The 121,896-nt window shown below is 37.1% G+C and overlaps 2 protein-coding genes across 6 annotated transcripts in view; both read left to right on the forward strand.

Moving 5' to 3' along the window:
* Nucleotides 1–44,520, forward strand: part of dnajc6 (DnaJ (Hsp40) homolog, subfamily C, member 6) — a gene marked incomplete at its 5' end in the record, with an annotated part of 48,327 nt that extends 3,807 nt beyond the window's left edge. Inside the window, 18 exons of one of the 3 annotated variants that reach the window (XM_081380395.1) lie at nt 5,595–5,736; nt 12,735–12,885; nt 19,268–19,317; nt 20,155–20,303; nt 23,817–23,939; nt 24,852–24,985; nt 25,232–25,426; nt 26,040–26,148; nt 26,917–26,996; nt 27,684–27,877; nt 30,817–31,209; nt 32,532–32,681; nt 34,626–34,721; nt 35,711–35,851; nt 35,937–36,269; nt 37,270–37,418; nt 38,543–38,719; nt 42,323–44,520. In XM_081380395.1, the coding sequence (XP_081236521.1) occupies nt 5,724–5,736; nt 12,735–12,885; nt 19,268–19,317; nt 20,155–20,303; nt 23,817–23,939; nt 24,852–24,985; nt 25,232–25,426; nt 26,040–26,148; nt 26,917–26,996; nt 27,684–27,877; nt 30,817–31,209; nt 32,532–32,681; nt 34,626–34,721; nt 35,711–35,851; nt 35,937–36,269; nt 37,270–37,418; nt 38,543–38,719; nt 42,323–42,424 (2,739 nt within the window). In that variant the 3' untranslated portion in view covers nt 42,425–44,520. Of the gene's footprint in view, nt 1–5,534; nt 5,737–12,734; nt 12,886–19,267; nt 19,318–20,154; nt 20,304–23,816; nt 23,940–24,851; nt 24,986–25,231; nt 25,427–26,039; nt 26,149–26,916; nt 26,997–27,683; nt 27,878–30,816; nt 31,210–32,531; nt 32,682–34,625; nt 34,722–35,710; nt 35,852–35,936; nt 36,270–37,269; nt 37,419–38,542; nt 38,720–42,322 lie in introns of those variants that run through there. The other 2 variants (XM_081380393.1, XM_081380394.1) reach the window with 2 other exon arrangements.
* Nucleotides 44,521–65,479: 20,959 nt separating this feature from the next.
* On the forward strand, nt 65,480–121,207 carry lepr (leptin receptor; the record flags this gene model as incomplete). 3 transcript variants are annotated; one of them, XM_081380564.1, is made up of 20 exons in its annotated part: nt 65,480–65,595; nt 91,546–91,598; nt 93,000–93,052; nt 95,330–95,512; nt 96,652–96,772; nt 97,180–97,358; nt 104,433–104,575; nt 104,791–104,929; nt 108,035–108,307; nt 108,406–108,511; nt 108,600–108,835; nt 109,479–109,630; nt 109,966–110,119; nt 114,846–114,931; nt 115,418–115,634; nt 116,020–116,223; nt 116,949–117,026; nt 117,271–117,364; nt 119,694–119,769; nt 120,339–121,207. In XM_081380564.1, 19 exons carry the CDS (start codon nt 91,594–91,596, stop codon nt 121,062–121,064), a joined length of 3,225 nt encoding a protein of 1,074 aa, XP_081236690.1. In that variant the 3' UTR covers nt 121,065–121,207. The 3 variants fall into 3 exon arrangements, with proteins under 3 accessions (XP_081236690.1, XP_081236689.1, XP_081236688.1); XM_081380563.1 differs by lacking the exon at nt 65,480–65,595 and adding an exon at nt 85,316–85,548; XM_081380562.1 differs by lacking the exons at nt 65,480–65,595; nt 91,546–91,598 and having other exon boundaries at nt 92,980–93,052.
* Between the last annotated feature and the right edge of the window lie 689 nt (nt 121,208–121,896).

Here is a 121,896-nt window from a genome sequence, read left to right on the forward strand (position 1 = left end):
TAATTAAATTTACATTATTCCAAATGTTTCTAAGAATGTTTAAATCCAGAGAAATAAGCAGTTTTAACCAGGACACGGACGTCGCCTATCAATGACATCATTCCCGCGTTACCCTCTATTTTTTTTTTGTAGAAACCATGGAAACACCAAAGACGCTTTAATATATTATGTGTTTTATTAGACTGGTGAGCAACTATTTGGATATATTCATCGACAGAAATTGTTATACAGCTCACAGTTAGTCTTTGTTTAAATCTTGTTTTCTTGATTTACTACGAATACCATATTTACCATGCCTAATAATATCGATCTAGCTCACTGCAGTGTGCAACAAGTTTCTCATAGTAGCCGCCTGTCAGGGTTGTGGTAAGGGATGAAGCGAGGACTCAGGTGCAGAGTTGATGGGCTTTTTAATGATAAAAAATTAAAAAAAACACCGTTCACAAGCCATGTGCTCACAAAAACGAGACATGAACATGCAGCTAATGAGAACTCAAAAGTCACGTGTTCACACAGAACATGACATGAAAGCACACAGCCAGTGTAAAACACAAGCTGTGTGCTACACAGCACAAGACATGAAAGCATGCAAACACGACCCGTGTGCTACACAGAACACAACAGTCACAGACAGAAGAGTGTACGGCCCAAGCGAATTCGAAACTGCACGCTCACACGACAAAACACGAGGAGCATGAATGTCCAAATCCCAACACAGAACTGAAGCCAAACTAGACCGAAGTGCCGGGATCCAAACATCACGCCCCGCACATGAAACAGACAAGAGAGACAAGACAAAACAGGGGTGTTAGGGCTGTCACAACCAAGAAATAAACTAGACAGAAGTGACAGAACCCTGCCACCTGGCGTCCCTAATGAGGAACACCAAAACAAGTCAATTCAAGACCGAAACAACAACAGACAACAAGACAGTGCCGGCACAACGGACCAGGAAGTCTTTAGAAGTGACCAGGGAGGGTTGAGCCAGGAAGGCTCAGGCGGGTCTGGATTCCTGGCAGGAGGCCAGGGCGGAACCAGAGGGACAGACCCGGGAGACTCCGGCGTGTCTAGAGTCCCGACTGAGGGCCGGAGAATCAGACCAGGTGGAGGACCAGGGCGGTGCCACAGGGACGGACCAGGCGAGCTCCGGCAGTTCTGGATTCCTGGCTGAGGGAGAGGGCGGTGCAGGCAGCAAGGACGGAGCCAGCAAGTCAAGAGACTTGGGTGGCTCTGGGACGGCCTCAGCGGGCTGCTCTGGGACGACAGCGGGCTGCTTGGGGTGACAGACTGGTCCGTGGTCAGTAGAACCCATGTGATTCCTCCAGGCATGCAGAGAAGGCGAAGACAGCCCTCTTGGCCATGGCAGTACTGACGGGGAGAGCGTGCGGCTCTGTCACCTCGGGGACCACAGGATATGGGGGCTCTGGGACCACCGGACTAGGTGAAACAGAGGAAGCCTTCTTCCTCTGCTTGAGAGGGCGAGGCTGTGGAAAGGGGCTTACCGCCTCTGGGGGAGCTGCAGCCTCTTCGGCCGCCACTGGATAGGAGGCAGATGAGGCGGACATGTTCTTCCTCCTCCCTCTCCCCGAAGAGGTCTTTGGAGGACTGGGGACTTGGCAGTTTGTGAGGGGAACGGGAGGTGGGCCAAGAGGCGGAAGGCAAGCCTCTTCTCAACGATTGTATACCCCACAAACTGCCAGAATGACAGTATCCCCAGCATTCCCATCTCCCAGGCACGAAAGGCTCATTAAGGCTGTTGTTGAAAATTTCCTTTAGCACTGCTAATGTTGAGCCCCACCGTTACAAACACGAACTGGTGAGCAGTGTTGATCCATCTGCTGAGCAGAGGGGCAAGGAGATGGGAAAAGGAAGATTTTCCTTTTTCTCCTCTTTTGGCCAGATTGTTCTGTCAGGCTTGTGGGTAAGGGCTAACAATCTGGCACAGGACTTCTTCATCATCTTCTTCTTCTGAGTTTTACGGCAGCCAGCATCCAATAAGTTGCATTGCCACAGGACTGTAAACACAAGGAAAATAAATAGGGAGCAAACAAGGCAGGGAGGGAGGACAGGTGGGGCAAATTAACCAATAAGCAGATAACAAGATGGGCAGGGCAAGACAACTGACAGGAGAGCACATGGCTTGTCATGTGTGTTTCCTTGTGCCATGTGCTCACACCAAAAATGACAAAAACACAAACACAGTTAAACAAATCACAAGTCATGTGCTCACAAAAAAACGAGACATGAACACGCAGCTAATGAGAACTCGTAAGCTGCGTGTTCACACAGAACATTACAACATGAAAGCACACAGCCAGTGTAAAACACAAGCTGTAACGATGTTAACACGAACTGCATATTACACAGAACACAACAACACTAATGGACAGAAGAGTGTACAGCCCGAGTGAAACCGCATGCTCACACAACAAAACACACGGAGCATGAATGTCCGAATTCCGACACAGAACTGAAGCCAAACTAGACCGAAGTGCCAAGATCCAAACATCACGCCCTGCACATGAAACAGACAAGAGCGCACGGCTCGAGCAGGCTCGAAACCGCATTCTTTAGACAAAGACAAGGCTAAACAGGGGTGTCAGTGCTCTGTCACAAAACAAAGAAATAAACTAGACAGAAGTGACAGAACCCTGACACGGCCGAGCGAATACACAGAGTAGCATTATAACAACTTTCCACACACTCAAATGTATCTAATATGATAAGACAGCGCTGCGTTACCCCATATACGCATGACCGGAAGAAGCGGAAGTGGTCTGCGGCATAATAAAAGCTCCACTGCTCTCGAGCCATGTGTCGCACTTGTCTCTCATTAGCAATCGCTCCAGCGGCCTCGTTCCACTCCAACTGCTTTTGTAACGTTAATAAATCTTTAAAGGGCACCTATTGTGCCCCTTTTCACAAGATGTTAAATAAGTCTCTGATATCCCCAGACGTTGTATGTGAAGTTTTAGCTCAAAATACCCAACAGATCATTTTTTACACCATGTTTAAATTGTCACTTTTTTGGGCTGAGAAAAACACGCCGTTTTAGTGTGTATCTCTTTAAATGCAAATGAGCTGCTGCTGCGCACAGAGGGCGGAGCTTCACAAGCTCACAGTATGCTGTATGGAGATAGAACAGGTATAGTTTAGTTCAGTTACGGTTATAACTTATTTGTCCACTAAACTTTAAAACTAAATTTGCTTTTATCCACTATTAATACAAGCCTGCTGTAGTCGACCCCATCCGAATGTTGGCCAAAAATATACTGATGAGTTTAATGAAGTTTATTGTACATCAACACATTATAAGAAGTGCTCATTAAAGTCTTATCCATAAACTCTCTCTCCCTTTCATTATCATCAACATACACAGTGAATTACACAAAACACTCGTTACAACAGTAAACAAATATATATACATACAGGCAGGGGGTGCTTAATAAACTGGTAAACTTTATAATCGTAAAGCGAGATGATAAAGTGCGCACTCTCCCTTCCATTACTGCCGTGATCAGTAACGTTAGGCCTATCGCTCCGGAGACTGTAAGCTGCTGGATTATGAACAGTTGGTACAGATCCATCCTCGAGTAACAACGAGAGTAAATGAAGACTGCTATGCTCATTCTTACGTCTTACAACAAAACACCTCAATCGTTTAGGAGACATTCTTGTCTACAGCTGCTCCGGTGTCAAATCAATGGTGGACTGTGCACAGCTCACTCAGGGCGGGCCTATGCTAAAACGGCAGTGTCCGTCAACAGTCGTGGGCGGGGCCTGTGCAAATCTACTTTACTTTGCCCCGAATCTGAAAACGGGTTGTTCTGAGACAGCGCTTATGATTTGTGGGGATTTAAAAAAAAGCACTGGGTGGATTTTCATCATTATAGGGTGGTAGTGTACACACACTGCCAACACACATTTATGTTCAAACCATGTAAAAGTGAATTTTGCGTAATAGGTGCCCTTTAATACATTACCGGTCCTCCATGAATATGATTTCTGCCTGAGTATCGTCGTATTCCCCACAGGCTCAGGGGAAGACAACAACTCCCATGATTCTGCGAAATCAAGGCTATGCCTTTGTTTTGAATAAACAACCTCTAGTGGCAAAAAATTACATAGTGTGCCTTTAACAATAGTCTCTGTTAAAACAAACAAGTGAGGTGGGATTTATTGACATTTCTGCAGAACTTTCAGTTCCCACGTGACCTGGGCCTGGTTAGAAATATTACAGTATGGGGAGTCACTTGGATAGGCAGATGGAGTAGACGTGTTTGTGTCTTTCTCCCGCACTTTATGTTTTTCTTGACTATTTGACTACTCTATTCGTTTATTTCAGTTTTGATCTGATCGTACTGAAGAAACTTGTATAATTTCATCTCACCAAATCGACAAAACAAAGCAGGAAAGAAATACCACAGTATTAAATAACATTTTGTGTAATTTTCATGACTTTTTTGTATTATTATTTTCATGAAAATTAAGCACATTTCCCCTCTGGACATTTTAAATGTATGTATGTAATTTTTTTGTCCTCGATTTCAATACAGTAATATTTAAAGGAACACTCCACCATTTTTTGAAATAGGGCTTATTCACATTCTTTCCTACATTTAGATAGACTTTCCTACGGAAGTCGTGGGATTTCATGTGTTGCGTAATATCTCTAGGCCCAAGTAGCAGTGCTTCGCTTAAGTAGCTGTGCTTTGTCTGTGCTTCCCCATAATATAGTCCCAAGTCAATATCTGCTTAGGAAATCGCCTAGTGTTAATCTGCATTGCTATTTGTACTCGTGAATACGCAGGCCACAAGAAGTAATTAGGTGGGTTTCTTTTTTTTTATCACTTTTACTCAGGACATGCTAGCTGGCAACAAAGGATTCCATTCATTGTGCTAAGCTAAGCTAGCGCCGACCCTGTCAAACTAAAACAATGCATGCACTGAGACAAAAATGCATTTACCCACCTATCTAAATGTAGGAAAGAATGTGAATAAGCCCTATTTCAAAAAACGGTGGAGTGTTCCTATAATAATGTTATAATGTAATAATAATGCATATAAACTCAGCATAAATTTAAATGCTTAATTGTTAAGAAAATGTAGAAATGCACAAGATCATTTCTTCTTCTTTTTTCATGTCATTTTAACTATTTCAATGAACGTATGTTCTGCTGAGCATGCATGTTTGATAATATTATCAATCAGGTTATAGGTAGATTTATTATTAATGTATCTCATTGAAATAATGAGTTATAAAGCAGGCACTGGATGTGGATTGAGGGTGCAGAGTGGGCTGCTAACTGGCTGCATTGATTGGCTGCTGGCTCTGTGTGTGTGCAGCGTAGTAAATGCGGCGCTTGATGACACACCGCCCTCTTCTCTCCTACAGCTAGCGGCCGTATGTAGCGGGACAGCCTGCTGGAAAGCACATTATTCCCTCCCTCCGAGCTCCCATACAGAACATGTGCATTCCCCTAGTCTCTTGAAATCGTCGTTGTCGTACGTCTATGTGATTCCCAATTGTTCTCATGAGCCTGCTAGGTGGCTACAAGAAAAAGAGCAGTTATGATGGCTACGAATCTTTGCAGCTGGTCGATAGCGGCGGAGACTTGTGCACCGGGGGACGAAGCGGCGGCGGCGGCAGCGGCAGCGGTTTGACTGCAGTGACCCTCGGCAGCGTTAAGACAGGCCCCGCGCGGCAGGACGACTACAGCACCATGGACAGCTCAGGTAAGAAAACCGCGTCTACCGGATGGCGCTTGCAGGCCAGCCGCTCCTTCTTTTGATAGACACCAAACAACCTGTGTTCTGTGTTTTGTTTTTAAGTCATGCTGATTTCCTGTAAGAATTCTCGGTGGTAGATTAAATATTAGTTGTCATGTCCGCCGGAAGCATGTGCTTCGTGTCGTCTGTTCGTGTGCTGTGTCATGACAATTGATCAAAGCCACAGAGCTGGCGTATAGGAAGCTACATTGAAACTACTTTGATTGTTAGTTGACAGATCAGCTATTGAAATTCGAGTTTGTGAACTAGATATATGTGCATAGACGTTTGTTGTTGCCTCATATATTGGTGTGCTATGCAGTTATGCAATTTTCTTTGGACGTGCATGTAGTTGGGCTTATTGCATGTAGTTTTATATGAATTATAGGATAGTAATATCTAAAACAGAGTTTGGATGTCTGTATTATAATACTGGGATTGCTCCTGTTTTACTGCAGTGATCTGGGATGAAAGGTGGCCTTCAAGACTGAGACATGAGGAAGAGCTAGTGTCAGGTTCTTGTAGTCCCAGCTGCTGGTGTCTGCTGCGGTCTGGTGTTTTTGCACGTGTGTGAGAGAAAACAAAATTATATAGCCTACGCTCAAATTGTTTTTGTTAAATTTACAGTAAAAAAAAAAGAGAGAGAGAGAGAGGGAGAGAGAAAGAGCAGTACTTGCCAGAACTTAAAAAAAATAAAAAAATAAAAACAGTGCAGATGCTAAAAGCATTACATGATGGCACTTTTGGTCATTATATATTTAAGAGTTCCTACATAACTTTATATGTCATAAAATTACATAATGTTAAAGTCTGTTAATTTCTGTAAAATAACAACACATTGCATTATGATTTAAAAAAATAAATAAAAAATAAATAAAATAATAACAGATAATAATTAAACGATTATAATTTACATCAAAGATCTACTTTCACAATATAACTGATAACATAACTGAAGAAACACAACTTTGTATATAATATCTAAACAAATGTGATGGATTGTGAAGGAAAGCAACTTTCCCCATTGATTGTAAGGCAACACTTGTTTTCCTTTACAGTTTTTTTACAGTAAAACCTCTTTTAAAATACAATGCTTTCTTTTCTTATATGGCATGGCTAACCATTTGCCAATTACCAATTGTTTCTTATGTCTTTATTTAAAAGACAGTTCTGGCAGGTCACTTACAATGAACTATAACAGCATAGTTTTCATCATAAAGCAGAACCAGCTTACTTAAGTGTTGTTGGAGTGTTGTGAGGCATTGCTGGGTTGTTGATTCTGTGACTGCTTCATTGCAGTGGCAATGTTTTCAGCATGAAGCCTAGTCACAGTGCATTTAGAGTGAGATTCTAATATAAGCTCATTTTAGAGAAAATGCTGACCTTGATCAAACCTCTCTTCATTTAGTTCCATAATTATTCACTTTGAATTTAATGAGGGAATTTTGAATGTTTTAAATTGCTGCTTGTAAAGACAGTAGCTTTTTGTATGAGCCTGTAGGTAATCTATAATTGAAAAGCCAGCCGGGTCTTGTAACAAGACACACAAGCACACAATTATACACACAAACACACACAGGGGGCTGCACATCACAGAGCCACTCTCTGTGACTCAATTCTGCTGAATTAAAGGAGCAAAAGAAAGGAGGATTGTGATAGAATAGAGAATAAAAGAGCAAATGTGTTAGAAAACCCATTCTTTTATATTACAAATCCACTGATCTGATCTTTGTGGTCAGGACGGCCCCCTCTCTCATGACACATACATACAAGCGCTCTTGGGCTCTTTGTGCGATTAAAAGGAACATTAGTAGGAGTTCAGAGACTCTGTGCTCTGTGAGAAGGGCAGCCTTGAACTTTGAAGTGAACCACACTCCTGCGTATTTGCTCACTCAGAATAAAGCTCCTCTGTACCTTAATGGCAAGTCTGACAGGAAGCCCACTCTCTGGCCAGGCCCACTACTAAAACAGTGCCAGGCTACAACAACAAGTTGGAGGCATGAAAGTGCTGACAATTTTCGCTGTTTACTCGTAAAAAATATTTTCACATTATATTGAGTTTTATTCTTAAAGCATATTTTTCCATTGACAGCAATTCAAAATGACATGATTATAGTATTATTGTTCTGTAGATTTTTTACCTGTGCCTGCTTTTGAACAAGACTTTATCTAAGCATGAGGCAAAATGTAAAAAACACGGGCACATACAGAAGACGTCTATATTCTAATCATGTTTCTGATCCTTGTGAGAATTATTTCCCCCACAGAATGTTTCATCTCAGCACATTTGAACACACTGAACACTACTCACTTACAACTGCAGCTCTTTAGAGTGAAATACATTTATTCTGAGTGCATATGTGTTCGGCTGCAGGAAAGTGATCTTAAATGAACATAGAACTGTCTGTAAATTACTGTTTTAGTGTCACGGCAGGATATGGCAAGGAGAGAGAGGAGATTGCAGCTTTAACTTTTATTTAACAAAATAAAGAATACAACTAGAAACGGAACACAGCAGCAGGAGAATGCAAGTAAACACAGGAAAGCCAGAACATACAAATTAAAAGTCCAAGGAACAGAAACTGAAACCAAAATTCCACTAATTGTTTGTAACCCATTTTGTTGTATATATAGAAATGCACATAAATTTTAGTATGTTTTTATGGATTTTGCATTATGCATTTTTGTCTTGGTGCATGCATTGTTTTAGTTTGACAGGGTCGGCGCTAGCTTAGCTTAGCTTAATGAATGGAATCCTTTGTTTCCAGCTAGCATGTCCTGAGTAAACACCTAATTACTTCTTGTGGCCTGCGTATTCACAACGAGTACAAATAGCGATGCAGATTAACACTAGGCGATTTCCTAGGCAGATATTGACTTGGGACTATATTAGGGGAAAGCACAGGTGAAGCACTGCTACTTGGGCGCAGAGATATCACGCAACACATGAAATCCCACAACTTCCGTCAACATACCGGCATGAATAGTAGCTGGCTATTTTTCCTAAAGTACATGAATGGCGATGAACATGGCTGATTTTGTGAGAGACGAAGAGGGTGACTTCTCAGACAGTCAAGATCCAGAACCATACCTCTATGAACCAGAGTTTTCAGAAGGCTTAGGTTTTCACTAGGCTTCATTAGCCTACTATAATGTTGAAGGTAAAAATTAACTGATTTGTATACAAACTTAAATTACACTTTTATTTATTTTTATAATAATAAAGTTATATGAAATGTAAACATTTAAATGGTGGCTGTCATAAAACTTGCTAGATTTATTCAAACATGCATTAAATATTGAAGAACATTAAAAATTATAATGAATATTTAATATGGTGCATATATTTAGCAAAATGCTCCTCTCTAGAGTTAATTTTTCTAGCTGACTAACGAGTTTATGGTCACTGGATATGGTTTTTCTGAGGTAAATGTGACGTTACATGACATTGTTTACAAGCCGTTTTAATGACATCTTTAGTTTCCACGGTTGAAACACCGATTGAGCGATTCCATGTGACATGATACGGATTTCGATAAGTTATCTTTTAACACACTATCAGATGCTCATTCATGTTTATTTCGCGCTGTAACTTGTATTATTAAGGCGGAAGAGAAGATCACGTGCGCTCCGCGCTGCTTCTCTAGAGCTGAGCTGAGCCAGAGTGATCTCACGCCACAGCGCAAAACGGTATTTATGTTTTGGAATTTCGTAAGAAAATGGACGTAATTTGAAATCTGAGACTTTGTTTCATATCAATAGTAACAAAGCACAAAGATTATTGCGATTTATTGGATGGGATGCGCGCTACAATGTTCTATTCATTCATCAACTGAAAACAGTATGACTAATCGATTCTTGGGATTTAAGAATCGATATCGGTTCGTAAAAATTATACGCCTATTACCGCTGCTATCACTGTCCCATCATCCCCTCAGTTCCTCATCAGCCTCCTCTCAGTGGTGCGGCTACACCTGGGGCCCGCTGTGAGCCAGCTTCTCCTGGGCGTGGAAATCCTGTGGCTCCGCCCCCAGCCTCAGATCCTGTCATGCCACCTCGGCCCATCGCCCTGACTCCTTCACCTTCCTCCCTTGAATACAACAGTAACCTTCGAGCTTTCGGTTCCTCTGGACTCATTCGGACCATCAGCTCCGCCTGGCTCAGACATCGGCATCATTTCACTACAGACTTGTGGGCTGTTCGCTGCTCTCCGGCCCTCCACCCCACTGCTCTATTTGGCTCCTCCTTCGCTCAAGCTACGCCTCAGCCCTCAGTTGCTCCAGCTCCACCTCAGCCCTCCGGTACTCTGTTTCCATCTCGGGGGTTCATCGCTGCAGCTCCTTTGCGGACTCAGGGACCATCAGCATCACTCTGCTCCTTCGGCTCTCTGTCAGCGCCTAGGGCTCCACCTCCATCGGCTCCGTTACCTTCACTCGTCCCTAGGGTGGCGTGGAGACCCTCACCACCATGGCTCCTCCCTCCAGCAACACAGGCTGTGACCTGGAGTGCCATCCAGCTGTTTCTGCCATGTCCCCAAGGCCATCCCCTGCGGGATCACACCACCATCTGCATCTCCCTGGACTGCCCTCTGTTTCAGGGAGCGAAATGTCACATAACCGTTTGGACTCAGTTGCATTATTTCCTGTCACTAGTTTGTCGTCTACAGAAATAAAACCAGAAATAGAGGGTAACAGGCTGCATGATGCAAACAGAGTAAATTTCGACTGTAGAAAACAGTGTAATTGTTCAGCTGAAGTCAAAATATATAACATTGTTCTAGTGTTTTTGGATATTTTAATCCAAAAATCGTACATATTGTACCTTTAAACATTTACAAAAAATATGTGATGACTGTCACAAAACACAATTTAAAGAAATTATTTTTTGTACGAATCGGCTGAATGAATGGTTCATTGACTCTATTTTTCTATTTATTTCCTATCTATCACTACAGTAGATATCAGTGTTTAGATCCAAACAGCAGCAGCGCAAAGATTTTAATTTTGAAAGCACATTAGTGTGATCATGGTATCTGCCACGGGTAGACACGAGATACATGACGCAGAATTTCTAACAAAGATACTTTAATAAACACACAGAGTTTAACCAGGAGAATACACAAAGAATAATCACATTCACCACACTAAATCACAACGAGAACTGACAGAGGATTGGACAAATTAGGAAGTACTTATACATAGAGAACTCAGCTAGATACAGCTGGGATTATTAAAGTGTTAATAGATGGTGATTTGAAATCAAGATTGCTTTCTTTTAAGTAATTAAACTCTACTATGTACGAACAATTTCCGCAGGCTTTATCGTAACGCCTATACGCAGCGACAAGAAACTTTATGAGTGTGTCATTGAATCATTCGCTCAAGCAATTAGTTCAAAAACAATAATTCATTCAGTAACAAAACAAGCAAGTGAGTCATTAATTCAAACAAATCATTTAAAGTTTTATTCTACTGGAACTATTTTCATTGACAAATTAAAATTAGACACATATTATACTTGTAGGCCATAGTTTGTTTCATAAAACCCTGAACCCCAGTGAACATTTGACCTCAGTCATGCTCATGTCTAAAAGGGAGCAAAAACCAGCAGACCTTCCAACATATAGTAGAAAGTTTGTAGAGGACGCCATATAGCAACAAAGGGAGGACCACATACTTTTGTCCATCAGTTATATGACAAACTTCCATAGTACGTAAACTGACTAGCTGATGGACTGTGGGTTGTGTCACTCTCACTGACAGTGGTAGGATCTGTATGTATTAGAATTCATTAGAATGCGGATGCAGGACATTGTTTAACCACCCAATATTGTAGCCTTTCTACATACTGATGAGAATTGCCAGACGTGTGTGTGTGTGTGTGTGTGTGTGTGTGTGTGTGTGTGTGTGTGTGTGTACATGAGGAGGTGAAATCTGTAGCTGAGTGGGAGGTAGAAATCTGTAGCTCACTTTCACACAGCTTCATACCATCAAGTCAAGTCACCTTTATTTATATAGCTCTTTATACAATAAAGATTGTTTCAAAGCAGCTTTACAGTGATAACAGGAGAATGATGCATTTCTGCTGCTGTTCATCTAAAGTCAGTTTAGTGTTGATTCAGTTCCGTTATAAATACCATCATGATGATACTATCATCATCTACAGCACATTTGACTCGAAAGGCATCTGTACATAGTATACAGTACAGTAGCATTTATTATAGATTAGCCTATTTATGATGACTCCTGTATTTCATATAATGGATTTGTGAAAGTACCTAGTTTAGAAGAGAAGGTGGTGGACTGGCTTTAGTTTTGAGTGTACAGTAACTATATTTACAAGGGAAACTAAACCTTCAGATAAACACGATCAGCACATGCTTTGATATTGAGTTTCCTTGGTGATCAGTGCCACTGCAGCATTAGACATCTGCCTAATTGATGCTGCATGTTTGATAGAGAATAGTGTTTTCATGGTAGTCTGCATGCTAGTCATTGTATAAGCATGTACTGTATAATGTGTAGCCATGACTAATGTTTAGCCGAGTTTATACACTACCATTCAAAAGTTTTGGGGTCATTAAGATTTTTTCTTAAAATAATATTTTTATTCAGCAGGGATGCATTCAGTTATTTAAAAGCGACAATTAAGACTTTCATGTTATTACAACATATTTTTATTTCAGCTAAAGTATGTTCTTTTGAACTGTATTCATCAAATAATCCTGAAAAAAAAAATTCCACAAAAAAAAATCACAGTTTCCACAAAAATATAAGCAGCACAACTGTTTTCAACATAAATAATAATAAAAATTTCATCATCATCATCATCAAAAAATTCAACTTTTGAATAGTGTATATATTATCAATATACCAGTCTATCATTAGTCATGACGTGTAAAATGCGTGTTTGTGGTGTCCCGTCTGCATGTATGTTGTAAGATATGAAATTCTGCTCATTTGAAGGCCCTCCGTCTCCAGATATGGACGGAAACTATGGAGGGGGACTTCTGGATATGGTGAAAGGAGGTGCTGGAAAGTTCTTCAGCAACATCAAGGACAACCTCAAAGACACCATCAAAGACACCTCTACCAAGGTTATGAACCAGGTGGCCACGTAAGTCCTCATGGTTAATTTGTGTGTAGGCTAGGTTTTGTGTACCCACAAGGAATCACCGGCATTGTCCTCAGAAAACAGATTGTTAAATATACCAAATAGTGTTGCTCAGTATAAAAACAATAAAAGTCCAAACAAATTTGAGTTTTGTGCATGTTTGCACTTGTGTTCATGTGTAAGACTTCAAAGAAAACAGAGTCAAGGTCTTTCAATAGAGTGACCTACTTTTGTGTAACGAATGTTACTATTAATAGATCAAGATTTCTCAATCTAATGACTCTGTTTAGGTATGTGTGTGTGTTTGTATTGGCATAAGAAAATAAATGGGCACTCGCACAGTGATGGTGTTGGTTTTTTACAACACGGCATCTGATCTCTCTGAGAATTGACATAAGTATTTAAGTGTTTTACCTCATAAACCTTCATAACCATCATCACTATCATCAACTGCATAACAGACCTGAGACAGAAAGCTGCTTGTTCAGCAGGAAACCCCTGTTTACTCTTTGTCATGGTTGTGTGTTTTGTGACCCAGCTGGTGTGCAGTTATCCAGAGGATACTCTGGTGATGCATGGGATAGCTGAGCTTCCAGAACTTCTGAACTATTCATGTGCGTTTATCACTCAGCTGAAAGGAAAGCATTCAACACAAATGGGTAGACATAGCACGAAGTTCTTATGTAATGTAGCATTTTACCCCTGACTGACCCAGAAGCAGATCAGATCCACCAGGTTACTTAGGGTGCTCTTAAGTCAGAGAGCATTTTTAAACTCAGTGAAAATTAAATGTGGGTAACCAAAAATATTGCTATTAATATTTTGTCTAATATATTACATCATGATTGGGACATGAAAATGCACTGCGTAATAACCTTGCTAATTAATGAAAGAAAAACAAGTCTCCCCTCAACTCTGTGTGCTTTTCTCTTACGCACACAATTATATTAATAATGATTAAACAAGCTGCTATTTCCACCACTGTGCAAAGGGTGAATGACACACACACACACACATACAGATCACTGCATAAACACTCACATACAGACACACTAAACTACTAGTGTATTTCATTCAGCTCTTGCACAGAGGCTTAGAATAGTAGCTTATTTACATATGATCCCATTAGAAGGATTTCACGCTTCAGCAGATTACACAGGTGATTTGGGTGTTGTGTAATGTGGTCCTCTATTTCTAGAATACAGTTAGATGACTCAAAAACATGAATATACACTTCTGTTAAAAAGTTTAGGGTCAGTAAGATTTTTTTAATGTTTTTGAAAGAAGTCGCTTATGCTCAACAAGTCTGCATTTATTTGATCAAAAACACTGAAAAAATGCACAGGTTACAAATGTAACCTAGGTTCCCTAAGAAGGGGAACGAGACACTGCGTCTGGTAAGACGCTATGGGAAACGCCTCCGCATGACCGGTGTCTGAAGCATGTGTCTAAACAAGACAATTTTATTGGCTGACGACAGCCTACCAGTACGAAAGCATGGCAATGAGAAACAGTGTGTCGTTCCCCTTCTCAGGAAACTTAGGTTACATTTGTAACCCAAGACATTTTCTTTCGAATGTAACTCGCACTGCGTCTGGCAAGATGCTATGGGGAACAAATACCCACTCCACCATGCTGAGGGCAATGCATGCCCTTTTGGTGGTGACTAAGCACTAAAAAAGCTGATTCTCCTGACCTTAGTGTCAGAACCAGATTCCCCAAAGGTATGCACCAGCAAGCTGTCAGTGCCTATGTTTACATGCACACCTTTTGTTTTAATCAGAGTGAATTCATTCCGATTAATGAAGTGCTTACATGAATGCTGAATAAATTGTTGGGGTTGATATGCGCATGTGCACTCGCAGTCCTTTCCAGTTTCAGTTTTCAATCCGATCAAGTGTTTACATGTTCTCTCGATTGGATTAGAAAAGGAATAAACCTCCCCTTTCAAGCCGATCGAAATTTCATTCAGATCGAGCTCAGTCAAATCGATCAAGCTGTTTACATTAAGACTTTTCAGTCCGAATGAGCCGGCAATCCGATTACTAATGGATTATTTGTTTGCATGTAAACGTAGCAAGTAACATTATTCCCTTCGGCCACTGCCCAAGCTACATACCCTGTAAGAGGAAAGTCCTCGCAGGGCCAAGCGGTAGGGCTCGGCCCCAGGCTTGGAATTATTTACTTACTGAAAAATTATTTTAAGGGAATATGGCCAGGCTTGCAAAGAGACCCTGGCTTGTCACTTCAGGGGGATTTAAAAGCCTCAATCCCTAGGATCACCAGGGAGGCTGACCTCTGCCATTCTAGCCTAGTCAGCCTACAACCTGTCTGCCTACGAAGAATCTCTAGATTCAGCACTCTCACAAAGGCCTCCAGTGAGATGGTATTGCAACAGACAGTAACCACTTCACACCAGATTCCAGAGATGGAAGTCCTAGAAAGCAGAGACTCAGCATATCCACCCTCCAAGTGAGGCGAGTAACTCTGCTCAGCCCGAAAAGGGGTTATTCAGGACTTGTAGACCACTAAAGTAGCTTTGGGGGAGCAGAGTACTCTACATGATGACCCTCTAGAATGAGAGGAGTACTGACCGGTTCACTGGCCCTCAGAAAGTCCTTCAACAGACTCTAGAGAGCAAGGCACTCTGCATACTGACCCTCTAAACAAGGGGAGTACCAAACTTAGCCTACAGATTTATCTTAAGGAGGCTCACAGAGAGCTTAACAACTTGATACTGCTGATTGTACGGAATCCTAGGGAGCGAAGAACTCTGCATAATGACCCTCTAAGTGGGGGGAGTACTAGCTAAAACATAAGACTTGACTTATCACGGAGGCTTGCCTTACAAGCAAGCTCAACCTAAGAGAGCTCAGCTTGAAAAAGGGGGCTCTGATGGGTGGAGGCCTCAACAGGATGACTCTCTAGATCAAGGAGGTCTAACTTCGTACTATACTAGGGACAGCCCTACCAAGGGGGCTCCTAGAGAATCATGCCACTGGACATTGTTATCCAGGCGGAGCTCAGGGATTGCAAACCTCTGCAGGAAGGCTATCTAAATGAGAGGAAGTAATACTAACTCACACTAAGGCTGCTTAACAAGGAGGCTCACAGGGAGCCATGTCACTCGATATAGCCAATATTAGGAGAACAGGCCTTTAGCAAAGAGAGCCAGGCCATTTGAATTCACTATCCCAGTGGTTAGCTCAAGGGAGAGGAGGCTATAACCAAATGACTCTCAATTGACGAGACGAAAGCCTAACAACACTGTCTAAAAGCAGCCAATGCTAGTTTAAGAAGGAGCTCTTTATAGTGGAGGTCTCAACTGGATAATTCTCTTGAATGAGAGGAGGCCTGACTACAATACTCTAAGGAAGATGTCCTATCAGGGGGCTTACTGAAAACCGTTCCACTTGGAACATCATCTAGTTGTAGCGCTGAAAAGTGAAACTGACTCTCCAGAGTGAGAGGAGGTCTAATCTCTCAATATCCTAAAAACGGTTTTATCAAGGAGGCTCACAGAAATCCTTGTCACTCTAAACCGCTAACCTGGAGGGCTCAGAGGAGAGAACCTCAGCAGGGTCGATCCACAGTCATGAAGACTTATAAAAAGGAGCTCTAATGAGTGGGGGCCTCACCAAGATAATTCTCTAAAATGAGAGGAGGACTAGTTAATTTCAGTGCCCAACCATGCAGAGCACTAGAGAGCAGAGGTCTCAGCTGGAAGCTCTCAACAAAATGAGAGGAGACCTAGCAACACTCTTTGTCAAGGAGGCTCACTTAGAGCCAATCCACCTGACATTTGAGGTAACAGTCCATGACAATAACAATATAGGTTTGTCAAGGAGGCACGACGAGAGCCATATAACTCGACTAGTAAAAAAAAAAAAATGGTTCATAAAGCCAACAGCTTGACAGAGCCGGAAATAGCTCTAGGGAGCGGAGTACTGACGACCCTCTAAAATACAAGGAATGCTGAACTGAAATGAACCTATCAAGGAGACCCTCAGAAAACCCCTCACTTGATTTTTAAAAAAAACAGAGCTCTTAGGGAGCGAGTACTCAGTATAACGACCCTCCGTATGAGGGGAATACTAATAATGCTCAACCATGATTAAAATTGTGAAGGCTCACAGAAAGCCACTCACCTGATAATAGAGCTCTTAGGGAGCGGGGTACTCGGTATGATGACCTTTTGAGGTGAGTACTACCAACACTCGACCAAATGAGATTGTTAAGGAGACTTAGCAAAAATCTTTCAACTTAACTTAAATAAGGAAAGGTGTTTTTTTTTCATGGTTTGTCAGTGAGGCCCACAGAGGGCCTTCCAACCTGACAGAAAACCGTAACATCAAGTTACATTAATACATCCTTCTCCAGCAGATTGCTCTCGTCAGCCACAGAGGAGCGTGAAAGGGTCATACTCCTTTCAAACTACTCAGCAAGCTCCACCTGAGACCCCCACAATCTCAGTTTCCTTCTCACCTCAGCGACAGCAGGGCATGAGCCATGGGGTACAGGTGTTTGTCCCGGTTCCCTTTAGGAGAGGGTCAAATGAGAGTGGAGCTTTTTCATAGGAAAACGCTCGCAGTGCACGCATACAGCCCCCTAAAAGGGGTGGTTCGGAGTAAAATCAACCTAGGGTCCTTTGCATCATGACCTCGAGCCAAACACCCCCCCAGAAGCCTTTTTGCCCTTGGTTGAACATTATTAAAGTTAGAGCTTATTTTGAAATATCAGCCGAATGGCTTAGTGCAGGCGCTAATGGATCCTATGATGTATCTCGTAAATTACCCCACTAATAATGCCCAGTATGGTACCAAACTTATACAGTAGTACAAATAGGTTCTGTACTCATAAAACTAGGCATTGGAAAGTTTGTAAGTACATTAGGAGTTTATTATGTAGTGTAACGACGCCCAGTTCCAGGAATGCACTAATATTTTGTTGGTAGTACCAGTTTGCAACAATTATTAGTTAACACTAAGTTGTTAACACTTCGTAAAAAATAATAATTCGTCGTTACACTACATCCTTATGCATCGCTTTCTGCCAGGACTTTTACGTGCTTTTCCCAAATCACTGAAGTGACGTCGACGTCCGGGTTAGCAGTAGCATGAGCCGTCAGGCAAGTGTTATTTAAATAAACTCCTGATGTACTTACAAACTTTCCAATGGCTTGTTTTATGAGTACAGAACCTATTTGTACTACTGTATAAGTTTGGTACCATTCTGGGCATTATTAGTGGGGTAATTTATGAGATGCAGCCTAGGTTCCATTAGCGCCTGCACTAAGCCATCCGACTGATATTTCAAAATAAGCTCTAACTTTAATAATGTTCGACCAAGGGAAAAAAGGCTTCTGGGGGGGTGTTTGGCTCGAGGTAATGGTGCAAAGGACCCTAGGTTGATTTTACTCCGAACCATCCCTTTAAGGACTGAGCGTGAATGCTCTATCCAAAACAAACAACACAAAGGTCTTGTGTATCATCTGGGGTCTGATAACAAGGACTCGGATCAACCTTTTTCCTGAATGCTTTGCAACTGCCAATTTCCAAAGTAATGCAAACACTTACCAACATGCTTCAAAACAAATGGCTCCTGAAGATTAAAAAGAGAATCCTCAGGCGTTTTCCTCAGGCATCCTTTTATCCCTTACTAACAGTCGCACTGGTAGTGACGTCATAGGCTGTCGCCGGCCAATACAATTGTCGCGTTTAGACGTGCTTCAGACACAAGTCACGCTTAGGGATTCCCCATTTGTCTTGCCAGACACAGTGCGAGTACCCATTCAAAAGGAAACCGTAATATTGGGAAATATTCTGGTTATTTAAGCTTAATAAAGCTTTGTAAATTTCCTACTAAATATATAAATAAAATATTTTGTTAGTGGATGCGGCAAAATGCGAACATAAATGGACAACTTTAAAGGTGATTTTCTCAATGTTTAGATTTTTTTTTCAAATAGTTGTATCTCAGCCAAATATTGTCCAATCCTAACAAACCATACATCATTGGAAAGCTTATTTCTTTCAGATGATGTATAAATCTCAATTTTGACCCTTGTGACTGGTTTTGTGGTCTAGGGTCGCATATATATTTTAATTTATTCCTGTGATGCAAAGCTGAATTTTTAGTATATACTGTAAGTACTAGATGTATTTATCATTACCACACTTCAACTTTTTAATTGAACATTTTAAATAAAATAGGTTATTATAACTCTACCGTATTGTATTGATAAATAAGAACTTTACCATTTTTATTTTAGGACATTAGAATAATTTAATAAAAGAAAAAAAGAAAAAGAAAAAATTCAAAATTGGTATGAATATATGTTATGCTGTCGATATTGAGTTTATATGTGCTCTTGTGTACAATTTAGATATACAAAAGGAGAGTTGGACATTGCTTACATCACCACACGTATTATAGGTGAGTAATGAACAATTATGTGATAATGAATGTTGACCATGTTCGTGTACCATGGTATTTGCATTTACTTTTGCATTTAGGTATTTTTGTTCTTTTTAGGTATTTTTGTTCCTTTTTTAACTGTGGACATACGTGTCTGTCTTGGTTTTAACTGTTATTATATAATCAGTCAGTCAGTTTTGACCCTACAAGTTTGATTATTAAATCATAAAAATATAAAGAAACTAATTTATATATTTTGAAATAGTTTAAGAATGAAGCAATAACAAAACACTAAACAAGGTTAAGGTATTTAAATGATATAATGGCAGAAAAAATGCAAAATACAGCTACAGGTTTTATTTTACTATGCAAAAGAATGCATAGAAAAACAAATAGCTCACACAGAAAAAAAGCGTAAAACATACAACATAATCATCAGTTATTAATATTTCGTTGGTTCTCTCTTGTTTTTGCATGTGTTAATTTCTTTTCATGATAGCCTGGCCAAAAATTATGTCCACACAATTTGGCATGTTTCATTGCGTTATCACAAATTAAACAATTGACTCCAAGTTCAACTATGAAATGTGCTATTAAAAAAATCTTTAGCAAATGTTTATTATTGTTTGAATAACGGGTGAAGATGTCAATTTCCTAGACTGGACATCATTTTTGGCCACTGTTGTCAGAGAGTTAGTCTGGTTTAAAAGCATATAAAAGTGTAGTATATCAGATGCTAATATTATCATGTTTGTGTTTCAGCTGTATGCACTAAATGCAATGTTTGTTTTGGCCACACTAAACTTACTGGAAAGAAGTTATAATCCTTTCCTAATTGTCCTTTTACTCTGTCAGTGATGTCATATCCTGCTGAGACGGTGGAGATGGGCTACAGGAACCACACAGAGGATATCCGTTCCTTTCTGGACTCACGGCATGCCGACCACTACACTGTTTTCAACCTGTCACAGAGGAACTACAGAGGGGCCAAGTTCTCCAACAGAGTGAGTACAATCAGCTGCATTTCTTGAATTACATACTTTCATTTCACATTCCAGATCACTTTACAAATTAAAGTGCCTGTGGGCTAAGTATTAAGTACTTGGAAAGATTTCAGTGTTGTCTTTGTTACAGAAGAAGTCATAACTTCTTATTAAAATTTGTACGAAATGATGTGCTGATGAGGGAAATTTCAGACATAATTAAATTGCAACATACAAAGACTGAAAATCACTTTACCTTTGTTAAACATTCCATCTGGATTTCATTTAGAAATAAATTTGCCTTTAGGTCTTTGTCAGAGAAAGTTTCTCTATCATTGCTCGCTGAACTGTCAAAATGTGATCACAAACAACATCTGGGGCTTTCACCCTAAAAGTATATACCTTTTTTAACATGCATAGGCTCATCTGCATATAATTTCCATATGCATATTTCCATCAAAATATGTGATACTGCACCACATTTAGTAGTACAAGAAACTAGGAAAATATGTTAAATGCAAATGTTGTCTGTGCCAATAAAAGAGAACACTGAAAAAAATATTTTCCTATTTATTATTTTCCTCTTTGTCGATGTCCATTAAAAAATGTAAAGCATCCATAAAACAAGATATATTAAACATAAGCAAAATTATATAAGATGTTAGTAGCTGTTGAACGACCTGAGATTTTTTGAAGTCGATAGTTATGTGATTAAAATCGAGTCGAAGTTGACTAATCACTGATGTTGTAATTAATAAAAACACAAGATGGGAATGCTTTGCAGTATGCCACAATTTGCAATTTATATGTAAAATAAAAATACACAGATGCTGACAGACAGCTCATAACATGTTGCAACTTGAAGGTAACAATGCAACAATAATACTAACTCCCAAAAATGATTGATGCATATGTCAGCATAACGTCTCGGGTTAAGACTGTAACCCTTGGTCCCCGAGAAGGGAACGAGATGCTGCGTCATAGGATCAGCGCTTTGGGAACGTCTCTGCATGATTGCGTCTGAAGCACGTGTGTGAAATCAGTCCAAACGGAACGTCATGGGTGGTTGATGTCTGTCAGGTTTCACTGTCGAATTCCACACCATGTAGTGAAAACCCTCCACTTCAATGCATACAGTTTCCTCGTGGAGGGAGCTCTGGACCTGAGGAGACCTGAGACTAGGAGTTGGGCCCACTCAGAGGCCAAACCCACAGCTTCCATAACTCTTGATGGGGGTGAAGGATTGTGCCCACTGCCAGTTACAAAAGGTCCCTCTTGACCGGAATTCTCAGGTTGGCCAGAATGGCGCTACTAGTAGTAGACTCATCCTATCCTGGCGGACTGTTTCCAGAACTCCCGGGAGCAGAGTGATCGGGGGGAAAGCATACAGACGTAGCATCGGTCATGTCTGATTAAGCACAATATACTTTATAAGCAGCGAAAAATAACTCAACTTAGCATGTGGCTGAGGCTTATATGCACGCACTTTGGGTGTGAGCTCAAAATCTGCGGGAAATAGTAAAATTATGCGCAATATGCCCAATCCCACGCCGAAATTCAAGCCCTGTAACACCAACAATATTCATCCAGAGCAAATGAAGTGAGGGCAGGCAGGTTTGTGTCAACTCACTGAGATGAGAGAGCGATAACTCGCAGCTGGTATCCTATATCTATTCTGCGGAAAATGAGTATTGGAAGCATTTCAGATATTTCAGTATCGATATTTATCTAACAATTAAAAACACTACATTGCACACAGTTTATTATTTCAGATGCCTTTTTAAAAGACTACTATTAAAAAATGTAAATTCAACCCGCCAAAGTGGCTAGCATGAGTGACAGCGTTACACACCACTGCTGAAATCCACATGCATTTGGCGAGTCGGCAGGTGTTAATGTTAAGCCCTGTGTGGAAGTATGCATCCTTTAGATCTTCCTTTAGAAATATATGTCCTTTAGACTGCCTCAAAGTCAACATTTTGAATTTGAGCTTCTTGACTGAATGATTAAGATGGCACAAATCTAAAATCGGACGCAACCCCCATCCTTCTTTGGAACAATGAAGTTCCAGCTGTAGAACCCAGATGCCTTTTCAGTTGTGTGCATTGCACTTGTACTTTTGTTGTACCTCAGGACAGACTTGCATATTTTGCAAGTGACAGTTGTACTACAGGCTTCATCTTTAGTGAAGCATTTCCACACACTTGAAGTACCACTGCTGCTTTACTGCAATGACCCACCGGGATCCTCACCTATTGTCTTCTGCAAATCACATGATCAACCTCAAGCTTAAAGCTTAAAGCGATATGGTAGAGCATTAAAGTCGACTAGTTGACTAGTCTATGCAATCCCTGTTATTAAAGGGTTAGTTCACCCAAAAATGAAAATTCTGTCAGTAATTACTCACCCTCATATTGTTCCAACCGCGTAAGACCTTCGTTCATCTTCGGAACACAAATTAAGATATTTTTGATGAAATCTGAGCCATGTCTGAATCCTCCATAGGCTGCTATGTGACCGAAACTTGCTGGCCCAGAAAAGTTATTAAAGAGATCGTTAATATAGTCCAAGTGACTCTAGTGGCTTAATCTTAAGTATATCAAGCGACGAGAATACTTTCTGTGCGCAAAAACAAACAAAAATAACGACTTTATTCCACTTTTCATTTCCTTGAAGTGGGCCAAATTTTTTGTTTGTTTTGTCATTAAAAAGCATGCTCTCTGTTAAATGTCCTGGGAAATGTCAAAAATGGACATATGAACATCCCTATTAAATCAGTCATGTAAAATGTTTATACAGTAGGTCCCAGATGTCTCATTAAACAGAGAGGAAGCTACATGATGAATCTGTTTGTCACCCATAGCACTGATTGTTGTTAAATAATATGTTTAATAATATATTAATTTAATAATATAATGCTACAAGTTAAGGAATACAATTCCGGTTTTGTGTCAATAAAGGGGTACTTGAGCTTTATTGATGGGGCTCTGGGGAACATAAAAGATTTGGGAAACACTGGTGTAGTTCAAGTTACTTATTCTACGAGACTCATTTCTGTCTAGAAATGATACTAGTGGCTGTAGTGACTCTTATGACCTTCTTCATTAAATATTAAACGGTGCTTTTCCTATGTAATTTAATAACTCCTAAGATAAACTGCATGACTCAACTATTTCTAGCTCATGACTTATTTGCTGTTAGAGTTATAATTATATATATATCATTTTGGGATCACTTGTTACATTCTTTTGATAAAAACAAATGCTCTGAATGACAAAAGTGCAGCAACATTGATGTATTATTTATATTGAAGGTTTGGCTTAAATATAAATAATATATGTGATATATGATGATTCTGACGTTTCCTTCTTACACAAATTCCTTGTTGTTGTAAGAATTATTTTCTTGTATGTCTTTTTTAAAATATGTTTTTATATTTTATCCGTGATTATTCAAATCTTTATTCATACTCTCTTTTACATCTTCTTCTCTCTAACTTCTTCTCTCATAACTGTCCTTCTCGTTTATCTGTAGGTTTCTGAATGCAATTGGTCTTCCAGGCAGGCTCCTAGTCTTCACAACTTATTTGCCGTGTGTAAGAATATGTACAACTGGCTCAAGCAAAACCCCAAGAATGTGTGTGTGATTACCTGTTCGGTAAGGAGGTCTTTTAATGTCCATACCTGTTGCCTGTTGTGGTTACTAAGCATTAACAGCCATGACTGTTAAACCAGATTCATTGTTTACATTTGAGTCATGAACATTTCACATTGTCCAAAAAGGCTTAAAGGTTTCTTAAGGCTACTTGTAACATAAAAATCTGGCAAAAATAAGAGTTTCTGAGAGCTTGCAAAGAAAACAACATTCCCGGCAGTTTTGTTACATATCATTCATCATTATTAGCTATCTTTAATGGAAAGTAGGACAGAATGTGAAATTAGCCTATTTTAATGGAACTGTGTGGTACAAAATATGCTTGATTTGAATAAAAAATGATACCACAAACAGAAAGCCTGAAAGATTTCACAGTTAGTTAGATTGATTGATTGATAAATCAATAAATGAAGTGAAACGAAAAATAAAGTGAAGATGACGAACAAACAACAAGGAAGAACAAAAAATGAACATACAGTACACAAGGGTATATACAAGCAGCAGCACACACACACACTCAAAACCATTGTTACTCACTTATGGAGCAGAAACAACGCAACCTCTGTGTCAGTTTTCAGGTCTTCCCACTTAGGTCTCTCCAGCACTGGAAAGCTTTTCTAATAATAACGTGGGTCCTAAATCTCTTGTCTGATCATAACCCTTCTTTTTCCAGCTATATTCCTCTGACATTTTCTCTTTTGTAATGGCTCTCACCCATCTCTCTTTCTACAGTCTTTCTTCAAATCTCCCTCTTGCTCACTCTCTTTCCTCCCCCATCATGAGTGTAAAAACAACTTTGCATACGTACAGTGAGGACTAAAACACTGGGCTAAGAGTACAATAGAAAAGGAGGAAACTTAACAAGAAACATCTATATTATCCAAGGCTGGCCTAATGCATGTTTGCTCTTTTTAGGATGGCAGAGCTTCTTCGGGCGTGCTGGTCTGTGCCATGTTCTGTTTCTGCCACCTTTTTGCCAACCCGGTGCCAGCCATGCATCTTCTCAGCGCCAAGAGGCCTGGATCAGGCCTGTGGCCCTCCCATAGGAGGTACGACCAATCAGATCGCAGCTCTGATAGAAACTACTGAATAATATAAATACTCAACAATCATTTTACAGTAGATGATGAACTAATAAAATTGCTATTTTTGGCAGACATTACCTTTGTCTTGAAATGTCCATTTTTCTGCATGTTAGTTGTATATAGAGAGAATGAAATGTTTCACCACAACATATGTCCTAGATTAAACAAGGTATGATAGACTTATATGTGTGTATGTGTGTATTTATTCAGGTACATAGGTTATGTATGCAGTTTAGTCTCAGAGAAGCCCACCGTACCCCACTCCAAACCGTTAGTCATTAAAGCCGTCACAATGAGTCCTGTTCCTTGCTTCAACAAACAGCGCAGTGGCTGTCGGCCATTTTGTGATGTACTTATTGGTGAGACCAAGATCTTTTCTACAGCTCAGGAGTATGAGAGAATGAGGTAAGCATGTCCATACAGATTCTCTGCTAATGGCTCATTTAACATGCTGAAATTACTTGTAATGAATAGTAATATATTGTCCTATCAAATATTTTTGGGACAATATAGAGTCTTATTGTCACTTATCACAAAATCATTTCAGATATCGTATGCAATGTCAAGGGAACAGGGTTGATCAAAATCCACAATTTAAGAACTCAAAAACACAAATTCAAGAGTGTGAATTTAAATTGAATTGGCCACACCCCAAAGGAAGTTGAATTGGAGATTGAGTTAGAATGACAGGAAAAAGAATTTACTGAATTGAAATTGAAAGAAATCCCCATATGTTGTTTGTATGATGAACAATGTTTATGAAAAATAAAATGTATTATTAAAAAAACACACTAACAACAGTTAGATGAATGTATGTCCAATTTTAATTCTACTTACTGAAAATCTATTTTGAATTACTTTTTCTGTATCCTGTTTGCAACCTCAAATTCTAAAATGGAATTTGCTTTATTTTATTTTAAAGGGCTGAATTGCGTACAAGATCATTTATGTAGCACTTGAAAAATAATGATATTGTTTGTGTAATGCTGAAGTATATCTTCATGTATGCTGCTCTCAGGGAACACAGGATTCAAGAGGGCAAAGTGGTCTTTCCTGTGGGAGTGAGTGCTCAAGGAGACGTAGTGATTTCAGTTTTTCACATGCGTTCCCATGCACTTCAGGCCAAGGTATGAGACCAATAACTTACTGTTACCCCTTTTGAATCTAAAGCTGCAGCAGAGAAAGAAAAAAAACTATAGAATGAGTACAATATATATAGGCCTACATGTAACAGGGTTCCTACACAGTTTGAAAAAGTATGGAATTGATTTGAACTATTTCCAAGTCTGGATAAGTATGGAAAAAAGCAAACAGAGTATGGAAAAATAATAGTGTTTCCAGACTATTGCCCCTTTTCAGTTTTCTAAAATATAAAATTAAGAATTTGTAAAAATGTATCATGTAAGCAGATTGTCTTCATGGCAAAGGTTTAGTGAATGTTTAGTGATTGTTGAACACGACTAAATGAATTCAAGGCGCACATTTTCAATACACAATTTTACTGTCTTTGCCATAAGCAAATCTCTTTTGAACTTCAGTAAATGAATGTGCACGTGCCACTCAAACCAGCAACAGATAAAGGATGAAAACAATAATCTAAATCAGACTAATCACACATCAGATCACATTTACAGTATCAAACTGATCTGTCAGAGGTGAATATATGTAGGTTATAAAGTATGCACGTTATCACAAAAACAAAAAAACAAAACAAAAAATAAAATATTTGATGTATGAACCTTTTATGTTAAATACTATTACTGTCTGAAAATTCTACAGAGAGGTTTGGAAATTTGTGTCTGGAAATTTTGAAATGGAAAATGTGTAGGAACCCTGACTGAAAGGTTGCAACATATTAGGCATTTGTCAGTGTTTAAATTTTGGGGTGTTTGCAGGTAACAAACACCCAGATATTCCAGATTCAGTTCCATACTGGTTTCATCGCCCCCGGCACAACAGTCTTAAAGTTTATGAAGTAAGTGTTTCTTTAATCTTCTTTCATAAGCAACACACTGTAATGCTGGAAAATCTGAAGCAGTTAATCTAGATTTAAGCAGAATCTAGATTTTTAATTTATTCAAATTCCTGCTCCACATAATGACTGATAAAATGACCAGCAACTCTTTGCCTCTTTGTCATGTAGCACCTGGTTAGGACACTTGATTAGTGTGTAAAAGTATTTCATTTAGCATTCTTTATATTCTTCTTAGTATTATACATACAATTCTATGACATCATTAATTTATAAACTACATGGCATATTTGTGCTTTTAAAAACTGATTTGTTACACCGAAGGACGATTTGAGTACACTGAAAAAAAAAGCTAAAATGGGATTAAAAATGATTAAAATCATGAAATCCAATCAACAAGCAATACATAAAATCAAGTTCTTACCCTCAATTATTTTATTTTTCAATAATCCGTTACACCTAGATGTACGTCACAATATGGAAGAAAAGTCACTTCTTTAAATAAAAACTAACTTTAAATATATGGGTTGACCAGTGACAGCACCCCTGCAAATATGCTTTCCGTTATACATTCATAGAAATGTAACCCTAAAATCTTTTATAAAAAAAAAAAGAAAAGGAAAAAAATACAGAACATTCTGTTGAACTATTTGCAGCTCTGCAGTGAAGTGTCTGTGTGTGTTTGTCCAGGACAGAGCTAGATGCCTGTGATTCCCCAGAGAAATACCCACAGCTGTTTCATGTGCTGCTAGACATTGAGGTTGAAAGCACAGAGAAACAGAAAGATCTCACCCCACCGTGGGAGCAGTTCCCCACCAAAGACCTGAGCCCCAATGTGCTTTTCTCCTGTCATCAGGAACACCAGGATGCACTTGCTGTTGCAGGTAACATACACAAATCCTATATTACTAGAATGTATAATACTACACAACACAAAAAAAGCTTAATTTTTAATGAGCGCATTAAAAGTAGGTCTGGGTGATATTTTATTCACAATAAATTCATAATGAATTTGCTGACGATATAAATTGAAAGCACCATTGTAAATATCATAATGGTTTTAAAGTGTAAGTTGCAGGTTAACCACCACAGCCAATTAATGTGTAAATTAAAGTGCTCTATATGTATATATTTAATTATTTCTGTCTTAAAATGCGTTAAAATAACATTTATTGGGGTTTCTTCAAAGGTAGCGTGTTTTTTCAGTTACTGGGTGATGACGTCACAAGAGGAACTCGCAACCCATACTCTGCTAGATTTTTACTGTATTATGGCTATTTGGAGAACGACTGAGGATGTGGGAAACCATCAAATTCTTTATGGACCACAGCCCTACAATTTTTAACCGGTCAGGCGTGAGAGAGGGGAGCCATGGCACTCAAAGAGTTATTAAAGCTTGGTGTGAGGAGAATGAGTGGAGGGTTAGGCAGGTGTCCCGGTGAGTAACGTTAGCTACGTTAGAGCTAGTGCAACCAGGTGCAAACTTAACCCGGATAATATAACGGAACAAGCAAGTCTTTTTAAAATATTGCCGTCATGTAGAATAGCAAGGAGGGACAGCGACTTAAGACATTATTTACTTACAGTAAGTCAGTCCAAATCAGAGCTGTAACGTTAGAGATGCACACACTGCACAGGCACCAATCGCTAGTCTCGTCGACGCCTCAAACGTCATGTAATACCCTTCCTCAATCCACGCTTTAGCAATTTCTCATGATTTAATTAGCGATGTTTATTGTCAGAAAAGAAAAAGAGAGATCGATGTCCCCATCACTGTGTTTGTGTGGGCTATCAGCAGTGGAGAGTATGAGCTGCCGTGAGGTGAACGCGTTTTGTTTAGTGGAACAGCTCGACCTGCGACCGGCTGATCTGACGTGCCTGAACCCGTTTGTTTTGCGAATAGCTTATTCTCATTTCAGGCATGATCACGGTCCCCTTGAAGTCAGCACACACGAGTATGTTTACAATTGAGTTATTTTATCCATAATTTTTTTATCAAATAAAACATACAACCAACTTTTCTGTAGTTATGTAAGGCATCTATAGCTATGACTGTGCCGGTAACTCTACTAGTGAGTTCCTCTTATGACGTCATGCCCCATCTAGTGGAAGGGAGCGGAAGCGGTTAAAACCACTGTTAAAAGTGCCAACTTTTCATATTATATCAGCATTTTGGTATAAAAAAACAATGGTGGGCGGTTCTTATCTTTATGTTTAATAAACACATTGCATTATCTTCGTGAAAAATTTAACCTGCAACTTACACTTTAATGAAATTCCTCTAGCCATTATTTGACCATGTACCTTGTGACTCAAAATGTCATTAATGAATGTCAGATGATTGAAAAAAATCACCCTTTTACATAAAAATTTATTTCTTTTACAAGAAACTGAAGTTTCTTATGCTCTTCAAGGCTGCATTTATTCGATCAAAAAATGCAGTGAAAATAGTAACATTGTGAAAAATTGTTGCAATTTAAAATAACTGTTTTATTATATATCTTAAAATGCAAATTATTCTTGTGATGGCAAAGTTTAATTTCAGCAGCCATTACTCCAGTCTTCAATGTCACATGATCCTTCAGAGATCATTTTAATAATCTTATTTGGTGCTCAAGAAACATTTCTTATTATTATCTGTTGAAAACGGTTGTGCTGTTTAATACTTTTGTGGAAACACTGCTACATGTTTTTCAGGATTCTTTAATGAGTAGAAAGTTCTAAAAAACAGCATTTTGTTCAGCATTTGCATTTTATTTTATTAGCTATATCGCACAGCCCTAATTTTCTTTATCTTGAAGTAAAGTTGCTACTTTCTCATGTGATAGAGAGAGACACGGTGTCCCTGTGGAGTTTAATCACCATTAAGAGTTCATTAGTTTGTCCCTCGGTGAGCCTTTTAAACAAGTCAACTCATCAGTCACTCGCTGGCATTCTGTAGAGTGTCTGTGCACCATTAAACTAAACACCATCTGTTTAATGTACTTTATTTTCTGCTGAAAAGATGAAATGGAGGGCTTGGACTTGGAAGGTAAGATGTAGTGTAGGAGGCTTGTGGGAGTCAACAGTAAATAGTTAATTGATAGATGTGTAGTTTACTATTGAATTTAGACAATTTGATGGGTAGCTGAAAACTAGGTGAGGGACACACCAAACCGACGCCATAGAACTAGCGCTGATGAAAGCCGACTGTGTTGTCGCCTCGCACCGGGGCAAAAAAGCTTCACTTGGACACACCGAGAGAACTACAGCCGACTGTCAGCTAGTAGGCTATGCGCGTTCTGCGCCTGCGTGTAAATGAGTCAGCTGTCTATTTCTGCAGATATATCCGTCTATATTCATCATTCAAAAAGGGAAACCGACTATGCAGGCTGCAAACAAAGCAGCGCGTGCTTACCGTTTTGAATATCAATCCTGCTAATCACTTTTTATTCCACTCCGCTCATGTTAATATTAAAATATTCGCCCAGGAACACTCGGGTAAGATGATGTAAAATTAGAACAGCCTTCTATCTGTTCCGTTTTGACTTCTTTGCTCGCTGTTTTTCTGTTATTCTCGTGCACTGACTCATTCACCAAGCTAAACGGCCAATCAGAGTTCTCTCTCTCACTGAAGGCCCGTCGCTAATTCTACATGCTGAATCACGGCGTCCAACTAAAGCCAACTGTGCGGAACACACCAAAAAAACTAAGTCGGCCGACGCTCAAAAACGGCCCGACGGCTGATTATCGGCTTGGTGTGTCCTGGGCTTAACACACAAATCATATGGGCAAACTTGATTTTGTTCTTTGCATCTTACCATTTCTCCGGTCTGTCCCTTAGATCCTGCCCAGGGCCATGGGAGTTGCGGAGGCAGAGTGGGTCCGAATGAGGAGAGTGAACCCTCAGATGATGAGATGCTCTCCCTTTCTAGCCAGCAGAGCAACACGAGCAATGAGAAATCAAAAGCGACTAAGAAGCCGGAGCCCCAGCCAGCAGCGGCCCCTTCTTCAGCAGCTGAGGAAGTAGATCTGCTGGGGCTGGATGGTGACGCAGCTAAGCTTCCTCCATCCTCCCCACAACCTCCGACCACCAGCACCACCACAGACCTGCTGGGGGACCTGTTTGGAGCTCCGCCCACACCACAGCCGGCCAGCGGCCCCACTTCTGCTCAGTCCACCCCGCAGAGATCCGCACACTCCTCCTCACCCTGTCCATCACCTCGATCTGGAGGCAGTAAGTATGTTTTATGGCTTTTTAAAAAAGACTGTTGAACTGATTTAGCTGAGATGTTTGTCAGGAGCATCTTGGTTGATAGTGTGAAATTTGAACGACTGAATTATTCATTTGAATGGCATTCATTCAGTAACAATATATATAATAAGACGCTGTGACTAAGAGAACAATAATTTATTCAAAATTGCTGTAACATGGTACATAGCTTTTATAAAATGGCAGCAATGTAATAAAAACACCCAAATTCAATTAAAAGCTATTTTATTCATATTATTATGTATTAATATTATTACACAATACTACTACTACTAATAATAATAATGAATTATTAAATTAATAACAGTTTTCCCATTGAATATATTTATACTACCGTTCAAATGTTTGGGGTCAGTAAGGTTGTTGTTTTTTAAAGAATTTTTTTTATAAAAATTAATGTTTTTTATTAAGTAAGGATGCATTAAATTGTTTAAAAGTGTTGGTAAAGACATTTATAATGGTTCAAAAGAATTTTATTTCAAATAAATGCTGTTCTTCTCTATTCATCAAAGAGAGCTGGAGTAATGGCTGCTGAAAATTCAGGTTTGCCTTCACAGGAATAAGTTACATTAATGTATATTTAATATATATTAATTGTAATTAATATATATTAATTATAAATAATATATTGAAACAGAAACAGTTATTTTAAATTGTAATAATTTTTCACAATATTACTGTTTTTATTGTATTTTTTGATCAAATAAATCAACATCTTACTGACCCCAAACTTTTGAATGGTAGTGTATATATATATGTTATTTTTATTTATTTATTAAAATGTGCAATAATTTCCTAACTAAAGGTTGTTTCACGAGTTCACACTTACATATAATTTGAAGGGGTAAAGTTTAATGCGTATTTGGCGTGCTGTCCGGAGGGAGGGCTCCGAACCCAGAGTAATCCCCCCGTATGTAAGTGTTTAGGACTAGAAGCGTGGTAAAGGGGTGGTGGAGGGATGCTGCAAAACTGTCAATGGAATTAGGGTGAGACTGCTGAGTATATATACACCTCTTACCATTGATTGCTGAGTGCTCTTCACTTGTGTTAATTATCTGAACGTGCTCCTCCTGAACCTTGTTAATAAAACATCATTTACGGTTACAAAGCACCATGACAATTTTTTTTAAATGATATACAGTACCATTTTACCAATATGTGGTGTGCATATTTAGCCTATTTTCAAACAGCTTTGAACTTGTTTTATCCAGTCAGATGTGAGAGTCAGAACTATCGGTCTGTATAAATGTCCATTTCAGTAAAAGATCCTTTCTTTAATTCTTCAGCTTTCGACCCGTTCGGATCTGGGCCCGCACCCGCCTCTAAGCCGCAGGACTTCATGGGGGCGTTCCTGGGTCCAGGTAATATGGGGCAGCCAGACCCCTTCCTGCATGCTGCACGATCTCCGTCTCCTACAATGCAGAACATGGGCATGGGTAAGGCATGCACCTTTGCCTCTCAGTCTCACTGGCAGCAGTGTGTGGGCAACGTCACCATAACAACCAGCCAAGCTCTTTTGTGTTATATCCTTCAAAATATGATCAGCAAAATAGCCTTGCAAATGTATCTCTATAAAACAACTCGCTAGTAAATGTCTTATTTAAAGTGCTGATGTTTGATGTTTTGGAGAGGGTGGAATTATTATTGGCCCTTGAGCATGATTATTTGTTTCAAGCACAATGTGTGTGGTCGATAGCAGCATGTGCTCTATGAAGGACAACTGAAACCCTGTATTATGTTTCTGGGAATATGCAAAGCAGATTAACACCAATACGGAATACAGCAACAACATTTAACACTGTTTCCAATCACTTCAAACCAGTGCTGTATGATTTTGAAATAATAGGGGTGAGAATGTCTACTGTATGTTACTTATGTAACCCCGTTCCCTGAAGTTACGTCAGACGTGACTGACTTAAAGAGAACAGGAAAAAGGAGCACTGTATGATGCCAAATACTGTTGATTGCTACATTCTGTTACTCAGAGCTTTACATTTACTGAAAATGAGAGAAAATATATCATATCCCAGAATCCACCCCACTTGTTTTAACTAATCTAAGAGCTTTTCTTAATCAGTTAGTTTAATGCTAAGCTAGCAGGCTAAGCTAGCTTGCTTGAAAACACATATAAAGGGAAATGTTTAATTTGACTATTCTTAGTTACAGTAACATAATTAATGAACATATTTTCATAATTTAGAATAAGAAACTAAAGATTTTCTGCCTTTTCTAATCAGGAACCAAATAGAGTACCCATAAAAATGATAGCTATTGAAATGTATTTTTTATTGTATTAAATTAAACAGTGACATGTTTTTGCTGCATTTCACATCATGTCAAAGTCAGACATCTTTCAAAAACATCAATCTTATCAATCTCAAACATTTGAATGGTATTATTTTGTGTTATGTATTATTTTACCTTAATTTTGTTTTTGTTTAAAGGAGAACTCCAGTCAATTTTAACATTGAGCTCATTTTTTTGTACATTTGGAGTGCTGTCAATACAGAGAACAACGACAAAAATCGGTGTTGCCTACACCGAGTTATTCTATTTTAAAAATTTGCACCCTGTTGACTTCAATGGGGCAAGTTTTAAACCTGCTTTTAGCCTCTTAACATCCTTGATGTGTCATTACAAGTGCACAGAAAATGTGAGTGATTCCTTCTGAGTGAACACGAGTGGATTTGACTGCAGTAGATGTGAAAGAAATGTATAAAAATGATGTTATTTAAGCCAGCGCAAATACCTTTGTTTACATCCTGTTTTTCGGTTGAAGTCCAAAGTAGTCGATTGCCGAGTTCACGCGCGTGATCATAGGTACTAAACCTATGCGCGTGAACTCGGCAATCGACTACTTTGGACTTCACCCGAAAACAGGATGTAAACAAAGGTATTTGCGCTGGCTTAAATAACATCATTTTTATACATTTCTTTCACATCTACTGCAGTCAAATCCACTCGTGTTCACTCAGAAGGAATCACTCACATTTTCTGTGCACTTGTAATGACACATCAAGGATGTTAAGAGGCTAAAATCAGGTTTAGTACTTGCCCTATTGAAGTCAACAGGGTGCAAATTTTAAAAATAGAATAACTCGGTGTAGGCAACACCGATTTTTGTCGTTGTTCTCTGTATTGACAGCACTCCAAATGTACAAAAAAATGAGCTCAATGTTAAAATTGACCGGAGTTCTCCTTTAAGATTTGTTGTAACTTTTTAATCTAACTCTAGGTAGTAATTTTCCTGTAATTAGTCAAAAATAGTAGGTTGCAATTCACAGTTGTATTATCCAAATTACTTTTTAGTATTTTATATTGTAAATGAATATGTAAATGATCCATGGAGAGCCATCAAGTTAAATATGATCCCTTCACAGGTCGCAGTTCGCCTGTGCCACCCGCTACTCCCTCTGTCAACATCCAACAGCCGAACTCTACGGGAGCATGGGAATGGAGCAAACCAGCACCTGAAGGTGAGTTTTGTAAGAACACAAAGATGTGCAGTTGGGACACCTGGTGGCCTCCTCTGAAATTACACCTTAAAAAACAAAATGACTCACTACTGACTGACCTGCCATCTGGACTGGTGTGATGAGCTCATATAGCTCATAAATGTTAATCTCTTGTGAAACATAATATGACTGACCTTTTTTAATTTTTTTATTAAATCAATAGAGCTGGATGCAGCTTGCCCGATCTGGCCAGTAGTTCAGATTTGTATATATACTGTATATTCATGTTTGGACCAGTGAAAATAGTGACGGCGCAAGTACATATCTGAACTACTGTAATTTTACATGCATTTTTACAAATATTTATTTTCAAAATATTACAAAAAATAGTTATATTTATACATTTCTCACACAAATACAATTTAAAATCAAATGTTTTGTTTTGTTTTGATTTAAAAGAAATTGGAAATCATACAGTTATTATTACACAGAATAATAGTTATTAGAGATGCGCGGTTGGCGGTTACAGTCGCGGACTCCGCGGATAAACCGCGGATCGGGCGGATGACGTGACGAAAAATAATATTTTAATTCAATTCGGGCGGGTGGCGGGCGGTTGAACCAATCAAATGAAAAATATTATGTATACAGCAATCAGCGGATGGCGGGCGGGTGCAGTTTTGAAAATTGGTCAAAAATGTTAGTGCGGATGGATGATGAGTTTTGTGATGCAGTTGCGGATGAAATAATAGCCCATCCGCGCATCTCTAATAGTTATACAGGAAACTTTAGGAGACGTTTTTTCTGATGTTATCAAGACATCATCACAGATAATTCTTGCAAGTTTGACAAACAACCTAATTTATGTTTGCCAGTTTACTTAGCTTTATCTAGTTTAAAATGATGACAGACGCTAAATCTACAACTAAATGTTACAGGAAACCAGATCATTTAAATAATCCCTATTCAGTGATGAACACTAAATTATAAATCCTGATTTGTCATATCAGGTAAAGGTTTTGGGATGGGAAGTAAGTCCGCCAGCACTAGTCCAACCAGCTCAGTTCATGGTACTCCCATCCACCAGGCCAAACCCAACACTCTGGACCCTTTTGCAGATCTAGGTAACCTAGGAGCCAGTCTGGGAGGAGGTAATGGAATAAAGTTCTTTTTAATGAGCCCTATGTTAAAAATGCATCATGGATTTAATTTCAAAATCTGTGTGTTCATTCCAAGGTGGTTCGGGATTCTCCAGCAAACCCACCACACCTACTGGTACTGGAGGAGCATTTCCACCCATGGGCTCCCCTCAGCGTCCTGCTCCCTCTCCTCAGCACACTGCCTCTGGAGGCTGGCATCCCAGCACAGGCTTCCCCTCATGGCAGCCTGGAGGTGGAGCTCAATGGCAGCCGCCGGCCCAGGGTGCACAACACCAGACCCCACCTAAAGCACCAGGACCCTCTATGCCCCACACTTCACCACAGAACAGACCCAACTACAACGTCAGCTTCTCCAGCATGGGTGGAGCATCGCCAGGAGCCACTGGACCAAAAGCACAGCCTAACATGGGTGAGTAACTGGACACAAACTGCCTAGTGATTCGTCATAGAATCTGGTCCAGGTGGGGGGGTTATGGAGTGCTTTGAATGTGATCAGGAGAATCTTGTATTGAATACGAAAGCGTACGGGTAGCTAATGAAGTCTGCGTAAAGATTTCTTTGTGTATGTAAGGACCCTAGCTGCAGAGTTCTGAATATATTGGATCTTATTTATAGATGAATTGGGTAAGCCATAGAAAAGAGAATTGCAGTAGTCCATTTTCCTGCCACTTGTTTGTCTCTTAGGTTACTCATTGCGTTATAGTTTGTTTCTATGGTTGCTCATCAGTTCCCTTGTTTGTATCACCTGTGTTAATCCAATCATATTTGTTTTCACTTAGAATATGTATGTATGCCTGTGGTTTAGTTCTCATTTGTCGGTTCTCGTTAATGCTTGTGTTCAGTTTGGTGTAGTTCTCTTTTGGTTAATAAAGTCTGTTCACTTTTATTTTGGTCTTCCCTTCATATACACCACACTCAGCCAAAGAGACAATTATAAGCCAATAATTTTATTTATGTTATAGCCAATAACCGATAAATGGTTGATATTAAAATTCTGTACTATTTAGAAAAAAGTAAAATAAAACACTAAAAACTACAACCAGTTGTTTTAAATACTAAAAATGAACTTAGGCATCACAACATACATACATAATGTACAATATGAAAAATCTGTAGTTTTTGCGATTGGCTAAATGTTTAATTTAACAGTGAAATTTTATTTTTACTAAATTAAAAAATTTATGTGAGTTTTAGATGGTAGCAAAGGTAATCTAAATATAAAAAATAGAGAAAATAAGCTTGTACAAATAAATATCTAATGATACAGAGGAAGTCAAAAATCTCTAATATCGATGAATGACCCATATGGTACAGATATTGTGCATCTCTATTTATTTACTTTACTAGAACAACAAAGAATAATATAAATGGCAAGTCTTTCCTTAATAATTATTTCCCGTTTCTTCCAGGAACCAGACCAAAGGTTTCTGCTGCTAACTTTGATGACCTACTCTCAGGCCAGGGCTTTGCTGGCTCAAAGGATAAGAAAGGGCCAAAAACAATAGCAGAAATGAGAAAAGAGGAGATGGCAAAAGAAATGGACCCAGAGAGACTCAAGGTAAAAACACACACACACACACACACACACACACACACACACACACACACACACACACACACACACACACACACACACACACACACACACACACACACACACACACACACACACATAAATAAATGCAAGCTGATACTTAAAGGGTTGGTTCACCCAAAAATGAAAATTCTGTCAATAATTACTCACCCTCATGTTGTTCCAACTGCGTAAGACCTTCGTTCATCTTCGGAACACAAATTAAGATATTTTTGATTAAATCTGAGAGCTGGATCACTCCTCCATAGGCTGCTAGGTGACCGAAACTTGCTGGCCGAGAAAAGTTATTAAAGAGATCGTTAATATAGTCCAAGTGACTACAGTGGCTTAATCTTAAGTTTATCAAGCGACGAGAATACTTTTTGTGCGCAAAAACAAACAAAAATAACAACTTTATTCCACTATTCATTTCCTTCTCTCTGGGCCTCGTAGTGTTTTTGTGCTGTGCGTCTGTGTTGCACGTCAACACGCATCACACACATGACCAGCTTCGGCCAATTGTGAGCCTACATGGTGACGTGTAACACAGACGCGCTACGCAAAAACACTACGTGAACCAACTAGAGGCCCAGAGAGAAGGAAATGAATAGTGGAATAAAGTCGTTATTTTTGTTTGTTTTTGCGCGCAAAAAGTATTCTCGTCGCTTGATAAACTTAAGATTGAGCCACTGTAGTCACTTGGACTATATTAACGATCTCTTTAATAACTTTTCTGGGCCAGCAAGTTTCGGTCACCTAGCAGCCTATGGAGGAGTGATCCAGCTCTCAGATTTCATCAAAAATATCTTAATTTGTGTTCCGAAGATGAACGAAGGTCTTACGCGGTTGGAACAACATGTGGGTGAGTAATTACTGACAGAATTTTTATTTTTGGGTGAACTATCCCTTTAAATATATTTTTCCATGACAGGCTGGGATACTTTACTCTGATTCATCAGTCATTGTCAAATAGGTTTGCCGTTTAGTTTGTGATAATGATCAGCTGACTGTACATTGTCCCTTACATATTCCTATTTTTTAAGACTTTGTTGTAGTTCAAATCTGAATCAGATTATTATGTTTTCATATAATGGTGCAATTTGTGTCAGATTCTGGAGTGGATTGAGGGGAAGGAGAGGAACATCAGAGCGTTACTGTCCACCATGCATACGGTGCTTTGGGAGGGAGAGAACCGCTGGAAACCTGTAGGCATGGCTGACCTTGTCACACCAGAGCAGGTGAAGAAGGTCTACCGTAAAGCTGTGCTGGTAGTACACCCTGACAAGGTAAGAGACGTATTTATTCAGTTTACGTTAAAGAACTTAAAAAGAAAGTATGAAATCTTAAAAGCACAGCTGCAAAAAAAAATTTACATTTTTTTTTTAGGTTTTAGAAAGTCTATTTTGCTTATCAAGGCTGCATTTATTTGATCAAAAATGCAGTAAAACAGCCCAATTTGTTGAGTATTATTACAATTTAAAAGAACGGTTTTCTATTTGAATATATTTAAAAATGCAAAGCTGAATTTTCAGCATCATAACTCGAGTCTTCACATGATCCTTCAGAAATCATTCTAATATGCTGATTTGCTGCTCAATAAATAATTCTTATTGCTATCAAGGTTGAAAACAGTTGTGCTGCTTAATATTTTTATGAAAACCTTGATCTTTGACAACAAAAGAACAGCATTTATTTGAAATAGAAATATTTTTTAACATTGTAAATGTCTTTTCTTCACTTAATTAATAAATGTATTTATTTCTTTTCAAATCTTACTGACCCCAAACTTTTAAATGGTACTGTACCTGCCTATTTAATTACCAAGGTCAGAGAGAAGGTGACCATGAAAAATCTGCTTTGACGGGTAAAATACATTAAAGGGTTAGTTCACCCAAAAATGAAAATTCTGTCAGTAATTACTCACCCTCATGTTGTTCCAACCCCGTAAGACTTTCGTTCATCTTCGAAACACAAATTAAGATATTTTTGATGAAATCTGAGAGCTGGATCACTCCTCCTGCAGGCTTATGGACACCTTAACTTGCTGGCCCAGAAAATGTATTTGTAAAATACAAAATGCAAAAATACAAAATGTACAAACAAAAATAACAACTTTATTCCACTTTTCATTTCCTTCTCTCTGGACCTTGAGTTTTTTTACGTAGTGTTTAAGCGTAGCGCGTCTGTGTTTCACGTAGGGATGCGCGGTATACCGGTACTGCAAAAATACCGGTATATATTATATTTCAAACGGTACAATATCATAATTTTGCTCAATTCGGTATTTAATGCGCTGCTGTTTCGAAGTTCACCGCTAGGCGGCAGTGCGCTACCCAAACTGACGCGGGTCACGCAAACGGTGACAACGGAGGAACACGATGAAACAAACAGATGAAGCTCATTCTACACGCCCGAAATTAAAAAATAAAGAGAGCAGTAGGACTAGGAGTGAAATATAGCATTACTTTGCCTACAAAAGTAATGAGAAAGGTGAAGCAACAGACCTCAATGCACCACTCTACAAACACTGCTTTAAATTTGCGACGGGAGGCAACACATCAAATCTGGCTAACGTTGAGCACTTGTCACTTGATCATCCTGACTTGTTCAAAGAGTTCAGAGATCGACAGGTGAGTCCATCATTCAACTGTTTTAATTTAGACTTTTATTCATAGCGCACATACATAAAAGCTTATCAATTAAATATGACACGGTAAACACGAAAGCTCAAATGTGCTTGCATGACACGCTAGAACCAATGAAGTTTAGGTCTCATAATTTTTGCACTTTCAAACAATCATATATTAATTGAATTTGAATGAATAAAGAGATTAGTGATATTAATTTTAGTATTAGTGATAGTAAAATGAATGGCAAATCACTGCTGCTGTGGCGAGTGCGACCCCTAGAGGAATCTAAGGAATCTAGAGTAATAGTAGTAATATGGATATTACTAATGAATGTTAGAGTAACACTTTACATTTAAGCTACATTTGTCAACATTCATTAGGTAACCTGACCTAACCGTATTATAGCATTTATTAATCTAGATCAATCAGTAATTATTATTTAAATATACTAATACATGTTTAGCATGTTAACATTACTTTATATGCAATGCATTAAACTAATATGAACCCAAACACAAACCAAACAGTAATCAAACCAAGATGAATAAATGCTATAAATGTTGATAATTCTCTGTTAATGCATGACAGCTAAAAATTATTCATTTCATTATTCTATTATTATTCTATATTAATCAATTATTATAGATATTAACCTATTTTAATTGTATCATTTCAGGTTTCTTTCTTTCTTTTTTTTTCAAAATCAAAATTTAATCTACTGTAAGTTCCCTGACTGTTTTGTATTTATTTATTTATTTTAACATTTTGATACTTTTTGTTTGCACATTCAGTACTGCAGAGTTTCAAGCAGTGTTTTTTAATAAAATTGTTTCAATTCACTTAAATTTTGAGGCTGGTTATTTGTCACCTGTGGTATCGATTTAGTATCGATACCGAGGTATTAGGTTCTGGTACCGTACCGAAACCAAAATTATGGTATCGAGCCATCCCTAGTTTCACGTCACCACGTATCACACATGACCAGAGTCGCCCAATAGTGAGCCTACGTGGTGACGTGCAACACAGACGCGCTACGCTTAAACACTACGTAAAAAAACTCAAGGTCCAGAGAGAAGGAAATGAAAAGTGGAATAAAGTCGTTATTTTTGTTTGTTTTTGCGCACAAAAAGTATTCTCGTCACTTTATAAACTTAAGATTGAGCCACTGGAGTCACTTGGACTATATTAACAATGTCTTTAATACATTTTCTGGGCCAGCAAGTTAAGGTGTCCATAAGCCTGCTGGAGGAGTGATCCAGCACTCAGATTTCATCAAAAATATCTTAATTTGTGTTCCGAAGATGAACGAAAGTCTTACGGGGTTGGAACAACATGAGGGTGAGTAATTACTGACAGAATTTTCATTTTTGGGTGAACTAACCCTTTAAAGGAGAACTCCGGTCAATTTTAACATTGAGCTCATTTTTTTGTACATTTGGAGTGCTGTCAATACAGAGAACAACGACAAAAATCGGTGTTGCCTACACCGAGTTATTCTATTTTTAAAATTTGCACCCTGTTGACTTCAATAGGGCAAGTAGTAAGCCTGCTTTTTAGCCTCTTAACATCCTTGATGTGTCATTACAAGTGCACAGAAAATGTGAGTGATTCCTTCCGAGTGAACACGGGTGAATCTGACTGCAGTAGATGTTAGAGATATTAATAAAAACGAAGTTAATTCAGCCAGCGCTCAACCTTTGTTTACATCCTGTTTTCGGTGGAAGGCCATAGTAATCGATTGTCGAGTTCACGCGCGTGATCATTGGTAACTAAACCTATGCGCATGAACTCGACAATCGATTACTATGGCCTTCCACCGAAAACAGGATGTAAACAAAGGTATGAGCGCTGGCTGAATTAACTTCGTTTTTATTAATATCTCTAACATCTACTGCAGTCAGATCCACCCGTGTTCACTCGGAAGGAATCACTCACATTTTCTGTGCACTTGTAATGACACTTAAAGGATGTTAAGAGGCTAAAAAGCAGGCTTACTACTTGCCCTATTGAAGTCAACAGGGTGCAAATTTTAAAAATAGAATAACTCGGTGTAGGCAACACCAATTTTTGTCGTTGTTCTCTGTATTGACAGCACTCCAAATGTACAAAAAAATGAGCTCAATGTTAAAATTGACCGGAGTTCTCCTTTAATAAGTGGATCTCAGGGGGAAAAAAAGTATGATATGACCCCCTTAAAATATCTAGTTACGGCATTTTAAAGACAAAATGTGTATGTTTCCTCTCTCTTCCCATCTGCAGGCTACTGGACAACCCTACGAACAATATGCCAAGATGATCTTTATGGAACTAAATGATGCCTGGTCAGAATTTGACAGCCAAGGACAGAAAGCACTGTACTAAGACTTACTGTATATGATCAAAACCAGTCAGCAGTTCCTGCCCAGATTAGATGCCCTGCAACCCAAAAGTCCTTGAAAGTCCCCTTTGTTATCTCTCCCACCTCCAGGACCCTGCTTCATAGAGACGTCAGAGCTTATCTACAGTATAGTTGTGTGTATCTCTATTGTTCATGCACTAGGCCAACATAACTGCTGTATGAGAAGACTGCTGTTGGAAAAAAGTAGCATTCAGCATTGTAAAAAAAAAAAAGAAAAAAAACTTATTTGTCTTTCCCTGGACTTGCCTACATAACAAAGTTCAGACTTTGTCATTACACAGCTGTGAAATATGAACATTATCAGTCAACCAGGTCATCATAGAAATTTATTCAGGAGTCTTCGGGTGAGTTTATGATTTATTGAAGAGGTTTAGTGCTGAGGAATCAAATAAAAAAAAATATGTCAGAATTCTGCAAGACAAGCCACACACTGTCACGACTTGCAAAACTTTGTTACACAACACAAAGTTTGGTCCAAATCCTTCATAGAGAGTTATTTAGTAAAGTTTTGCATGCTACAGCAGTATGCAGGACCTTTTCTATTTCTTCCGTTGCATTGACTGTGTCCTACTGTACACACCTGCCCGCGACTGCATATATGTGCGAGGGGTGTTTATTTATTTGTTGGCTTTGCAAGACAACTATGAAATGTGTGAAAATAAAAGTGGGTCTCGGTAAAGTGAGCTAAGACTCTGTGGTTTCCCGGACAGTCGGAGGCTAGATGTTTAGAAAGATATGCTCAAATGAAAGAACACTCAGACAAAAACCTGCAAAAATTGAAAAATCACGTGTGATATAACATGTAACTTCTTTCAGAAGCTAAGAGACGCTGTGCTGGGGGGCAAAAGCACAATAAATATGAGAGACTTTACAGGAAATGGGAGGTTTTCTCAAACTTGATCTGTGAAATGCAGTAGATTTAACTAGCAGTTTATTCTTATGTTGTTTTCTACTGAATATTGATCTGTCTGTATATGTTGCACTATAATAACATACTGTTTACAACATACATAAGTCCAAGGAAATTCTTTATTCATGTAGTTAATCCATAGAACTAGTCGTTTTGCAAGTACCTCCAAGTACATGGCTTGTTTCGAGCTATATCTGTTCATTGAACGGTAAGGTTGTCTTTAACACGATTTATGTTAACCTGATATCTTTAACTGGTTAATAGTGCCCTAAAGAACAAGTCATACTTAGTACTTTTTGTTGAAGTCCGAAAATCCGTTTAAAGTTTCTAATGCATTCGTGCTTGATAATGAAACAAAGCCTTTTGACTGAGAAACGTGATTGATGGAAAGTGTTCAAATCCCATTGTTTTATTACCATAGGTGTCTTTTAAACCAACTGAACATATCATGTGGACCATTGACATATGAAATCATAAATGCCATAAAGCAACATAAGTGGGTACATCTTTAAAATCCAGATCTTTTATCCTCATAATGTACTGCATGTTTGACTGTAAGTGGCACGTGGTCCAGAAGAAGTTTCTAGAGTGTACAGCCACTAATCTGCCCTTTCTCTTCTCAGTATATTTGCACTTGAATGGCATTAGGTAAATCCAGAACACACTTACGTAACTTGCAGTACTTGCTGTACATCTCATCATGCTTTTGCCTTCCTCTTTTCGCTATCATGCAGTGATATACTGAAGCTTTACCTGTTATCGAAGCAGTCTTCTCTTACATTTTGCCATCAGTTACCTTCCTCTTGACACAATCTGACACTAAAGACTTGAATGCACACAATGGACAAAGACAACAGATTAGCAGGAATTGAATGAAGATGGAACTTTCCCACCACCCTCTTGTGGACTGAGCCGTTTATCTTCAATCTTAGGATATAATGTTCGGAAGCTAACCTCTGTATACAGTAGTGAATGTGTGGTGTTCAATAATGCTGTTTCTCTGTAAGGAAGTGGTATGGTTTGGATGCAGCTCTGTGTTTGTTTGCTGTATCAGTATTATTGTGACATGAATTTGTTTTCTGTCTTTTTTTCCTGTTTTTATTTTCTCCATATGGAGCTGTACATATGATAATGTGCATTGCACAAATAAATGGGAAACAAAATGAGGTTAGTGTGATTTTTTTGAAGTGACATTTGAAAGGTAAAAGCTTGCTGTTGAAAGTTCAGGGGAATTAAAGTGATAGTTCAGCCAGATATGAAAATTCTGTCATCATTTACTCACCCTCTTGTGACTCAAAAACTGTTTGTCAAAAAATCGTTTTTTTACAATGAAAATCAATATGCTCCAGTGTTGTTTGGCTTCCAAGTTTCTTCAAAATAGCTTCTTTTGTGTTGTGAAGAAAGAAATGCATACAGGTTTGGAAGAACATGTGAGTGAGAATTTTCATTTTTATGTGAACTATAAGATTGCATAAGGATCATTATTGTACTGGAATTCTAGTTGGAAAAAGTTTAACTTCAATTTATGCTTTTCATGCAAATACAATGACTGACTTTCAAAAGTCATGTACAAATAAAAAGTGGTATGTCATCACTCTAAAAGCCAGTGAGGAATGAATCGTATTACTAAACGGCTAAAAGTTTATAGTGCAAAGCATTAGCAGTAAAGAATGAAGTGAAAGGATTGACTAATCCTGAGTCATCATCAGATCCCCTTTCTTTGGCTGATTCATTCAGTTGTCCTGCCCACATCTTTGGCATGTGAGGGTTTTTAATTACCAAAATTTGTTGGGATGAAGGTCAGCAAGAAACAAAAAAAGGAAAAGGATGAAGTTTGATGCTAAAGATTGCTGAGGGATCTGCTCTAAAGCAAAAGACACTGGCTTTTACAAAGAAAGGGAGTCAAGATGTAATATTTGCTTGACACTATTGACTTTGCTCTTTAACGCAGATTGCTCAGTGCCTTATTAACCCATGGCGGCCTGACCTTTGACCCCTGGGAATCCCCTCAGCTTTGATTACATTATAGTGCCCACAAGATGGCAGCAAAACTATTATCATCTTCTTTCCATTACATACAACACTAATTTCCCAGAATCTTTTAACTCTCTATGCAACATCTTCATTTATAAATTAAACTAAATAAAATGCATTAAAAGAATTATAATAATGTTCAGCCAATAAAATGTAATTTAGTTATGTGATATGACATCCCCTTTAGCAACTAAAACATTTTCCATGTGCTTCACATTTTTGGGCAAAAAGGAAGTGATGGAAACATTAGCACATGTTCGGTCACATGGCACCATGGTGAGTTTATTTTAGACTAGGCTAGACTAGACTAGCATAGCATCTTTGGGATACACATTTCCTGTGATTTGGAACTTGCAAAATAAAAAAAATATTATTTTAAACTCTGACATTGTTTACAACTTTCCAGACAGTGAAAATGCATTTGAATGAAAGTTTTAGCCAATTTGCCAAAAATGAGTTTATAAGTTATAATGATGGCTTAATTATACATAAATATAAAATAATAATCTTTTTACAAATGTGATTTCAGAATTAGTCGCATAAACTGAGCAATTACTGTTGCTGTAGTAGGGCATTCAGTTTGTTTGTGTGACAAAAAAGCACTTTATGCACTCCAGGGTCTTATGGATATAACAGTGCAGCATATTTTACAGCTATGTAGACCTAGATCATGACGGTGAATGGCCCAGGACATTATGTTAAAATAATGAGTGTCCGTAACAAAAAAGCTCTTGTTTGAGCACTGGTCCTTAAAACAAGGCAACTCTGAGTGATCCTCATGTAAGTGACTGTAATGGGGTGAAATTCTGCTCTAGTCATCTTCTCTCTACCATGTTAATCTTTATAGAACCTTTCCCTTGGTCTTCTTAGTACTTGAGGCGCATTGATGGAATCAGTGGAATAAGACATTACCAATCCTTATCCCTATAACCCAGAGCAAATGTGTGACTTCTGTAACATTTTGCCAGATGTTTTGATACTTTTCTAGGTAAAATATTGTCTCAAAATTTTTGCTTGCACATGCATGCATCATATTGCATGTCCATACCTTTAAAATGATAGTTTACCCGAAAATGTAAAATCCTGTACTCACCCTCCGTTTCAAACTTGTATGCATTTCTTTCTTACAAGATTTCAGGCGGCTTTGTTAGACTCCGGAGTAATTCATTCTGTGAGCAGTATGAAGTCATAAAACTCTAATTCTATGTATCCTTCTAAAATAAATGGTGCAAATAATGGCAGAGATGTTTTGCTGACCTTTTATTGCCTTCTTTTCCAGTTCTAAGCAATCCTCTATGTGTTGTGAGGTGCATCAGGGCATTTGATTCCCTATTGGCCGTTAATGTGAACAAAACATAATAGTGTTTGTAGAGTTACTAAAGTAACTAAAATGGCAGTTTCATCACTGTGCACCTGCACTGTAACTCTATCAAGCGCTATCAAAATGACATGTACTTGGCATGCATGAATAATTATATGAAGATATGGAGACGTACATAGACAGGAATATGTTTAGTTGTCTGCGTCCTCCTTCACATCCTTTTGTTCAAACATCTCAGTTGGCATTGCAGGTCCATTTACGTCAGTGGGCTGCAAGGATGAAGTTTTAACAAGGCCAGAGACGAGTCAGGCCAGAAAACTTTATGAGTGACAATAAAATAAAATGTGCTTGACACAAAATGGAAAAATGATTTTGTGGTCCAAGAGAAACATGAAAACAGCACAAAAGCTGTCAGGATGGCAAAGAGGGACCTTCGTTTTGACAGTAATAAAGGCCTGAAGCAAAACGATGAGTTTGTGTAAGAAAAATATTCATATTTAACACGCTACAAAGTAAAATTCTAGCTTCTGGCCAAGCGGCCATACGCAGTCTACTTGCTTATAACGCACAACTTACGCAACTTATGACGTCAAAAGTACCATAATTATCAGCAGTACGTCGCATTACTCGCATAAGTTGCGCTTCACACTTAAAGGGTTAACTTAGTTCACCCAAAAATGAAAATTCTGTCAGTAATTACTCACCCTCATGTTGTTCCAACCCCGTAAGACTTTCGTTCATCTTCGGAACACAAATTAAGATATTTTTGATGAAATCTGTGTGCTGGATCACTCCTCCTCCAGGCTTATGGACACTATAACTTGCTGGCCCAGAAAATGTATTAAAGACATTGTTTAGACGTGCAAAACGTGCAACACAGACGCGCTACGCTATTACACTACGTAAAAAAAAACTCGAGGTCCAGAGAGAAGGAAATGAAAAGTGGAATAAAGTCGTTGTTTTTGTTTGTTTTTGCGCACAAAAAGTATTCTCGTCGCTTTATAAACTTAAGATTGAGCCACTGGAGTCACTTGGACTATATTAACAATGTCTTTAATACATTTTCTGGGCCAGCAAGTTATAGTGTCCATAAGCCTGCAGGAGGAGTGATCCAGCACTCAGATTTCATCAAAAATATCTTAATTTGTGTTCCGAAGATGAACGAAAGTTGGAACAACATGAGGGTGAGTAATTACTGACAGAATTTTCATTTTTGGGTGAACTAACCCTTAAAGTCGAATCCATATGTTCGTTTGGCCGGAAGCTATAGTTATTTTACTTTGTAAAGTTTTAAATATTAATATTTTTCTTACACATACTCATCGTTTTGCTTCAGAAGGCCTTTATTAACCCCCCGGAGTCGTGTGGAGCACTTTTATGATGGATGGATGCAATGTTTTGAGCTTCAATCTGATGGTTGCAATCCACTGCCACCATTATAAAGCTCGGAAGGTTTATTAATATAACTCTGATTGGATTCGTGTGAAAGAAGAAAGTCATATACTGTACACCTAGGATGGCTTGAGGGTGAGTAAATCTTGGACTAATTTTCATTTTAAAGTGATCTACTCCTTTAAAGCAGAGCTGACTGATGGAAATCTATAGATATGGAGGCCTAAGAGTCCATTACCACATGCTTGTGTAAAAAGTATAAAAATGATACTGTTAAATAAATGTATTGTTTAGTAGAATTCACACAAAATTGTTCATTTATATATGCTATGTGATGTAGCTGTTTGAAATTAGTGCTTTCCCAATTAATTGTTGTGATGTCATGAGTCAACATAACTTCCAGTTCTGTCTCCTCCTTTTCCCTTTAGTATTGTACCTGAATTGGAGAGGTAGGTTTCTTTTGACTTTCTGATAATCTTATTTAATATTTATTGTAATTATTGCTTTTATGTCTATATTTTCACTCCAATTCATGTGTATAATTTGTTCGTCATTTTAACCTCTTTGTTATATGTCTTCTGCTAAATATGTGGAAATGAGAGCACATGCATGGTGAAGTGTACATCATATTAATTTTATAGATTCATTGGAAAGAGGCTGCTTATTTGTGTTTTTCTCTGTTGCATTATTTCCTTATCTAAAGTAATTTTTTTACTCAATGTGTTTCATGCTCCTTTTTGCCCTTTTTCATCATAACCGAATAATAGAGAAAACAAGGGTGATTCACTTTCACTCAAAATAGGCTGCTTATTTTTTTGTTTTGCATTCAGGCAGAGAAGGAATAAAAGATCCAGAGAAACCACTGTCCCATGTCTAATTCCACAAAGCTACACAACGCAGAATCAAGTGTTTTATAACCGGTGTCGCCGGTCGCACATCATTGGCATCGTGAGCCACCGGTTACACTTGACTGTAAATCACATCAATGATTTGGTCTAATTAATGAAATATACTTTATAATTCATACTTCATATAATTATACTTATTTTTGGAACTATTCATGGCAAAGTGAAGGAGCTGGGAATATTAGGTCTAAAGGCAAGTTACTAAACATTAGCTTCTTGTTTAACTGCTTATAAAAGCAATATCACATTCACAATCATGCTGTTTTCACAAATATCAGCAAAGCTGTGATTACCATGTGCTGCATCATGGCTGAATCTGATATTCAGGAATCTGTATTATGAATGGCAGAAAGAGTGACTTACTTTAAATGTAAGTAATAGCTACTCAAAACAGAAGAGCTAATGAAATAAAAGATGAAAGATCTTAGATATGCACTCTGGGTTCTCATAAAGGCTGGAGCTTCAAAGAGTACATGTAATGCATACAGCAAACAATATTTTCAAAGTCTTGAGAACAGACATGATTAATCAGAGTGAATTATTTATGAGCCAGAGTTTTGGTTTTGAAACCTAACTACCATCCACACAGAACAAGTCAATTCAGTTGTCATACATAGTCACATTCAAGAATGTTAATATACTAAACACAATATGATTCACTTTAAAAAGAAAAGTTGCTGAACACAAAATATTCTAAATACGATTATAGTATCATTAAATTCTGTTTATTTAATTTATTTTTCTAAAATCTATTAATGCTTCAATATCAAAAGAAAGCACTACACTGTAAAAACTAAAGGAGCCTCAAGTATCCTGTTGGATACTCAAGGAACTTCAAAATGTAATTTTGGTGCCTCAAAGCTCTTTTTCCTATAGTAGGGTTACTGGAAGAGCATTGACAATCTTTGAGGTTCTTGCTGGAACTTATGGGATCCTTTAAGCACTTTGTATTTACTTCAGAGGTTCTGGAGTCACCTTTTCATTACTATGAGACCTCGAAGTGCTTTGGGGGAAAATAGAGGAACTTGAATGCGATAGAAGGGTTATTGGAAGATCTTTTAACATTTAAGTGGTTCCTGGAAGATCTCTTAAGTTAAAGCCAGCATCTGGAGGAACCCAATGGTTCAGTGAGGCCTGAATTAGATTATTATTCTATTATTATTATTGTTATCCTATTATTATAGGCTACTTAAGTTTGATTCAGTATACATACCCAGGTGAAAAAGACGTACTATTAAATGTATTAAAAATGTACTTGAGTGTGTTTTTAGTAGACCTACAATACAAATATACTTTAATGCATTTTTAATACATTTAACAGTAACCTAGTCTTTTTCACTTGGGTAGCTTACATATATTTAGTATAGGCCTATTTTATTAAGTCATTTAAACCTTAAACAACAACAACACTAAATAATAATAATATTATATAAAGAAGAAGAAGCAGGAGGAGAGAAGTTTTATTCAGTCACGAAACTGCTGCTATTCCTCTGCTGTCGTCGCTTCAGTGATGCTCGCGCGCAACAAAGCTCAGCTGATCGACGTCATCGGTTTGAAAGTAACGGCTCCTCTCATCAAAGCTTCCGCCGTTTGCTCGGCTCTCCATTACAAGGTTTGTAAACTCGCCAAATAAATATAAATACAGAGTCTACTCACTATATATTTAAACACACATATATATAAACTAAATTTATTATACATTACTACGTTTTTACAGTGTTTACCACTCGTTTATTGCACAGTATCTGGTTTTAGCCGCGATGCTAACTACGTTGATCTAATGAACAAATGGAAATGATTGACTTATTGTCTTAGATTGATTTAGTCATTCAATTCAACATATTTTGTACAACTGTGTCTTCAAATTGCTGATATAGCCTAACTAATTTAGAAAATTCTCTGATTCTTGGCGTTTGTTATGAATAACAAAAACAGGTTATAGTTTGCTCTGTTTTTGTTTAGCCTAACGTTAACTTTACTTACTAGCGTGATTTTTTTCCCCAAACCAGTTAAGCGCAAACCGCGCCCCTTAACCAAAAACCACGCCCCCGCAGCGATGACTCGCGTCTGTGGCTCGATCTCATTGGTCAACTCTATCAAAGCGCTGATTGGCCTCACATCGCTGAAATACAAAATACAAAAGGGAAGTGTGTATCCGAAATTATAAGTTACACGGATAATATATATTACTGGTCAAAAGTTTTAGATCGGTAAGATGTTTTATGTTTTTAAAATAAGTATCTTCTGCTTACCAAGGCTGCATTTATTTGATAAAAAACAATAAAAAAAAACGGTAATATTGTGAAATAGTATTACAATTTAAAATGACTGTTTTCTATTTTAATATATTTTAAACTAATTTATTCCTGTGATCAAAGCTGAATTTTCAGCATCATTACTCCAGTCTTCAGTGTCACATGATCCTTCAGAAATCATTGATGATGATTTGATGATCAAGAAACATTTCTGATTATTATCAATGTTGAAAACAGTTTTTTACATTTTTATTTCATGATGCTATGATGAATAGAAAGTTCAAAAGAACAGCATAGTATATATATATATATATATATATATATATATATATATATATATATATATAATTTTTATTTTACATAATATATATTATACATATTTTTTTAAAACAAAAAAAAAAGAGCTCAACAATGAGAAAAGTGAATATACATAATCTTTTTTTATTACACATATGCTTGCCTTTTATGGGTACATAAAAAGAAACATTACATACAATTCATCATCTAAAAAAAAGTAAGAAGTGAGTTTTATGTGCAGTTGCTATTACACTATTAATTACCCTGTACCTGTAATTACCTCCCCCACCACACACACACACACACACACACACACACACACACACACACACACACACACACACACACACACACACACACACACACACACACAAAAAAAACATACAACATTGTGGTATTTTAACCCATTTAATCCCAAATTTTTCCCCAGACACAAGCATATCCAAATCATGTGTCATTAGTATCCCTTTGAAACAATCAATCATAATTTTTTAGAAATTTTCATGGAAAAGTGTGTGAAAAAGTGTTATATGATCGGTCATACACCACTGCATCCCACGCTTTACACCACTGCACCCCACACTTTACTCCACTCCACTGCATCCCACGCTTTACTCCACTCCACTGCATCCCACACTTTACTCCACTCCACTGCACCCCACACTTTACTCCACTGCATCCCACGCTTTACACCACTGCATCCCACGCTTTACTCCACTCCACTGCATCCCACGCTTTACACCACTGCACCCCACGCTTTACTCCACTCCACTGCATCCCACGCTTTACTCCACTCCACTGCATCCCACGCTTTACACCACTGCACCCCACGCTTTACACCACTGCACCCCACACTTTACTCCACTGCATCCCACGCTTTACACCACTGCACCCCACGCTTTACTCCACTCCACTGCATCCCACGCTTTACACCACTGCACCCCACGCTTTACTCCACTCCACTGCATCCCACGCTTTACTCCACTCCACTGCATCCCACGCTTTACACCACTGCATCCCACCCCATGTGTGTGTGTGTGTGTGTGTGTGTGTGTGTGTGTGTGTGTGTGTGTGTCTGTGTGTAAAATTAGGTAGAAAGTTAGGTAACAGCAGAAAGTAAGGTAGAACATCTGCTGGAAATGCATTGATAGATCATTCAGTAACATTTTTATAGCCTTAGAAATGAAAAAAAAATTTACGGTCACTATTTCGGTGGGATTAAATGGGTTAAGCTTGATGCGAGAAATTCATTACAACAGACTCTGACAATTTGTGGCGTACCCTGACAACCCTTTTCCCTCCTCTGCCTGTATGTCTACTATAGTCGTGCTCTGAACCAGAAGTACTTTTTCTGGGGCGTCCAGCTGTCAAATGACGCCTCGAACCAGTCTTGGTTGATCTTCGGGCCACTGCTGTTGGCTGACAGCCAATAATGGGACCTGGTCGTCTAGCAGCTCGTCTTAACGCTGCTGCACGTTTTGACACCGACATCCCTTTCCCAAAACAGCAAAATGCAGAGACCAGTTGTGTTGGGTTGTGCTGCATCTTTTCAAGCTGCTTGGCCATTGTAGTCATGGCATCACTGTAGTTGGAGTTTTCAGCCAGTTCACCAAGTAGTCCAAGCATCCTCCTCACAGGAGAATATGGTAGAGATGCTATTTAACAAGAAAACGATAAAAACAATTAAATTGCAACAACCGATAAAAAAAAAATAGCAACAACCACTTGGACCAGAGGCCGGATGCACCAGTAAGTTAGAACTTAGCCTAGTTTTTTTACGTAAATGGGCACTAAGATACAACTTGCACACAACTAAATATTTTTGCGTTGCACCATTAAACTAAGTGTAAAGGGATACTCCACTTTAAAATGACAATTCTGTCATCATATTCTCACCCTCATGTTGTTTCAAACCTGTATGAATTTCTTTCTTCTGCTGAACACAAAGGAAGATATTTAGAAGAATGTCAGTAACCAGACAGTTTCTGGGTCCCACTGACTTCCATAGTATTTTTATTTTTTTTTTACTACTATGGAAGTCAACGGTATCAGAAACTGTCTGGTTGTTTCATTTTAAAGTGGAGTATCCCTTTAATGCACACAGCCATCTGTCCCATCGGTCCGTGTTGTGTATGTAAAATAAAATCAGTCATAATCAATAAATGTTATTTAAATAAATGTTATTTAAAATAATAATAAATGTTTAATTAATTATTATTTCTAATAATAATAAATGTTATTGCTTATGTTTATTGTATCATTACTTATTTATTTATCCTTATTAATTAGTTTCAAATACAGTTTTGGAATGTTAGTTACATATAAAAACACTTGTTATTATTCATTATTACGTGTCATATTTAATGGAAACGTATTCAGGATTTTTTTTTTATAACTCCAATTGTGTTCGGCTGAAACGTATTCAGGATATTTTTTATAACTCAAATTGTGTTCGGCTGAAAGAAGACAGCCAGATACATCTAGTATTTAATTATGGGATAATTTTCATTTTTGGTTGAACTGTTCCTCTTCTAAGCTTCATGAACTCACCTCTCTCTGAGTTACTATGCATACAGGGTTGATTGGAGTTTGAGGTCTCTAGAGTAGATGAGCTGGGGGAAGACAGGTCCAGCTGATGTATGTCTACTGTTCATTACATATACATACAAAATGAATATAAATATTGCAAGAGAATTTCTGTTCATTATGTCACCATTGAAAAAAGAATAAATTGAAAAACAAAAAAGCACCAACCCTCCCTTTACACTGACCATCATCTTGAGTAATTAAATTGTACTGACCATCTGTATTGCAGGTTTCTTGTCTTGGAGGCATGTCTATAAAAAGTGTATACTAATGTCAAACTGCTAACTAGTTGTTTTGTTTAGAATTAAGCATGTATAATGAAGGTTATATGTCCCACTTGTCTTAAGCTTTCTTACCTGGCTTGGGCATATCTTGCCTTAAAGGGTTCAGGAAGTCAAGAGAAACTGAGGCTGTGAAGAAGATGAACCGGACATTATCTTTAAATACCTTCTTTAGATATTTGAACACAAGTGTCAGCCCATGTGTGACAAGTGATTCTGCAAAGAAATAATTACCTTTTGTTATTTTCAGCAGCTCAGCCTTCATTTCAGCTGTTGTGGGGAGAAAGTTGATGGAGGTGATGCTGTAATTTTGCACCACTGCTGCCTGGTGTTTGCATGGTGCCCCACTATGGCCAACTGGACATGTGCATAGTTCCAACTCCATGTCCACGGTGTAGCTGTCTCCTGATGTGGAGGATTTCACCTCAAACTTCTTCTCTCCAATCTAACAGTGACATGAAGACATGACATACAGACATATTTACAAAAAGATCTGACAATTTTATAATGATTCATATTCTAAAATTATTCTTCACCTGAGAAATATCAGACCCTTTAATGTTACTTGCTGTAGCAAGGAATCTTGACCGCTGGAAAGCCTCCCAATGGCCAAGTGCAACGTCTGTCACACGTGCCTCATAGTACATCTCTAGTCGGTTGATGAAAAGGTTGAATAATTGAGGGAGGTTGAATGCTTTTGTTCTTTGGAGTATTTTGTCTTTCAAAACACGCATTGCAGCCTCCACATAGTTGTTTGTTTGGTTGCCACGTGTTGGCAAGTCTCTCCTATAGCTGAGAGCCCAACTCTCACGTCGATTGTAAAGAACCCGTAGATAGGTCAGGAACTTCTTGTATCTGTAGCGAGTTAAGACAAATAATAAATTCAAAACAATAAAAACAGGGGTCTGGAGGGGAACATAGCAAGTACCTCTACCTGTCTACTATTTTCTCTACCTGTTGGTCAAAGGGCTGTCCAGGGCTTGCTGGTACATCAATTCAACTGTACTCATCTCCCTGGCATAAAGCATGTCTTTTACTATGCTGAACAGTGTCTGCCTGTCCTTCATCTCAATGTTGTGTTCTTTGTTCCACAACCACCTCCACACAGCTTGCAGAAGATGAAATATGCAGAGCAGCTGTGTGGCTTCAGGAAAGACCTGGGCTATAGCTCCCTTTTCTGCCTTTGAGTCATCTGTAAGAAACACACAAGGGCCTGCCTCACCTCGCCCTCCAAAGGCATCCTTTGTCAGTAAGGACTTCAGCAGCTCCAGTCCCTCACTAATCGTCCTCTCATCCTCTGACTGGGTTATCACTATCCCAAGAGGAAGACCACCAGCACAAGTGTGTGTGAGAAGCAGAAACACCCTGCAGTTCTCCCGGTCCATGTTACCAGATGAATCCATAAAACACATTTCTCCACTATTGGAAAGGCTGTGTGTTCGTTTCATTAATGGGGAACAAATGGCTACTAGTGGTGTTCTTGCTGAGGACATTTCAAGCTTGGCACAGCTGTCATTACACTCTGTATTGTAGGATTCTACCTGCCTCTCCAAAGCTGATAGCATTCCCTCCCCACTTTGCTCTCCAAACTCCTGCTTATTCACCTTGTGATACAGTCTGCACAATAAATTGATTGTTTTACTACATAAGTCTGTCAAAAATACTGATATGAAGACCAAGTACATTTTCACATACCTGTAGCAAAACTGAAGGTCTGGGCAAAGGGCACGGTCAGCAGAGGCATATACATATTTGTTGCCATGCTCAGCCAACAGGTCACTTTTCAGAGCTGCCAGAGCTGATGTAGGGCTGTGACCAATCTCAAACAACTGAGTTAGGGTTTCAATCGCCTTGACCCCCACATCTCTGTGCCTCAGTGCCTCCGCAATAAAGATGTTATGATTATGTACATTGTACAAGCGCACAGAAGCTGGGTAGGTGGGTATATGGGGATCATTGCTCCTGAAAAATAAAAACAAATCTTACAAAGTTGCTGACAAAAGAAAAAACATTTATTTTATTTTATTTTCACATTGCTAACCCACCTACTAGATCCTCCTCTTTTGTCTACAGTCTTTACCAGAGTGCAAACCATTTTAGCCTCACAGCATGTATTTTTTGAGAGCCGTCTATGATCAGCTGTGCCTGATCGGGCACAAACATTGTGTTGGCACCTATAATGAGCCTATGGATAGATATAGATAGAATATTAATGTTTAGATATATACAGAACTATGCAAAAGTCTTAAGCATGTTAGATTTTCATTTAGATATTTATACGATTTGCATTAGTGTGCCAATAGGAAATATTAATTTACATTTCCAAATTAATATTGCCATTAACTGTAATAATCCAAATTCTGTATGCACAAGGAGTCCTAATAAAACCTTATTGTAAAGTGTTATTTTTATTTTATTTTTTAGTATTGTTTTAGATTGTATTATTTAGATTTACCGTTAGATTTCTCATTGAACACATATGAGATTTTACAACACAAAATTTAGTCTATCTCAGCTTTTTTATACTCCATTTAACCCCAGATGGACTCCATGATGGTGAGATTTAGTTTCTTACAGGCAAACTAAAGCAAAATATATAAATAATTGAATTACCTTGAAAAGCACACGTTGTCCCTTGTTTGGTTTTGTCACTGCAACTCTCCAGCTCACTCCTGATGACTCCCCAAGCTTTTTCACCCATTCCTTCACTTCCCAAACTTCTGTCAGAGCAATTCTGAACGACGTCTCAAAACTTGTGTGGTCCAGGTGTGATTGGCCTTTTGGAGTGCAGAAATTATAGGTGCAGAAATGATAATTGTACCCGGGAGGTAACCATTTCTGTAAATGAAAAATAAATGTTAGCCACTGCTATTTAAAGCTGGCAGAGATTTCGTCAATAATCATAGATGGTCCCAACCTTTCGACACATGACATTACAATAAACAGAGTTAATTAAAACAAATAATATTACAAGCGTCATATAGGCTAACAATAATCAGAAAGGTGTTAACGTTAATTGAATTCAAATTCGTAACCTTTAGATCTGAAGCTTGTTCTTCATCACAGCCAGAACAAGAATTCTCCACTGAGGAAGATAGAAATTACTTTATAAAATAAGTCAAGTCACCTTTATTTATAGCGCTTTTTACAATACTTTGTATCAAAGCTAACTTAGTCATATCAAAGCAGCTTCACAGTGATAACATGAAAATAATACAACAAAGTTTGATTCAATAAGTTAAAATTATTTTAAAATAAGTTAAAATTGTAGAATATTATATATTATAAACCTATTTGTATAAACCTACAAATACATATATTAATAAAATTATACTGAAAACAACCAGGCATATCTTACCGTTTGTCAGCATCGGATCCATTTAGCTGATGTCTTAAACTTTTACCTCAGATGTGACTAACAGAGTTGACCGATGAAATGAACAATAGACGTGAGTTTTTACCTCAGATGTGACTGATAGAGTTGACCGATGAAATGAGCAATAGACGCGAGTTTTTACCGCAGTCAGATGTGACTGATAGAGTTGACCAATGAGATCGAGCCACAGACGCGAGTCATCGCTGCGGGGGCGTGGTTTTTGGTTAAGGGGCGTGGTTTGCGCTTAACTGGTTTGGGAAAAAAAATCACGCTACTTACTACAGGTGCCCTCATTCTCTCAAATACCATTTTAAAGCCATTTACTGGTCAATAAATATTATGTTGTGAATAATGAGCTTTGTTCTTTTGTTTCCCCAGAAAAGCCATTACATTTCTAAAATAATCTGAACATTTCAGTGGCAACATTGAATTACAGTAAGTTACCTGCACTACATGCTGTACTTTATTACTATGAACTTTCTCTGTGTGCAATTGTATTGTTTGACTGTGTACTTGTGTTTTTTTAATCAGTTACTCTCTGAAAATATTTTCTCATGATCTCAAATCTCATTCATGTTACTCAGAAAAATAATATCACAGGTTTGATTCACAAAAAATGCTATAGACATTTTAACTCTGAATTATAACTTCAAGTTTAGTCTTTTTTGACAAAAAAATAAATAAAAAAAAGGAAAAAGCTATTAGGCTTCAGAAGACTTGCAACACAACCCATAACACATGAGTTGAACTCATTGATTATTTTTAGGATCTTTTCTGGGACATTTTTGGAGCTTAACCATTTTTACATAAATTGTTGCATTGAATTGAACTAGACAAGTGTACATAAGAATGGTTTCTGATTTACACATTTGTTTTCTTCTTGTGTTTCATGCAGTGAAACTGAATGGTGACTGGGGCTGCATTATGCCTGAGATCTGCTTTTGGGTTCCACAGACAGAAAGTCAAACAGGTTTGGAACGTCACAAGGCTGAGGAAATTGTTTAAATTTCACAACTATCACTTTAATAACATTACTAACAGTAAATTTTGTACTTTGCAGGGATCTCAGTAAGCTGAAATACAAGTTTGATCAAGAATAAAAATCCTCCTGTAGACCTGAAAATCATTGAAGTGTCTGGACCACCCACCAGAAAAGAGGAAAAACAAACGGAAAACGATGCTGTACCTTTTCACTTTTCTAACTCGTTAAGTACCTCACACCAACTTGGTCCCATAGTGACATTTTTGACCACAAACGAAATTGCTGATCGTGTGGATTCTTAGTGAAATGACTGGAATTCACCAGTGAACATTCACAGAACAACAGATAATTTTACTGCACCTTAACTCTGTTTCCGGGTCGAAGCCTCTACTTCCTCTATCATGTTTCATGAGAATACTCAACAACCATTTATGAACACTGTTGATTCAAGTCGCACATTTAAGCTTTTCAAAAGCCATAGTGTCCATTACAGTCTCCAGTCTAACGGCATCCCAGACTTCAACATTTTATGATTCAAAATAGCTGAATAACTAACAATCTGAGATTTCAGTATAGAGATAAAGGTTACAGCACAATGAGTGTATATTAGCACTGTTGTTTGTTTTTGGCATCTGATAGAGCTTTTGGACTTGGAAACAGTGATGTCAGACTTACCATCGGACTGAAACACAAATGTTTTAAAGTTAAGTATGATGGACATTTTTAATTAGTTCAAATGTAATTTTATTTACATTGATTTATTTCGTGGAACATATGTGTTTCCATGCATTTTGTTGAGATGTCTTTTCTTGTTTATCTATTGTATATACATGGTTGATTATTCATGTTGCTTATGTATTATACTATTTTTTTGTGTATTCATTGATATTAATCTGTAGTTAGCTTTTTTCCCCATGTGCATGGAAGTGTATGTATAAAAATGAATATCAAATATGTAATAAACAATTCTTATTTTGTATTTGGTTCAATTTGTTTATTATAATAGATGTCAAAGGTAACCATAGTAACAACATGAAATTAAATATTTAAAAAAAATGAAATTTGGTTCCTAGAGGCACCCAAAGTGGTTCCACACAGTGCCTAATATAAGAGTTCCTCAGGAAACCTGTGTGGTTCCTCAGAGAACCACCCCTTTTTAAAGGGTGCCTAGAGGATCTACAGACGGTTCCGCCGGTGTGGCGAAGTGAAGAACCCCAAAAGGTTCCTCCAGGCACCTTTTATTTTTACAGTGTATGACAGGGGTGTCCGCTTTTATCTCCAGCCCTAATTAAACACACCTGAGGCAGCTCAATGTCATTAGGATCAATGAAAACTGGCAGGCAGCTAGGGGTGTTGGAGCTAAACTATTCATGAAAAGGAACAAACACCTCTGAGCTATAGCCATTAACTATATCTCAGTTCATTTTCTGTGAAACTACATAGAATTCAAGTAACGCATCTTGTAGAATAAGAGCTTGGGTTTTTTCAGTGAAAATTTCTTTAAAGGGATAGTTCAGCCCGAAATGAAAATTCTGTCATCATTTACTCACCCAAGTTGTTCCAAACATGTATGAATTTCTTTCTTCTGTTAAACACAAAAGAAGATATTTGAAAGAATGTTGGTAACCAGAAAGTTGACGGTGGCCATTGATTTCCATAGTAGGAGATAAATACCATGGAAGTCAATGGCTACCATCAACTGTCTGGCTACCAACATTCTTCACTCTTTCTTCTTTTGTGTGCAGCAGAAGAAAGAAATTCATACAGGTTTGGAACAACTTGAGGGTGAATTTCATTTTGGGCTGAACTATCCCTTTGAAGCTGCAGATTCACTTTATGTAGACCTTAATCTCTATAAATATCACAAAATAGCCACTTTTCATTCACATTCTTAATAAACACAAGATGTTTTTTGTTAGTGTGTTTCAGTGGAAACAAGCTAAACTGAATGGAAATCAGTTACATTTCTCAAATTTAATACAGATTCAGGAATATGAATGATTACCTGACTAAGCAGTGATAAGGCACAGTATATCATCAAGTCCCAGGTCAGGTGATTATGCTGTCGACAACAACTCAGTTTAATCAACTCAGCATTATCAGGAGCATGCTTCTCTCTCCTTTTTTTTTTTTTTTTTTAATTGTCCATCTTCATCTGCCTTCACTCCTACTAAAAGAGCAATGTGCCCTGCAAGCACTGACGGATGCAAGACATGGGCTGTGTTTGCAGTGTAACATTCTTGTTCATGTTCATGTGTCCTGCACTTCACGAAATCTGTTAAATGACGTTAGAACTTTATTCAGGAAATTCCTAATAAGCTTTACTAAAGCAAAGTGCATTTTTTAAGACTGAAGAAAAATAGATGCTTTATTCAAACACTTTAATAACTTTTTAATCTATCTAATTACAGTGAGTATAACAACAGAAATCAAACGCAAATAAGCACGCAAAACAAAGGAACAGAGAAATAAGGTAGATGCACCATTGTTTGAAACTGTGCTAGAGAAGTGTCAGGTGCTTCAACAAACAAGACTTCTGTATAGGATGCACCAATGTTTTCTCTCTAATGAGGAAGCATTAGACTACTGAGAAGTGCACATGGAAAACCAAAATGGGTGTTTACCAATCAGTGGCCAATTTCAAACTACAATAAATGTTTTTCAACCATTTTTCAACAGGCTTGCTAAAATCATGAAGGCCTACCCCTAAACCAAGCCCCCAAATGTTAGTTAGTTCAATGTCACTGTCTCCACCCATGTGTGCTGTTGGCTTTCATCAACATTTCAATGCTGATCCAACACAGCTTAAACATTGAAATGTCAATCTCAACCAAAATGATGGTTTGGATCAAAACTCAACATTGTATCAATGTCACCATGGTATCTGGGTATGTGAAATGACATGACAACATTTACCCAAACACAGTCTCTTTTGAGTCAGGCAGGCTTCACAAATGTAACTGATCAGTTCCTTGAAGTGTGATTACAATTGTTGATCTCTGCACTTCCTTTAGAAGTTAGCATTGTCACTGTGACATTTCCTGAAGATGTGTTTTATCTAACCCATTTTACATTTTTATTCATCTCACAATGTTCAGAATGAGGAAATATTCCTCCAAGCTTACCAGAGGACAGGATCTCAACCTCTCTACTGTAAACCCAAGGACAGTCGTATGAGGATACATCAGCCCAGTATTGTTGTACATGCGGCAAAGAATAAAGTCAAGCACTAGAACTATATCAGTCTGAAAAATGCACAGCAGAACTCAGAAGATATAAGTAGTTTATATCTTCTTCACTTGTCCACGTCGAGACACCAGATAATTAGTTTAGTCAATATTTAGATTTTATTTTGTGGTTAAATGCTCCAGTGAATGTTTACTTAATATGTATTATTATAATATAATTGTTGATGCTGCAATTGGTCAAAATTTTTAATCACCTTTAAGTTTTTGCAATTCAGTTAAATAGACCTGCTGTGTGACAAATTAATGTATAAAATTGTAAATTGTATGACGTAACAGATGATGTGTATGGAAGAGACGATGGAAGTGAAGTGTGTGTATGGTGCGGCTGCCGAACAGTTGTTAATGAGTTCACCGAAAGATTCAGTAAAAGGTCAAAGAACAGAATCAAGACTGGACATTGTATTCTTTTGCACTATAAAGGGTTTATTACAAAAACAATTAAGTCTTAATTAATAGATCATAAAAAATGCATAATAATTGCACAACTGAAATAAACTGTAAGTGTAAACTGTAGTTAACAGAACTTTATCGTAAAATATATTGTAGAAAATTTTAGGTTTTACAGATTTAACTTAATTTTACACTAAAAAAAACAACATTACATTAACTGATAGTTAATATACCATCCTACTGAAGTATAAAATCTGTTTTGTATCTTTATAATACACTAACAAAAAAAAAACAGGTGGTAATGAAGCCATGAGTTCATTATGCACAAGCAGGTAAATAGTGTCAAGGTATTTGACTAATATGAAGCGCACGACGAAGGAATAAACTAAATAGTCTTTAATTATAACTTCCAACACAAGAAACAGAAGAATAACGTGGAGAAACATAAGTTGTAACATAAACAACACAGGGCAAGGGACAGACTGAAACTGAGGGCTTAAATACTTAAAGGTGCTGTATGTAACTTTTTTTATAAAATTAATCCTTTTTTTATTGCCCGTCTGTGAAGGGGTTGTAATCACACATTACATTGATCCACTTTTCGTGTTTTGCTATTACCTCTGAAGGCCAGTATTCCTATTTTTATGTGAAGTCTCCGGGTCGGATTTTCTGCGAAATCCACCGGATGTGACGTGCATGCGCGCTCCCGAGCCTACAGTCTATTGCAACTGCACTGCAGCTAACGACATGGAGTCTGATAACACCAAAAAACGACCTGCCTCCAGCACAACACAGACTCCAACACAAACTCCAAAAAAAAAAATATATATATATATATATATACATATATATCTGCTGAAGCTCGTCAGGCCAAACGTCAATCGGATCGACTCAGGACGAAAACACGGATCAACATCGGCAGAGCGTTTGAATTGTGGAGAGACCTCCGTTTTGAAATAGCAAGGTAAAATATAACATACATAAGACATGAAATGAATACAAAAGACTGTTCCATGATAACAAAAAGCAGGTGCTTTAGGATGTAACTTTTATTTTATGTTCTAGATCTACTGTCTAACGTCACTCATCCCACTACTATCATATTGTTTATAATACACATTTCCAGACATGTTCAGTACAGTAATATTACTTACTGTCTTATTGTTACACTGAAATTGTCCAGTCTAGTTGACTAACCGTTTTCGTTTTCATTCATTGACCTTATATTGACATTGCTGATTGTGAAAGATACACAAATAGTTAGTAAAATAATGCTAGATAACACCACATGTCGGCAAAATACAGTCAATGTAACGTTATCATGGTACGAGCATGGAGCATTAGTTCTACGTCAAGCTGATAAAAGTAGCCTATTATGGTAATGTTGCAGTGGGAGTTTACATGAGTTTCCAGCATGTTGTGTGATGCTTTCTCCGTTGTGTTGAAAAGTGTGGCCGCCGGTAGTGAGTTCGCGCTCTTGAGTTTGAGCACGCGCACGAGCACTGTTGCAATCTGAAACATCACCGCTAGAGGCCGCTGGATCCTACATACAGCACCTTTAAGGCAAACATAGGAGTTAATTATTGAGGGACAGGTGAATGAGATGAACCAATGAGACAAACGGGAAAACTCGGTCTAAGGAAAATAGCAACAGAGCACATTGAAAACTTAGGGTACGTTTAGACGACAACAATATGCTTAAAATGGAGAAGTCTTTCCTTTGACTTTTTCACGTTCAAACGACACCATTGTCAAAACGATCCCCATTCACACGGATCTGCGAAAACGACTAATAACGCTGTATTCTGCTGCCAGGCCATTAGATGGCGATGAAATAAGATTGAACACGTAACACGCATGTGCATGACATCATAATTTTCAGAGATTTGCATTTTTGTTTACATGGAGACCGTTCACTTTCGAACCTGTTTCAAAAGTTTTCGTTTTCAGGCACCCAAAACGCTATTGTCGTGTAAACGAACGGCCAAAACGCATAAAACGTTTTACGTTTTTAGTTGAAACGGTGTCGTGTAAACAGCCCCTAAACAAAACAAAACATAACCCAGTCTTTTACTGTTAAAATTACAATCATTTTTTTACAGTAGTATACTGCTGTCACTGCTTGCCATGTCATGTCATTTACCCAAGTCTGCACATTATTAGTTTAAATGAATGAAACTGATATTGAAAGCTGTTTTGAATGTGTTCCAGGAAACCTAAAAACAGGCAATTCTCCATCCTCTTTTCCTGTTAATCAGGATACACATTGCAGCTGCTGCTGTGGAAACTACAGCTATAATAGTCAAAATAATAAATAGTTTGGAGGAAGTTTATGGGAAATGTTTCATCTGAGCCAGAATAACAGGTGCAGGGATTTCACACAGTAGCTTTGATGGAGCCATTTATTTCGTCTGTCAAGAATAGAAAGCTTTAAAAATTTAAGATGAGCAGATAGCTGTGAACAGCTGTGAACTGAAATGCTGTGAGATATTGCAAAAGAGATTGTTGAGATTTTTTATGTAGGTAATGCAGTGCAATGTTTACCACCTATAAAACAATTACATGGCGATTAGGACTCATCATTCTTGACTGTATGCACACAAATAGCATTTTAGTTTAATAATAAGATGTTTATTTTAAATAATATAACAAACATTTTCCAACAGGAGCTTTGCATATTGGATCCACTGTCTTGCTGAGGTAAAGGAAACATGCTGGCACATAATTGGCAAACATTCTGAATATGCAAATACATACACATGTATTTTTAGTGAACAACCCATTCCTTTTTAAAACCTAGTATTTGTTGCCTGGCAAATTCAGAATGAGTCTTTTGCCAAATCGCACTCAAGCACACACACACACACACACACACACACACACACACACACACACACACACACACACACACACACACACACACACACACACACACACACACACACACACACACACACACACACACACTAATAGTTGATTGGTGTGTATTTCTGGCACTCCCTCTCAGAATAGCTCTATGTTTGCCTGGAGACCCATGGGAAAGTAGAGATGGGGTCTACAAATTCACTGGAAGAAAACTTAGCTCTCTTAATTTTCACCAACATTCACTGATGTTTTCTCACTTTTCAAGAGCACAGGCCGCATACAAACAAAACAGGTGAGTTTCTCAACTTTCGGCAATTCAGTAGCATAGTTCTTGATTGAGTAGTTGGCAAGTGTATATCAGTAGCTGTATAACTGCTGTATTTGGTAAAGGTATATCGTTGAAGCCTATAAATGTAGGATTCATATGTAAATGGTCACAGCTGGTGAATTATATTTTGAGTTATTATATAGGGTAGCTGTGATGCCAGATGGAAAATTAATTTGAGGATTACGTGTGATTAAGTTATGGCTTGATGCAACATGTGGACATTACTGTTCTGTTTCTATTCCTTGATCCATTAGTAGTCTCAGTTCGCCAACAAAAAATAAGCCAAACTGTTTCAAACTATAGCCTAGGTTCAGGTTATGTCATCTATTTACTCAGATCTTGCACAATGAGAGCTGAGGATTGTTTTGTTGTCCTATAAGGACAGAAAGAGAGCCCCTGAGTGCACCTTATCAGCTCCTGATCTAGTTGTGGGGTCATCAACAACAGCATCCCAAAAACGTCACGTATCTTCAGTTAATGTTTGAAAATCCTATTCTAAAATACCATGTGATGGCGAATTATCCTTCCAGGTTTTCTTAAACTAACATAATGACTAAGAGCTATCTATAATCAGAATAGTAACCAAAATATATTATGCAGGTACCAAAATATGTGTATGAAATCTCCAACAAACAATTTTACGTTTTGGCAAATTGGTGGCTAAATTGTTGAAATTAGTTTGATCTCATTCAAAGTATTTTGTACAATCTGTTTCTGCCCCACTGACGGTTTTAGGGTTAAAATTCATGCTTACTTTTACTTACAAACTTACAAAGTTTCCCAAATTTATATGAATACGAAAATGCCACCTCATAGTCGTAACATAGTTACGTTTTGGCATGAGATTAGGTTTAATGCTATAGGGAACCAGTGAAAGCTTGAACAGCACAAGGTTCATTCTTAAGGCGACAGAGTTTTCGGGAATCAAATTTTGATAAGCTTATTCAGTATGTTGCAAGATAATGGCTCATATGATTATCTTCACTTCATTGACACTAATGACCAGCACAAAAGTTGCTGACATAGTGAACGGCCGTTAGTGCGGGATGCAGGGTTGTTTTGTTGATGGGTCATCCAACGATTGTCCAGCAGTTCCAGGAATATGCATGCTGTCTTATTCTAATGATCAATTAGCATTAGTGAATCAGTGCAGTGTGCTCTAGTTCCATTCAAGTGATAGTTTAATCCAGTATGTGGCTATTTATGTGCCTTTAGGGCCAAGCTATCAGGTCAGGGGTGGGTGGCAGGAGCTTGTGCCAAGACCCCTTCAGAACTCTGATCATTCTAATGTTGATACACTACTTGAAAATAGTAATTTTGTTGTTCTGCTGTCACTGACATAAATGCTATAGCACTGGTGTGTTTATAATGTGGATTAATCAATGTGTCAAACACTAATGTGATGCCATTCAATTATATTACTTTACATTACATTATATGGTCAAATAAATGTTTACCACAGAGGCTCCTTGCATGCACAATTGCAAAATACTATAGAAGATCCTGTAAACTCATTCTGTGAGTTCACACGCCATCAGTTATTTAGTTTGGCTCTATAACCTGAGCGGGTTCATTCAGAAAAGTGGAGCAGTGCTGCACATGAATGAGTTTAATACTATAAATACCGCATTCCCCAACCTGCTGGATGAATGGTGCTCATATAAGACTCTGAATGTAGATGACATTATACAGCCCTCATGCATTCCCTCATCACACATAATGTAAGATTATGTGGGTAAGTCTAACACCGCAATGTAGCTTTTATGGCCTATGCATTTATACATAACTTGCAATGTTTTCTTTTTCATGTGCTTTGTAAAGACATTCGAAGTTTGAGACATTTACACATTATGTGATGTGACACAATCAATCTTTCTTTATCGTGCGAACTGAGGGATTTGTCATATACAGTGATATCAGCTTACACCATCCACTTCCACAATCAGTCTTTTCTTGTCCGTGTTTGGATGTTTAACATACATGAGGGGTGGTACTAAGGACCAGTGAGATGTTAGTATGGGTGGAGCTATGTGGTGCAACAGTGCATAAATAGAAAACAAAATATAGGCTGAGCTCAGAAGAGTATGTATGTTAAAGCTAAGCAGAAACTGTAAGTGTACACTGCAATTATTGTGCCTAGTATGCATTATACGCTGCTTAGTAGTAGCCTATAAATAGTGGAAGTAGTGTGTTCACACTGAAAAATTCCAACAGAAAAAGTGGACTTCAAATACCTGGATGATGCATTTAATTAACTGAATATGGAATGTTGGACACTTCCTGCACTCAGCTGTCACAGCTTTCCTTAAGTAGCGGAAGTCCCATCTGAATATACACAACTCTGATTAATGGCTTGGAAGAAAAATGTATATTTTTAGACTAAAATGTTTGCTCTGTTTTGAAACCAGCCTACCCCAATAACCTGTAAAGTCTGCTTTTAAAACCTACTTTTCATATATGGAATTAAAGGGAAGAGAGAATTAAAACACAGCAGAAAGTTCTTTTTTCAGCTGACTGGTTTGGATACAGTTAAACTGACATTACAAATTATGCCCAATTTATAACTGTGTGTTAAATCTAGTTAATTCCTGTCTTGGTGGAATAGATCTGCTACGCTGCTGCTGTTGATTATTGCTGCTACAGAGCAAGTACGGGACTGCCAATACATACACAACACACTGCCGTGAGAAAGTAAGACTTGCTGTTGCTGTACGATAGCGTACATGAATTACCCATTGCAGATCTTTACAGGTGGAGCTGGGGAAGGTAGAGGGTTTATGAAAGCGTGCTACACTGCTACAGCAAACACTGACCAAGTATTTGAAGGTTCAGCATGCAAGCTCATTGGCTACTGATAGAGCAGGAACCAATCAGTTGTGCTCTATAGAGAATGATGTTATTGCAAGCATTTGAGTTAAATACTTATTAGCCTGCGCCATCTAGAGTTTTATTACAGAACTTTGTATTTATCGTTTATCTTTGCTTCTTAAAATAGAAACTGAACTTTTTTCATACCACAAAAAAAAAAAAAAAAAAAGGTTTTAAATTTTGTTATGTGGGCAAAATTAGCAGCGTGTGAGACGTTGTTGAGATCTCTTCTGAAACAGAGGAGACACTGGTGAGATTACATGGGGTCTTTTTTTAATTGATCAAGAAACAACTGAGAAATAAAAAAGATCCACTGTGATTTATATTTACTCTCTTTTTAATTTCGGTTAAAAATTCGAGCAAATTATAAATGGAAGGTAATTCCTAGGCTTCACAGTTACATATACAGAATTTTTGTAACATTAATATTATTTGACTTAAACTGTTTAAACTTCTAAATACCCAGAATTTCCTATGACATTCCAATGACTTTTTTTTCTTTCTTATTGCGGCTCTCTTTATTTTGGTAAAAAACAAAACAAAAACTACATATATATATATATATATATGTAAATTTGTTTGATCTCTAATTATTTAGCCTGTTGTCATCTGAATAAATTTTGTAGCCTAGAAATGTTCAAATTGCAATAGCCAATGAACACTTGCACCCTATAGAGTACCTTTTTGTTAAAGTGACCTGTTTGTCTGCTGCCATTTACTCACTGATGAAGGTTTGTTTATGTCACTATTTTTGTTTACTTTCCTGTCCTGACATCCTTTGGCTGTGGGCGAAAGAAGCTGTGGTGAATCAAACCTGTTTGTTCTTTAGTCCTTGTCCTCAGTCTTTATTACTTCAGTACATCTGAATGTCTCAGAGACAACACAATAAAGTTGACTGACACATTATGTGTGGTATTGTGAGTATAGATGGTAGCTGGGGGAACAGAGGTGGAGAGGGAAATTTGGAAGGCCAGTGGGTTCGTGCTAAGGTCAAATGGGGACATCGCTCTTCCTGGAGAAGCAGCTGATTTAGCATGTTTGAAGTTCACACATATAAAGTTCTCACAGGGCAAAATGTTCTGTTTTAAATATTTGAATGCACAATTTATTAATTTAAATTATTTAATAAAATATGTTGTATATTAAATGTTGCATAATCATTTCACTGAAAAGTGACAAATTGCATAATGGGAACCATGCATAGGGGAATAATTTTTTGTTGCTAAATCTTTAAGGTATGTACCTATAGACTAGAGAAATGTAATTTAAAATATAAATCTACACAAGTCAAGTGTGACAACTAGCCCCAGGCTTATACAGAGCCTGTTATGTGTCATACTAAAACATGCTAACAGACTGTAAAAACTAGCAAATAAGCTCATACCATGTGAGATGGTTTCATTTGTTTTTGTAAGAAAGGGGAAGGAAGTGAATGGAAATGTAATTTGCTGTCGCCCTGTTATAAAAACAAGTAGCAGAATCACCTCTTCAGCAGTTTTCAGTTTTAACTTTCACTTTCTCTGAATTGTTTTCTTTTTCCTTACGGTTGGCATATAAAACACTGTTACATTTTTTTGCTCACTTCTGGGAAATGAACATCTTTGGCTGAAGTTAGCCAGCTGGCGTAAACACTGGTCAACCATGTGACATGACTTAAGGGGTCGGACTTTATAATTTTTTTGCAGACTGCAGCTAAAAGTACTGTGCTGATTATTTGCCCACACATATTAAATGCAAAACATATGAAAGTTTAATATGAAGTCATTGAACTTGCAGATCAGCACAAAATCATAACACAAACTTAAGAGAAAAAAATCCAGTGCTCAAATGTTTTGTGCAAACCCATGTGCAGAGTGGAACTCTAGACTGACAACTGCACTTTTTAACAAAGTGCCCTTAACCTATTATGACGTAAACCGTGTGATTAACCTTAAGGTAATATCCTTTCGCTGAGAAGACAGCATTATTTATTCTGTCTCCCTTGGTGCTTAAACCAAATCCAGTTATTGATCTGTTGACATGCATTTCGTTTTCCTATATCTGCAGGCAGAAAAAAGTCAGGTTTGCATAATTTGATAGAACAGCCTAGCCTAGAAATCTAGACGCACCCTAGTGGCAGCAAAATTTATTTTGCAGCCAGGGTAGTCTAGCAACTCTCCATTGACTTTCGAGCTGCAAAAACCTAAATTGGGTCAGGCCAATCACATCGTGTATAGTAGAGTAGGCAGGGTGGGCTTAACATAATGACGACAGAGTTGCAACGGTTCCCTGCTACTTGAAAACAAAGAATGGCGGCGGCTTTCGAATCGGCTTTGGCCGCGACTCTGGAGGACTTGGAGTTAAGCTTTTCTTTGAGAAAAGAGCAAAGAACGGCACTTAAGTCATTCTTAAAAAAAGGAAGATGTGTTCGTAGTTTTGCCGGCCAGATATGGCAAAAGTTGAATCTATCAACTAACGTTAGCTCCGCTGTTTGGAAAACTCTCTGGTTGGTTGAAGCGCTGTCCTATTGCGTGCCGAGGGAATTTGAAAGACAGCCGTTTATCCCGCCCCTCGGATTGAGCCGTGTCTATGGTGAGTTGCCAGACCTAACATCTTGATGTAGGCTAAGAACAGCCATGATGGAGGCTTAAACCAACATAGAGATTTCACAAAAAAAAATCGTGGCGGCAGATAGCGGCATTTTTTCAACTTAAGGGATTATGCAAATCAGACATGGATCGGCCTGAAATAAAATAAAATAAAATAAAATTTGTCCTGAAATTTTATTGGCAAAAGGTGCAATCTTTAGAAAAGAGGTGTATTTGCACTGAAAGTCATGACGTCACAGTGGCTGGCATGAAGTTGGTTTGACGTTGGACGTTCGATATTCGCATATTTAGGGACCGTCTCAAAATTACATGCGACATTGGTATAAACGTTTCTAACTTCAATAGCATTTGAAGACAATGACTTACAGTCATAAAACCAACTGTACATTGTTCATCTAGGTGTCAGGTATGATGCACACCTTTTAGATTTTTGATATTTATGACAATAAACTGTTAAATCATATGCAAATATTGTTATGTATTTCACTACTGTATGGGGTCATACACAAAATATGACAATATTTAAAGCTCAATAGCATTTGAAGACAATGACTTACAGTCATAAAACCAACTGTACATTGTTCACCCAGGTCTCATGTATGATGCACACCTTTTAGATTTTTGATATTTATGACAATAAACTGTTAAATCATATGCAAATATTGTTATGTATTTCACTACTGTATGGGATCATACACAAAATATGACAATATTTAAAGCTCAATAGCATTTGAAGACAATGACTTACAGTCATAAAACAAACTGTACATTGTTCACCCAGGTCTCATGTATGATGCACACCTTTTAGATTTTTGATATTTATGACAATAAACTGTTAAATCATATGCAAATATTATTATGTATTTCACTACTGTATGGGGTCATACACAAAATATGACAATATTTAAAGCTCAATAGCATTTGAAGACAATGACTTACAGTCATAAAACCAACTGTACATTGTTCACCCAGGTCTCATGTATGATGCACACCTTTTAGATTTTTGATATTTATGACAATAAACTGTTAAATCATATGCAAATATTGTTATGTATTTCACTACTGTATGGGGTCATACACAAAATATGACAATATTTAAAGCTCAATAGCATTTGAAGACAATGACTTACAGTCATAAAACCAACTGTACATTGTTCATCTAGGTGTCAGGTATGATGCACACCTTTTAGATTTTTGATATTTATGACAATAAACTGTTAAATCATATGCAGATATTATTATGTATTTCACTACTGTATGGGATCATACACAAAATATGACAATATTTAAAGCTCAATAGCATTTGAAGACAATGACTTACAGTCATAAAACCAACTGTACATTGTTCATCTAGGTGTCAGGTATGATGCACACCTTTTAGATTTTTGATATTTATGACAATAAACTGTTAAATCATATGCAAATATTGTTATGTATTTCACTACTGTATGGGGTCATACACAAAATATGACAATATTTAAAGCTCAATAGCATTTGAAGACAACGACTTACAGTCATCAAACCAACTGTACATTGTTCACCCAGGTCTTATGTATGATGCACACCTTTTAGATTTTTGATATTTATGATAATAAACTGTTAAATCATATGCAAATATTGTTATGTATTTCACTACTGTATGGGATCATACACAAAATATGACAATATTTAAAGCTCAATAGCATTTGAAGACAACGACTTACAGTCATAAAACCAACTGTACATTGTTAATCTAGGTGTCAGGTATGATGCACACCTTTTAGATTTTTGATATTTATGACAATAAACTGCTAAATCATATGCAAATATTGTTATGTATTTCACTACTGTATGGGATCATACACAAAATATGACAATATTTAAAGCTCAATAGCATTTGAAGACAATGACTTACAGTCATAAAACCAACTGTACATTGTTCACCCAGGTCTCATGTATGATGCACACCTTTTAGATTTTTGATATTTATGACAATAAACTGCTAAATCATATGCAAATATTGTTATGTATTTCACTACTGTATGGGGTCATACACAAAATATGACAATATTTAAAGCTCAATAGCATTTGAAGACAATGACTTACAGTCATAAAACCAACTGTACATTGTTCATCTAGGTGTCAGGTATGATGCACACCTTTTAGATTTTTGATATTTATGACAATAAACTGCTAAATCATATGCAAATATTGTTATGTATTTCACTACTGTATGGGATCATACACAAAATATGACAATATTTAAAGCTCAATAGCATTTGAAGACAATGACTTACAGTCATAAAACCAACTGTACATTGTTCATCTAGGTGTCAGGTATGATGCACACCTTTTAGATTTTTGATATTTATGACAATAAACTGTTAAATCATATGCAAATATTGTTATGTATTTCACTACTGTATGGGGTCATACACAAAATATGACAATATTTAAAGCTCAATAGCATTTGAAGACAATGACTTACAGTCATAAAACCAACTCTACATTGTTCACCCAGGTCTTATGTATGATGCACACCTTTTAGATTTTTGATATTTATGACAATAAACTGTTAAATCATATGCAAATATTGTTATGTATTTCACTACTGTATGGGGTCATACACAAAATATGACAATATTTAAAGCTCAATAGCATTTGAAGACAACGACTTACAGTCATAAAACCAACTGTACATTGTTCATCTAGGTGTCAGGTATGATGCACACCTTTTAGATTTTTGATATTTATGACAATAAACTGCTAAATCATATGCAAATATTGTTATGTATTTCACTACTGTATGGGATCATACACAAAATATGACAATATTTAAAGCTCAATAGTCGTTGTCTTCAAATGCTATTGAGCTTTAAATATTGTCATATTTATCAAAAATCTAAAAGGTGTGCATCATACATAAGACCTGGGTGAACAATATACAGTTGGTTTGATGACTGTAAGTTGTTGTCTTCAAATGCTATTGAGCTTTAAATATTGTCATATTTTATGTATGACCCCATACAGTAGTGAAATACATAATAATATTTGCATATGATTTAACAGTTTATTATCATAAATATCAAAAATCTAAAAGGTGTGCATCATACATAAGACCTGGGTGAACAATGTACAGTTGGTTTTATGACTGTAAGTCGTTGTCTTCAAATGCTATTGAGCTTTAAATATTGTCATATTTTGTGTATGATCCCATACAGTAGTGAAATACATAACAATATTTGCATATGATTTAACAGTTTATTGTCATAAATATCAAAAATCTAAAAGGTGTGCATCATACATAAGACCTGGGTGAACAATGTACAGTTGGTTTGATGACTGTAAGTCGTTGTCTTCAAATGCTATTGAGCTTTAAATATTGTCATATTTTGTGTATGACCCCATACAGTAGTGAAATACATAATAATATTTGCATATGATTTAACAGTTTATTGTCATAAATATCAAAAATCTAAAAGGTGTGCATCATACATGAGACCTGGGTGAACAATGTACAGTTGGTTTTATGACTGTAAGTCGTTGTCTTCAAATGCTATTGAGCTTTAAATATTGTCATATTTTGTGTATGACCCCATACAGTAGTGAAATACATAATAATATTTGCATATGATTTAACAGTTTATTGTCATAAATATCAAAAATCTAAAAGGTGTGCATCATACATAAGACCTGGGTGAACAATGTACAGTTGGTTTGATGACTGTAAGTCGTTGTCTTCAAATGCTATTGAGCTTTAAATATTGTCATATTTTGTGTATGACCCCATACAGTAGTGAAATACATAACAATATTTGCATATGATTGAACAGTTTATTATCATAAATATCAAAAATCTAAAAGGTGTGCATCATACATAAGACCTGGGTGAACAATGTACAGTTTGTTTTATGACTGTAAGTCGTTGTCTTCAAATGCTATTGAGCTTTAAATATTGTCATATTTTGTGTATGACCCCATACAGTAGTGAAATACATAATAATATTTGCATATGATTTAACAGTTTATTGTCATAAATATCAAAAATCTAAAAGGTGTGCATCCTACATGAGACCTGGGTGAACAATGTACAGTTGGTTTTATGACTGTAAGTCGTTGTCTTCAAATGCTATTGAGCTTTAAATATTGTCATATTTTGTGTATGACCCCATACAGTAGTGAAATACATAATAATATTTGCATATGATTTAACAGTTTATTGTCATAAATATCAAAAATCTAAAAGGTGTGCATCATACATGAGACCTGGGTGAACAATGTACAGTTGGTTTTATGACTGTAAGTCATTGTCTTCAAATGCTATTGAGCTTTAAATATTGTCATATTTTGTGTATGACCCCATACAGTAGTGAAATACATAATAATATTTGCATATGATTTAACAGTTTATTGTCATAAATATCAAAAATCTAAAAGGTGTGCATCATACATGAGACCTGGGTGAACAATGTACAGTTGGTTTTATGACTGTAAGTCATTGTCTTCAAATGCTATTGAGCTTTAAATATTGTCATATTTTGTGTATGACCCCATACAGTAGTGAAATACATAATAATATTTGCATATGATTTAACAGTTTATTGTCATAAATATCAAAAATCTAAAAGGTGTGCATCATACATGAGACCTGGGTGAACAATGTACAGTTGGTTTTATGACTGTAAGTCATTGTCTTCAAATGCTATTGAGCTTTAAATATTGTCATATTTTGTGTATGACCCCATACAGTAGTGAAATACATAATAATATTTGCATATGATTTAACAGTTTATTGTCATAAATATCAAAAATCTAAAAGGTGTGCATCATACCTGACACCTAGATGAACAATGTACAGTTGGTTTTATGACTGTAAGTCATTGTCTTCAAATGCTATTGAGCTTTAAATATTGTCATATTTTGTGTATGATCCCATACAGTAGTGAAATACATAACAATATTTGCATATGATTTAACAGTTTATTGTCATAAATATCAAAAATCTAAAAGGTGTGCATCATACCTGACACCTAGATGAACAATGTACAGTTGGTTTTATGACTGTAAGTCATTGTCTTCAAATGCTATTGAAGTTAGAAACGTTTATACCAATGTCGCATGTAATTTTGAGACGGTCCCTTAATATGCGAATATCGAACGTCCAACGTCAAACCAACTTCATGCCAGTGTCACGCTGGTATTCCAGTATGTTTCTCTCATTATTAAACTGGATTGCGTAGTTGTTGTAGACACAGAGTTTTCCGTAGAAATATAGTGGTACAATTGTTTAATGAAATCTCCCCACAGTAATTTAGCATCTCAACGTGACTAGTCACAGTCCTCACACAGATATTCATTCATACAGAATCCTTCAAGCAACATGGCATGGGCTCAACAACAATAAGGTGGGAAATATAGACCTTTCGGGCCTCTATGATTTCAGGAGAAAATAAATAATTGTCCATGATTTCCACCTTTGCAGACATTAAGGGAAGAAATTATCGCTTATTACGTAGTTACCTTTACGTAGTTGTCTTTTGGCAGAAGTTGTTTTTCCAATGTGGCTTATGGTACACCATTTGGAATGTTAGACCCCCTAGAGAAACCCAGAGTTAAGTGCCTTGCTTGAGGACATAATAACATGGTAAAAGAGCTAACAGGTTTTGCATTAGCAGCCTGGATCATTAAAACTTATGCTTGCAGCACCACTTCTCTGTAATTTACATAATTGGAACGTAGACTTATCTTGTGCCTATGCTATTTATTCCGTTAGGAGTTTGCCTTCGATATTGGATTATTAGTTCATGCCAAATATACAGTTCAGCAGTCATTTGTCATTTCAGGTGAAAGAACATGGGATCCCACATACCATAACTATTAGATGTTTGAATGAAACTGTCTTATTTCCTATCAGTGCGTTCAGTGCAAAAAGGCCACCTCTCAAATAAAGAAAGTGCCTAATTGGTCAGAACTCATTTGAGTTTAAAATCTTAGGACCCGAACAAAGCTTTAGAGTAGATTAAAAAAACGATCATGGAGAAGCCATGATGGAGTAACCAGACAGACGAGTAACCATGTAGACGAGCAGACGAAAGAACCCAAATCAAGATCAGAAGAACATGGGATAAACAGCTTCATTCAAGCCATCTAACTACTGTCGTCACAATTTTCTTTCTCTTACTTAGTTTTCTTTTCTTTTCCATTGAGAGTCTCGGTTCTAAGTTAAGTTTTGCTGCAAAGTTTCGGTTAAACGATTCGACTGCAAAGCCCGCTTCCAACTTCAAAGACTTTCCAACCATCCGCCAGCACACCACGTGATTGGCCGCCCCCAGTGGTGGACAGTAACGAAGTAAATGTAATTCGTTACTGTACTTAAGTAGTTTTTTTGCGAATCTGTACTTTACTTGAGTATTTCAATTTTGGAAGACTTTTACTTTAACTCCACTACATTTCAAAGTCAAATATCTTACTTTTTACTCTACTACATTTTCAAAATCAGTCGTTCCTTTTTATTTATGAGTGGATAAAAACTTAACCTGTCAAACGAGCCACCAATCACTAGCCTACAACGTGCGTGCTTTGTTTTGAACTTGCCTTGGCGCTATCTGCGTGAACCAGAGCTGTTAAATATGAGAGTTGTGACCATAGACCGTATAAGGTTGCGACACACTAGGCTTGTTCGACTTGAACCGGAGCTGCACAGACCGATCAGTTTGACATCGCGAGAGTGATTGAAAAGCATACAGAGCCGTCTACACTAGTACACTCTAATCGATCTCGCAGTATTTTAATATCATTCGAATGGCCTGTGCAGTGTGCAGCCGCTGTGATCTCGCCGCCGCGCGGTCACGTGATTCGTGTAGCTTTCTATAGTTCCAAACAAATCGCGTTGCCAATGATTTTAAGCGGGGGAGAGCAATTATTTTAATTATTTTATTATAACTACTATTATTGCAGCAATTATCGGTAAATATTGACGCATAATGAGCATTGCTTATTACGTTGACACTAAAATTACTTGCATATAATAGCATTTTTTTTCTGGGGAGTAGCAGAAACACTGCATTAATACGTTTTGGTGTTTAATTTTGGAAGGAAATAGGCTGCTCACATAACGTAGAAAAAAATAAAATAAATAAATAAATTATATATATATATATATATGTATGAATGTGTGTGTGTGTGTGTGTGTGTGTGTGTGTGTGTGTGTGTATTTAATGGCATTGTGCAGGTTTATGTGAATGTATCATAACATTAGGATGTTTATAATAGGCCTATTATAACCATAGATGCTCGTGAAAAATATGTACAGTGAATACTGTAAATGTATTATACCTTATGGGAACAGTCCCCTTCCGTCCAAAATTAAACACACAAAAAATGTATTCAATTAAAAAATATATATAATATAAATTTATATAGAGACTAATTAATGTCATTTTATTAATAGATTGATGTGCCAAGAGTGACATTGGAGTCTTCACGTATAGACTGAGTTAAGCAAGAGTCTTGTGACAAAAATTATAATAGGACATTATAGCCATAAAAAAATCATAGTACTTGGATACTTAAGTACATTTGAAGGCAAATACTTTTGTACTTTTACTCAAGTGAATGTTTAAAGGCAGCACTTCTACTTTTACTTGAGTAATATTTTACCTTGAGTATCTTTACTTTTACTCAAGTACATGGTATGTGTACTTCGTCCACCACTGGCCGCCCCAGAAGTCTATCCAGGCACGAGGAGACCGCCCGCCAATCAACCGGGAAACCCCCTTTTAAGCCGACAAAAGGAATCCCCAAAAGGAACTCAAAGAAAAGTAGCCTCCAGACTCTTAGCTGAACTGGTGCATTGAAATAAACTTAACAACCCGCCTAAGAAACGATACAGTACAAGGGTTAATTTAATGATTGATGGTTCGTTCAGGTCATGTCTTATAAGTGCATATAGAAACTTGGGATTTCATTATCTCACTCTTAAACTCATTCTTTCCTCACTCTCTTTCTTTCTGCAACTACTATGATTGTCCATGACCGGAAGGTCTGGCTATTGGGAAATGGAATCAGAGAGTAGACAGAAGACAGCCTTTGTTACATCTGCAGGTCTATTTGAATTTTTGCGTCTTTCCTTTGGCCTCAAAAATGCTGCTGCTTCCTTCCAGAGGCTGATGGAGCATGTTTTCTGGGAACTGAAAGGAAAATGTTGTCTTGTGTACATTGATGATGTAATAGTGTACTCAGAAAATGAAGAAAAGCACTTACAACATCTCAATCAAGTGTTTAGCTGTCTCTACAATGCATCTCTTTTTTTAGAGATCCCTTACTTTCTTGGGCCATCTCATATCTGGAAAAGGAATCAAGACTGATCTGTCCAAGGTGTCTGCAGTATGTGAGTTTCCTCTGTTCCTCAATCTCTCAAGGACGTGCAACGTTTGTTTTTTTAGGATTGTCAGGATGGTATCATCGATTTATACCCACATTTTCAGAGAAGGCTGCTCTGCTACATGCCTTAAAACAAAAGAAAGCCACATGGTCCTGGACGGATGATTGCCAAAAAGCTTTTGATACCATCAAGAGGGACCTAACCAATGCATTGGTGTTAGTTCCACCTGACTTTACCAAGCCATTCAAAGTACAGACGGATGCTAGTGTGGCTGCCTTATTTACTAAATGGTTTAAAATTCATGTTAATGTTTATGACCCTCCCTAAAATCATATTTATAGCACTTGTTCAAAGAAGCACGTGCAGTTATAGTCTGATGTATGTCCAGTGGATGCGCACTTCAGAGTCTCGGCAGAAGCATGTCATCTGTACTTTTCGCCAATGTTATTTTATAAATACTGAAAATTCAGACATCAAATACTAATCATTTCACATACTACTTTTCAACTTTTAATTAAACTTTAAAAAATGTTTTTTAGATAATATATATAATTTATATATTTTTGTAGTTATCACTTGCTATTTTGTTATCAAAAAACAAAATTCCTTCATTTTTAAGTATGGCTCAAGTGTCCAAATTCAGAAATAATTTAAGACCAATTACACAGATAATTAAAACGCTTCTGAATCTCTTTCCTAGCTTGTGTGTGTGTGTTGATTTGTGGTGATCAGGCAGATGCTGCTGTATGAGTCAGCTCATTAGAGGGGGTTAATTGAAATGGTGACTTAAGGCTCAAATATGTGTCAGTTTGTCTGGGACCAACAGCTTTGTACTCAGAATTAAACATCTAAATCTGTTACTGACCTTTTAAAGGGTTTTAGATCATGCACTGCATTGACAAGAAAGAAAGGTGAAGTTCAATGGGTTTAAATTGGTTTTACTGAAAATGTGTCCTGTTTTGGGGAACATCTATAGCCAGCACTGAAAATAGCACATTTATAGCATTAAAAAACAAGACGCATAATTTCTCAGATTGGCTTCATTATCATTATTATATTCCACTATCCTCCTGCCATAAATTTGTCTTGCTTGCTCTTCAGTCTTGATATTGTGATCTACAATAACACCACAAATTTTACTGTTACTGTTTCCATCAGAAGACTGAGTCGATATTTTAGATTTGAGAAGGATATTGCTGACATTTTGTTCACCACGGTGATGTTTGCAACCTCGTTACGGTAGATATGCTTCTCATTAGTTACCCCATTCAACTCACAGTCCTCCTGACAATATCTCAACCCTGACTGTGAATTGTGCCTGGACATTGGGTGCCAAAGGAAAGATTGTCTAATTGTAAATCTCCTTTTGTCTTAAGCATGCCGTAAAATTCGCCCTTACCCATTGCTTCATTTCTTCTCTAGAAGGAACAAATCTCTGTCAGAGCTTATTGTGTTTAAAATGGTTTGGCTTTAATGTCCAACCATATATCTGAGCTACACATGCACCTCTGTTTTGAAATAAGGGAGCATTTGACCACCTTTATTTCCAAAACTAGAAAGTGAGCAAACATCTGAATATTTAATTAGTGCTGCACATGCAAGTTCTCTTGAGATGATGACATGAGAGTGCATGAGGTTGACGTGCATGATCTCTTGAGATCATGACATAGAGAGTGCATGAGGTTGACGTGCATGATCTCTTGAGATCATGACATAGTGCATGAGGTTATCCCTCCTGATGGTGAGAGATCCACATCCTATTCCTAAGTAAAGGAATTTGACATCATCCACATCTTAACTAAAGGAATCTGAGCAGTGCATCCTCAGTCTTTTATCTAAATTGTTTCTTCAGTCACACATTTAGTCCTTTGATAAGATAGAATCAATATATGAGCTATACAACAGACATAATAACATCATGCTTTCTCAGACTTTTTGTAATTTTTTAGGAAAAATGCACATTTTGCATATGGATGCACACTTCAGAATGTGGAAGTAGTAGGTCATTCATACTTTTCGCATACTTTTTTAGTAAAAATACTACTTGTTTAATATACTACTTTTCACCAGTACAGAAGTGAAGTATGTACATTCAGGTGCAGGGCTTGAGTTGGTTAAAAATAATCAGAAATAAATGGCTTAGAAGAGTGTTTCTGAAAAAGGTTTAGCAGGAGTTTTTAATAAATTTTTTTTTTTGCAGTTACCACTTGGTTTGACTGCTTTTGCCTTACATTCAATGCTTTGATATGACAGATGCTATATATATATGCTAAAACAGATATAATCACATGATTCTTTCCCAGACTCTTGGCATTTCTAAAACTTAGAAGTTTGTAATTTCTAGGAAAAATAAAAAAAAATCTGATTGTCCATTGAATGCACACTTCAGAATCTCAGTGGAAGTAGGCTAGTAGGTCATGTGCTGTTTTATAAATATTGCTAATTCAGACCTTCTTCTCACAGTATGGTACTATGCATATTCAGACAAGACTAAAAATAGTGAAAATGGTTTAGAATATTAGTTCAGAGATTTTTATTTTTGCAGTTACTTCTTGGTTTAATAACTGATTCTGCCACATTTTCAGTGTTTTGATTTGACAGATGCAATATGTGCTACAACGAACGTAAACACATGATACTTTCATCTAGCCATTTCAAAAACGTTAAAGTTTTTAGTTTCTAGGAAAATGCATATTTTGTGGATATTATGGTTCTTTAATTGGTTTTGTGTTTTTGATGCTTTACACAATAACAATCAGTGCAACAGTTGCTGTGCAGCCATAATGCAGTATTAGAGGCTATGTTGTGACTCATTTGAAATATCTCCCTTGGTGATGCTCCCAGGCGCTAGTGATTTAACCACAGCTCATGCTATGCATGACTAGTCTCATTTTTCTGGGCCAGACCTAAGCAGAAGGAGAGCGTCAGCCCCCCTGCAGTCAAAGAACACCTACACTATACACTGAGATTCATACAAACCATTTGCAGCCCACATGCAAACATTTACCCACACAAACGCATCTATTCCACTGTCACTGTTTACTGCGGCAACACCTGTAAACTTGGAGAGCCTGCGGGGAGAACAACATGAATCATCTTATTGCATCTAATCACTGAACTAACTCAATGAACTGAGAACCAACTCTTTTTGATATGTTCGATTCATAATGAACTGAAGGGCTGAATGTGCTGAAGCTTATAGTTAGAGCATATGAAGTGAACTGGGGATTTGACTGATGCATGAGGCAAAATTTATAAGCAGAACAATAAGTGTTACAAAAAAATGTAATTAAATAAGCTGACGACTTCACTGTACAACAGTTTTATCAACCAATATGAAACATGGAAGATAATTCATATTAATTTTAATACTTGTTTAATGTGAATGTGTTGATTCTCATGATCCCATGATCTCCATCAGAGGGCACTGCACCCCACTCCTTAATCTCACCAACTACATTTCCCATAACCCATTGCCTGGACTCAGTTTGATTACTTCCACCTGTGTGTCATTTGCTTGTCAATGTTGCCTATAAGCTCTGGGTGTTTGTCAAACGGAAGGCTACATCCTATGTAGGATGCATATCTCGGCTGCCACGTCATGAAACGTTGCTGAAGCCTTCATTTTGCGTCCTTCATTCTGCCTGTTTTGAAGGATGTGTCGGATGTATCCTTTGTGGCCTTATATTACCCACGATCCTTTGCACACATTCCAATTTAAGGAAATAAACTGACGGAGAACGAGTCTGTTGTCTGTACTGAGCTTATCTGAGTTTATTATGAAATGTAAGACTAAAATAATGTTTTTTGGAGATGAAAGTATAGATGTTAGCTTTTGTTTAGCTGTAAATTAATCACTAATACTGACAATAATGTAATTCACTGTAGTGCATTAATAAAAAGCCAGTTAATATAAAGATTTGTAATACCATATTTTTTCTAAATTAAGTTGTATTATTTTCGTGCCGTGACTGTGGAGACGGGAACATGTTTGACGGAGTCATGCGCTCTTACTAGACCGTCTCATTCTATATAGCATTTTAATTGCTGAGGAGAAGTCTAGTCTATACCCTCAAAAGGACTGAACTAGGAAGGAGGCGTCTCGGTAGGATGCAGACTTCAGTTTGAGAAACACCCTTCCACTCACACCTTGTGAAGTCTTGTTGATGTTGCAACTCCATTTTCTGAGTATTTTGGTTTCCTGTTCTTTGGTTTTGATCTTCTGCCTGTTACCTGGATTGCCTTGTTTGCCTTAATACCTGTTTCTTGTACTTTGTATGTTATATGGATTATTCTTACTACTGTGTTTTTGACCTATTGCCTGTTCTTGGCTATTATGGATTACTTTGAAATAAAGCTGCGTTTGGATCTTTCACCAAGTCTTAGAGCAGTTTGGTAACAGAATGCATTATATGTAAAAAAACAACAACATATAAAACAAAAAATATTTACTGGTAATTTTCTGCCAGGATATTATCCAGTAATTTTATGGAAATTTCCATTAACCCTTAAAACACAACCGAATACAATGCTTATTTCAAAATACAGGCAAAACACATGTAAAAAAACAATAAGGAAAATTCCTTCATATTTATACACATTATTATTTTTTACAGTGATATATATATATATACACACTGTAGGCTATATGTTAAATATGGTTGGCCAGTTGTACACACTACACCTTTATTTTCCACAGCTGTAAATCCAATTCATACAGCCTATGTTTGTTATGGATATATACTATAGTAATGGATTTTAAGGTTTTTATTTTTATAAGGTTTTGATAAACACGGTCGCCATCCAAATTTCCTCCTGCTGACTGTCTCCATCCTGCTGTGAACATCTAAGGAGATGGTGTTCTTGGTCCATATCACAGCATGAGAGGGGCCACATAGTGCAAGTCATGCATTTAAATGTTTATTGTGAGCACAGGGCTTGCTGTAGTAGCATTATGTGTATGGGCCTGGAAAAAGCTGATAAAAATGGATAAACATTCAAGCCTCTGAGCATCATTGATAACTGGTGTTGGTGTTGGTATCTGCATTCACATATGTGACTCAAATGTTTGCGAGTATTTTGTGTAGCCTTACCGAAAAATCGCTTGTAGGTTCAACATCATCCAAGGTCTAATAGATGTCACAGCAGAGATGAATAAACGCCTTCATGTTGTTATAATATTAAATAATGATGAAATATATTTTCTTATGAAAGGCTATAATAAGTGATTGGTCTAAAAATTAATAAATAGATTTTAATAAGTGAGAGGTGGATTAGCCTAAGTGTAAAATAAATGTGTTCCACAGTGAAAATCAGATGTGAAGTCAATTTAATTTGTACACAGTTTGGCAAATCAGAGAAGCACGTCACGTGAGTGCCTCCTCGCGCTCATTTTAGATGATGACAGCATGGTGAGATCATGAGAATGACGTTATGTTGCTAAACTGCAACAGTGCAAGTGATACAGTCATACAGTAAGACGTTCGTTTTATTCGTTTTAACCAATTATTACTCTGTTGAAACAGTTACGATAACGTATTATTGTTAAAAAATACCACATTATTGATTAAAGTGTGATCAATTTCAACTTTAACTTCAACTATATTTTCTGTTCTTATGTCGGAAGCGTTTGGGATTGAAAATAAAGAAATTAACATTAAGCATGGGAAGCCAGTAAGCCTACCCGAATATGAATTTCACTGGAATAGAATAGAATAGAGGTAGGCTATTCAGATATTTCCTCAAGGAAGGTGTGTACATACAAATGTTGCAGACTTTCTTTTCCTTGCCAAAAATGAAACAATGAAGATGGTTATGGTGTGACGCAATAGGCTCCGTACATGTTGCTCTTGCTCCTCCCTCCGCCGGGAAACTCACAGTACAGCGGCAGTGCTCGAGTTCAGGATGCCGAGCTCTGGAAACATTCAGAAAGTCACACGCCTCTCCTAGTCTGCATAACAGACTACAGACATTCTTTATTACAGGAGGAAGAGTTTACCTCTGGACCTGAAGCTCATTTTTGTGTGGAGTAGAACACGTAAGACTTTGATAAGATAGTTGGAGCAAATCTGGGGACAGTCAGAAGTGCGATTACCTCAGGTGAGACATTCTTCACATATTTCACACTGTGAGTTCAAGCGGATGATCTCAGGCAGCAGTTATAACGGTAAAACTGATCGATCACTTCATCTCCCCTGTCATCTTTTAATCATAAACCACGATGACGTTTTCATTAATTTCCTATTTGTTTAGTCACATTTTATAATTCAGTAACCTGTTTTATGCGCGCGCTTATCCAAACACTATGTAGCCTACACTAGATATTGTTCCTCCAGTGACCAGTCTAATGTTTGTTTATCTACCCAACACGATTCATGTTGTGGTTTTGCTTAGCAGTTGAATATCAGAGGCAGTACAATTTTCTTGGGGTTTCCTCCTCCGGGAGCAATGTCGGTGTTTCCGTGTCCATGATGTCAATCGACGTCCAATTCGTGGACAAATAGTTCTTTGTCGGAACTTTTAGTGAACCGATTGAACCGGATTACTAATCGGCTATGCTGTCTATGCTCAACCCAAGGCTGAACAAGTGTTGTTATATTCAGATATTTAATTATGTAGCCTAATTTGATTGTTTGTTTGGAAAGTGGAAGCATAAAAAAATCGGTCTGAGCAGTTTGTGAGTCAAACTCAATTAAGGGATTAATTGAACTGGGAATCATCTCTTTCAGATATGTCCAATTCATAATGAGCTGAATGAGCTGAGTTACTGAACTGAGCATTTAACTGATGGTGCGACAGTTATGTTTGTATGACAGTTTTTATCTCTAACTTTAAAAAAAAATTTTTTTTTAATGTAAATTCATTATTACAAGCGAATTATACACCTTATATTTAGATTCTTTGTTATTTATATAATGGGTGCAACAGATTAAAATGGTATAGCCTAGAAATTACAGTAGCCTAAACTTTTTTTTTTTTTTTTTACACATTCAACAATAAACCTTTAGAGACAGGACTATTGTGAGCTACAAGGTTGTTGGTAAATTCTTATTTTTTCATGGAATTTTGAAATGCGCAGTGTTTATTATAAATGATTTATATGTGCACCCCATTTTTTTCATGCATTTCATGTTTTTTCACATAAGTCATGTGCCCTCCTAATCTTAATAACTTCCCCTCTTGGAGCCACCTCTAGTCTCTTCTCGGATGATGTGTTTTTCGGTGTGAAGGTGGGACAACCTGAGATCACAGCATTAGCAAACCACAATGATCCAATCACCTAATTAAAGGAGAACTCCGGTCAATTTTAACATTGAGCTCATTTTTTTGTAAATTTGCAGTGCTGTCAGTACAGAGAACAACGACAAAAATCAGTGAACTCGACAATCGACTACTTTGGACTTCGACCGAAAACAGGAAGAAAATACAGGTATGAGCGCTGGCTGAATAAACATCACTTTTATTAATATCTTTCACATCTACTGCAGTCAGATTCACCCGCGTTCACTCTGAAGGAATCACTCACATTAGCTGTGCACTTGTAATGACACATCAAGGATGTTAAGAGACTAAAAGCAGGTTTAAAACTTGCCCCATTGAAGTCAACAGGGTGCAATTTTTAAAAAGAGGATAACAAGGTGTAGGCAACACCGATTTTTGTCGTTGTTCTCTGTATTGACAGCACTCCAAATTTACAAAAAAATGAGCTCAATGTTAAAATTGACCGGAGTTCTCCTTTAATAGACAAAATAAAGTCGTGGTCTACAGTATGGTGCAGAAGAGTTGTGTGTGCTGTGTAAACATGATGGTTATTACCTCTAGACTAAATATGAGCAGGCATTTACTCATCTCACCTGCATAAAACAGATTAAATATTTTATGTATTTAATCTCACTTTATTAACCAATGTCTTTGATGCTGACCTTTGACAATCCAATTCAACCATAATAATAAACAAAAGTGACTTTAGTTAAACATCACATTTGCATTTCATTTTTTTTGGTTTTATTGCTGAAGTAAGAGGGTGCTTCTCATTTCTTATTTGTGCATCCTCGTTTCCTTTCCTTGCGTCTCCACCCCCTGTAGGATGCGAGGGAAGGCTGCAAGGAAAGAAAATGAGGACGGAGGAATCTAAGGAAATCTTATTCGTATATTGGAATATTCTTGATCACTTGAGCGTCTCTTCAAAGCGTCATCAGCTGCACTCAAAGGATCTGACCTTATGTTGTTAAAGTTTGGTTATTTAAGAAATAATTAAATAATAAAGATAAAGCAAGATTCCCTATTGATATATGTGTGATGTGATTTATTTAAACTGCAAAGTTAAAGCATAAATTCTAAATTATTATGATAGATTTGAAGGGGGAGGAGAATTTATACGAGCGTTAGGTTTCTCAACAAGAAAGACTTTTGCATAGGATACACCTGTGCATCCTCACTCATAGCTCCTCTGGAAGCTTCCTCATTCCTCGTTCCTCGCCTCCTCGCGGTGCATTTAGAGAATTGAGATGTCCTTCAAGATGGCTGAATTTGATGGGTTTCCGGGTCACGGGCTGGAGGACGGAGGAGTGAGGAAACGAGGAAGTATCAATTTGAGTATTGAGAAGCACCCAGTGTTGAGCTCTCTTCTCCTGCAATCCCGAATGGCAGCACAGCTGAAAGTTTTGTTTGAGATGCGCCCTCTACTGTACAGGCTTGAATTTTTAGTGTGAAAGAGCCTTTCATCCATTTCAGTCGTATCTGTATGGTGATTCACTATCCATGAATTTTCTTGCCAATGATTTTTCTTCAGGGGTAGGTCACCAGGTCTTTCCCAAACCCTTCCCATTACATGGCTTGAGACTCACACACACATGCATTCACACCTACGGACAATTTACTCTCCAATTCACCAATACTACATGTTTTTGCATTGTGGGGTAACCCACACAGACATAGGGAGAACATGCAAACTCCACACAGAAAGGCCTCCTGGCTCGAAAAAGCCAAAAATATAACTTTTTTTTGTTATTACAAACAAACAAGCAATTCCAGCCCAGGTGAGAAAAAGTAATGCAGAAGTAACACATTCCATTCCATAAAAAGTAACTTACTCAATAAGTTACTTTTTTAGGGAGTAACGCAATATTGTAACATTACTTTTAAAAGTACATTTCCCCTATACTGCTGATTTTCAAAAACTTTTTTGCTTCAAATCAAAGTTTGTAACCACCTTGTAGCTCGTTGGTTTGGTTCATGGCTTTTATAACTCTTTCATGAAGACTTTTTAAAAAATCCCTATTGAAAAAATATTTCTGGAACCAAGGCCGATAAAGAAGAAGAAGGCTTTTGTACCGGTCTTTTTACCGGTTCTTTGAAAGGAACCATTTGAAAGAATCATTGTATATGTTTCGGACTTTGCACAACAGAAAATCAGAAAAGGAGTGTAGGATTCCAATTGCTTATCAACTTTGATGGGTTGATCAATTTCTGATCCTCTAATTAAAAAGCATTGTAATTAAAATGGTTAAAGATCTGTTTGGGCTTGTAACTGAAAGGTAGGTTCAAACCCTTTTAATTATCACTTTTGTGTCACTTGAAGTTGGTCATTTGGGTGTAAACATCTATTGGTTTGAACTTTTTGCCCAGTTCTGCAGCATTTAATTTGATAATCACATGTGGGTGCAATTGAAGGCACAATCCCAGAACATGTGGACTCTGTTTTGAGTGGCTTCGCTATATCACCATATTTCCTCATCGCAATAATCAAACCATTTCTGATTTGTCTGATTTGTTGTCTCTAGCTTTAAATATGCAATTTCACTGCATAATGAAAGCATAAAAGTGACCAGCTGGATATAAACTAATACAAATAGATGGTAGCAATTGTGACATTAAACATTTGGATCGGAATTGCGTGTTTTTGTCACATTGTTTTAACTGTTTGTGGTAGGCTACTAATGTTAGCGTCCTCTCAGCCTCGACAGAAAACACTGCTGTTCTCTACTAATGCAGAATCAAGTCAAGTCAACAAATTAATTTCTTTAAAATAATATGAAAACATGTACGGTAATGTATTGTATAACATACCGTTTTATTGTCTGTTTTAAATCCACATGAAGTGTAGCATGCTTGTAAATAGGGCTGGGTATTGATTCAGATGTCCCGATTCGATTCCGATTCACAAGATCTCAATTCAATTTGAATCTTTATTTTCGATTTGTTATTGTTTTGTTGTTTTTGAGCCATGTATCCTTGTATTGTAATAAATAAGGTTATGACAACAACGTTTTTAGATCCCAGTGAAATTTAACAATCCTCGATTCCAATTTTGATACCACAGCTAAAACTACTTATATAAATTTCAAAGATTATTAAAAGTAATAATCAGTTTAAAGAAAACAGTCATTAATAAAAAAGAACAAATAGTTAAACTACAAGGAATAGCACAATTAAAGACAATAGAACATAGATACAAATGAATAAACATTTTGAGATAAATTTGTGTGAATTTGTCCACTTAAGCGCAAGGAGACGTCAAAGAGAATTAATTTGATTATTTACACGGTGTCTGAGACGTGCAGCCGTGCGAGTTCTCTTGCGCTTCAATGCTTAAATTGGCAAAGCTTGAAAACTTGTGCAAATTATAAACTTTCGTGTCCATAAAGCACTGGCCCGGTCGGGACACTGACAGTGTCCTTCAACTGTCCAGAACGTCTTTCAAGCTGAAAGGCGGTCTTGCATTCACCTTGTTCAGCACTGAATGAATGTCAGGGTCCTCACTGTAAAGAAGACTAATAATAAGATTAACGTCAATCAGATATGATGTTTAATGTTTGCGGGAATACATATGGAAAAAATATTGATTCGTGGCTCGATATATAAAAAAAAAAAACACAAATCGATATCGAATTGACTACATAAAAAAAAACCCACAAAACGATATAGAATTAACCACATTTTAAAAAATGAAGAATCAAAAAATATTTTTTTTTGCCCAGTCCTAGTGTCAAAACAAACTCCATGAGGCTTCAGTGATAGTTTTTATTTCGCCAATGGAGGCCGCTCTTGTACAGTATAATGATAGCAGCCCCATCTCAGCCGCTCTAGCAAGGGACGCAACCCAGAAAAACTATCGGTATGGATTTTTGGTATGGCAAAACCGATCAATCGGTCGACCTCTATTTAAGATGTTCCAGCATTTGACCTGAGTTAATATTTGTTTAGGTGAGCATTTGGTTTTATGTTGTTGACACAAAATTGAACATCATCAAAGTTGTTTTGATATTTGATAGGGAACTTTATATGAATATATGTTATCACAAGAGCCTTCATGGAAAAAGGCTTTACGTAAATGGCCACTTGGCTTGTCTCCCTCCATATTCATTGCTGATCTGTTTTAATGTCAGATTATCTTATATCATGTTTGGTTCAGCAGCAACTCCAGGTGGCTCTAACAGATGGTGTGGAAAACATTGCATTATGGGGTCTGTAGAGTTATATTTGCTGAATGAAAGTCAGGTAACATTGACATTTTTTATACGTTTACTTTGTTCACTAGGTCACTTGTGTACTGGCCGGAACATCATTGCATAATTGTGGCAAAACAGGTTTCTGATTTCACAATATTGCTTAGAGTAAAATGACAGGAAATGCTTAAACATGGGCGTTGCTGTCGTTAACATGTTTGCGCAGGCATTCAATCTAAACAATGTTTCGCTTTGTTAATTTATGTTAGAATTTAAATACATCTGCTGCCTGAGAAAATGGGATGCAGGGAAGCATGTCGTGCTCGTCATTGATTTGAACAAGAAAGGTGATTTGCCTCATCAGAGAGAGTATGCCAGTGAATCAAAAGCAAATATGGTTAGAGCAGAGTAATTCAGTCTGAAACTGGTGTCATATTACTGCCTGATACGTGAAATGCATGGCAAAAACTTGTTGCCTGCTCTACTTTCCATTAAGTGACTCAGGAATGAAGTATGTGTTCCCTTAAGAGAGTCAAACTATGCCTACACTTTTCTTCTTCAGTGTTTTCATGATTGAATTTGTCTGTCTAAGAATTTTCCCACACAGAGGTTTTTGTCACCATTCCTCTCTTATTCTCTCTCATTGCAGGCTCCATCACTTCACCAAGAAGAGAAATGAAGCTCACGATCAAGTGAAATGATGTAAGTATCTCTAATTAGATTTTATAAGGCCTTGGATTATAGCATTGAGGCATATGACTAATACTGATTACTCATTTCCTAATGGTTAATGAATTGTTAATGAGATGTAATTTACATTTCTGTAATTTGGTTAAGTTGTTTTGTTTTGGAGTATGTAAAACTAGCCATGTGATATTGTACACATTTCATGCAAATGTTTTTTTTTTTTTTATGAGATGGAGTTTGATGACACATTCTTCTAATTGTCTTTCTTAAAATTTTCCAAATCATGTAGCTTGATGGGGAGAGGCATGCTAATTGGTTTTAAGCAATCTGACTTGCGATCTTCTACTGAAAATAGAAAATAAAATCTCATAGACTTTAGAGCTGCATTGTACTGTATATCGGCACCAAATTGCTTATCGGCTGATATTTTTACATTTATCGGTATCAGTCAATATTGTGAATGTTTAATATTGTGGTGTATAATTGTGCATTTTGAATTACCTTTGTCCCCAACCACAGCTAAATTAAAAAAAAAAATCAATAATTGAATTACACTGTTTAATGTAATCTTTAGCAAACTTTTCATACTGTACATTATAATGTTATGATGCCTCAATTTACTTGAAGCATTTAAAATGATTGATTTTAGTTTTTAGTGTTTTACTTTAGACAAAAAAGTATCAATTTAATATCGGCCATAACATTAAAATAATTATTGCCTTATCTGTGTCAGATAAGAACTGTTATAAAGGTGCATCCCTAATAGACTTACATTGAAGGTGGGACCCGAGTCATATATTTTTTCAAATTTGCCAATGGCGACCATTTAAAACACTCCAGCAGTGTTGTTATTGTTAACTACAACTAACACTATTAAAAACATTTTTCGTTAATTGAAATAAAGATGGAATGAAATAAAAAATAAATCTTCTTTTGAGAAACTTAAACTCAAAAAATGTGCATGAGAATTAGAAATGTTCCTTTAGCAACTGATTGTAATAAGTTGAAGTACTAAAATTACTAAACCTAAATAAATATAAATGAAAGCTACAGTAAATAGAAATATTAAGAAAAATGACAAAAGCAAATAACAAAATTACTAAAACTTAAATTAAAATGAAATGAAAAGAGAAAATATGAAAATAAAAGATTGTGATACTTACATTTCAATAGGTACTCCTCATGTTTTAATTAGAAAATATACAAATCTATGTAATTTTGTTGGAAGCTTTGTAATAAAACAACAACAGAAATCATTTGTATTAGGCAGCATTGGAATGGGACTTTGGTGTATAGTGAGTCAACTAAACACTTTCACACTGTTTGAGCTTAAAGATTTGACCATTCCAGCATGGAAGAAGATAGTGAGTCATATCCATAGTGAACCGTTTTACAGATGTCCTCTCTTTCCCACAGGTTTTTGTTTATCACGCTTGCGCTTCTTGGGAATTTCATTACCGTTTCACAAGGTGAGTCGTTGATGCATTTACTGTAACTACTATGCTAAAATGATGCTTCCTGTTTTCATTCAAATTATCTGTGTTATCCTGACCAGCTATCTAGCGTATTCACATTGTTTTCCATTTCCCATTTGCTGTCGAGGCAAAGACCTACAAAACATGCTGGACACCCACCAGCTGTCAACAGTCCCTCTGTCCACCTCAGAGATGCATTAGTGTGGGTTATGCTTGAGCGCACAGAGTGCAGCAGGCTGATGAATGGACGGAGAGATAGGAGAAGACAGAGAGATAGTGAGAGAGAGAGATAGATTGAAAGTAAGGGCTTGAGGAGGGTGGTGATTACACCCACATCATGAATCAGACTATAAACCTTTAACGGCCACACAGGGGCCTCACCTATAGACAGATGTACAGATGAGAAAACAGTAGTGCAACTGGTAACTGAAGGTGAAGTGTACTGTCATTTAATTTTGTAATTTTCTGCTAAATGAATGAATGTAAATGTATAGGGATGCACAATATCAGTGCCATTTTGATTTGTTAATAACATAAAATTAATATTGGTGCATCCCTAAAGTCTGATGTCAAAATATTTTTCCCATTTTAATATGCAGAGACAACTGAGTAAGCCATTTGTAGGTTGATTTCAACAAAAAAATTAAATACTGCGGCAATATTGCTATTTTTGATCATACTGACCAGCCTGTCACAATTTATAGCTTTCACGTGATGTCAGACCCTTATAGGAACGGCCACCTGGAGGGCAAAACAAGGCTTTCCTCAATTGCCTGCTTTTTTACCAGGTTTGTACTAAGTGCTAATGTAGTAAGACAGTGATATTAAAAGACCAAATTCAGTATACACTTTATTAAATATACATACTGTGTACAGGCAGGCAAATAAATCCTATAAAATAAATAATATAAATGCAACGCTCAGTTTCTTGTTAAGCATTTTTCCATAGAAATCTTCATAAAGAAAACGGCTAACCATTTAGAGCGTTGTGTTCATATTCGGGGCTCATCTGCTTGCTTGTATATAGAATGTATCATCAATAAGCTGTACACTGAATTTGATCTTTTTATATAACTGTTTTAGTACATTAATGCACTTTAAAGGGGAACTATGCAGTTTTTTTTAGCTTAATTTACCTTAACTGAACAGCTTCGGAGTCACTGGAATGGTTATATGACTTTTTTCGGATTGAATGGTGGTCTTTTCGCACCCCCCCTAGCACCTGTGAGCGGAAAAACCACCCTTGAAACTTTGGGCCGGCGAGCCGTCAGGAAGTATCGTGTGATATTAGGTCTCGCGATGTAACTAATTGCTTTACAGCACTGCAGACATACACTATCTAAACATTTATATGCTAGCCTTCTGTGTATCATACATACCTCAGTGGAAATGGCTCTGTGCATTCGCCGGCTTCTTTGAAAACAAATGCACATGACCAGAGGGAGAAGATGGGAGGGGGGAGAGTCGCCAACGAGTTTTGACGACAGTGTTGTCGAATATCTATTCCGAAGCTGCAGGGGGAGCTCTATAGAGAAACCTACAAGCAAAAAGTGAAGAAATTGCCAAAACTGCTTAGCACCGTTAAGCGTTTTAGATCATCCCACTGTATTAGGGAAATACTGCAGCAGGTGCTCAATATAATTCTCAAGACCAAAACTTTGCAGTTTTCTTCATTTGAGTGGTGATCTAAATATTTATGGCTGAAAACAGATGGAAAGTTGACAAGCCTGTGCTGCAGTTCTATGGATGTTTTGTCCTCCAGGTCTCTTTTTAGTCATGTGACTGAAAACTGAATAACACAGTAACTCCACTGATGGCATTATTTGGGGCTGGGGTTATCTGTCTTACCGACCAATGGCAGATGGGGGAGTATTCGGGAAACTTGTTTGGGAATAGTCTTTATTGTTGTAGTTCCGTGTGGTGCAGAAAGTTAACACACTACATTTAATACATTAATCATGCTCTTTATTAAGAAAAAAAACCTTGAAGATGTTAAGATTTTCTTAAAATAAGTGTAAGTACACACACTCAAGATAAAAAAAAGACTATCTTGTCTGGAAATATATGATAGCTCGCTTATGTTGCAGTTCTACATAAGTTGTGTCGTCCTTGAGCAGCTTTCAGATGAATGTTCAATTCTGAGCACTTCTAAGAATTGAATCTGTCTATGGCATTGGTCTGCCGTTTGATTGTTTTTCCCCACTGTTTGATTTTTCAATTTGAACAGTATTGCAAATCAATGTCACTCACGTTGAGATCCTTGTGGTTCAGGTCTTGCTGCTCCGAGGCCTTCAGATGGCAGGGGTGGTGTTTATGAAGACCTGAAGTGGACGTCTCTGCTATGCTGTGAGCTGCCCTTTGCTCAGACAGTTGACAGTGGTCTTTCAGAACACCAACCTACAGAACCGTGTCAGCTGCTAAATGCTACAAAACCCGAATCACTCATCCTTTCTGGTAAATTCATCGTGTCTGATATTACAGTCATTGTTTTGATTAATTTATAGCTGTAATGTTAACACTGGCATTTTAGGAATAAAGAAATATACATAAAAAAGTACTGTTTTTTTGTCCATGTTTGCAAAAATGTTGGAGTAGCAATAGTCACAGTATTGTCGATCATCTGATTAAGCTGATAATATGTAATTGTCTTTTCATTAGAGAAGAGCTATAATTGATTTTTGCTTCACAATTAAATGTCTTTATCAGCGTTCTGTCAGCATATGTAATATGCGTTTGGTTGTTTACGTTTTGACGTCAGTACCAGAGAAAGGTTCAATACATTGAATTTCCTTTAAATGTTTTCTTGCTCTGTCAGGAAAGATAAAGACATTTTATAATGAGCTGATTTTCTTCACTACTCATACACTAACGTTCAAAAGTTTGGAGTGATTAATTATTTTAGAACTTAGAACTTTTGAACAGTAGTGTTCAAAATAAATGATAGACAATTTGTGAGTTAGTCTTGCTATTTTAAGTTCTCAAAAAAGCTGTTTAGTTTATATTTGCATGAGATGACCTTGTCCATTAAGTGAAGAAGTCTTAGCTACAGCTATGAACCAACACATGCCAACACAAATGCTAATCAATTCTCATTACTTACTCTTGATCTCTTCTCTGCAGTAGGCGTCAGGACAAAATCTACAAATAAATGTATATTTAAATGGAAATAAATTAGAGTTTACAATCCTATTAAAGTGTGAAGTAGCTTTTCAAAAATAGAGGGAAAAATAAAGGAATCAATACAAATACAAATAGATGTAGATGCTTTTTTTTTATATATATATATATATATATATATATTTTTTTTTTTTTTTTTTTTCATAACACTTTAAAGCATTCATAAAATTATCTTTTTTTTGGGACTCCTGCGAAAGTGCAAGTATAAAACTTAAAAATGATCCAGCCAGAATCTTAACTAGACTATAAAAAATGTATGTTTATTCATTTGATCTTTATATCTTTCATGTCATTTGCACACCATTTAATGAGCCTGTGTTCGGACATGAATAATTTGCAGATGTTCTTTCTAGAGGCTTCTAATTGCGATAGGCTGTGATGAAAGAAGCTAACAAGGGAATGCAATCTCTTTTCAGGAAACTGTTTGGACATCCTGTGCTGGCTTGAAGGTGAACGGACAAATCTGATTTGTAATGCAAAGAGCCACAGAGCAGCAGCCGCTGCCAGTCTGTACACTGTTAGTCCTCAACAATTAGTGTGAGTTCTGTTTTCATTCTGCTCTCCACTGAATACTGATTGGCTGAATGGCTGCTGGTGTATTGCTGCTCCCACAAATTAAGCGTGTATGTGGGGAGATTATGCAGATGATGTATAAAATATCTCTAGACTACAGTATACTATTAATGGTCAACTTTTTAATTTTCATTATCATTTAATTAATGTTATACATTTTTTCCCCTGTAAAGATAATCTGACTTTGAGATTATTTCCCCTGTGAAAAATCTTATCCTGTTTTGATCCCAAACGTAAGACACCTACAGTATGATGAAGTGACTGTTCTCTAAGAATTTATGTTGTCTAAGAGTGCCTAGGAGTCTTATTGTAGTTTTGTGGGTACAAAATAAGCCTTAATGATTGTTTACCTTTTATGTTTTTAATTTTAGTCTACAGATGGATATACTTCCAGACAAAAACCATCCTGCTCAGTGTGCCGGGGAAGATACTGCCACGTGCTCCGTTTCTCTTCATGGCAATGATGCAACTGTCTTGTTGACCCTCAGTATATCTGTGAATGGGACTACTGCACTGTCACCGAAGATGCAAATCAGCACATATAATCTAAGTAAGAATTGCACTGCAGATTCAGGTATTTCATATTTCTACATGTAGGTCTTAAATATGGTCTCATATCACAAACATTTATTGGGGACAACTGCTAAATTCCTTTTATTTTATTTAATAACTCAAGTAGAAATGGGCAAACATTTCAATTACAGTTTATTATTATTGTAAGTGATTATTATTTATTTACTAACCAAAGTAAAATGTTATGGTAATCTGACATAAGTGATCATACAGTCAATCATAATTTTTTTAGTTGTGAAAATATTTTCTGAAGTAAAATTAATCTTCTACAGTCATCTGTATGCGTGATTAAAGACTAATTGTTACGTGTTAAAAGCATGAGTTCATGGAGACCGATGCCAGGGCAACAGGTGTTTTATTAGGGTGTGTTTGTTCTTTGGGCCGAATAATACACATCTCTCTCAAGTGGTTTTCCAGGCAGTGGATTGAAATGGAATTTCGCAATGGCATGGTTAAATGGTCCAAACCTTAAGTCAAGCTCTTTTTTGTCATTCTACTGGTACAATGAGATTGTTTACCAAAGCCACATAATGTAACATTTAAATTAGTTCAATTTTAAAGCAAGGCCATTGCCATATCTTGAACATTTGGGTGACACCAAAGTTTTTTATTTATTTTATTTTATTTTATTACATTTTTTATTTAAAGGTGCATTAAGCAACTTTTCATGTTAAAAATACCCGTTTTTCTAACCCATACATGCTTAAACAATTGCCTGATGGGCTGAATGAGCCCGATCTCTGCGATTGCCTCTATAATCCTGTACAGTAAAATAAATAAGAGGGATTCGGGACGGAATCGACTGGGCGTGACGTCATGCGCGTTCACACTCACCTGGCTATGTCTGGCAGGTTTGTGTATTCGCCGCCATTATCCGCATCAGCGAAGACAACTCAAGCGACTTTGGCAAAAGTAGAAGATGGATTCAAAGAGACCGGCTTCTAGTTCATCCCAAACCCCAACGCAAACTCCACGTAACCGTGTGCACAACTCTGGTTGCAGTTTCGCGTGTCGCCAGAAGGGGGCATAGTTCTGCAAAAACTCAGAGACTTGCGCAATGCACCTTTAAAGAAATTAAATAATTAAAGTATTAAAAGGGATTTTGCACTTGAACAAACAATAACAATTGTCAAATATTCTCATAAGAGCAGTAACATCCTAAGTGAACTTAAAGAGTTGTGAGAAAATGAGATCCGCATCAGATCCGCGTCATGTGCAGCAGCGGCAGAACTTAAAGTGACAGCAGCCTAATAAACCTTTTGCTGTGATGTCTGTCATTAATGTTAATCAAAGAACAAATGTAACAGAAAATTCTAGCTTTAATAAGGATTAATCTATTTTTAATTTATAATTCATGCAGTTAACACTGAAGTGTGTGACAACTTTATTCAATTTCTGTATATTTCCAACCTGTTAGACCGGTAGGAAGGCCACAGGTAAATATGACATTTATTATAATGGGTTCACTCGAATCACCCGATTGTTTTAAGTTTACTTAAATTAAAAAAAAAATTTTAAGCATAATAAATGTTGAAATTGATAGCTTTCAATTATACTGTATAGAGAGCCTAAGTCCCTCCCCTCCGCTTCCGGCTCATGGGACCTTACTTCGGAAAAAATATGTATGGTAGTCAATGGCGAGAGACAACTTATCTTTTTATTCCGTCTGATCTGTGCCCTGAATTACACATATGATGTTTGTCAATTTAAAAGATAATTATGAAAGTCAAGAAAGTCGCAGTTTGTCATAAAACAGAAGAGTAACATTTAGTTTTATGTGAAAATCGCTCAATGAACTACATCTCTCGTCTCGCACTATGTACGTCACGAGATCCGTTGCTCGTATGTGTGCAGTCTGGTACAAAACATTCAGGCATGACGGCGTTACGTTACGATTATAAGGTAACACTATAGAAAAAATGACAGACGTTAGCTTCAGTAAAGTTAGCTTCATTCATTGAGAGAAAAGGTATGACGTCACATGTGCGCCTTCTGGGTTTGTAGTCTCTGTAATTACGTATTTTCACAGTCTTATACCTCAACAGTTTTACATCAAACTGCGACTTTCTTGACTTTAAAATGTATCTTTTAAATTGATAAACATCATATGTGTAATTCAGGGCACAATTCAAACGAGATCAACATATTTGTTGTCTCGCGCCATTGACTACCATACAATATTTTTCCGAAGTAAGGTCCCATGGTGGTCTACCGGAAGGGGAGGGACTTAGGCTCTCTATTGTTGAGTGTCTATCATTAATGTTTAAAAAAAAAAAAAATCATAAAGATATCAGTACCATTATTAGTATCAGTGATACTGGCCATCATAAAAAATGCCATTACAACAAATATTTAAAATATACTGCCTTAAGTTGTTTCTACATTAATTTGGAGAGTAAATGTGAAATTATTACAATATAAAAATATTAAAAACTCTGATGTTTTTAATCGCGATTAATTACAGAAAAAATGTATAAATATATGAAAAAATATATATACATATATGAACAGCTATATATAGACTGCAGCCTATTCTTAGAACTTGCTTTAAAGGTTCACATTATATACAGTATAATACTTTCTCAAGTATTTAACCCTCAGAGGTCGGAGATCACGCCGGCGTGATCTGCTCGATTTTTTTCCTTATGAGTTGATTGAGACCCGAAATTCTCTTTTGACTTTGATTTTACAAAACAAGTTTCATACATCAATCGATTCTGTTAAATGTGTATTATTTTTGTGTATACTCACAATAAAAACAAAGTGTTGTGCTTTTTGCCAAATGAAGAAAAATAAACACGAAGCGAGTTCTGCCTTCTCTGTGTCCGTGTAGTCCATTCTAAAACGCGTCCGAAAATGAGCTGTAGCTCAGTGAATACTCAGTCAAACAGGCATTCAGACACACAGGCATGAACCTTGAATTCTCTTCTTTTTACTGAAGTAATTTATATAAAAAACAAATATTCTCATCTTGTGAAATCTGTATTAAAAGAGAGCGATTCCAGTCGACCTCATTAGAGCTAATTCAAATGTAATGTGACTCCGCCCACGGAGAGCGCGTGCTATTCAAACGCAAATGGCTGAGGTAATCCGCGCAATCCTGTGAACGCCCCCTGTATCAGCTCGAGACAACCAAAACACAAGTTTATTCAGAACATTACTTGTTTACAACACAGCGCTGTGAGGAATAATGAGGAATACGAGGAATACGAGCTGAGGAATACTAGTAAGTTTTTCCTTCTCGGGTTTCTGTTTATGAATGAATGAACGGCATAGATGCGCGCTGTTTACCACAGCTGGCAAAAAACAATATTACCTGACAGTTCTCCATTATGGACGCGAGCGCTCTAAAACTTTCACAGAGACCTCAAAACAGAAAGTACAAATCCTTTCTTTAAAACGAATTTCGTTTTGTATCAATTGTATCTTAATTTTAATAATTTTTTCATTAACAAATTTCCTGGATTTAAAGTAAATAGGCCTATAGGCAATCACAACATAAGGTGCTTGAACTGGAGATCATCATGAATCATGAGCCTACTCGCCTCACATGTCTAAAAAATGTGAAATATATTTACAGAAAGCTGTTTCTAAACAAAACCATCCAAAACAAAAAAACTATAGCCTAATAAATGTGCATTTATCCGGTGCGTTCACTAGCCTACTGCAAAGATCGCGAGTCAAAAGCCTATCGTCAACGAATGATGATTTTTTTAGCAAACCGTATTGCTATACGGAGATGGGTAAAAATCGACTGAAATATGTTGAAATAAAATGTAGGCTATTTGTATAAGCAACGTAAACTGCAAATTAACATTTATATGCCCTAATATTTCATGAAAACGACGTTACATTCAGGCGAAATACGAAAGACAACATTTTGTTTAGTAGATTTGGGTACAGTTTTTACTGTAGAATATACTGCCTCGTCAAATAAGCTTTTGTTTAGCAATTTCTATATATAAAATAGCCTACTATTTTTGTCAAAAATAAAGTCATCAACTAAGATGTTAGCTGTAATGAATACATAGATAAAATGTAGGCCTATAATCTTTTTTTTTTTTTTTTTTACAAAGAAAGAGTACACTTGAAATATTGTTGAAATTGTAGGCTAATTATTGTTGTAATTGTAACCTTTTTAATAAAATAGCAAAACATATTTACAAGATAAATGTAAGCAAAATCTTAAATGGTCAATATAAGTCTTCTTCAAAAGATCCTTTGTCCTTGCATTGTGGCTCAGCCAGTTTCACACCTGTGTGAATGGCTAATTATGCAGAGTGGGATGGGACATTGTAATTTCAGGTGTAAACCACTCCTCGTTCACGCCCCCTCGCATATTGGCTTTCCAAGCAAAACCTGTTTTACATCAATTTAAATCAATGTATGGCTTTATGTGAACAATAAAGCAAGACTATTTTCACATAATTTTGAAGAAAAAATTATAGGCGAGGACATCCATTAGTCAAAAGTCTTATTGACACATATTTACTATGTGTTTTGAGGCCTTATTTCAGAAATTTTAGTTTTTAGTTTTTTCAATATCCATGCATAAACATTATTCTCTCAAAAATGAAAACATGTACATTCACGTGGCTCACATATTATTGTAGCCCTGTTTGTGCTTTATAGAGTGAATTTACACCTTTGCCATTAATATGTTTATAAGCAACTGAAAAAAGCACAAATGTCAGGGCATGTCAGAACATCTCAAGGGCCCCAAAAACAGCCCAGACTCCAGAGGGTTAACAACAGAAAGTGCACAGTCCACTTCATGACACTGTTTTTCATATTTAACACTGCAAAGCTGTTTGCTTTAAAGCATTCTATTGTATAAAGTGCTATATAAATAAACATAATGTGACTTGACTGGAGTATCGAATTGCAGAGCTGGTGCAAACATTTCCATATTGCTATGATCAGATGCTTTCTTAACTGCTGGTTTCTCACCGCTGTTATTTTTGTTGCATGTTTATTTTGTTATTGAGAAGAAAGCATGCAGCACATATTTACATAGTCATCTAACCGTTACTCTCAGCAGCGCGGATGACGTCGGGATGTTATTTGAGCTCTTATTCAGTGTGTTTCCTGATTATTGGATTTTGGCATGGTTTATTTTGCAAACAACATGACTCTTGTCAATCTCCTTAGTGCCTTTATAGTGGAAGTTAAACTGAGTCCACACTTCTGCTCTGTACTCTGCGGTGGGAGCTGGTATAATTATTTTGTCTTCCGTTGGTGGCAACTAGTGAGCTGGGTTTGCTAATGCTAACGTTAGCAGTGCATCCTTGCGCTTTTCCCTGTTACAGTTTATGTTCAGATATAACAACAATGGCATCTAGCGGTCGAGGTTCCACTGCCACGAATCTTGAATATAAACAAAAATATATAAATCAATACAGATTTTTAGGAATTGCCAAACATAATATCGCAATATTCACGTGTATCAATATTTTCTTATACCCCTAAGCCAAAAATCTTGTCAAATTCCAGAAAGGAAAATAAAATAAACAAAACTATAAAAACATCAAAAACATCACATTCATTGAAATTTAAGTCGTTATTCACCGAAAGTCTTCCTTGACGGACATGGTCACCATTTAATTTCATTGTATGGATTAGACATTCTGCAAAATAACCATGGAGCAAAGAAAGTACCAACATGAAGGCGAGTAAATTATGACAGAATTGTCTTTTATTTTGCTGAATTTCTCTTTAAAATGAAAATAATTGAAATGTTATATAATGTGTCTTTGTTAAACAATCTTTTTGTACCTGTACAATAATAATAAATTATATCCCAAGCTTAATTTATTGGGTGAACGATTCTTTAAGGTGTAATGTCAAGAGAACAAGTTGTCCTGACATTTTCACTTCCTTTCTTTCTGTGAAGTACATTGAACGTGTGCTGGAAAGAAGAAAAATCATTAAATTAATAAAAAGTCCAATCAGTGTAAGACTATTTGTATTAAATGCAACAGCAGAAGCCATTTACTTTATAATATGTTAGTGTCATAAGGTGGTGTTTTTAGAAGATAATGCCTGTTAATAAAGACTGCCTCAACTGATTGCTAATAATGGTATTGCCATTACTGAAAAAAAGAAAATTGCTTAATTGCTTTTTTTTTTTTTTTTTTTTTTACAAAGCAGTGGCTGCTGAGGCCATCTTGTTCTAGACAGACTTAAATGCTGTCTGCAGAACAAAATAATATTTGAATGTGAACAACAGATACATGTATGTTTTTAACTAAACCATACTAGCGAAAGGAAAACCATGGATTTGTTCTTAGTTTTGCTCTCATACTATCTTAAAGAAATTCAGAAGTTCACCCAAAAATGAACATTTGGGACTAAAAATCATCTTTAGTGTTCTACCGGATGGCCTGAGGTTTGAGTAAATTAACAGCAAATTTTCATTTTTGGGTGAACTAGCCTACTCCTTAAATGTTGATCACATACTCTCTTGATGTCTCTGAATGTTTCACATTCGGCCAGGCCTTTGTTGAATGAATGAATTTTAATTGCACATGGAATTGGTTTCCATTTGCTGAAGATGATGCCAGTCTTCGAAAAATGGGGATTCCCCTTTGAAACTGTGGAGTGTAACAATGTTAAACTGGTGATTTTTGCCTAATTCACACCCTCCACCACTTTTTCCACATAATGCAATGTGTGGATTCCCCACCCTCAGATAACGTTCGAAGACACTCTCAAAAACAATATCTCATAAGGATGATTAAAAAATAAAATTATGATACATCATGAGACAGTGTTCTGTCTTTAGGATGTCTAGACATAGAAAGGGTGTTGGCCTTGGCTTACAGGCTTTTCTAGTTGTTGTTTTTTTCTAGAACTTTTCTGTGATCTGCGAAGTACATGAAGTAAATTATTCATCAGTATTACTTATATTTAATGGACATGATGGTTGATCACTATCACCCATAACAACTGTAAAAATAAAATGATATATATATATATTTATATATAAAATCATTTATTTTCTTTGCAAATAATAACAATTTAATATATTGTGAATTTCTTCCTTTCACAGGAAGACCAGACCCACCTGTCAATCTGCATTACAATGTGACGACAGAAGGCGAAGTCATTTTCAGATGGAGTGGTACACAACCTGACAGTGATGCCATAAACTATGAGATCCGATACTCCAATTCCTTGCTTCAGCAGTGGGAGGTAATTGGACTCATTTGTCGGTCTGATGAATATGTTGAAATGGCATTACAAAATAATGTTTGTGAGAACTATGTAAAAATATATATATTACGCACATGTTTGGTGAGTTTTTTTTATTTATTTATTTTTAACTAAAATCATTATTTCATGTAAAATGGCAAAGCAATTGAACCTTCACAGTGTGAATGGATCTGTATGAACTGTGGCTCTTTTAGGTGGTGAAGGTCAGAGGTCGTTCATGGGTGCCTCTGAATGAGCTCAGTTCTGGGATCAGATACATAGTCCACGTGCGCTGCCAAAACTACTTAAACTACTGGAGTGAATGGAGCCAACCTTTCTATTTCGCACTAGATGGTAAGGATCTGTAGTACAGAAGAACTTTACATACTACTTCCCTTCATGCTGTATGTTTATACATTTGAGTAATAAATACATTTAGGTCTGTAATCAAAGACCCCCTCCCTTTTAATGACTCATCAGGTGTAGGCAATGAGTAAATGAATGCAAATACTGACATTTGTGAAAGAGTACTTAAAATGTTGCTGCCTGATATTCTCAACAACAGAGTGCACAGGTTGAGACTTTTACCCTTACATTAGCGGCTTTTAGTGTACGTCAGACTTCATGCAAATGAGTGCTTTTGCTGTTCCAGTTATATGTATCTCTCAGAGAGATCCATTGTCTTCTCTAAGCCTTTATGTTAAGAGGTTAATGTTTGATAATTACATTCATATCTACTCTTTGCTACTCTGAATCTGAATAATATTTTGGCTTGTTGCTATGCACACACAATATCTCCTTGATTTGTTCTCTAAATTAAAGATGCATCTAATTCACTGTCCATTTTCAGAATTAATTACCATGGTAAACAATGTTCAATGTTTTATAAAAGCATTAATATGCCATTTACTTAGCAAACTGAGGCCAGGCATTGCATTTGCCAAGGTATATGGCATACTTATTACTATTAAAGCAGATGTACACTAGGGTTTGTGCACTATTGAAATGTACATATTTTAATCATGAAAACTCTAGAAGACCTATTTGGTCTTGGTGGACTAGATCTGCTACATGAATAGACATACATAAACCACATATCTAGGCAGGTGGAGCTATGGGAGGTGGAGGGTTTCAGTGGAACTGTTACAGGACTAGCAAGCAAGCAATGTCATTGGCTGCAGCAGGATCAGCAGAGGCCAATCAGCTTGTGTCATGCAGTAATGATATGATTGTAGATTGCATGTAAAGGATCTATCAGCCTGCGCCTCTAGAGTTTCATGACTGAACTAGATATATAAACCAAATTTAATGTCAAAATGGTGTTAACAAGGTTGGATGTGTGCATGTCCAAAGTCCCCAGTTTAAAATTGTTAGACTTTTATTCATTCACTTATGCCATAGACATCAGTGTTTATATCTGAACTAAGTGTTTAATGAACTTTTATCCCAGTTCTTCTGTGATAAAATGAATATTTGTAACACAGAAATAACGATACTGTAGTTGAAAAGACTGTTTGTGAAGCTGTTTCATGTACATGACAGACTCCAACGTAGCTCTGAATGTTCCGGTGTGATTTTGTCAAAGACTTAAAGGTATAGCGGAGGATCTTTCCGAATTTTAGATAAGACCCGCCCTCTCCACTTTTTGAAAAGTTTGATTGATTCACCAGAATGATTGACAATTAGGAGGACCAATAGTATAGGTGATCCACCCGGAAGTAAAAAATCCTCCGCTATACCTTTAATAGACAGGCGAATCTTTGCGTAGGTGTTTGAATCGAGATCACAGTCTCAATCTTTTAACAGTTCTTCATGCAGCTTTAGATAAGAATAAAGTCATTTCACGAGTTCACATCTATATAATTAATACAATAAGTTTATGCGTATTTGGCGTGCTGTCCGGGGGGAGGGCTCCGAGCTCCGAGTTAGGCCCGAACCTAGAGTACTCCCCCCAGTTGGTAAGTGTAGATGGAACTGGAAGTGAGGAGATGGGGTGGAGGAGGGATGCTGACAAACTTTCAATGAACAGAGATAGGTCTGCTGTGAATTTATACTCTGTCATTGAGTTGATTACTGATTAATCTCCAGCTGTGCATAATTTGGTTAATAATCTGAACCTGCTCCTCCCGAACTTTGTTAATAAAACATCATGTATTGTAAATGTTTATGAGGCCAGAGTATGTACTGACCTTGAGTGCTTTTACTATGTCATCATTAGGTTTGTTATAGTAATTTTTTAATTCCTCCTTGTAAATAGTTTGTTGCTAAAATCCTTCATAATTCAAATGGAACAACAGTTTGCATATTAAAAGTCTTATGCTTGGCATCATGTTCAGTCTCAGGCCAAAAAATATCCTTAAATTCATTGAAGTTGAATGTGAACACTGAATGCGTCTTTAGAGGTTGTACAGGGGTAAAATGGCTAAAAGGATACATACTGATTCATATTCAAGTTTTAAGGACCATAAAATGCATCTCAACTGAGTGAGTTTTTGTAAAAAGTTAGAACATGGCTTAAACGTGTGCACACACACCTGTACACACAAGCACACCTTACCTTAGAATGACTCAGTATTATGAAATAAGCATTTTTTTTTTTGTAACCTGAATGAAGCAACTTGAGATTTAATTTATCTGTAGCCAAATTCTGACACTAATCAGGTGGGTGTTTTTTCTGTCTTGTCTTGCTATTAAAATACCCACACCACACTGGTGCCCATGAATAATATTAGATTAGTTATAACAATTGATTGCTGTATCCAGTCTGAGATACTGCTGCCAACTAATGCTGCACTTAGAGCTGTCTGCATATTAGATAATGTTTAAACCATTTCAGCTTGATTTAACCTCATGATACAGCCATGAAAGACTCTGGATTCTGTCTCTGTTTTCCTCCTTGGATAATATTTTTTTTTCTGATATCTCAGTTGGGTTGTATATTTTCAGAATCCATGCTGTGCAAGTCACCATAGCAACTAAGCTTCAGGTTGTTGACTAGCATTACAATAAAACAGCTTTCTCATTTCTGCAAGGGACCAAGATGGGAAGGGGGGAAAATAAGAATCAATACAAGGGTGAATCTCATAACACCTGTCAGGAACATGTCCAGGTTATTTTTCCATCTTAAAATCAAAAGAAACATTTGGTAACACTTTCAATGAAGCCTGTATTTATAATGCATTATTAGGGAATTCTTAATGCATTATAATACATGCATAATGCCATACAAACAACCTTATAATATGACAGTTGTACAACAGTTACAATACATTATAATACTTACCTATAGAGTACAATGCATTATAAAACCAGATGAAGCCTACATTTATATGCATCATAAGAGTGAAAATTAAACCAGACATGTTTTTGTACTTATATGCCATGTTTTCTAAATTTTGTTTTTTTTTATTTGTATGTGTAATGCTCAAAACACTCACTATCTTTTTCTGCCCCTCAAAGTCAGTTACATCCCTGCTGAAGTCTTCACGACGCCCGGTTCAGAGGTAACGGTTTATGCCGTCTTTCACAACCGCAGCTGGAGTGCAAGTAAAGCTGTGTGGTTTCTAAACGGGAAAAAGAAGATTCCGGAAAGCCAGTACAGGGTGATCAACTATCAGGTCAGCGCAGTCACTATGAAGGTAGATGAACCCGGGTTTGATACTCTGATGTGCTGCCAACAGTTGGGAGAGAGGGTCAACTGCAGCATCCCCTATGCCAAAATATACACAGAAGGTGGGCAATGAATTATGGAGGACATCTTTATCCAGACAGTTAATCCAATTTTGCTTGTTTGAAAAGCTAGATCATTTAAAATGGACTCTTTTCTTCAGGGAGTTTTAATGCGGATATTACCTGCGAAAGTGAGATTTCAAAGGTGGACACCATGGCCTGTAAATGGAATAATAGTGTTTGGGCGCAGGTCAGACCCCTTTACAGGTATGAACACAATCATAGCTCATCCGTTTTCTATTCCTGTTAAATTGTTTGCTGCACAGATGCTAAAGATCTTACATTTTTGTTATAGACAATATAACGTTTTATCAAACGGTACATGTGAAACCATAGCAAAGACGCAGGGCAGTGAAGAAGCTGAAGAAAACATGTCTTTGGTAAAGGAGTGCCCACTTGATCCAGATGACCACAAAAAATGCAATTTAAGCGGCCTTAGCCCGTTTCGTTGCCACAAAATCTGGTTGGAAGTGGAAGGAGGGCGTGGGAAAGTGAGATCACTTCCTGTCAATGTTTTACCCTTTGACTATGGTGAGTTCCAAAGATTTCCAGCAGCATCCAATCTCCAAAGTTATAAGTATTCTGTTAGTTTTCAATTACAGACTGAATTGCTGTCTGACAAATGAAACTGGAATCTTTCACTGAAAATTAAATATATCAATATAATATTATATATTAGTTTTAATTAAATATAAGTGTATTTTGAAATGTAAATATAATTAATATATATACACAACCGTTCAAAAGTTTGGAGTCGGTAAGTCTCTTATGCTCACCCAGGCTGAATTTATTTGAACAAAAATACCGTAAAATAGTAATTTTGTAAACTATTATTGCAGTTTAAAAAAACTGTTTTCTCTTTTAACCGTTTTTACAGTGCAATTTATTCTTGTTATGGCAAAGCTGAATTTTAAGCATCATTATTCCAGTGTTCAGTGTCACATGATCCTTCAGAAATCATTCTAATATGCTGATTTGGTGATTCTGTAACATTTCTTATTACACAGTTAAAAATGGTTGTGCTGCTTAATGCTTTTGTGGAATATATAAATATAATTACATTTTTTTAATGTCTTTGCTGTCACTTTTAATTAGTTTAAGGCATCATATTCTTGCCACTGTATTCACGTTGCAAACTGAGATGAATAACAATTTCCCTCTGTGTTTTTCAAAGTGAAACCATCTCCTCCCTCAGACCTTGAAGCGATCACTTTGCCAAACAAAACCTTGAGCGTAAAGTGGATACGTCCCAGTTTACCTGTATACGACATGCAGTATGAGCTGCGCTTCGTGGCTTTGCATGGGATGGCAAATGTGCAATGGGAGGTAGGAAGAAGTTTTTGGAAGATGGGGTCTCAGGTGGACAATGAAACCAGACAGCTGAAGAAAATATATTTGAGCTAATGCTTCATGCATAGTGCTCCATCACAGGGGGAAGGCAATGAAGTACGGTGGTCTGATCTGTTTATCTGTAATTGAGATGTTTCGGATTGAAATGATAAGCTAGACTGATCCTAAATGAATAAATCAAAGTTAAACGTTCCTCTTCTTATGCCCACCAAACTTCTTAGAACTTAATTTTCAATTGATCCTTTTTAGATTTTAAAAGGAAGATGGTTATATTCTGTACTAATGTCTTCAATTTTCTGTGGCATTTACAGGTCATCCGTTCTCTGTCGAAAGAACAGGCAGAGATTCCGCTTGAAGATTCCTGTGTTCAGTTTAAAGTAGAAGTTCGCTGTAAAAGACTGGTTGGCTCTGGATACTGGAGTGACTGGAGCAGCAGTCACACTTCGATTGTTTACAACAGGAAAGGTAAAGTTATCAATATAGTTCTGCTACTATTATTTATGTTGTACAGAAGCCTTAATTTTCTCCTAATCTCACCAAAGCAACAGCTATTAATTGCTCGCCATTTCTCTCGTCATTCGCAAACCATTTATCTGTCAAACATCATTCTATAACCATGCAGACATCCTTCGAGCTGGCTGGCAGTGAAATTGACCGTACTGTATGTTCTTCAAAGTGACTATAGTGTCGACGATAGTGTCATACTCTTCCTCATGTCTGAACTATTTCAGCTTGAGTCTCTAGTCAAAGAAATAGCTTTTGTTACCTCCAGATCAAGAAAAACAAGAAAAAGCAACTTTTAAATTGAGATCAAGAAAACTTTTTTGTTATGTAGAGATCACAAGGAAATTAAGATTTAAGGAAAACAACTTTTGTTACGTGGAGATCACAAGAAAATTGTCAACATCTTGAACAAACTTTTGTTGTCTGTTGTAGTGGTTTCCTGAGCTTTTTGTTTTTCTATGGATTTTTTTTTTGGCATAGTAAAATAATACCTTTAGTTGTAGTTTACCTTTTTGACAAATAATTTTGTCAGATAAATACATAACCAAATTTAGTGTTTTTTTCTTCCCTCATATTTAATATATTTAAAAAATATGAAACATCTTCCTTAAATTTCGATGGTTTAATCGAACTTGTAGGGTCATTAAAAACAAATATCCCCTCGGACATCACTTTTGGCCATTATTGTATAACAAAAAATATATGGAATAGAAATTTGATACATTTTTTTTAAATCATTTGTGATGAAACCCACATTACTTTGCCAATATGTATGACAACAGCATAAAAGAAGACCAGACTGGAACTGAAATAAATAAATAAATCAGAAGAAAGCATTCTTTCATTTTGGCCTTGGTAGCCCATGTGATTCTTCACTTATTCTGAATACACACCTGCTTTATAATAACCATTTGTATGTACATGAGTCATGAGTACTTTTGTAATTTGTGAGAACTTCAAATGAATGAAGTATAAGTGATGTTTACAAGGATGGGCTGATGACAATTTAGAATTTTATTTTATTGTTTTATTTTTGTTGTCAGAAACCCTGAATATAAGTTACTCATTGGTTTAATTTGTTAGTGTGATTGTAATAATTTAAATGGCCCTGCATATATTAATTGGCTTTGTCTTCATATTGAGAATGTTTTGAACTGAACAGAGTTATGATAGAAAATCCATTAGGGTTAATGGAAATTGTACCACACATTACCCACCTAAAGTGCAATGCAACTGCTGAGGTGAAGATCAATATGTTCTTACAACACCATTTGTCAGCTCTTCACAGAACCTTTCTAAAATCTTTACGTTGATGCAGAGGTGTCTCCTAGTGCCAGAATGTGTCGTCAGCATTTCAGGGTATTATCACAGTCATTCTTGTCTGGTACAGTATCATCACTTTAATTATGGGGTTGTAGGAATTTGCCATACCTTCTTTCTTAGTTACATAAATACTTAACTGGAGGTTTGTAGTCAGAAGGTATGCTAGTGTCAGATAATAGAGAAATATTTCATATGATAAGCTAGTAAAATTACAAAAAATGTGGCGGTCATAGCCTTGATGACAGCTCTCCAACATACAGTATGGTGAGAGCGATTCATGGCTCATTGTCCTTTCCCGATCCCATTCTTCTCTCTGCTATCCAATTGTTTCCTGTCTTTCTGGGTTTGTCCCTTCCAAATAAAGGCAAAAAGTCCAAAAAATAACTTGATTACTGAATGAAAAATGCTTACTGTGCAATTATGACCTTAAATAATTTTTTCCATAAGTTATTTAGTCCTTTTTATGAAGGTTAACTTAAGTTTATTATGCTTATATTAATATTTATTTTATAATGTATAACATTTATTTAAGAACAATCCAACTATATGAAGGGACCAACAACTTCCATTTAGGTTTGGACTGGGATTTTTGAAGGTGGATAAATACGTTTTTTTGTGACCATTTCTCATTTCTCATTTTTTTCCACTGGTTTATAATTAAAAAATTAATTTGAAATTACATTTGAGTTATGCCTATGTACACTACAGTCCAAATTTTTTTTTATTGGTACATATTTCTATTTTAAATGAATGCTGTTCGTTGAACTTTCTATTCATCAGAGAATCCTAAAAATATGTATTTCGATTTCCATACAAATATTAAGCAGCACAACTATTTATATTTATATATATATATATATATATATATAAAGCATATTTTATATATTAAATATATTATGTTTTTTTATATATTAAATATATATTAAATATGTTAGAATGTTGTTATATTAAATTGTTGTATATCACAATATTCCTGTTTTTACTGTATTTTTGGTCAAGTAAATGCATCTTTGGTGAGCATAAGAGACTTCTTTAAAAAAAAAAAAAACTTTTGATCCCAACCTATACCATTCCCCTCTAATTCATCCATAGTTTCCCCATCCCCTCTTTTCTTTTCTCAAAAGACCAAATATAAAATTGAGACACAATGAGACATGGTCTATTAAAAAGACCAGACTCTATTTCAGCTTTAAAGGAACACTCCACCGTTTTTTGAAATAGGGCTTATTCACCTTCTTTCCTACATTTAGATAGGTGGGCAAATGCATTTTTGTCTCAGTGCATGCATTGTTTTAGTTTGACAGGTTCGGTGCTAGCTTAGCTTAGCATAATGAATGGAATCCTTTGTTGCTAGCTAGCATGTCCTCAGAAGGAATCATAAACACGGGACGTGATGGTAAACTGTCCATTGTGCCAATGGATGGAATGCACATGAGATTTGCCTTGATGTTGAGAGTGGCGTGGGAGCTGTACCTCAGTCACGGGAAAGATGTAAATTTCGGGACACATCATCAGTAATGTACCTTTGAATCAGGGGGTGTTTTGGCCTTTCAACACTAGACACCCTCATCAAAGGTGGCCAGCTACAGGGTGATCAAACCTGAGCTTGTGTCCCATGCCCAATCATGAAAATTGCTTGGTTGATTACATGGCACAGCCCACGGGACTATGCAAGGCAGGAGGCGTCCTCTTCCCTGAGTCAAGCCTAGAGCTGACCGCATACCTTGTTCACCCTCCTCATGGAGGGTTGTGCCCTGGGTTCTCAAGTGGGTTATAGGGTGGGGGGATTAGTGAGTGGGTCGATTAGTGAGTGGGTCATATTGATGCTCTATGAGCCCAACAAGGATCCTTTCTCTTAATCCATATCCACTGGCTGCTTCTTTCGGCAGCTTCAGAGACGGATCTAATTGTCTGTCGCAGAGCCTGTCCATGGATGCCAAGGTCTTTCAGCAGTCTGATGGTAGAAGAAGCCACAAAACCTCTGCAACCCACTTCAACCGGATAGACTTTCGCTTTCCATCCCCTTTGTTGAGCGTCTGCTGCCAGTTCTGTATAGCGCAGTTTCTTGCGTTCATAGGCCTCATCCGTTGAATTCTCCCATGGGACTGTGAGCTCAGTGATGTAAACAGACTTCAATGAAGGGGACCAGAGAACCAAGTCTGGCCTAAGGGTGGTGACTGCAATCTCAGCTGGAAAGATTAGTTGCTGGCCAATATCGACAAGCATCTTCCAGTCCCGGGCCATGGCTAGCTGTCCAGCCTCTGATTTGGTAGGGGGATGTTTGGGCTTCTTCTGTCCCTCTCGGATGAAGGTTGGGGCCGTGGTGGAATTGATTGCTCTCAGGGGCAAGGAGTTGGTGGTATTCCTCTGGCTCTCAAGAGCTGCTGCCAGACTCTTGAGGACCTTGTTGTGTCTCCAGGTGTAACGACCTTGTGTGAGGCTGGTTTTACAACCAGCCAAGATGTGCTTAAGAGTCGCTGGAGTTGGGCAGAGGGCACAGGTTGGGTCCTCTCCATACAACTGGTGGAGGTTTTTTGGAGATGGGAGCACATCATAGGTGGCTCTTATGATGAAGCTGATGTTACTTGCCTCCATTTCCCATTATTCTATTTCTCCATTATTCACCTTCTTTCCTACATTTAGATAGGTGGGCAAATGCATTTTTGTCTCAGTGCATGCATTGTTTTAGTTTGACAGGTTCGGTGCTAGCTTAGCTTAGCATAATGAATGGAATCCTTTGTTGCTAGCTAGCATGTCCTGAGTAAAAGTGATATAAAAATATAAAAAAAACACCTAATTACTTCTTGTGGCCTGCGTATTCACAACGAGTACAAATAGCGATGCAGATTAACACTAGGCGATTTCCTATGCAGATATTGACTTGGGACTATATTGGGGGAAGCACAGGCGAAGCACTGCTACTTGGGCGCAGAGATATCACGCCCAAGTAGCAGTGCTTCGCCTGTGCTTCCCCCTAATATAGTCCTTGATATATAAGTCAATATCTGCCTAGGAAATCGCCTAGTGTTAATCTGCATCGCTATTTGTACTCGTTGTGAATACGCAGGCCACAAGAAGTAATTAGGTGTTTTTTTTATATTTTTATATCACTTTTACTCAGGACATGCTAGCTGGCAACAAAGGATTCCATTCATTATGCTAAGCTAAGCTAGCGCCGACCCTGTCAAACTAAAACAATGCATGCACTGAGACAAAAATGCATTTGCCCACCTATCTAAATGTAGGAAAGAAGGTGAATAAGCCCTATTTCAAAAAACGGTGGAGTGTTCCTTTAATATACCTTTTTGAACATAAGATATAGTGTCCTGGAAATAATCATGACTGTATAGCCTTGTCATTTCAGCACCAGAAATGGGACCAGACTTCTGGCGCGTTCTACAAGAGGATCCTGTTACTAGGAACGTGACAAGTGTCACACTGATCTTGAAGGTTGGTAATAATTGACGTGATTGACTTTCTTTAGCAGCCAAATTATTGCAGACATCCCAACCTGCACAAAGTCATTTCCGGGAGTCAAGAAATCTCCAAGGGGGGGGGGGGGGTATTCGGTTCGAGAAATCTCCAACGGGGGGGGGGGGGGGGTATTCGGTTCGAGAAATGTCCAACGGGGGGGGGGGGGGGGGTCTGATTAATTCGGCTCGAAAGTAGAGATAAAATCCCGAGGCACACACGCACACTAGCGCACACACGCAAGGTCTCTCGCTCCCTCTCTCTGCCGTGCGCGCGCTACGTTTGCGCGCTCTTGCTTCCGGGAGATTTTAACTGATTTGCGGGCATCAGGGAGCCGCTATCAATATGCGGGAGACTCCCGGAACTTCCGGGAGACTTGGGATGTCTGTTATTGTGATATAAAAAAGTCTGCTGTGTTTGAGCTTGAATGGTTTTGTTTTGTTTTTGTTTATTTGTCAATTTTAGCAGCCTGTCCTATCAGGAGATCCATATAGTTGTGTGGAGGGTCTCGTGATTGAACACCAGGCCTCAGGTGGAGCCGTGTGGTCAAAAGAAACAACCTTGGCTCAGTTTCACTCATTCCAGTGGAGGGAGGAAGCGCACACAGTCACTGTAATGTCTCGCAACGCTTTGGGCATCTCTACACGGAATAGCAACATGACGCTGTTACATCAACCCAAACGTGAGCTGACATGCTTCATACCCTTCCTATAACATCACACAAAATTCTTTCATATTCAGTCTAATGCATTTTCAATGTTTGATGCGCAAGGAGTTTTGTTTGCCTTCAAACTAAATACGTGTCTATGTATGTGCCTAATGATGGGGTTTTAATTCATCCGGCCCTAAATTTTCGAAGTAACTGTTTTGATAGAAGCTTAATGTTGTTTTGTTGGTGAAAGTGTTGTTTGGGAAGAAGATTTGGATTAGTTATTACATATATACAATGAAAGATAATAGGATTCTCTGATATTTTGTTCCTGCTTGTTATTATCTGTTCCCGCACATAGAAATAATAAGGTTTCCCCTATTATTTGAATTAATAATGTCCTTCTTTCCTTTTTTAGGACGATGTGTACGTTCGTTCAGCGCAGTTGCAAATGCGAGCTGTCTGCATCTCTCCTGGAGCCTGTTGCCTGATCAGCCGGTGCCTCAGTCATTTGTCATCGAATGGTTAGACCTGAACAAAGACCCTAAACAGGACGGATCTCTAACTGAGAGGTTACAGTGGGTCAGAGTTCAGTCCGCATCGAGGGATCTCTCTCTTTGCCGTATGTTATTTTTGTTGATATTTTCAGGGTTTTAGACACATGAATGTCAACTTCTGGAAATTATATGAAAACAAATATAGGTCCTTGAAAGTACTTGTATTAAACATTAACAACATTTTTAGAGTAGCATTTTGCTTTTACAAAAATTGGCCTTTATGCGCTGCCAATGCCAGAACGAAACAGCGCTACTGACTATTTTGAAGAATGTTGGTAATCAAACAGTTGACAGTCGCCATTGACTTCCATAGTATGGAAAAAAAATACTATGGAATTGAATGGCTACTTTCAACTGTCTGGTTACCAACATTCTTTAAAATATCTTCTTTTGTGTTCAACAGAAGCAAGAAGCTGAAATGTTTTCAATAATGATTCATAAAAAAGGAAAACAAACCAGTGTGAAATAAAAGTTAAAAGCAGGAATAAGAAAGCTGCAAACTGCATCTCTCCTTCAAACTCGCTCTCTCTCCTCATTGATTTTTTAAAAAGGCCTTTAAATTTGATTTTAGTTGTCGACATATGCATTAACATTACTGCAGTAATGATAGACACAGGTGCAGTAGGTTTTTGATACTGTCCAGATAGTAGTAACACATCCACCTTTATTGTCTTTATTGTGCTTGATATAAAATAAAAGGTGCTTTCATATCAGAACATAAAACATATAAAAAAGAGTTTATTCTTAGCAATAGAAATGATCTATGACAGAATAACTTGTTTTTGTACAGGTCGTTTTTATGGCTCAGAGGAGTTCACATTGTATCCAGTGTTTGTGGATGGTGAGGGGGAGCCGGTTCGATGCACAGGTAGGTTTTATAGCAGTGACAAACAATGCATTGACGTCATCATTTGATCAATTAACCAACTGAAGCCATTTTTTTTTACACACATTTGGTGTTTGGCAAGTGGTCCCTGGTTGACATACATTGTAGTATTATATAAAATATTAATTTATTGACTGACAACTGTGTTCACATTATACAAATAGCTGTCTGAAAAAAAAAAAAAAAGTTAATCTATAGAATTTTTTTGTTTTGTTTTGTCTTCCAGCTACTAGAGGCGACCCTGCAGCGTACATACTGCTATTGATCATTGCGTTCCTGTCAGTGGTGCTGTTTGTCACACTCATGATGTCACAAAACCAGTAAGACCTACAACTATCTTCTCATGGTCAAGATAAAGATAGTTAGAGTATCATAGGTTTTGTCTGTGACCCCTAGAGTATCCAGTGAGATACTGCAGGGATCTGCCAAATATCTGATATACTAATTTTATGAAACTATTAAAATAATTTAGGGCTGTCGATTTAACGTTAATTTAATTAGGTGTAGAAAAATAGTGCAAAAAAAAAATATTTAACGCTTTTAACGCACCCGCCCCACCCCAGAGCTACGTAGGTCATCTTTCATAAAGTTGATTGGTGATGAACATAAAAAGCAGCGCAACAACTCACTGTTTGATTGAGCCTATCGAATTCAGTTAGAATGCCCCTAAAATTCAAGATATCACGGCAAAAATACCCCTATATGAGTTTTTGTCTTATATTTATATTATATGATATAGTTAACCAATGTCACATGAGTAACAAGCGCTATATTACGAGTGCTGTTTTTGTCCCAAATAAGTGCAAATGTGATTGATTTTATACAACAGTCCAATAAATAAGAAGCTAATGTTGTGTTATATTTTAGACACAATATTGTCTGTTTTTGCTCAATTTTGCCAATAAAAATATTACCTGTACTGTAAAGCCAGAGCAGAACTGTTGGGCGTCTCCGAGCAACACAGAGGTGTTTCCTTTCTGAATGAATCTGCGTTTTGAGCTAATCAATCTGGTGAACCAGTGACTCAAATGGCCCGTTTGTAAAGAGAGCCATTTACTTAAAGAAATAGTTCACTTAAAAATTAAATTCTGTCATCATTTACTCACCCTCAGTTGTTTCAAACCTGTATGAATTTCTTTCTTCTGCTGAACACAAAAGAAGATATTTTGAAGAATGTCGGTAACCAGACAGTTGATGTACCCCATTGACTTCCATAGTAGGAAAAAAAATACTATGGAAGTCAATTGGGTACATATTGACTTCCATAGTAGGAAAAAAAATACTATGGAAGTCAATTGGGTACATATTAACTGTCTGGTTACCGACATTCTTCAGCAGAATAAAGAAATTCACAAAGGTTTGAAACAAACTTGAGGGTGAGTAAATGATAACAGAATGTATGTCTTTGCGGAACATAAAAAAAGATATTTTCAAGAATGTTGGTAACCAAACTGTTTTGGTCTGTTGAATCAAATAAAAATGTTCTTTCTAAAACTAATTTTTGTAATGTCTATTTGATGATTTTCTCATTTAACACAACAATGATTTTAAATGACCTTTTGGAGGTAATTTCTCATCCAAATTTGTTGTTCGATTAATTTGCATAATTACAAAATTTATAAGCATTTCTTTTTTTATCTAATTAATTACATGATGTGCCAATTAATTAATCTAAAAAAATTGAATCGCTTGACAGCCAAAATCATTAAATCAAAATATATTAACTTCATACCAAAGCTAAGTTAAGTTAAAAGCTTAAAGGTTAGATAAATGTTTTGTTCACATTAAAATTAATTTAAGGTTAAATTATAATGTGCAACAATTATATATGACTTAATATTAAGTATTTAATTGCTTTGCAATGCAACTATCATGACAAAGTATGTACCGGTACTGTAAATGCATGGATATGCATACCATGTTATTATAGCCTGGGAGCTTTAATGCAATATTCAGTTTGTGCTCTGCTACTCTGCTACCAGTGGATAATGGATAAATAAGGCTAAAAAACCGTCCTGAAAGAAAAATCTGTCAAATCAGATTATAAAATCACAGACCATTTGTTTATATACCTAGGTTACCTTTATTCTAGCAGAAGAACACATTCAAAAGATTTTATAAAGATTTGTTGGAAGATTTTGTAAGACAAGTTTGAATTAAAGCGAGGGGATTTTGTTTGGTTATATTGCATGTCAGATTTACAATACATAACAGGGCTTACAGAGTGAATAAGGAATGTAATGTACATAAATTGCTGTAGTGGTCATTCTTAGCAATGGTGTAGTTTGCTTGAGGGTAAATATTTCACAGATAATTACCAAAGTAACTGATACAATCATATTGCTGCTCATCTGTTTAGACTTGTTCCCCAAAGGATAATATAGTGACTATGTGTACCACAAAAAGGGACATGCCTATTAAGCCCATTTAAGGAGTGGCAGAAGTGCAAATTCATTTTTATTTATCAAGTTTTTATTTTCTTATGTTTGAGTACAAAATATATTTTGTGCATATATACACAAATACATTTACATTACAGTTTAAAAACATTTTCGGCCTGTTCATTTTTGAAATGTTTTCGGAAGAAGGCTACATTTGTTTGATCAAAAATTCAGTAATATAATAATCCTATAATCCATCATCTTTCAGGATGAGAAAACTCATGTGGAAGGATGTTCCAAATCCCAACAACTGCTCCTGGGCCAAAGGAATGGACTTCAGGCAGGTCAGTGTGACCAACTGTCACATAAACAAATTAGCATCCAGTGACAGAAGATTAGACCATTTTAGGTTTAAATTTCTGCCTTTCTATTAAGGGCTAAATATATTATTATATTTTAAATGTACATATGAGAGATAAATCTGAATGGCTTAAGCAGAGTACACATTTGTTGTTTTTTCATCACATAGAGAACCATCGTTTGTATTGGACCATTGTTTAATTAATAAATGAAAACACAAGCGATCTTTTTATTAAATTGACACTTAAATGTTACAAACATATTTCAGGCATGTAATGTAATGTAAACATAACACCCCCATTCAATTCAATTAAATAAGCTACAGCTTTCTGTAAAGCTGTTTTGAATGATATGTAATGAAAAAAAACACTATATAAAAAAATGTGAATGGAACCGAATTGAATAGAAAATACAGATCCGTATAAATTCTGAAAAATCACATCCCTGTAAACATTATGCTGCAGGTAAAGCTGATAGGAGAAACTGTTTTAACACATTCAAAATATATCAGTAATCACATTTCCACAACACTTGTGTTTCTTGCTCCTTGCAGATTGACACCATGGAGAACCTGTTCCCTCACTCTGAAGGTCTCACTGCCTGTCCACTGCTGCTGGTCTCTGAGAGCATCTGTGAGGTGGAAATCGAGAAGTGTCCTCCTCTCATGCTTGAACATGAAAAAGAAAATGAAGTACTCATTTATAACTCTGGAGAACAGGAAACCACAGCGTCTGCCCGTCCGGGAGACTCCTCTGAACCTTTATCACTGGAGGCTTCCACTGCCGCTGCTACCCCAGAAACATCAGGCCAGTCCTCAGTGACGTATTCGACCGTTCTCCTCTCCGATCAGCCTGCTCTCCTTCAAAAGCAGCAGGAGAGTCTGAGCAGCTCCAGCGACGAAGGCAACTTCTCTGCCAACAACTCAGACATTTCTGGCTCCTTCCCTGGAGGACTCTGGGACATGTGCTTGGACAGCACCAATCCTCGCCATTCCAGCTCATACAACTCCGTGGAAGAGTTCTCGGAAACATCGGAACAAGATTATGAAGCATCGGAAAGCACCGGTGTAGCCAAAGACCTCTACTACCTCGAGATGAATGAGGAGGAGAAGCAGGAAGGAGAAGAGGATAATGAGGAAGCACAGGATGGACAGGATAAGAATGAGGTAGTTGTGAGGGTGGAAGGCAAAAATTCCACAGCCGTCGATTCCAATAATGTATCTCATAGCATTCCACTTTATCTGCCTCAGTTTCGAACCGAATGCATTAATCCACCCTGAAATAATGAGAACAGCACCACCTGGTGGTAATGTGGGATAATTTTATTCCTCGCTGGATGGAAGTTCATAAAATGCCTCAGTGGCTTTCCAACAGGGCTGCAGGATTTGGGGAAAAGAAACCTAAAAAAAAAAAAAAATTGTGACTCCTGTTTAAAAAGTGTTTTTTTTTAAAGCTCCAGGCTGAACAATTCGAGGGAAAAAATCTATTTGCAAATTTTGTGATTATACAGTGTGATTATAAAATACAGCATTACTATAAAATTATATATATTGTTATCAGTTTTTATTAAGATTATTATTACTAAAAGAAAAATACTTAGCAAAATAAAAATATTACTATTGTAATATTTCACTGTAAAATAAAAACATTAAGAAAAAAATATAATAATTATGCCAAAAAATATTTTTACAGTATAACAGTAAAATTATATTACTAATATGAATGGCTGTCTCAATTTCTTCATTTTCAAAAATGAAACCATCAGCTACGCAAGTTTTTACGCAACGCATAAGTTAACCAGATACCAGAGCAAATGCAGAGATGAGTTTGTGTGGAGCAGCATTTCCTGAAAGACACTGAAAACACCAGATCATGATCATGAGTGTGTGTAAAACAACACTATGTGGTGCTTCACTCTGAAACATGCAGCGCATACATTTCGTGAGCTTAGAATTATAAGGTTTTATCTCCACTTTTGGTCGATATTTAGTTTTTGACATAATCTGATCCATTAGGTGTTTATTAATGCCTGTGTGGTGTTATTTTTGTAAAAAAAAAATATTTTGTTAGTAGTTATTAATAAAATAAAAAGGTTCCATCTCAGTTTTGCCA

The sequence above is a fragment of the Scardinius erythrophthalmus genome (assembly GCF_964197995.2).
Source record: "Scardinius erythrophthalmus genome assembly, chromosome: 12".
NCBI lineage: Eukaryota > Metazoa > Chordata > Actinopteri > Cypriniformes > Leuciscidae > Scardinius > Scardinius erythrophthalmus.